At 35.8% G+C, this 144,179-nt stretch overlaps 3 protein-coding genes across 5 annotated transcripts in view; 2 read left to right on the top strand and 1 right to left on the bottom strand.

Annotated features, from left to right (window-relative positions):
• Positions 1-5,413, top strand: part of TRAPPC6B (trafficking protein particle complex subunit 6B) — a 19,935-nt gene extending 14,522 nt beyond the window's left edge. Inside the window, exons 4-6 of the mRNA XM_017654336.3 lie at positions 630-713; positions 4,060-4,153; positions 4,884-5,413. Of these exons, the coding sequence (XP_017509825.1) occupies positions 630-713; positions 4,060-4,153; positions 4,884-4,915 (210 nt within the window). The 3' untranslated portion in view covers positions 4,916-5,413. The remainder of the gene's footprint in view (positions 1-629; positions 714-4,059; positions 4,154-4,883) is intronic.
• Positions 5,414-15,358: 9,945 nt separating this feature from the next.
• GEMIN2 (gem nuclear organelle associated protein 2) lies at positions 15,359-46,240 on the bottom strand. 2 transcript variants are annotated; one of them, XM_017654335.3, is made up of 10 exons: positions 46,028-46,228; positions 45,543-45,627; positions 44,076-44,165; positions 43,734-43,793; positions 41,174-41,287; positions 39,443-39,487; positions 38,032-38,100; positions 27,221-27,331; positions 25,386-25,444; positions 15,359-19,372 (listed from the first exon to the last, which is right to left on the bottom strand). In XM_017654335.3, exons 1-10 carry the CDS (start codon positions 46,195-46,197, stop codon positions 19,333-19,335), a joined length of 843 nt encoding a protein of 280 aa, XP_017509824.1. In that variant the 5' UTR covers positions 46,198-46,228; the 3' UTR covers positions 15,359-19,332. The 2 variants fall into 2 exon arrangements, with proteins under 2 accessions (XP_017509824.1, XP_036881429.1); XM_037025534.2 differs by lacking the exon at positions 45,543-45,627 and having other exon boundaries at positions 46,028-46,240.
• Positions 46,241-58,097: 11,857 nt separating this feature from the next.
• Positions 58,098-107,493, top strand: SEC23A (SEC23 homolog A, COPII coat complex component). Of its 2 annotated transcripts, none has more exons than XM_037025527.2 (20): positions 58,098-58,264; positions 63,690-63,931; positions 65,357-65,414; positions 65,628-65,714; positions 66,602-66,838; positions 69,607-69,686; positions 70,473-70,617; positions 77,390-77,548; positions 78,607-78,722; positions 80,323-80,446; positions 81,964-82,044; positions 83,042-83,131; positions 84,352-84,458; positions 87,924-88,077; positions 93,650-93,727; positions 96,073-96,234; positions 97,714-97,800; positions 98,999-99,154; positions 100,766-100,831; positions 106,078-107,493. In XM_037025527.2, exons 2-20 carry the CDS (start codon positions 63,711-63,713, stop codon positions 106,165-106,167), a joined length of 2,298 nt encoding a protein of 765 aa, XP_036881422.1. In that variant the 5' UTR covers positions 58,098-58,264; positions 63,690-63,710; the 3' UTR covers positions 106,168-107,493. The 2 variants fall into 2 exon arrangements, with proteins under 2 accessions (XP_036881422.1, XP_036881421.1); XM_037025526.2 differs by having other exon boundaries at positions 58,098-58,256.
• The last annotated feature ends 36,686 nt before the right edge of the window (positions 107,494-144,179 follow it).

Here is a 144,179-nt window from a genome sequence, read left to right on the forward strand (position 1 = left end):
TTTTGGGAGGAGATTTCCACTGCTCTACTCACGCCGCCATCTTGGCTCCCCATATTTTCTATTCTTAAAATATTTTGTTAATATAAAAATTAGCAGATTATATGGAAAATTATGCTTTTAAATATTTTATAAAAATCAAGGATATATTTAGAGTGATCTGGATTTTGATTAAATAGGAAGAATGAAAATAGTGTATCTAGTAGCTACCAAGAGAATTCATTTCTTCATATAACAGTATCAGCCTTAGCTTGGAAGTACATGAAATGCTAGTGAAAAGAGTAACTCTGACTATTGGTTTTCTAGATATGAGTTAATAATATAAGTAATTGCTGATTTCACTTGGACATGTATTTCTGATTCCTTTGCACTCGACTGTGAGTTCTTTAAAGATAGGAACTATGTCTTATCTATCTTTGTATCTTCAGTATCTAAAATTCAATAGTATTTGTGTTACAAAATGCTAAACAACTCTTCAGCTTAAACACTGCAAAACTCCTTCATTTAAAGAAAATTTGGCTAAGAGAGTTTTAATAGCTGTTGCAAAACTCTTGAAGTGTTTTGAAGGGAAAAGTTAATTTTTAATGATTATAGACTACATTGACTCGATGCTTTTTCTGTTTTTGGAACAGGGCATCTATGTACTTCAGGACAACAAATTTCGTCTGCTTACTCAGATGTCTGCAGGAAAACAGTATTTAGAACATGCATCTAAGGTATTTAATAGAATAGAAGATTGGGGTTCTCTTATGAGAAACGTAGAACCATTAGGAAAATTACAATGCCAATCACAACAGACTTTTGAATTTAAAATAGGTTTTAAAGTTGTTCTTTTTTGTATAAACACTTTCCTATGAAATAAGAGACAGATGTTCATCATATTAAAATAACTTACATTAACATGTAGCTAAGTCAGCTTATGATGACTAATTGAAGAAACTGTAAATAAATATCACTGAAATGTAGATTAATTGTAGATTCTTAAATACAGCATAGATACATACCAGACATCCTTACTGGTATGAGGTGTTATCTCATTGTGGTTTTAATTTGCATTTCCCTAATGATTAGTGATGATGAGCATCTTTTCATGTGTCTGTTGGCAATCTGAATTTCTTCTTTGGAGAACTGTCTCTTCATATCCTCTGCCCATTTGTTTATCGGGTTATTTGCTTTTTGGGTGTTGAGGTGTGTAAGTTCTTTATATATTTTGGATGTTAACCCCTTGTTGGACATGTAATTTACAAGTCAAGCTGCTTATAAAACTGGCATTAGTTGTGCAAAATTATTTATCTCAGTCTATATTTACAATCTCTTAGAAAAATAAATTTTTAATATGTTTCTAAGAATACGTATTTTGTGTTAAGTATATCTGTGTTTCTGGGTTTTGTATAGTTTAGTTTTTCAATTCCAGGAATCATTTAATAAGTAGATATGATGATGTGTTAAAGAAAGCTGACAAGTTTTAATGTAAGGGTTCTTTTTTTTAAAATTTTTTATTAAGGTATTATTGATATACACTCTTATGAAGGTTTCACATGAGAAAACAATGTTGTTACTACATTTACCCATATTATCATCTCCCCACCCATACCCCAATGCAGTCACTGTCCATCAGTGTAGTAAGATGCTACAGATTCACTATTTGCCTTCTCTGTGCTACACTGTTTTCCCCGTGATCCCCCACACCATGTGTACTAAACATTATACCCCTCAATCCCTTTCTCCCTTCTTCTCAACCGGCTCTCCCAAACTCCTCCCTTTTGGTAACCGCTAGTCCCTTCTTGGGGTCTCTGAGTTTGCTGCTATTTTGTTCCTTCAATTTGCTTCGTTGTTATACTCCACAAATGGGGGAAATCATTTGGCACTTGTCTTTCTCTGCCTGGGTAAATTCCAAGGAGTGGGTTCCTGGGTCAAATGGCATTTCTGTTTTTATTTTTTTGAGGAACCTCCATATTGCTTTCCACAATGGTTGAACTAGCTTACATTCCCACCAGCAGTGTAGGATTCCCCTTTCTCCACATCCTCGCCAGCATTTGTTGTTCTTAGTCTTTCAATGCTGGACATCCTTACTGGTATGAGGTGTTATCTCATTGTGGTTTTAATTTGCATTTCCCTAATGATTAGTGATGATGAGCATCTTTTCATGTGTCTGTTGGCAATCTGAATTTCTTCTTTGGAGAACTGTCTCTTCATATCCTCTGCCCATTTGTTTATCGGGTTATTTGCTTTTTGGGTGTTGAGGTGTGTAAGTTCTTTATATATTTTGGATGTTAACCCCTTGTTGGACATGTAATTTACAAATATATTCTCCCATACTGTAGGATGCCTTTTTGTTCTGTTGATAGTGTCCTTTGCCATACAGAAACTTTTTAGTTTGATGTAGTCCCATGAGTTCATTTTTGCTTTTGTTTCCCTTGCTCGAGGAAATGCATTCAGGAAGTTGTTGCTCTTGCTTATATTCAGGAGATTTTTGCCTATGTTTTCTTCTAAGAGTTTTATGGTTTCATGACTTACATTCAGGTCTTTGATCCATTTTGAGTTTACTTTTGTGTGTAGGGTTAAACAATAATCCAGTTTCATTCTCTTGCATGTAGCTGTCCAGTTTTGCCAACACCAGCTGTTGAAGAGGCTGTCATTTCCCCATTGTATATCCATGGCTCCTTTATCATATATTAATTGACCATATATGTATGGGTTTTTATCAGGGCTCTCTAGTCTCTTCCATTGGTGTATGGGTCTATTCTTGGGCCAGTACCAAATTGTCTTGATTACTGTGGCTTTGTAGTAGAGCTTGAAGTTGGGGAGCATAATTCCCCCCAGCTTTATTCTTCCTTCTCAGGATTGCTTTGGCTATTAGGGGTCTTTTGTGGTTCCATATGAATTTCAGAAAGATTTTCTCTAGTTCATTGAAGAATGTTGTTGGTATTTTGATAGGAATTGCATTGAATCTGTACATTACTTTAGGCAGGATGGCCATTTTGTAAGGGTTCTTTTGAAGTCATTAAAATATTCCGGGCAGTATAAATGGCGGTTTATCTGTAACAATTTGTCCAGACCTAAATTATCTAACACAAAGGTAGTATGGGTATAGTGGAAGGAGCATGGACTGAGGACCAAATAAATCTAGATTTTAAGCTAACTCCGTAACTTAAGGGTTTGTGACACTGGGTAAGTTATATAACCCCTCTGGATCTTAGTTTCTTATTAGTGAAATTGGTTATAATACCTCTAAAATACCTTTAATGTAGGTTATAATACCTAAAAAATACCTATAAAATTTCGTGACTCCAGAGAGTACTTACCAGGACCCATTTATGTATATGAGTTATAATAATACTCTATGTTATTCATAAATACAGTATTGTTGAATGTCATGCAATGCAGAAATGTTGATAATCAAAAATTCTTTGGATTGTCATTTTTTAGTTCCCATTCGTATCCTGGCTTTCTCTGCTGGAACACAGTCCCATTCCCTTTCCTTGTTTCCATGTGACAGGGTTTCTCTGTATTGGCACTATTTATATGTTGAACTAGATAATTCTTTCTTGTGGCCGGCTGTAAGTCTTGAACAAGTTAACATTCTTGGTTGTAGGAAGCAGAAGCCAACTCTGGATGAAATAATGTTAGTTAGCTTACAGAATTGATGGGAAGGCTGTAAAAACAGGCACGAACCCTTGGGAGTTGGAAGCAGCCAGAAGGACAGCCCAGATCACTCCACAGGGAGGTTCTAATTACAGTCCTGAAGGCAGCACTGACATTAGAGACAAGTCACCTTTGCTCCCTCTAGAACTAATTTTAACCTGTTTCCAGCTTGTTTTTGTCAGTCATTCTAGATTCAGAGTTCTGGACTAAACATCCAGTTGGCCAAGCTTAAGTCATTTGTGCATGTTTTAGTTGCCAAGGAGCTGGGCAGGCAATCTAACAATCAGAATTTTCAGTAATTTGAAAAATTCTTCCACAATCCTTGTTTAAAACCACAATGAATTAATGTCATAGTTGTCAATGGCTTTACCACCTTAGGAAATCCTTAATATTTTGTACATTTTTTGTTCCTTTCAGTATTTAGCATTTACATGTGGCTTAATCAGAGGTGGCTTATCAAACTTGGGGATAAAAAGTATTGTAACAGCTGAAGTGTCTTCAATGCCTGCCTGTAAGTTGAAGTCAAATTTCTTACAAATGTTTTTAGTGATTATTTTTCAGGTCTGGGGTGTTTGGGTTATTTCTTTTTCATTTTTGTTAACTTAAAGGAAATTTAAAACTCTAAACAATTTTATTTTACTTTCATCAACATTACCATTTAATGCAGTAATATGTAGCATATTTATATTCATATTCAGTGATTTTTAAATTCATAATGGATGATGATTTTTAAAATGTGCTAAAGAAATCCAAATATATAAGACAATTTAAATGATGATCTTAACTTTTAGAGGAAAATTTTCTGCAGTGTTCTTTTAAGGTACAAATTTCCCTAGAGCATTAAAAAATTTTTAAACAGTTTCCCATGTTATATTCTATAATCTAAATAAAGCCAAGTCGTTATATGCTGAACTCCTTTCTAGAGATCTTTTTACCAGAGCTACCAACCAAGAGTAAAATTGACTTGAGAATCACTGTATTTTCTTTCTATTCACAATGATAATTAGCAGAGAAATACCAAAAAGGTAAAAATCATAAAGAGAAACAAAGACACCTGTTCAGAAACCAGATAATCATCTCATAAAAATGAAATTGAATTTATTGAATATTGTGAATAGTGTGAAAAGTTGTTTGACAGTAAGTTGCTTGATTGAAACTACTTCCTAAATAGAAATTGATGTTTAAGTTTGTTTTCCTTGTGTATAAAATCAAAAAATTATTTCTCATGTTTTCTTTTTCAGGTAAATTTCAAGTGATGATACAGAAGCTGTAGAACATACTGAAATGAAAGTCTTCATCAGTGTAAAGAGATAAATTATTCATATATAAAGTATTTCAAGTAGCAATGATTTAATTACACTTTTGGACATTTGTTTTGATGTAAACTATTTGCTAACTTCTGTAATGAAAGATGCACTCTGAAGCAGGTGTACAGTTGTATTTTATCAATTTAACACAGACCAAGTTAAAGCAGGTAAAGAGACATTCTACCAGAATGCACACTTTAGTGAGACTATTGAGAATGAAAACCTGATTTCAAATAACTAAATACCAAGATATAGGATCCTTATTTTAAATATTATTTGCTCAGAGTGGTGTGTATTTAATTACAGATGGAGAAGCAAAACTCAGGGTTTCATAAATTAGCATAAAGAAAAGTATGCATCAGTCAGAATCATTTGTAAGAATGAACAAAGTTTGGGTTTGTTTTATGAATTTGTCTTATTTAAGAAAAGTAAACAGTATGATATTAAACTTAATTTTTATTTTATTGATTATAATTTATTTCTATTAATGCCTTTTATGCCTGTATAAGTTCATTACTTACATTGTGTGTTGTGTGTGCGATATATATATAGACACATAGATGTACACACATATACATCATATCTAAACTGCTTAAATTACTTAAAAACTTAATTTCATTTTAATAGAACTCAGTGCTTGAGAACTCCAGTAATGTACTACAAGTGAAATATAGATTAGTTGAAATGTGAATTCAGTGACTCTAGGGCCAAAGAATATTATTCCTATTTAAGAAGAACTTTTTATTCTTAGTCCTGTTACAGTCTTGACTATCAGCTTCTCTTCCCAAGTGTGGAAGTGCTGATGAAGGTTCTAACATCTTTATGTTTCTTCCTAGTTATTATTCCCCAAGGGCAGGAGGGTGGATAATTGGTTTAGTCACATCAACATTCATCAGACCATACCTTCTCTGGGGGTTGGGGATGAGTGCACATCTAGTATCTCTCTCACCTCCTCTCCTATCTGATGACCATAAAGGGACAAGCATGAAGATGAAAGCCATTGCAGTGAAGATAGCAGGATGCACAGGTAGAAAGCACCTGAAATGTGCTTCTGAATTAACCAGTTCTGGAACTGCTTTACCTTTGGACTTTTTGTTATGTGAGATGATAAATTCCTTTTATTGTTCAGTTCACTTTTGGTTGTGTATTTTATATTTTTGGCCAAAAAGAAGTCTCTTGTAACAGAGACAAGAGGAGAGTTAGATTATACAACATCAGTGTGGGAGAGTTGACTTTCTTTTTTAGGGGGTTGGGTGGGAAGGGGTAAAGGAAAACACTTAGAGGTTTACATGTAGAACAATAAAACTAAAGGACTAAAGAAAATAAAAGATTAGTTTGATAATCATAGTAGAGAAGGCCTTTTCAAAACACGTTAAAAATTACAAGGAAAATTTGAAAAATACACATATATCTTCAACAAATGGTATTGGGAAAACTGGATATGCACATGCAGAAGAATGAAATTGGGCCCCTATGCCATACATGGAAATCAACTCAAAGGGGATTAAAGACTTAGACTTAAGACCTGGAACTATAAAGCTCCTAGAAGAAAACAGAGGGGAAAAACTTTATAATGTTCACCTTAGCAATGATTTGAGTTTAACACCAAAAACACAGGCAACAAAAGTGAAAATAGATAAGTGGAACTCAGTGAACTGCACAGCAAAGGAAACAAAATCACTGGAGTGACAGCCTATGGACTGGGGAAAATATTTGCAAGCTATATATCTGATAAGGGGTTAATACTCAGAATATATACGGAACTCCTATAACTCAGTAGCAAGCAAAACAAAAAAAACAAATGTATAAGGAAGTTAGATACTTCTCCAAAGAAGATACACAAACAGCCAACAGGTATGAAAACACTCAATATCACTAATCATCAGGGAAATGAAAATCAAAACTGCAGTGAGATTCACCTTACACTTGTTACGATGGCCATTATAACAACCAAAAAAACCTCAGAAAATAAGTGTTGGCAAGGATGTGGAGAAATTGGAACCTTTTTGTATGTTAGTAGGAATGTTAAATGATAGAGCCACTATGGAAAATGGTAGAGTTTCCATAAAAAATTAAAACTAGAGCTACCATATAATCCTTCAATCCCACTTGTATTTATTCAAAAGAAGTGAAATCAGGATCTTGATAAAGTATTTATACTTCCTTATTTATTGCAACATTATTCACAATAGCCAAGAAGTGGGAACATAAATGAATGGATACAGATCAATGTACATTCACTGGAATATTACTCAGCCTTAAAAAAGAAAGTCCTGTCATATGTGACAGAATGAATAAACCTAAGAAGTTATGCCAAGTGAAATAAGCCAGTCACAGAACGGCAGACATCACATTATTTTATTTATATGAGATATCTAATCAAATTCATAAAAGAATAGTATGTTGTGATAGAATGTGTCCTTTGGGAAAGGACAATGAGTATAGAGTTTTGGTATGCAAGATGAAAAAGCTCGAGATGTATACAGCAGTTTGCATATAGGTAAAAGTACTGTACACTTAAAAATTTGTCAAAAGAATAGAGTACATGTTACATGTTTTTTACTTCACAAAAACTAATGACAAAAATTTAAAAACCACTTGCATGGGAAAAACATGGAAAATTTTGAAGGAAAAATACAGTGCTACTATAGAGATAAGTGAATATCTGCACTGTAAAAGAGCACTTATCAATTTAAAAAGTACATATTCTTTAACTCTGCCATTCTATTTCTACAAATTGAAGGTAGTCAAAGGTTACAAACTTGTAGTTAGAAGATGAATGAATTCTAGGGACGTGGCTTACAGCATGGTTAAGTGTGTTAACCATGCAACATTGTATATTTGAAAGTTGCTGAGACAGTAGGTCTTAAAAGTTCTCACCACACAAAAGAAATTGTGACTGAGGTGGTGAATGTGTTCATTAATCTTACTGTGGTAATCATTTTACAATATATATGTATTTCAAATCGTCACTTTGTATACCTTATTTTGTATATACCTACTTAAAAATGTTATGTGTCAATTATCTCTCAAGCTGGGGGAAAGAATAAAAATATGCACTTGTATGTATAAGGATTTTAACTATTTGGTTAAGTGTTCATTGATGGCATTGATTTATCTATGGTAATGGCATACAAGAAAATGCTGTGCGGCTGGTGAAAAGGATGAAATAGATTTACTTGCATTTACTTACATGGAATATTAATTAGTAAGAAAAAGTTACAGGATACTGCACATGTAATATATAACTATACATTCTGAATATAAATATACATGATTATGAGTTTATCAAAACAACTGGAGATCATGGGAAGATGGCGTGAGTAGTTCAGAGGAAATCTCCTCCCAATGTATTTATGAAAATACAATCAATACAACTACTAAAAGAGACACCAGTGGATGCAGTACTACAGCCAGGATACATCTACATCTGTGAGAACTCAACAGCACATGAAGGGGGTAAGATACAAGCTGCGGCGAGGCGGGGCCCAAATGCTCCCCCACCCCAGAACCCGGTGGGAAGAAAGGAGTCAGAATGGGGAGGGAGAGAAAGCACAGGACTGCTACACAACCAGCTCTAGAAATCTGCACCCGGAGCGCAGACACAAGGTGCATGGGGTGCTGGATATTAGAGAAATGGAAAAGCAAAACCTGTGAGCAGGTCCCCACAACCAGCGCCCCTGAGACAAAAGGAAAGTGAGTGCTTTCTGCAAGTCTTAAAGAGACAGTGACCCCATAGCTGGACGAAGTCGTCCCGGCACACTTAGCCAGCAGCTGGGAATCCTGGGAAGACTTAGGCACCCTAAACCCCGGTGGAAGCAGCCCAGCTCTGAAGCCCCTCACGGCACTAAGCAGCCTGCCAGTCATTTCTCCAACTGGCACGGACCCTGACACACCGGCCCAGTAGCAGGAGAGTGGCAGCGCGTGCCAGGGGTGGCGGCGCCAGAAGGGACCGGGAGCAGATCACATGCACCAACGGCACCAGAGGGGACCAGGAGAGGCTTGTGCAACCCCACAGCAGCAACAACTGAACAGCCCGGGTGCAGCTCGCACACACTGGTGGCAGTGGAGCCAGAGGAGCACGGTAGAGGCCTGTGTGGGAGAGCCCCATGCACACCTGCAGTGGAACCAGAGGGAGCAGGCATGCTTCCAGCTCCTGACCAGAATCCTGGCCCAAAGCACAGCCACCCGGGCTAGACCCAAAGGCTGCTGCTGGCACACAGCTGCCCAGCAGGGGCGCCGCTATCATGGAGGAGAGCACCTGGCATGCCTGCCACTCTCCACAGGGCTCCATGCTGCTATGATGGAGACCCTGCCCACAGCGGGTTAGGGGACTAACCCGGTGGCTGCTACAGGAGTGCGGGTAACCAACACAGGCAGCCGAGAAGGGCAAGGCATCCAGTAAGCAGGAAAGGACTTTCTTCTCCCAGCTGATACACCCGCAACCTGCCTACAGCCACCGCTATCACCATGAAAAGGCAAAAAAATTTAGTCCAGTTCAAGATAGTTCACACAAAACCTGAGAGAGGATCTGCAGAGACAGATCTAACCAGTCTCCTTGAAAAATAATTCAAAATAAAAATCATAAACATGCTGACAGAGCTGCAGAGAAATATGCAAGAGCTAAGGGATGAAGTCTGCAGGGAGATTGCAGATGTCCGGAGGGAGATTACAGAAGTGAAACAAACTCTGGAAGGATTTATAAGCAGAATGGATAAAATGCAAGAGGCCATTGATGGAATAGAAACCAGAGAACAGGAACACATAGAAGCTGACACAGAGAGAGATAAAAGAATTTCCAGGAATGAAACAATATTAAGAGAACTGTGTGACCAATCCAAAAGGAACAATATCTGCATTATAGGGGTACCAGAAGAAGAAGAGAGAGAAAAAGGGATAGAAAGTGTCTTTGAAGAAATAATTGCTGAGAACTTCCCCAAACTGGAGGAGGAAATAGTTGCTCAGACTACGGAGGCACACAGAACTCCCGAGAGATGGGACCCAAAGAGAACAACACCAAGACACATAATAATTAAAATGGCAAAGATCAAGGATAAGGACAGAGTATTAAAGGCAGACCTTTAAAAAAAGGTCACCAACAAAGGAAAATCCATCAGGCTATCATCAGACTTCTCAACAGAAACCTTACAGGCCAGAAGAGAATGGCATGATATATTTAATGAAATGAAAAAGAAGGGCCTTGAACCAAGGATACTGCATCCAGCATGATTATCATTTAAATATGAAGGAGGGATTAAACAATTCCCAGACAAGCAGAAGTTGAGGGAATTTGCCTACCACAAACCACTTCTTCAGGGTTTCTTAGAGGTACTGCTCTAGATGGGAGCACTCCTCAAAAGGGCACAGAACAAAACACCCAACATATGAAGGATGGAAGAGGAGGAATAAGAAGGGAGAGAAATAATCATCAGACTGTGTTTACAATAGCTCAATAAGCGAGTTAAGTTAGACAGTAAGATAGTAAAGAAGCTAACCTTGAACCTTTGGTAACCACAAATCTAAGGCCTGCAATGGCAATAAGTACATATCTTTCAATAATCACCCTAAATGTAAATGGACTGAATGCACCAATCAAAAGACACAGAGTAACAGAATGGATAAAAAAGCAACACCCATCTATATACTGCTTACAAGAGACACACCTCAAACCCAAAGACATGCACAGATTAAAAGTCAAGGGATGGAAAAAGATATTTCATGCAAACAACAGGGAGAAAAAAGCAGGTGTTGCAATACTAGTATCAGACAAAATAGACTTCAAAACAAAGAAAGTACAAGAGATAAAGGACATTACATAAGGATAAAGGGCTCAGTCCAACAAGAGGATATAACCATTATAAACATACATGCACCCAATACAGGAGCACCAATATACGTGAAACAAATACTAACAGAATTAAAGGAGGAAATAGAATGCAATGCATTCATTTTGGAAGACTTCAACACACCACTCACTCAAAAGGACAGATCCATCAGACAGAAAATAAGTAAGGACACAGAGGCACTGAACAACACACTAGAAGAGATGGACCTAATAGACATCTACAGAACTCTACATTCAAAAGCAACAGGATACACATTCTTCTCAAGTGCACATGGAACATTCTCCAGAATAGACCACATACTAGGCCACAAAAAGAGCCTCAGTAAATTCCAAAACATTGAAATCCTACCAAACCAACTTTTCAGACCACAAAGGTATAAAACTAGAAATAAATTGTACAAAGAAAGCAAAAAGGCTCACAAACACATGGAGGCTTAACAACATGCTCCTAAATAATCAATGGATCAGCAACCAAATTAAAATGGAGATCCAGCAATATATGGAAACAAATGACAACAACAACATGAAGCCCCAACTTCTGTGGGATGCAGCAAAAGCAGTCTTGAAAGTATATAGGAATCCAGGCATACTTAAAGAAGAAAGAACAATCTCAAATGAATAGTCTAATGTCACGATTACCGAAATTGGAAAAAGAAGGACAAATGAGGCCTAAGGTCAGCAGACAGAGGGAGATAATAAAGATCAGAGAAGAAATAAATATAATTGAGAATAATAAAACAATAGAAAAAAATCAATGAAACCAAGAGCTGGTTCTTTGAGAAAATAAACAAAATAGATAAGCCTCTAGCCGGACTTATTATGAGAAAAAGAGAGTCAACACATATCAACAGAATCAAAAATGAGAAAGGAAAAATCACAACGGACCCCACAGAAATACAAAGAATTATTAGAGAATACTATGAAAACCTTTATGCTAACAAGCTGGAAAACCTAGGAGAAATGGACAACTTCCTAGAAAAATACAACCTTCCAAGATTGACCCAGAAAGAAATGGAAAATCTAAACAGAACAATTACCAGCAACAAAATTGAATCAGTAATCAAAAAGCTACCCAAGAAAAAAAACCCCGGGCCAGACGGACTTACCTCGGAATTTTATCAGACATACAGAGAAGACATAATACCCATTCTCCTTAAAGATTTCCAAAAAATAGAAGAGGACGGAATACTTCCAAACTCATTCTATGAAGCCAACATCATCCCAATACCAAAACCAGGCAAAGACCCCACCAAAAAAGAAAACTACAGACCAATGTCACTTATGAACGTAGAATCAAAAATACTCAACAAAATTTTAGCAAACCGAATTAAAAAATACATCAAGAGGATCATACACCATGACCAAATGGGATTCATCCCAGGGATGCAAGGATGGTACAACATTCGAAAATCCATCAACATCATCCACCACATCAACAAAAAGAAGGACAAAAACCACATGATCATCTCCATAGATGCTGAAAAAGCATTCGACAAAATTCAACATCCATTCATGATAAAAACTCTCAACAAAATGGGCATAGAGGGCAAGTACCTCAACATAGTGAAGGCCATATATGATAAACCCACAGCCAACATCATACTGAACAGCGAGAAGATGAAAGCTTTTCCTCTGAGATTGGGAACAAGACAGGGATGCCCACTCTCCCCACTGTTATTCAACATAGTACTGGAGGTCCTAGCCACAGCAATCAGACAAAACAAAGAAATACAAGGAATCAAGATTGGTAAAGAAGAAGTGAAACTGTCACTATTTGCAGAGGACATGCTGGCAAAAAACCCTCAAGACTACACTGAAAAATTACTAGAAATAATATCGGAATTCAGCAAAGTTGCAGGATACACAATTAACACAGAGAAATCTGTACCTTTCCTATACACTAACAATGAACTCATAGAAAGAGATATCAGAAAAACAATACCATTCACAATAACGTCAAAAAGAATAAAATACCTAGGAAGTAAAAGACCCATACCCTGAAAACTACAAGACACTCTCAAGAGAAATTAAAGAGGTCACTAACAAATGGAAACTCATCCCATGCTCCTGGCTAGGAAGAATTAATATTGTCAAAATGGCCATCCTGCCCAAAGCAATATACAGATTCGATGCAATCCCTATCAAATTACCAACAGCATTCTTCAATGAACTGGAACAAATAGTTCAAAAATTCATATGGAAACACCAAAGACCCCGAATAGCTAAAGCAATCCTGAGAAGGAAGAATAAAGTGGGGGGGATCTCACTCCCCAACTTCAAGCTCTACTACAAAGCCACAGTAATCAAGACAATTTGGTACTGGCACTAGAACAGAGCCACAGACCAGTGGAACAGATTAGAGATTCCAGACATTAACCCAAACATATATGGCCAATTAATATATGATAAAGGAGCCATGGACATACAATGGGGAAATGACAGTCTCTTCAACAGATGGTGCTGGCAAAACTGGACAGCAACAAGTAAGAGAATGAAACTGGATCACTGTCTAACACCATACACAAAAGTAAATTCAAAATGGATCAAAGACCTGAATGTAAGTCATGAAACCATAAAGCTCTTAGCAAAAATCATAGGCAAAAATCTCATGGTCATAAACATGAGTGACTTCTTCATGAACATATCTCCCCGGGCAAGGGAAACAAAGGCAAAAATGAACAAGTGGGACTATATCAAGCTAAAAAGCTTCTGTACAGCAAAGGACACCATCAATAGAACAAAAAGGTATCCTACAGTATGGGAGAATATGTTCATAAATGACAGATCCAATGAAGGATTGACATCCAAGATATATAAAGAGCTCACATGCCTCAACAAACAAAAAGCAAACAATCCAATTAAAAAATGGGCAGAGGAGCTGAGTAGACAGGTCTCTAAAGAAGAAATCCAGATGGCCAAGAGGCACATGAAAAGATGCTCTACATTGCTAATCATCAGAGAAATGCAAATTAAAACCACAATGAGATATCACCTTACACCAGTAAGGATCGCCATCATCGAAAAGACAAGAAATGTTGGCGAGGTTGTGGAGAAAGGGGAACCCTCCTACACTGCTGGTGGGAATGTAAATTAGTTCAACCATTGTGGAAAGCAGTATGGAGGTTCCTCAGAATGCTCAAAATAGAAATACCATTTGACCCAGGAATTCCACTTCTAGGAATTTACCCTAAGAATGCAGCACTGCAGTTGGAAAAGACAGATGCAGTCCTATGTTTATCGCTGCACTGTTTACAATAGCCAAGATATGGAAGCAACCTAAATGTCCATCAGTAGATGAATGGATAAAGTGGTACATATACACAATGGAATATTACTCAGCCATAAGAAAAAAACAGATCCTACCATTCGCAACAACATGGATGGAGCTAGAAGGTATTATGGTCAGTGAAATAAGCCAGGCAGAGAAAGACAAGTACCAAATGATTTCACTCATATGTGGAGTATAAGAACAAAGGAAAACTGAAGGAACAAAACAGCAGTAGAATCACAGAACCCAAGAATGGACTAACAGTTGCCAAAGGGAAAGGGACTGGGGAGGATGGGTTGGAAGGGAGGGATAAGGGTGGGGAAAAAGAAAGAGGGCATTACGATTAGCATGTATAGTAGGTGGGGGGCACAGGGAGGGCTGTGCAACACAGAGAAGACAAGTAGTGATTTTACAGCATCTTACCATGCAGATGGACAGTGACTGTGAAGGGGTATGTGCGGGGGTCTTGGTGAAGGGGGGAGCCTAGTAAACATAATGTTCTTCATGTAATTGTAGATTAATGATACCAAAAAAAAATTATCTATACTAAAAAAAAACAACTGGAAATTGTGCAGATCTGAGATTTTTTACTTTTAGCTTTATATTATTTGCATTTTTAAATAATCATCCCCACAATAAAGATATTTCTATTTAGGGTTAAAAAACGTGATGAAACAGTGATTTTTAAACATTTTGTTTTGAGTCCTAGGGTTCTGCAGGGTGACCTTGGCTGGGAATTGGCTGGGCGACAGGGTACAGCCCTGAAGCTAGAGGAGGAAGTCAGTAGGATCACCTAGCAGAGGCCCTGCGGTAGGGAGAAAGGAATTATTATGGAAGGTGTCATCTGGAAAGAGGATTGCGTATCAAGATGCCCAGAGCCACAAAGGAAAGTTTTATTGTAGCAAACCAGTGGTACAGATGGAGTACGCCAGGTCATTTGTGCTGAGGAGCAATGTAAGCTATCCTTTTTTTTTCTTTCCTAAAGAGAAATCTGTGGGTCATCAGCTGTAGGTCTAGCAGAGGGACTACTCTACCCTCATCAAAAGTACTGAGCCTTATCCAAACTACCCATTGGACAGTCCCTCCTTTGTAGTAGTTCTTGGAGTGTTGAAGGGGAAAACTCTTGGGACCCATACTTCCGATGGGACTGGACAGCCCTGAAAACTCATTTCCTCATGGTGTAGGGTTTCTTAACCATTTTTGGGCCATTAACTCCTATTTGGTAGTCTGTTTATGTTTATGAATCCTTTCACACAATTATGTTTTAATGCATAAAATACATAAGGCTACAAAAGGTAACAACTGTACTGTTTATCAAAATACTTAAAATATGCATATATATTGCTTAATAAATAAGGCAATATGTTAAAATATAGGCAAGTTTAAGGTTAAAATTTACTTTTTTGTAAGACAGTATTACAACTGTTACTTAGCTTGGCTAAGAACATTAAACTGTGGGGTATTCTTGTGACTCAGTTCCTTCCACATATATAGACCAATGATGTATAGAAAATGTTGGAAAGTAATGCAGATACTGGAGTCACCAATGTGAGAGCACACAGCTACAATGTTTGGTGTAGGCTTTCAGGGTAGAGTTAGCTGGCCACCCAGATCACACCAGAAACCATACACAGAGTCTGCAATCACACATGATCTAGAGGTAGGTTTAATTACTATATTCTGAAGTTCAGTGTATTTTGAAGTATCTGCAACTACAATTTGGTATGAAAACATTTGTAACTTGTGATGCTGTCACAGGTATTGATGAACACTAATACACTTTATTGCCTATATTCATAATTGAAAGAAATTAAGTATCAGGAGGATAGTAAAAATAGATGTTATTTTTCCCCCTTTGAAGTTCATGGGCTAAATCTGTTAAAAAGGATAATCATAGGATTGATGTAAACATTGAGACTATGTATATAGCAGTGCCTGTTTGTGTATACATGGAAATAATAAAAGTATCACACAGAACATTATGATTCAAAAGCCTCGAAATTAGAAAGCTTAGCTTTCAGTATCCTTTCGTAGGATTTCATCTTAATTATAGTCATCAGGGGCACCAAATAAATAGTAGACTTATTTAAAGAGCAAACGTATGTTTCAAAAGTAGAAAACTGTACTGTATATGAATGACAAATGAGGATAACATACATAAGCTGTCTAGTCAATGGCTTATGTTAACCATAACAACAGCTTAATCCCTCCTGCCTAGCAGTCAAACCTCATTAAAGGGATTTAGAACTCGAGATGTTGTCAGAACCTTAGTCTGTTTGGGCTGCTGTAACAGAGTACTATACACTGGGTGGCTTCTAAGAACCAAGAATTTATTTCTCAGCAGTTCTGGAGGCTGAAATTTAAGATCAAGACATCCAACGAGGTTCTGCTTCCTGGTTCACAAGTATCTTTTGACTGTGTCCTCACTTGGCGGAAAGGGACTAGCTAATTCTCTGGTGTCTCTTTTATAAGGGCACTAATAATCAATTCTTGAAAGCCCACCTCCTCATACTACCACCTTGAGGGTTAGGGTTTGAACATAAGCATTTTGTGGGGGGACATAAATACTCAGTTCATAGCAGAACCCAACATGAAGTGACTAAAGGAAAGCAAAATCCCAGAGCCAAGGTTACCTGGTGAATTGTTTCCAAGTTCCACAAAAACATAGCTGAAGGATGGGAGTTCAACCCAGACCTGGGTAAGCATCAAACTGATTGCAAAAACTGTGATAGGCACACATTTTGAAGTCAGAGTTGATAAGTAATTGGATGGAACCTACAAGTTTTTCAAATTGTCTTTGAAAAATGAGTACTGTGTTCAAATACATTTTGAAAATCCATCCCCTTTTGTGGATGATTAATGCACATTAATGGAATGTTACAGGTTCTGAAAAATTCAAATAATATTCAGCTTAATTTTAATTAGCATTTAATCACAGTACCATTTTTTCCAGAAACATTAATAGCTCACACAAATCAATTATTCTAGGGCATATTATTTGGGAAACTTTTTTTAAAGAACTTTGGTGAGAATTTGGTAACATGTATAGCAAAATATAAACTTGGTATGGACACAGGTCCACGTGATCTTTCTCAGTATTATCTAAAACATTTTTGTAGCTTTGTCCTTAGTAGTAGAACTTTTAATTTAGTTGAGCCTCTAATTGGCTTATTCTGTTAGACTTAACAGAAGTGTAATTGCATTAAAATAATTTCTTACACCACTTCTCTTCTGCACATGTCAAACTGCCTTCTTTTTATATTTTTTAGTCCTCAGAAATTTTATTCTTCTGTCTGAGCAGTGTACCTAACTACACACTCACCCACTAGTTGTAGAAAGAAATGTAAATTAAAATAATGAACACTTTACCTTCATTAAATCAGCCCCTGAAGCTCAACTCCCCAAGAAACAAATAAGCAAAAAATGTGAGGTTTTAACAGCTAGTTGGGATACAATTTGGACATCTAAACTCCACAGTAGACACTGCTGCCTGCCTACCCAATATCCACTCTTCCCTCTTTTCCAACAGAACTCTATATTTGGGAGAAGTGGCAATATGCTCAGCTAAATATTTATAATTTATAGCTTTTCTTTTTAATTAGAAAATGTCATAACTCTAGCAAATGATATATAAGTTGTTGAGGGTTTCTTGTAAGGTTTTGCCCCTCTGATACAGCAATAAGGAGTGGGGCCTTTTTATCCTTTCTGAAATGTGGATATGAGGCAAGAGATAAAGCAACCATATCATGACTGAAAAATGAAAATTACACACTAAAATTGTGAAAGAAAAAATCTGAATGTAGCCCAGGACATTTAAGATATAGTAGAGTTGCTTTTATCAGCCCTGAACTTCTTACAGCATAATTATTATATTAGAAACAAAAATAAGTACCTGATTTTTAAAACTTCAGTTAAGTTTCAAATGCAATATTAACTGATAGACTTTCATGACTTGCAATCCTACTCTTGGGAACTTCTGGTCAAAGGAAAAAGTTATGTCCTTGAAAATATTCATAGTAGCATTTCCTATACTGGATTAACACTGAAAACAGATTAGATAACTAATAATGATAGCATGTTTAAACTATAGCAAAATACAACTTGGACTATTAGGCTATAATTTAAAAATCAGCAGAAAAGATTCAAAATATGTAATTACCATCTACTCTCTTTGTAACTGGTGGCAAAACTATTGGTTGCTTGATCCAGTTATTTCTAATTCCCTTTTCCTTTTCTACCTCTCATTAGAAGGACTGGAAGGGCCAATTTCACTTCCCCATCTTCCTTGTAGTTAGAAGTGATCGTGTTATATACACTTGTGTCCCACAGAACTCAAATCTGCTATAGATTTATGAGGAAGGTTTTGCTTTCGTTAGAAAGAATCACATATGGAAGGCTCTGTCTTCATCTCCCTTTTTCCTGAATTTAATACAGATACATTGCCTTATGCTTTAGTGGCCATCTTGTTACCATGAGGGAAAGGCCAAGAGACTCTTAAAAAGACGGTATTGTGAAGTCATAGAACCAATGCCAGTATCCAGCATCATTAGACTTTTTGTTCTGTAAGAAAAATGAACCCCTATTTGAAAAACCACCACTATTCGGATCTTCTGTTAAAGTAGAAAATATAACTACCCGACACAGAAGTAGATTAATCCTAAGTGATATGAACAAAAGGTTCAGCAAAAAAATTAAAACTGTTACCTATTAGGGTGTTACTAAAAATGATTTGTAAGGAAAAAGTTTTCTTTGTGCATAAAAGTAGTGAGCTCAAAGGAAAGACATTTGATTTTGTTGCTGACTACAAAGGCACTGCCATTTAATCTACATTATCTTAATTCTAATACTAAGGGCATTTATCCATTTGTCTTTTGTTTTGTTCAAGAGTTAAAGAAAATTTTAGTAACCAAAATATATTGTTAATAAAATTGTATATATATGTAAATAAACAATGAAACAGCACCAAGCCCCTCTGTAACACTTCATCACACAGTTTCTGTGTAGGATGCTTTACCAATAAATGGCACTCAATTTGTTTGAAAAGCATGTGGAGAAAACTGTTTAAACTGTTCAACAAATACTGGTGGGATTTTTCAAAGATACTTCAGATACTCAAATCAACACAATCTATCTTCTGAGTATCAGCTTGGGCACAGGTTAGGATGAAGACCCTTCACAGTGTTGAAGAGGGACACACTCTGCACTTGTGCACTTCCTCAGACTCAGGCTGCCTTCATCACCAGTATCTTCTGTCCCTGAGACCGGCTGCATCAAGATGGCTCATCAGCTAAATCACGTTGGTCAAAATACCTAGTCAAAAGAAAGAGAATTTAATGTATGCTTAAAAATGTTAACTGCAGCACTCCTTGTAATAGCAAAAGACCACAAACAGCTCAAACATCCATAAACAAGGGCACTGGCTGAAAAAAACCATGGTGAATCTAAACAGGGAAAGACCAAAGCTTTTACAAAAAAGGAATGAGGGAAATATTTACACTGCTACAGTGTGGTTTCCAGGATCTATTAAGTGGAGAAAAAAAAAACGGATATAGAACAGCATGTTTAATAAGCTGCTTTTTGTGAGCAAGTGTAGGAATGCAGGCATACATATTTGCTTATACTTTTTAAAAGAAGCAATGAATGGAAGGATAAGTCAAAAATCCTTAATAAAAAGGGATAGCTACAGAAGGGAGAAAGGATGAAGGCGGATTCTATAATAGTCCAAATGTATGTTGAATTATATTTAACTTTGGTATAATATAAATATTTTATGCAATTGTAAAACAAGATAAAGGAAAAAGGAAAATCACTACTCAAACTTCCCCAAATGAATCTTTTCATATATCAAGCTGGTGGCATAACCGCACAGAGGAGAACAATTCCAAGAGACCTTAAATGATGTTCTGATATATGTGTCTTGTGAGATATGCCAGAGATAAAAAGAACTGTAAAGAACTTTTTTTTTTTGTGGGAGATTTTTATTGGTTGTCATGAATAACTAGTGACTGTATAAACAGCATTTAAGTCATGTTTTCTAAAACTTCTTTATAGTTTTACTGAAACTGATTTAAAATTCTAGAAGAATTCATTAGCGAGCATTTGATGTCTAACTAGTGCAGCAAATCAACCTGTTTCATGGTGTGTTTTGTGCTGTACCAAGTTGCAGTGATGTGGATCAAACTCTTCAAAGCTGTCTTGAAGCAGACATAGAAGCAAAATTGTGAATTTGGTTAATGAACTAGAGACCCCCACTTTGTCCTGTCAGCCATCTGAAGCATTTCTAAGGAAAACATATTAACAGCTATGTTATTATTAACTTTAAACCACGTTGATATCTATTGGTTCCCAATAGTGACTTACAATGTTGGTTGAAAGAGTTTGGGGGATATATTTAAATCACATGGAGTAGTATCTCTCGTGGTTTTAGATAATACACTTATGTAGACATGCTGGGGAATGCTGGCCAGTGTCTTTTGAAAGTTAAAGGAGCAGAAATGTTTCCAGAGCATTCCAGAGGTCCTGTACAGCTGTTCAGGTATGTACAGAGAGAAAAGAAGAAACGAGGCCAGAGCCCACCTTCTCTGTGCTGTCCTTGCACAGGCCGAGTCCGTCTTTGTGCAAGGACTCTATACTCAAATGCTCAAGATAGGTGTGAACAAGACAAGAATTCTTAAACTGACTTCAATAGTTGCTAGTTAAGTGGTTTTACTATCGATAATATTGCTGTATTGTTATTCTGAAACTGTAATATGCATATTGTAGAATAAAGTCAATTATTATTAATATTGTTAGAAACAATATTGTTAGGAGAGAAGAAATAAATCATTGAAGAAAAAATCATATAATCTTAAATTGGAGCTGGAATACCAATTTGAACTCATTTTATTTTCCTCTTTCTAAAAAATACATACTTGGCTGTTCACTGAAAAGGCCTAAATGCAATGCTGACCTAATAACAACTAGCTTTCCTAATGTCCAAACTGAGGACTCCAAGTACCATTTTCTGCTTTAAAAGAAGAACTATCACTCCTGGGGGAAAAGACTGATTCCAGATCTGGAGCCAGAAATATTCAATGACCAAGATACATCTGAATCATGTCAGCATACCAGAAAGAAGAAAGCTATTATATAACCAAAAGCATAAGCATTGACTCAAAGGGTTCCCACTGGCCACAAATGGCATGATTTGAGCATCTAAGTCAATGACTGCAGTGTCTCTTTACCTGAATGCAGTGTTCAACTTTACCAACTAAGTGAGACAACCAGACATTATGTGCCTCCTGATGTGACATAACAGCATCCATGGAGTCTTAATGAATAAACTCTGTATATAATCAAGCCTCTATATTTACCTATCAGTTTACAGAAAATATGGGAGATAGATGAACACATGAAATACTACCAGGAAGATACACCTGTTAAAACCAAAATGTGGGAAATTTTACAAGTCAAAGGACTCAATTTCTTCAACAAATAAATGGCAAAGAAAAAAACCCAGAGAATGGATGGGGATATTTAAGAGACATAGCAAACAAATGCAGTAAGTACATCTTACGTGGATCTCAATTTGAATAATTCAAACATAAAAAGACATTTTGGGGATAATTGGGGAAAACATGAAACACTGATTGGACATCAGATGACACTACAGTTATTATTAAACTTATTAGGCATGATACCAATGTTACAATCATGTTTTTGAAAAGTCCTGATCAGTTAGACATACTAACATGGAATAAATGTGTCTGAGACTTGTTTAAAGCATATTAACAAAAAAGATGGGATATATGAAACATCCTAGTACAGAGTTAATAGTTGTTGAACCTGGGCAATGGATTGGTCTGGGGGGTTTATTCTACTACATTTGTATGTAATTGAAAATCTCCATAGTAAGAAACCTTAAAAAAATAATTATCACTGGTAATGTCATTAGGGTGCTAACACACAGCTATTGGATCCCATGAATAGGTATTTTCTATGGGTTCGCGGTTAGTGCCTTAATGCTGCCAAAACAACACCAACAAAAAATATAAGATACTTAAACAAATACCTGGTATTTACATTGAAGCAGCTACTGCAAAGAGAATTTGGGCCTCTGTTATCTTTCTTCAAACTTGTTAGAATCATCTATAAATTTCCCTAAATGAAGCCTGTAGTTTCACACTTTTCTAGCTTAGAACTTTTCCTTTTTTGCCTAACTTTTGAGGGGAAAAAAAATCACGACCAGAACACTTGGCTATTTCTTCTAAGTGCCTAGTATTATAAATTATCAGTAGATTACCAGTTAGATGATATGTTTAAGTCTCTGGTTCCAGGAAATTCTAGCTTATGAAACCTTTATTACTTAATTTGCCTGAATCAGTGACCTCATCTGTAAGAGGAAAAAACCCTGAGTTGAAAGGACTTGAGACACAGTATATATGTTACCTATGGCATTCTCTCATTGAATCCTTACTACCAAAAGATGAGGCAGGAATTAACTCTATGATCAGCATAGGTAAGAGCTTAGCTCTGCAGTAAAGCTGGATCCTAGCCCTGCCATTGACTAGCTTTGTGATGACAGGGAAGTTATTTAACTTCTCTCTGCCATGGCTTCCTCATTTGTGAACTAATAAAACCTACCCTCTAAGGATTAAGTAAATTTCTATAAAGAATTAAAATACAAAATGCCCAGTAAGGGTTAATTACTGGCACAGCTTAATTACTACAGACCAAGAAACTGTATGTTGAACATGTGAGTACTCTAAAAAAGTCCTGCTTGGGGAGGGAAAAGTGGATACAAAAATCACTTACCTTCCCAATATTAAATATCTTATAAAGCTTTAAAAAGGTATTAGCATTTAAATGAAAACAATGACCAATGAACAAAATATCAAGTCCAGAAAGAGACCTAAAATAAATGTGTGTGATATTTGTAACTATATATCCACACACTCAGATACAAGCATAAGAAAAAGTTTTGAAATATCCAGGTAGAACTTCAGTTTAAGAAATGAAATCAAACACATACTAAATAATAATGTGCCCAAACTGAAAATGAACAAGACACAGGCAACTGTATTAAAATGAAACATGTAATTCCAAGACACTCATGAGAGAAATTAAAGAAGATACCAGTAAATGGAAACACATCCTGTGCTCATGGATAGGAAGAACTAACAGTCAAAAAGGCCATCCTACCTAAAGCAATTTACAGAGGGTATTATGCTAAGTGAAATAAGCCAGGTAGAGAAAGAGAAGTATCACATCCTACAGATTTGATAGGATGCAATCCCTATCAAAATACCGACAGAATTCTTTAACAAACTAGAGTAAATAGTTCTAAAACTCATATGGAACCACAAAAGTCGCTGAATAGCCAAAGCAATCCTGAAGGAAGAATAAAGCAGGGGAATTATGCTTCCTGACTTCAAGCTCTACTCCAGAGCCACAGTAATCAAGACAATTTGGTACTGGCAAAAGAACAGACCCATAGACCAATGGAATAGACTAGAGAGCCCAGCTGTAAACCCAAGCATATATGGTCAATAAATACATGATAAAGGAGCCATGGATATACAATGGGGAAATGACAGCCTCTTCAACAACTGGTGTTGGCAAAAGTGGACATCTACATGCAAGAGAATGAAACTGGATTATTGTTTAACCCCATATACAAAGTAAACTCAAAGTGGGTCAAAGACCTGAATGTAAGTCATGAAACCATAAAACTCTTAGAAGAAAATATAGGCAAAAATCTCTTGAATATAAACATGACTAACTTCTTCATGAACACATCTCCTTGGGCAAGGGAAACAAAAGCAAAAATGAACAAATGAGTCTATATCACGCTAAAAAGTTTCTGTACAGCAAAGGACAAAAAGGCATTCTACATTATAGGAGAATATATTTGTAAATGACATATCCAACAAGGTGTTAACATCCAAAATACATAAAGAACTCACACACCTCCACACTCAAAAAGCAAATAACCCTATTAAAAAATGGGTGGAGGATATGAAAAGACACTTCTCCAAAGAAATTCAGATGCCCAACAGGCACATGAAAAGATGCTCCACATCGCTAATTAACAGGGAAATGCAAATTAAAACCACAATGAGATATCACCTCACACCAGTTAGGATGGCCAACACAGAAAAGACTAGGAACAACAAATGTTGGCGAGGATGCAGAGAAAGGGGAACCCTCCTACACTGCTGGTGGGAATGTAAACTAGTTCAATCATTGTGGAAAGCAGTATGGAGGTTCCTCAAAAAACTCAAAATAGAAATACCATTAGACCCAGGAATTCCACTTCCAGGAATTTACCCAAAGAATGCAGGATCCCAGTTTCAAAAAGACATATGCACCCCTATGTTTATCACAGCACTATTTACAATAGTCAAAAAATGGAAGCAACGTAAGTGTCCATCAGGAGATGAATGGATAAAGAAGATGTGGTACATTTACACAATGGAATATTATTCAGCCATAAGAAGAAAACAAATCCTAATCTGCAACAACATGGATGAAGCTAGAGGGTATTATGCTAAGTGAAATAAGCCAGGTAGAGAAAGAGAAGTATCACATGATTTCACTCATCCATGAAGCATAAAAACAAAGCAAAAACTGAAGGGACAAAACAGCAGCAGACTCACAGAACCCAAGAATGGACCAACAGTTACCAAAGGGAAAGGGACTGGGGAGGGTGGGTGGGAAGGGAGGGAGAAGGGGAATAAGGGGCATTACGATTAGCACACATAACATAGGTGGGGGCACGGGGAGGGCAGTATAGCACAGAGAAGACAAGTAGTGATTCTATAGCATCTTACTACGCTGATGGACAGTGACTGTAATGGGGTATGTGAGGGGGACTTGATAATGGGGGGAATCTAGTAACCACAGTTTTGCTCATGTGACTGTATATTAATATAACAAAATAAAAATAATAAAAAATATTTTTTAAAAAGGGAAGAAAAAATGAAACATGTTCTACCCTCACTGGTAATCAAACAAATGCAAACAAAAATAATTTGTATCTTATTATCTGAATGGAAATATTTGTACCAACTGAAAGTGCTCACTATTCAAAGAGGTGGGTACTCTCATTGACACATTAGTGGGAACACAGAATTGTATGAGCTTTCTGGAAGGCAAACTGTCAATAAACATCTCAGTATTAAAAGCACATGGATGTCCATTAACTTATTTGTAGGGATTTACTCTATAAATCTTCACTGTAACATAATTGTGATGTACATTAACATTGTTTCCTTATACCTTAGTTTCCTCTCTACCACCATTAATAATACTATTATGAAGCAAGAAGACAAGGATTACTTACCTGCTAACCAAGCAGATTAATAAATTCAAAGCAGGAACCCTCTCATCATCTTTGCTGTCCTAAAAGAAAAGAAAGAAAAAAAGTTTAAAATGTAGTCTGTTCTTCCCTAATATTTTTGCAACAAAATTTCCTTTTAAGATGCAAATCACGAAACTGTTACTGGATGATAGTAATAATCACATGGGAATAGAAAATTTCAAAGAAAAAGGAGGGAACTGTCAAGTTAATGATCCTTTGAGAAACACCTAAGGTCATCTTTTAAAGAAAGGTCCTGAACAGGGAAAAGAAATAAGAGTTGGGGGCTCCAAGAAGGATAACTTGGGAGAGATAGTTTTCCTTGCTCCAAGTAGAGGAGCACAAAAAGCCTATGCTGTAACTGGGCCACAGTGAAAAAAAATTATATGAAAATAGTTTGAAGAACTTACAACTGACAAGGAGTGAAATCCTGGCTTCTAGGATAAGACATACCAGGATATATTCCAGATCAGGGTTCTCCATTATGGGGAGGTAGTTCCTGAACTACATTGCTTATAAAGGTCACTTTAAATGTGTGTTTAAATGACAGACCTAAGACACATGGAAAGGAGTCTTACAGAGAATGAAATTTATTTTTATACTTCAAGAAATCATCACAATAACCTATTGAGTAATGTTATAATGGACATATTATATATTAATTCAAACTTGGGACACAATTCCATGTTAGTATATTCAACTTCTCTATGTGCCAAGCACCATATGGGACAAAGCTGAATAAGCATATTATCTGCTAATAGTAGAGAAGTTGAAATATCCCTATTAGTTTTAGTCAAAGAAAAAATGTGTTAAGTGCCATAAAAAAGATATGAAGTATACTGGGAAAACAGATGATGGAGATTCCTTTTCAGTAGTTAGGATCAGGGAGAATATAGAAAGTACTGGAACATGAGCCAGATTGTGAAAAGAAAATGGCATTTAGATGCAGATTGGAAGAGAGTGAAAAGGCACTTCTGGAGGGGGAATAAAGTCTAAGAAGAAAGCATGGAAAACAATTTCTGAGTAGTTAAGTACATTTTGCTTCGAGTACAGCCCTTTTAAGTTAGTTTGGACCATATCATGGATGTTTAGTGAAAATATTTTGGAGTAGTTAATGGAGAACAAAAGTGTATTGTGTGAAGGGGAAAGGAAAGGTGAAAGAAAAAAATCAGAAATGGGTTTAATCTGGCATCAAATTAGTTTATATTATAATGTTGCAGGCATGAGTTAGAGGAAGGGTCTGATTGGTAAATGCAAAATAATCAACATGCCAGAGACTTTCAGTTGACCACACTGGCTTCTTGTCTCCCTTTACTATTTAACAAATGAAACTCATTTTTAGTTAAGCACAGTGCCACCCAGATAAAAGTAAACATTTCCCATAGTTCCTTATGGCCATGTGACTAAATTCTTGCCAATGAACTATATAGCCAAGGTGCTTGTGAACCCTCTGGGAAAGCTCTTTAAAACGTATGACCATCTTCTCTGTTTTTCAGCTTCCTACCTAATGAAATGTAATGGCCAAAGCTCCAGAAGCTGTCTTGGATCATGAGGTGAGGTTGAGGATGGAAGCCACATGTGGCAGAACTCAAAGGCTTGGTTTACTGCCATCTTAGATCACCTGCAGACTTCCTTTATCTGAGAAAAACAATTCCATTTCATTTAAGCTACTGTTATTTTGGTCTTTTATGTGGCCAAACCTAACACTGACTAATAAAAGATTCCACATTTTCCTATTTCAATGGAATCCTTCTTTTTCACCACATAAATTGGTAGAGTGCTTTCAATCTTTCAATTTGAAATAATAAGCTGTAACTTACCACTAACAGCCTCACTTCAGAGCACCTTCTTGCAAGCTGTCGGATCAGTGAATGTGCCTCAGGTAACAAAGGTTTTTCAAGACAAGCCAGTAGAGCATAAAACCATCTTCCCTAAATAGAATTTTAAAAAGTAAGAAGTAGGCAATACTGTACCATTAAGTTCAACTTATTTTTTTAAATGTCCAACATTGTATATGGTTATTTGCTATGAATAAAGTCATAGAACATTTAACTGCATTATCTTTGTATATAGATAAGAAAGGGTCTTCTAGACAGCCAGGTGATTATCTTTTCTATCTTCTTACTATAGACATAGAACATTAGACACTTGAAATTTGAAAATATTCTTACTCCCAAAGAGTTTGTTTCAGAGATTCTTTTTTTTTTTGAGAGGGCATCTCTCATATTTATTGATCAAATGGTTGTTAACAACAATAAAATTCTGTATAGGGGACTCAATACTCAATGCACAATCATTAATTAACCCCAAGCCTAATTCTCAACAGTCTCCAATGTTCTAAAGCATAACGAACAAGTTCTTACATGGTGAACAAATTCTTACATAGTGAATAAGTTCTTACATGGTGAACAGTGCAAGGGCAGTCATCACAGAAACTTTCAGTTTTGATCATGCATTATGAACTATAAACAATCAGGTCAAATATGAATATTCATTTGATTTTTATACTTGATTTATATGTGAATCCCACATTTCTCCCTTATTATTATTATTATTATTATTATTATTATTATTATTATTATTATTTTTAATAAAATACTGAAGTGGTAGGTAGATGCAAGATAAAGGTAGAAAACATAGTTTAGTGCTGTAAGAGGGCAAATGTAGATGATCAGGTGTGTGCCTATGGACTAAGTATTAATCCAAACTAGACAAGGGCAACAAAACATCCACGGATGCAGAAGATTTCTCTCAAAACAGGGGGGGTGAGGTTCTAAGCCTCACCTCTGTTGATCCCCAATTTCTCACCTGATGGCCCCCCTGTGACTGTGCCTGTCTTAGGTTGTTCCTCCCTTGAGGAATCTTACCCGTCTCAGAGATTCTTAACTACAACTGAAGTCCTAATTCATAAGTAGAACTAAATTTACATGTGTACAAATCCTTGTAAAAATTAAGATACAATTTTTTCTTTGCCTTCTATAGATATATATACAAATCGTTTTATAATTTTACAACTTTGCCCTGGATCTATACAAAGATACTATACTCTAGATGAAATAATGTTTTGATACTTCTATAAATACCATGGCAAGTTAAGTTTATCCCCATCCCCTTCTAAAATTGGTTTTTCTTTTCAATTAGAAAAGGAATATATACTCAATACAAGTACAAAAGGAAAACAAAACCTGTGATCCCACCATCCAGCTAAAAGTTCTGCTAATTTTTAATGTATTCATCCTTTTCCTATTTACATATACTTAAGAAATATAAATTTCCATCATTTAATAACATTAATGTGGTAAAAACATTTTGTTGCCATTTTTTTTACTTGCAATATATAATAAACATCTCCCATGTTGTAAAATGGGATTAACAAGGGAATGCTTTAAGTCTCAACAGGCACTTATATAAATACTTTTTTAACAAAGCACTACCATACTTTCTTGTCCTACTGGCTTATTCTGTTTCCCCAAAATCTGTGAGAGCATAAGGACAGATACTATACCCCCAGAACTCAGTCTAGAGTTGGAACACAATAGAAGCTTAATGAAAATATTTGTGAAATGAATACTCCATTTTGAGTGCACCATAATTTACTTAACCAATTTCCTATTTTTGAGCACTTAGGTATTAAATTTGTTACTATTATATAAAAAAATAGTGTGATAGATATCCTTGAACATAAGTTGTAGAGCATCTCTGACTGACTTCTTGGGCTAAACGCTTAGCAATGAAATGGTGGAGTTAAAGGGTTGTATGTTCATAAAAGTTTCTGTATAATCACTAAATTGTACCCCAGAATGATTACATCAAATTATATTTCTACCAGCAGTATATGTCTGAGTTCATTCTGAGCAACACATCACTTTGGGGGAATTGCGTTAGAACAAACTTTATATAGCAATTTATGCAACACACTGTTAGCTCACCAAGTAATCCCAAATCAGTAGGACTTTTGTAAATAAAATGGTACCTATTCAAGCTTATTCCATATATAGTGAGCAGAATTCTCTTCTACATTAAGAAGGCTATTATACATTTACATTTGACTCAAATTTGCAGGGATACATTTACAGGTATTCAAATGGCCTCTACACTAGAAGGTATTTAAACCTCTACTGATTGTCTAATAAGATGTATCTGTACTGAAAAGTTCCTTTTCTCAAAGTCAATGAACACACTGTGACAATATTAAAAATAAAAGGAAGATCCAAAACCAAATAACTGAAAACCTTCCTTAAAAGCTTCACATTTGGATGATAAAATAAGGCTGTTTTTTCTCAAAACAATATTAGACAATTCCAAATAAAGAAAAAAAAAGTCCTTTTTCCTTTTACTAGTTTTTGATAAGCAAACTTCCTGTGACATGGGTTTTGACTTTTAAACACTGATAATTTCAATACTAGAATTCTAATGGTGTGGTTACTTGGATAGAGAAACTGAACACATTGATTTAAGATACAGATTGCTCATAATAAGACTCAAAGGATCAGTCAGGCTAAAACATAGTAAATCAGTTACCAATGGTTCATAAATGCTTTCTTTAATGGTTCCTCTGGCAAATATAGCTACTTTCTGATAATATGTTTTCACTAATTAACAGGAAAAACCAAACTTACCGCCCTCTTAAGTGTCTAACTTTAGAAATTTAAAAAAATCCAAAAAACTTTACAAATTTTTGAAAAAAATAAAATTAAAGGAAGAGAAGGAAAACAGGTTAGATAATACTGATGAAAGGTCACTAATGGACAGAAAGAACTAATAAAGAACTTAAAATTTCAGTATCTAGATTCCAAGGAACAAGCAGCCTAAGAATAGGAACAAAGTTATCTATTGAAGGTATTGCTAATACAGTAATGCATGGGAAAAATACTGCTTCACTGATTGAAAGAAATATATATGTAAATATGAGTACAAAAGAAATGTAAATATTGTTTCACTGATTTGAAAGAAATGTAAATTACTTTTACTTTGAAGTACTACTATAAATTCACTCAATTTGAAAACAAACACAAATTATAAAATGTTAGATTGAACCTATGGAATTGTTGATGAGCAAATGTTTTTACCCTACAAAATGATATTTTCCTGTTGGTTCAAGTTAAAGTAGTTACAGGGAACAGAAATAAATTTAAGAATCCATTGCATTCTTAATTGACTTTTATAGAATTATAAACTGGTTCTTTTCTTCTGGAAAGCAATCTGGCAGAATATACCAAAGGCTTATAAAACCTTGATCCAATATTTCTATTCTAGAAATATCCTGAAAAATTAATAAAAAAGAAATTATTATAAATGTTTATAATTCAGTCATGGTCATAAAATACAAGGAAGAACCCAAATAGTCAATAATGAGAGGATCAAAATAAATTATAAGACATTAATACAATGGAAATCATATGAACCACATTATCGTACAGAAGTATATATATGAAATATGAGCTAAAAAACTCTATACAATAATTTAACTATGTAAAAGACATGTATGACCACTGAATCAGAAGGTGATTTTAAATATAAATTTTTTCCCCTTAAAAGTACATGCTTTAGAGGGGTGAAGCCAAGATGGCGGAGTGAATAGGATAGTGGGAATCTCCTTCCAAAAACATATATATTTTTGAAAATACAACAAATAACAACTATTCCTAAAAGAGAGACCAGAAGATACAGGACAACAGCCAGACTACATCCACACCCGCAAGAACCCACGCCTCACGAAGGGGGTAAGATACAAGCCCCGGCCTGGCGGGACCCGAGCGTCCCTTACCCCAGCTCCCAGCAGGAGGAGAGGAGTCAGAGCGGGGAGGGAGAGGGAGCCCAGGACTGCTAAACACCCAGCCCTAGCCATCCGCTCTGGGAGTGCAGACACACAGTGCAAGGAGTATGGGAAACTAGCGAAATGGGACAGTAAAACCTGTGAGCAGGTCCCTGCAGCCAGTGCGCCTGGGACAAGAAAAGCGAGTGCTTTTTGAAAGTCTTAAAGGGACAGGGACCCCACAGCTGAACAGAAGCGTCCCGGGACACTTAGCTCAGCCGCTGGGAATCCTGGAGAACCCCGGGCACCCTAACTCCCTGGGCAGGAGCGCAGCTCTGAGACCCCTCACAGTGAAAAATAGCCCCCCGCCCGTTCCCCCTCTGGCACGGCCCCATCATAGCAGGGCAGAGGCCTGAGGCTGACCACGCCCACAGTAAGGGAGCTTCCTCCAGAGTGGCCGGGCAAGAAACAGAGACCCAGCCTATGCACAACTGCCCAACACAAGCCGCTAGGGGTTGCGATTGTCCCAGTAAAGAAAGGCCAGGAGCAAGTGGAAAGAGTCTTGACTCTCCCAGGTGACAGATGAGTCAATAGCATACCACAGCATCTATCAACATGAAAAGGCAGAAAAATTTGATCCAGACGAGACTAACACAGACATCCTCCACATCCTCCCCTGAAAAGGAATCTGGGGAGATAGATTTAACCAATCTTTCTGAAAAAGAATTCAAAACAAAAGTCATAACCATGCTGATGGACTTGCAGAGTAATATGCAAGAACTAAGGAGGGAGAATACAGAAATAAAACAATCTCTGGAAGGACTTCAAAGCAGAAAGGATGAGATGCAAGAGACCATTAATGGACTAGAAATCAGAGAACAGGAATGCAGAGAAGCTTACGCAGAGAGAGATAAAAGGATCTCCAGGAATGAAAGAATATTAAGAGAACTGTGTGACAAATCAAAATGGAACAATATTCGCATTATAGGAGAACCAGAAGAAGAAGAGAGAGAAAAAGGGATAGAAAGTGTCTTTGAAGAAATAATTTCTGAAAATTTCCCCAAACAGGAGGAGGAAATGGCCTCTCAGATCACAGAAGCACACAGAATTCCCATGAGAAGGGACCCAAGGAGGGCAACACCAAGACACATAATAATTAAAATGGCAAAGATCAAAGATAAGGACAGAGTATTAAAGGCAGCCAGAGAGAAAAAAAAGGTCACCTACAAAGGAAAACCCATCAGACTATCATCAGACTTCTGAACCTTACAGTTGAGAAAGCTTACAGGCCAAAAGAGAATGGCATGATATATTTAATGCAATGAAACAAGGGCCTTGAACCAAGAATACTGTATCCAGCACGATTATCATTTAAATATGAAGGAGGGATTAAACAATTCCCAGACAAGCAAAAGTTGAGGGAATTTGCCTCCCACAAACCACCTCTACAAGGTATCTTAGAGGTACTGCTCTAGATGGGAGCACTCCTCAAAAGAGCACAGAAAAAACACCCAACATATGAAGGATGGAGGAGGAAGAATAAGAAGGGAGAGAAATAAAGAATCATAAGACAGAGTTCTAATAGCTCAATAAGTGAGTTAAGTTAGACAGTAAGATAGTAAAGAAGCTAACCTTGAACCTTTGGTAACCACAAACTTAAAGCCTGCAATGGCAGTAAGTACATATCTTTCAATAATCACCCTAAATGTAAATGGACTGAATGCACCAAACAAAAGACACAGAGTAACAGAATGGATAAAAAAGCAAGACCGATCTATATGCTGCTTACAAGAGACTCACCTCAAACCCAAAGACATGCACAGATTAAAAGTCAAGGGTTGGAAAAAGATATTTCATGCAAACAACAGGAAGAAAAAAGCAGGTGTTGCAATACTAGTATCAGACAAAATAGACTTGAAAACAAAGAAAGAAACAAGAGATAAAGAAGGACATTACATAATGATAAAGAGATCAGTCCAACAAGAGGATATAACCATTATAAATATACATGCACCCAATACAGGAGCACCAACATATGTGAAACAAACACTAACAGAATTAAAGGAGGAAATAGAATGCAATGCATTCATTTTGGGAGACTTCAACACACCACTCACTCCAAAGGACAGATCCACCAGACAGAAAATAAGGACACAGAGGCACTGAACAACACACTAGAACAGATGGACCTAATAGACATCTATAGAACTCTACATCCAAAAGCAACAGGATACACATTCTTCTCAAGTGCACATGGAACATTCTCCAGAATAGACCACATACAAGGCCACAAAAAGAGCCTCAGTTAATTCCAAAAGATTAAAATCCTACCAACTAAGTTTTCAGACCACAAAGGTATAAAACTAGAAATAAATTGTACAAAGAAAGCAAAAAGACTCACAAACACATGGAGGCTTAACAACATGCTCCTAAATAATCAATGGATCAATGACCAAATTAAAATGGAGATCCAGCAATATATGGAAACAAATGACAACAACAACACAAAGCCCCAACTACTGCGTTACACAGCAAAAGCAGTCTTAAGAGGAAAGTATACAGGAATCCAGGCATATTTAAAGAAGAAAGAACAATCCCAAATGAATAGTTTATTGTCACAATTATCGAAATTGGAAAAGGAAGAACAAATGAGGCCTAAGGTCAGCAGAAGGAGGGACATAATAAAGATCAGAGAAGAAATAAATAAAATTGAGAAGAATAAAACAAAAGAAAAAATCAATGAAACCAAGAGCTGGTTCTTCGAGAAAATAAACAAAATAGATAAGTCTCTAGCCAGACTTATTAAGAGAAAAAGAGAATCAACACACATCAACAGAATCAGAAACAAGAAAGGAAAACTCATGACGGACCCCACAGAAATACAAAGAATTATTAGAGAGTACTATGAAAACCTATATGCTAACAAGCTGGAAAACATAGGAGAAATGGACAACTTCCAAGAAAAATACAACCTTCCAAGACTGACCCAGAAAGAAATGGAAAATCTAAACAGAACAATTACCAGCAACAAAATTGAATCAGTAATCAAAAAGCTACCCAAGAACAAAACCCCCGGGCCAGACGGACTTACCTCGGAATTTTATCAGACATACAGAGAAGACATAATACCCATTCTCCTTAAAGTTTTCCAAAAAATAGAAGAGGAGGGAATACTCCCAAACTCATTCTATGAAGCCAACATCACCCTAATACCAAAACCAGGCAAAGACCCCACCAAAAAAGAAAACTACAGACCAATATCCCTTATGAATGTAGAATCAAAAATACTCAACAAAATATTAGCAAACCGAATTCAAAAATACAAAAGCATTATACACCATGACCAAGTGGGATTCATCCCAGAGATGCAAGGATGGTACAACATTCGAAAATCCATCAACATCATCCACCACATCAACAAAAAGAAGGACAAAAACCACATGATCATCTCCATAGATGCTGAAAAAGCATTCGACAAAATTCAACATCCATTCATGATAAAAACTCTCAACAAAATGGGTATAGAGGGCAAGTACCTCAACACAATAAAGGCCATATATGATAAACCCACAGCCAACATCATACTGAACAGCGAGAAGCTGAAAGCTTTTCCTCTGAGATTGGGAACAAGACAGGGATGCCCACTCTCCCCACTGTTATTCAACATAGTACCGGAGGTCCTAGCAATGGCAATCAGACAAAACAAAGAAATACAAGGAATCCAGATTGGTAAAGAAGAGGTGAAACTGTCACTATTTGCAGAGGACATGATATTGTACATAAAAAACCCTAAAGACTCCACTCCAAAACTACTAGAACTAATATCGGAATTCAGCAAAGTTGCAGGATACAAAATTAACACACAGAAATCTGTGGCTTTCCTATACACTAACAATGAACCAATAGAAAGAGAAATCAGGAAAACAATTCCATTCACAATAGCATCAAAAAGAATAAAATACCTAGGAATAAACTTAACCAAGGAAGTGAAAGACCTATACCCTGAAAATTATAAGACACTCTTAAGAGAAATTAAAGAGGTCACTAACAAATGGAAACTCATCCCATGCTCCTGGCTAGGAAGAACTAATATTGTCACAATGGCCATTCTGCCCGAAGCAATATACAGATTCAATTCAATCCCTATCAAATTACCAACAGCATTCTTCAATGAACTGGAACAAATAGTTCAAAAATTCATATGGAAACACCAAAGACCCTGAATAGCTAAAGTAATCCTGAGAAGGAGGAATGAAGTTGGGGGGATCTCACTCCCCAACTTCAAGCTCTACTACAAAGCCACAGTAATCAAGACAATTTGGTACTGGCACAAGAACAGACCCACAGACCAGTGGAACAGAATAGAGACTCCAAACATTAACCCAAACATATATTGTCAATTCATATATGATAAAGGAGCCATGGACATACAATGGGGAAATGACAGTCTCTTCAACAGATGGTGCTGGCAAAACTGGACAGCTACATGTAAGAGAATGAAACTGGATCACTGTCTAACCCCATACACAAAAGTAAATTCGAAATGGATCAAAGACTTGAATGTAAGTCATGAAACCATAAAACTCTTAGAAAAAAACATAGGCAAAAATCTCTTAGACATAAACATGAGTGACCTCTTCATGAACATATCTCCCTGGGCAAGGGAAACAAAAGCAAAAATGAACAAGTGGGACTATATCAAGCTGAAAAGCTTCTGTACAGCAAAGGACACCATCAATAGAACAAAAACGTATCCTACAGTATGGGAGAATATATTCATAAATGACAGATCCTTTAAAGGGTTGACATCCAAAATACATAAAGAGCTCACACACCTCAACAAACAAAAGGCAAATAATCCAATTAAAAAATGGGCAGAGGAGCTGAACAGACAGTTCTCCAAAGAAGAAGTTCAGATGGCCAACAGACACATGAAAAGATGCTCCACATCGCTTGTCATCAGAGAAATGCAAATTAAAACCACAATGAGATTATCACCTCACACCAGTAAGGATGGCTACCATCCAAAAGACAAATAACAACAAATGTTGGTGAGGTTGTGGAGAAAGGGGAACCCTCCTACAATGCTGGTGGGAATGTAAATTAGTTCAACCATTGTGGAAAGCAGTATGGAGGTTCCTCAACATGCTCAAAATATAAATACCATTTGACCTACAAATTTCACTCCTAGGAATTTACCCTAAGAATGCAGCAGCCCAGTTTGAAAAAGACAGATGCACCCCTATGTTTATCGCTGCACTATTTACAATAGCCAAGATATGGAAGCAACCTAAATGTCCATCAGTAGATGAATGGATAAAGCACTTGTGGTACATATATACAATGGAATATTACTCAGCTATAAGGAAAAAACAGATCCTACAATTTGCAACAACATGGATGGAGCTAGAGGGTATTATGGTCAGTGAAATAAGCCAGGCAGAGAAGGACAAGTACCAAATGATTTCACTCATATGTGGAGTATAAGAACAAGAAAAACTGAAGGAACAAAACAGCAGCAGAATCACAGAACCCAAGAATGGACTAACAGTTACCAAAGGGAAAAGGACTGGGGATGATGGGTGGGAAGGGAGGGATAAGGGTGGGGAAAAAGAAAGGGGGCATTATGATTAGCATGTATAGTGGTGTGGGGGGGTTACGTGGAGGGCTCTACAACACAGAGAAGACAGGTGGTGATTATACAGCATCTTGCTACACTGATGGACAGTGACTGTAGTGATGTGTGTTTGGGGGACTTGGTGAGGGGGGCAGCCTGCTAAACATAGTGTTCTTCATGTAATTGTAGATTAATGATAGCAAAAAAAAAAAAGTACATGCTTTATAGTAGACTTAAAAGAATGAAAATTTTAAAGTCAACAATCAAAATCTAGTGATAAAGAAATGTGGTCCCTATATTTAATGGAAGAAACTTATCTAAGCCACTTGGCTGAATGGCAGGCTAGGAAACTTATACACTGTACTTCAAATGTTAGTTAATCTGTCTCTCCCACCTGATTATAAGCTTCTGAAGGGAAGAGATTGTATCTTCTGTTTGACATGGCTTTTTGGAGCCTGAGATGCACTCTTGCAAATATCCTCAATTGTGAGAAATGTTTCCAAAAAATGAAGTCTAATTTCAAAAGATGACAAAATTTCTTACTAGGGGATTAAGCAGGTAATTCATTTATATAATACTCACTAAATTTACCCAACTTTGAAGATGGAAAATGAGCTGTGAAAACAAAGCAATAAAATAGAGGAGCAGTGTAGCATAGCTGTTAAAAGCGTACAGCCAAGTTGTCTGGGTATGAATCTCAGTTCTGAAAGTTATAATCTGTTGACCTTAAGCAGGGTACTGAAATCCTATGTGCTCATTTCTTTATCTGTAAATGGAAAAAGCAGGTCATAATTTATTGGAGAATTCAATGAGTTATTATATACAAAGTCCTCAGAACAATGTTTGGTACAAAGCACTGGCTATTGTTGGTATTTCTGATATTCTTTCGTGGACTGAATTTCAAGGACATTTTATGAAAAACATTTCTAACTTCTTAAGCCAGTGCTCCTCAAAATGGGGTTTGCAGATTTTTTGCCAATCTGTGTTTGTTACTAGTCTGCAATAAGGTAAGCAAGATATAAATCAACTCTTTGGTTGACATTTTTTTTCCAAAGTAAGATTTTCTCAATGAAGGAATAGTATGTTGATTTACATTCTAGTATAGTTCCTTATTTCACTGCCAGCAAGTGTAGTTTGCATTATAGATATAGTTATACACACATGTATAGTACATATAAATAAACACCTTATGGCCATATCTCTTATATAAGTATATATAATTTTGTCTGCATTATAAAAATAAAAAGATGCAATACTACCAATTCTGGAGTAAAATCTCTTTCTCCAAACCAATTACTCAGATATTCCAAGACACTAGTTACTGTTGCCTAAAAAAAAAGGAGGAGATGAGATAATCATATTAGCAACACAACACTCAGAACTTAATGAGTTTCATTAAGTTTAGTTAGATAGCAACTCTGACATTCTAAATAGCCCATTCTTTGGACTTCCAGAGAAAACTAAACGTAACTCTTTAGTAATTTGATTAGATGGCTAACTCAGTGAGAATAGGCTTTTTAGATGAGTATTCTTATACATTTCCAAGTATGGATATATTGGCTTAAATCCCAGTTATAGCTACTAATATAGTTAACAACTACTTGAAAAATGCCATGTGCTCTTAAAAAAAATCTTTGCATAAATACCTTCATATTCTTTTCATTAAATCAAAGTACAAATATAAAGAGAAAGTTACTGGAGAAAAATCTGTTTTCAAGCTATACAGATAGAATTTACCTAACTTGGGGAAGGCAGTACCGCACAGAGAAGATAAGTAGTAACTCTATAGCAGCTTACTATGCTGATGGACAGTGACTGTAATGGGGTATGTGGTGGGGACTTGATAATGGGGAGAATCTAGTAACCATAATGTTGCTCATCTAATTGTATATTAATGATATCAAAAAAAAAAAAAGAATTTACCTAAGTGTTGAAAATATTCTCTGGCTTATTCAAATATAGTTGGACACTTACAAAAATTATCCATCCAATTTAGCATGACTACTACAGTATCTTAATGCAAATGATCAAGTAAATGATCATTACTCATTACAATGAGTAATGAAACTCTCAGCCACTCTATGATTTACAACAGAGTATGACACTTAAAAATTTTATCTTCCAAAGGTACCCAATGCTACATGAAGGCAAAACAGTTTTTATTTGCTCTTTAAATGGATAATAGAGTTCTTAGTCCTAAAAGACTGAAGAACCAAAGTTTCTATTTCTCCCCTTTTGATCCAAGAAACTATGCATTTAATTCTTAATAGAATGTGTAGAATATCTGGAACTAGAAATAACAATCTAACCTTAGTATTTATTTCAGATCCCAGAATCCAAGACTTACAACCAAAATATATAACACTGAATAATTTAGCACCATGTTTAAGAGCATGAGTTCTGGAATTAGACCAACATGGGATTGAATCCCCAGTGTTGCCATTAAGACTTGCTGAAAAACCACCTGCAAGTTACTTAACCTCCAATTTTGTTTTTTCAGCTACTAAGTATGGACCTTAATAACAACTCCCCATGTAGGATTGTAGTGACAACTGAGAACTGTGAAAGCGTTTAGGACAGGGTCTTGCAGTTCAGTAAATACATTTGTAATACTTTGACATAATTACAAACAAAAGAATGCATTTATCCTTATTATTAGATTGATTTTACCTGATTCATTCTGCTAACAATACTTAGCAAGGGAGGGAAACCAATCTGAAAGAAAAATAAGACTGAAATTTACTATGTGGTATTATAAGGAGGGGCTTCACTTTTTTTCAAACTGGTCAATTTCTTACCACACTGTTATTTAAAAACAAAGGATAAAAGAAAATTCTTTCACTACCCATTATCATTATAATAAAACATTCCTTGAATTATGTTGGTAATGCCCAAGAAAATAATGTCTTGATATTAGAATACGTAAATTTAAAAATAATGATTTTGGTAATTACAATGTTAGCAGTATGAAATTTTTAAAAATGATACTATTTATATTATGACATTAATCTGTGATACACACTTTTTCAAAATCTTCAGCTAAAGCTAATATTTTCAGGAATTAAGGGACTTGAATGGTACGATTTTTTGCAAATCAAATCTGATTTAAGTAAAAAAGTACTTTTCAGTTTAATGCTGGGAGCCTTGATTATAAAAATAGCACGGACTTGTGAGAAACTCCAGACAATATGCATTAAAGTCCTGTGTCCTTAATTGGTTCTTTCACATAATGTATTTTACTTAATATATTTTGTAATAACAAGCTAAATAAATAAACTTTAAATCCTTGTCAAATTAAAACACATTTTGAAATGTAACATACATTAGGGATATTATCCAAAAGAGCAATAGGTTGTATAAGAAACAGTACCTAGTTATTTCCCTTAGAGACTTGAATCTGTTTACAGGCCTCCCATGTGTAAAACTGCCTGTTTTTCCAGCCCTCTGTCAACCCCATGTATCAAATTTTGCCAGAATGTTACCTGAAAAATAGCAGCTCAGGGGGGCTGTAAACTATATTTCTATTACAAGTGATTTTACACATCATGTCACATAAGAATAATTTTATTTTCTCTCTGTGAGATGTCTTTTTATATCTTTTGACTGTTTTTTGTTGTTCTTAGTTTTTTTAGTGAGTTTTGGAGCTTTTACAATTTGGGGATATAATAATTTTAAATGGAAAAAATACAATGTGGCACAATATAGCAAAAAGTAAATATCTGTTTAGCAGCACAGAACAACAGAGTATAGGGAGCTAACAGTAATACAGATGTATACAGTGGGCTCCATACCAACACCTATAAACTTGAGGGCAGGTGAGTCCTGAAGCACAAGAAGCAGATGGCCACATAATTTATGATTAAAATAAAGCCATGTGAAATTTACATATGCCCTCAACAGTTTATCTCCAAAATATGGAATTTACTAAGCATTCTAAGCCCCTAAGTCATGTTTTCCTTTGTTTCTCTGACTACTCATTATTCATTGTTTGACCCATGCCTTATTTAAAAAAACTGAACCCTACCTAACTCACAAAATTATTACACAGCTAAAATATAAGAAATATGAAGCCTACAAAAAAAAAGTCACAGTATACTGTTTTAGAAACTAGGCTGCCAATTTTAAAGTTAAAGAGCCAATAAACTAAGTCAGGGTTAGCAAACATTTCCTATAGAACCAGACAGTAAATACTTAAAGCTTTGCAGGCCATACACTCTCAGTCACATGTTATTTGTTGTTTTTTACAACCCTTTAAAAATATAAAAACCATCTTTAGCTCATGGGCTGTACAAAAACAGGTTGCAGACTGATTTGGCCTAGACTATAGTTTGCTGAGCCATTCTACTAGATGATGTACCAAAATTAGAATGCTTTTTATTATGTTATCCATATATCACCTACTTTTACATAATCGATCCCTGAACTTTCACTTGTAGCTGGTCCAACAGCTCCTTCAGCACATAATCTCTCACCCAGACAAAATTTTTTCCAACCTTCTTCATCTTCGGATTTTGGCTAAAAGAAAAAAATTAGTTTACTTACTTCTATGTAGTTTTAAAGAACTGAACAGTGAAAAAGGAAGTGAGGAAACCTCTATATTCCTTCTATGGCAACACAAAGATATGATGCCTATTATGGGTTGCACTGTGGCCCCAGAATTCAAATGTTAAAGCCCTCACCTCCAGTACCTTTGCATGTGACTGTATTTGGAGACAGGGCTTTTATAGAGATGATGAAGGTAAAATGACACTCTTAGGGTAGGACTTAATCTAATCTGACTGGTGTCTTGTAAGAGGAAGTTTGGACATACAAAGATACTAGGGATGCACATACACATAGGAAAGGCCATGTAAGGACACAGCAAGAAGACAGCAGCTATAAGCCAGAGAGAGGCCTCAAGAGAAATCAAACCTACTGTCACGTTGATCTTAGACTTCTAGCCCACAGAACTGTGAGAAAATACATTATTTTTTGTTAAGCCACCCAGTGTATGGTTTTATTATGGTAGCCCTTAATACATTGCCCAAGTGGTCACACCAAATGTAGGATGTGTTTACCTGGGGTGACACTCTCATGCACACTGACAAGCAAGTGTGTTCAAAAAGGTGATAAAGATGTAAACTTGTACAGAAAAAAATGTACTAAGCATGCTTATAAGAATGGAGGATGTTTATCCCTAGGAGGGAGACATGGTCATATACTTCACAAACTTAAAGGGCTGTTCAGTCAAAGAAAGAATGGATTCATTCTACACTGCCAGATGGAAAAGGCTGAATAAGCATTCAGCCCAATCTAACTACCTTAACAAAATAATTTTTATATGTACACCTCTCCTTGCACATTACTTCACATAGGTGCAGATTTCCCCCTGAGAATAAGTAACTTTCATTAGATTCTCAGGGTGAATATGAGACCCCTACCAAGTTAAAACCTATTGTCCTGGAACAATAGAATTACCTTTCCCATTACTCTATTAGGTCAGAGATTGTTTCTGTTTCAGGTAGCACTGAACACCCTGATTATTAAATACACCCTGATTATTAAATGACTGGATACACAAATAAGTAACCATTTATATTGACACAGTTGCCATCAACATATGCTTTACATTTTTTTCATTTTATTATTTATATTTATATATAAATTTTTATATTTATATATAAAAAATATTTATATATAAATATATAAAAAATATTTATATATAAATATATATTATATATATAATTAAATATATAAATACATATATTTATATTTTTTATATATATATAAAATTTATATATATATAATATTTACATGTGCTGCAATGAACATATGCTATTGCTACATAATATTCTACTGTTTTGATGGACCATAATATATTGAATCAATTATGTTAGGTCATTTCCATTTTTGACAAATTATAGCATCATAATTTATGGATATGACTTCCTTTTAAATTAGTAAACATGTACCCAAAAGTTATTACACTGATGTTAAAGCCCTCACCTCCAAAAAAAAAGTTTTTCTACCTGCCTACCCATGCCCCCATCCCCACCATCTTGTTACTAGGAGGACTCATAGCACAGTGAATTAGAGTCAGACAAACTTTGGTTTGAATCTCAGCTATAGCTTTTATGAGCTAAATGATCATGGGCAAGTAATGTTAGCTCCTTTCACACTTTTCTTAGAGCACAGCTCCCAAATGGTATGGAAAAGCACAGAGAGAGGCCATATAATCTCTCAGCTTTCCACTGGTAGTCTTAGGCTGCTATAGCAGTAGCCTCCTCCATTTATCCCAATATGTTACCATGTAGGAGTATTAGAAAGCACTGCCTAGAGAAAGTTTCTAAAATCTGAAATCTATGAACTACCTGAAACCGTGAGCAAAATTGTGTATATGTATTTTTTTCCTCCGAAGAGAAATAGCTTCATTTGATCCTTAGGAAGAAAGTAAGATTCCCTAAAAGGTTAAAAGCATTATCCTATACCATCATACCCATATCCATTTCGTTGCCTACTCCCTTTTTTACTTAATAGTCCAGATATATCTACTGAAGAGCTTACAATTATATCCAAGCTGACAAAATGTAGGAAATGCTACTTTCCAAAATACAGGACAGCCTTTACTAAAATGTCGTAGGTATTAGCATCATTGCCTCATTGGGAAAATCCAATAAACTTTTTGTAAATACTGAAACTATATTTATTTCCTTAAAAGCAAATATCTAGAAGAACCCTTAACTTGTAGAGGCCTATTCAAAGTCTCTTAGATGCTGTATATTGAAATTGTCATAAAAATAATAATTTGCATTACTGACTCTATACTTTTCAAGGTACAGATATAGTGGAATTATGATTACTAGTGGTAGATGTGAGAGAATGAAAATAACATGGACTAAGTAAGTGAATCTTTAAAGACTGGATGTAAATATGGACTATATCAAATAGATATACATTGCACAACTTAGAGAGACTTACATACCATGGTCACATTACTATCCAACTGTTGGGATTTCCAGTGACTCCTATGTCTGTTTACACTCTAAAGGAAGAGAAGTTAGACAAATCATCTTCAGAGAATGGATAAATCAATTGCTGTACAACATTCTAACAATCCTAAAACATGGAAAATATTTCCAAAATTTCAAATTGTACTATGTCTAATAATTATAATAATTTGGTGATCGATTAGTAAATATTCTTACCTTCATGTTTCAAAATCACAAATCTTATAATTTTCCAGCTACAGTCTAAGAACAGAAATAAACCTGAGGGAGGAAAGGTGGAGAAATTTAATTAGGTTAAGTGATTCAAATACACATACCTGTCGAACAGCTGAAAACTGTGCCACTTGCTGCTGCTGCCACTGAAGTGTTGGGGAGTATCCTTTAGGAGCAGGTTGGCATCCTGAAAGCTAGAGATCAGTTCACAAACATTAGAATCAATGTTAGTCTTATGATTAGAATCTCATGCCTCTGAAAAGCAAAAGTGAAATTAAGATGAATGAATAATAAATGATCAAGACTATCCAAGAAAGTGTACTTTTTGCAGATGCAAATAAGGAGGCATTTTACTTTGCAACTTATGTCCTAGTTTAAAACATTAGGAAAAGATCCTTATATAATCACTTCAATTAGAGCAATCTGGAATGGTTTATAGTTGGAATTTCTAAGAAACCTAATAGGTTTTCTAAGAAAACACTGAAGACACGATCTGGTCCTACCTTTCTATGATAGCAAAACAGTTTGAAACAAAAAGAGAGACATATTCTAAATAAACAATTCTGGTATAGGTACTCAAATAATTTAAGACATTTGACTTTACAAGGGCTACTTCTGTTTTCTAAAATAGCACATAGTTCACAATTGATCATATTGCCTTGACATAAAACTTACTGTGGTCATTTTTTAAAAGCTAGGAATATAAATCATCATCTCATATTAACTGAAAACTCCTGAAAAAAGGAATTACATGAAACATTGTAATGCCTGAATTAAAATTTCCTGATTATAAACATCAGATAAAGGAATTACTTAAAACATAAAAGGAAAGGGATTTATCACAAAATAAAAACTTCTGTTCTTCTTTCACCTTAGGTTAAATAGCACCTCCTTACAGAGACCTTCTGTGACTATTCTGTCTAAAGTAGTACTCCCTGTTATTTTATTGGCTATTATACATGTTAATTTTCTGCACAGCAATAGTCACAATATGTAATTAATTTGTTTGGTTGTTTACTTTGTCTTCCTCAGAAGAATGTAAACTCTACAGAATGGACTTTTTCTGTCTCATCCTGTGCTGTATTCGCAGCACCTGGCATAACCTAGTTGTTTAAATAAAACTGTGCTAGATAAGTAAATGAATGAAAATATTCACTGTGTGCAAGTGTAGCTAGAAAAGCGTAAAAACGCGGGTTCTATTCTTAAAAAACAAAACCTAAATTCATAACATGCAAACTAAATTAAATAAGATTACTTAGTGTAATAATCATGAAGACAACTGGAAAATAAAGGATAGCATAAGTAACCTGTTTAAAGACTCCTTTAGGATTGGATCATGTCCCTAGTGTGTGATGAGCAAATCTCCATGAATGCCAGGGTTACTGAAAGCTTCTCTGGAGGCAGTAAATACCAATTGTCCTTTTGGGGGAAAAAGTGCATGCAAATGTCTAAAATCATAGGGAGTAGTCAAATCTTGCCTACATCTTGACTAATACCGTCACATACTACAGAAGAGACTTGATCTTTTAATTTGGGACGGGGGTTATTCCCTAACGGGTAAGAAAACTCACAGAAACATTCACACTTTGCTTCCTTTTCAACTTCTTTGGGTCAATTTGAGCTACCACAACATCTGGACACTGAGCTGCTTCGATCCTACAAATAAGTAACAAATGCAAGAAATGTAATTACTACTGTGCTTTGTTCATGTGTAGTAAAACAAGAGATCCATTTCTACAGTTCATTATGAAATCAGAAAAAAGTTCAGAGTTGCAATTGAGGTACTAAACAATGTATTTTTGAAATTATCTGGTTTGAAAGCAGGAAAATACGAGAGCACACACCGTGACACGTGTAATCAAATTTAACAGAATTAAGTTAATAGAAAATTGACCACATAAAGAAGTAATCAAGTGATCTCACAATGACCCAAAATCGTGTGAGATTAGGGACGGGAACAGAGGCGGGTCTTTACCACTCGGAAGGGTCCAGCGGGGCACTGTGCCCAGGGACAGGGCGGACGACCAGCCCACCCGCACAGGGCCAAATCACTCACTGGACCCGCCTCAGGTACTCCTGGGGAGTCCTCGGCGGCACGGAGGGATCGAAACCTTCTGTCAAGTCGCAGGGCTCCACTGGCAATAGCCGGGGCATTAACTCTTCCATTGCAGACTCTGCTGGTACCCAAGCCATGGTTCTCGATCCCGTCCGTCCCAACCAGCGCATGCGCAGTCTCGGTCATGGCGCAGGCGCACAAGTAGGCACCCTTCTCGCGGAGCCGAGCAAGAGGCAGGGCTTAGGAAGGCGTAATTGCACAAGGGCAAACCTGCTGATTGTCCCAAGGTTAAGCCTCCGGTAGTGTAATCAAGGCTGTGAATTTAGTTCCTTGCAAAAGTGGTTCTGAATCGTTTCTGCATGTTACCCTCTATTCTGTCTTCTAAAGATGGGGTAAAGCTTAAAGGTTATTAACCTTTATGCACCCCCTAGTAGTGAAGCATTCTTAACTTTTTGAATTAATGAGTAATATTACTGTTTTATCATTTATTGAGTTCTAAATTCTTAAACTCCGGGTAGACACATCACATAAACATTTCCTCATTTAATTTTTACAACAGCCTTTTCAAGTAGGGTTATTATCCCGGTTTTCTAGGGGGAGGATATCTATCATAAAAGGAGTTAACTGAAACAACTGCGACTTCCTCTCAAAGGGGAAGGGGCAATTCTAACCCAGATTTATCTAACACCAAATGAATGAAAAATTAATTTTTCAGAGGAATTTCTTGTGCCTGGCTACTTTAAAGATCATTTTATGTGAAATGAATTTTAATCCTAGAGTAGCCATCATCTTTTTCTTTTTTTCAAAAAGATCTCTTTGCTTATAAATACACAAAGGATAAATCTAATGCCAACATCCAGAAGTTAACAATATTAATCTTAGGGCCAGTCTTGAGAGGGGATAGTCACCTCCATTTTACAGGTTAGGAAACAAGTCAGAAATGAATTGAGTAACTTGTGCTGGGTCTCAAATTGCAAGAAACAATGAAAATACTGAATCTCATTCATTCTAAACAAGCTCTGAGTGAATATAATTAACCTTTATTTTCTAAAGTTTATGTTTATTTTTAAGGCTTTTTTTTTTAATAGCACTGCCTTTAGCCTGGGAGCAATTGATTTCAATACCAGAATGTAAATTTCTCAACTGAAAATAAAATGAGGACAGTCATTAGGTTAAGAGCTAAAGAATTAGTGCTTATGAACAGTAACTTAACAATTGGGAAATTTGTAAAAGACTGCTGGGCTGCAGTCAAACTAGAAAGTTATTTGGTTAAAATGTCACCAATTTTGGAAAAAACAGACTTGAAGAAGTATGGAGAAATACTCTCATCTCCAAAGGCCTTGGTAATTAGAACAAATTAGAAAAAGTAAGCAGTAGCTTCATTTCTGGATTTTTCTTCAAATAGTTTTTTTGCAAGGATGAGACTAAATGATTAAGCCATTTCCTCCCATTTTTCTAGAGAAAAGAACAGTTACCTAGTAGTCCAGTGAAGCAATACTTAATGCTGGACTCATGTGTAAGTCTTGTTTGAACTACACGTGGAGTGAAGGAAGCAAGGAGAGGAATAGCAGAATGGAATAAAGGTTGTCCTGGAAAATAATAATAAACTTTTCTGAAAAAAGAGGTTAGTAATAAAGTATATGAATGATTCTGAAATGGTTCTAAAATTTTAATACTCAGGAGTGAACTCATTCAGAAGAGAGGAAAGTAAATTAAAATCTGTTTTCTGCTTCTTCAAGCTAATCTGACTTAAGATAATTGATAATGAATTTTGGAGCATATTTTTAATATGGTTATAAATTGGAAATTGCATTCTGTTTTTGAATGTCTCAGATATGGGACAGCTGAGAATAAGCTATATTTGTTGATGAAGTTATCCTAAAAAAAGTGCTTAATTTTTGGATAGCTGAACTTCTAAAACTATAATTAACATTTCATTTAACCTCTTTCCAGGAAGAATTATTCCTAAGGTACTGAACTACCTCTGCATGCCCCATTTTCAAAGATTTGCAGTCACTTTTCAGTTACAATGGGAAGGTTTTTGTGTTTCGATATTTCTTATATTGGTGATTGGCTGTAGGAGTTATATGAGGGTTATGAGAACAGACTGTTCAACAGTCATTTATTGATGATGATAGCATGTTAAGTCAACCTTACAGAACTAAATGCAAAAGTTGTCCCTGTGTTTTATAGTCCCTTAAGCAGCTCAGTTATTTCCAAATGTTTGTGTGTATGATACTTACCTGGAAGAAATTATTTAAAATACAGACTCCTGGGTCTTAAAACTCTCCTCCAGAGCTTCTACTTCTGTTGATTGTTGTGGGGCTCAGAAACTGATGTTTTAAGAAATGTTGCAAGTAAGAAACACCATCCATTTTGTCCTTTTCCTCCCTCTTCCTTAAGATTTACTCCCTAGAATTTCTTATTATTATACTTAGTTCATTTTTCCTTGGCCACAAAAATTTCATTTGCCTCTTTACACCATTAAAGTTCAATGAATTTGGTCATCCAGTTAATATTTATCAGTTTCCTACTGTGTGCCAGGCATGGTGGCAGGCATGGGGAGCTACAGTGGAGAACTTCTTCTCTCATGGTGCTTGCAGTCTAGTGGACAGAGAGACTAGCTTACAGTCTGGTGGACATTAAGTCAGTGATACAATACAAACAACAAAATAAAATAAATCAGTGATACAAATGAGTTTTAAATGTTAACTGTGATAAGTATATTAAGGAAAGGTTCAAGAAGTTTGAGGAAGAATCTTGCAGTGTGGAAATAAACAAAGACCAACTGAAAGAGAACAAGCAAAGGCTATGCATTCAGAATTTGCTTTAGAAAGGGAGTCAGCCACTTGCATTTTGGCAAATACTCAAGGACAGACAGAGGAGTAGGAAAGCTGTATACTGGGTAAAAAGGAAAGGTGGGAGATATGCCCTGATTGGAAGCTGTTGGCACAGGAAGACTGTAGGTGAGCTACTGTAGGGGAGGTAAAATTTCTCCTCTACCCTCTTAGGGTCTCTGACTGGGCCTATGAGTTAAACTGACATAAGACTGATTAACAGGAGAAAAGCATACAAATTTTACTTAGTAACTTTTACATATATATGTACAAGAAGAATTAAGACTCAAAGAAGTTAAGGCCCAAAACTTATATAGTAGGTTGAACAAAGAGCAGTATTGTGAAAAAGTGACAAGACAAAGGGGTTTGGGCTAGGGTATTTAACTGTGGAAAGTAACTAGGAAGATAAGTGTTAGCTGAACAAGGTTTGTTTTTACAGGTTTACCTTGGCCTCAACTCCCCATCTTTGGTGATAAGAATGTCTTCCTTTCCTTGTACAGGGAAGATACCTTTCTAATGGGAGTTTTATCTCCTGTTTTTAGAAAGGAAAAGGAAGGCCAGAGGGCCCTTCTTGCAGTGCTGTTTTTCAAGCGCCTTTAACTAAAAATAATTAATATGCCATAGTGGAATATTTTGGGGGTGGCATGCTCTGAAACCACATTCTACTGAGAAGTAGGACATCTTATAGAATTGGCTGGTAGTGCCTATCTGCCTTTGTTTGTTTTTGGTCCTGAATTGGAATCAGGGCCAAAAACTAGGAATGCTGTCAATTACAAATCAAGTTGTGGCTATTATGGAACAATTATTACAGGGATTATTGTTTGCCTTTCCAGATTGACAGAAATAGCAGTATTACTTTCTATAAGGTTGAATTATAACAGGCTGGCTTCCTGGACTACTTACTATTGGATAATAGGTTGATTTCTTGGGATGGTTGCTGCAGATTGTAGGTCAGAGTCCTGCATTTATATATATGGTTTGGCCATTGTCCATTTGTGCCTTCAGTCTCAGTGCATAGAGGAAAGAGTCTTTTCAAGGCCTTATTGCTAGAAGAATTAATTCTTGTTGGAAAGTTGGAAGGAGGTCAGTATAGCTGATGCATAGAAAGTAGAGAGTGAAGGGTGTTGGACAGGTTTGTAAGACATGTAGCTGGATATAGTTAATATTTATGGAGCACCCTCTTGTGTGCCAGGAGGCTGTCAGTGCCCTCCAACCAAAGGCCTATAGAGCACTCCTGTAGTCACATGATCACTGAGATGGAGGGTTGTCTCAGTAAGAGTGTGTTAGAACTAACTTATTTATTATAGGATTTGGGCTTTGTTAGGTCATTTGGAATCATTCATATACTTTATTATTCACTTTTTGTTTTGGGCATTAGCCTCTTACCAGATTTATCATTTGCAAATATATTCTCCCATATAGTAGATTGCCTTTTGTTTTATTAAAGGTTTTCTTTGTTGTGCAGAAGCTTTTTAGTTTGATGTAGTCCCACTTGTCTATTTTTGCTTTTGTTTCTCTTGCCTGTGGAGACATATCCAGAAAGAAATTTCTTATGTTGATATGTTCATGAGATCGTGGCTTATGTTTTCTTCTAAGAGTTTTATGGTTTCATGTCTTAGATTTAGGTGTTCAATTCATTTGAAGTTTACTTTTGGTTATGGTGTAAGACAGTGATCTAGTTTCATTCTCTTACATGCAGCATCCAATTTTCCTGATTCCATTTATTGAAGGAACTGTCTTTTCCCCATTGTATATTCATGTCTCCTTTGTCATATATTAATTGACCATATATGCCTGGGTTTATATCTGGGCTCTCTATTCTGTTCCACTTATCTATGGGTCTGTTCTTGTGCCAATACCAAACTATTTTACTGACTGTAGTTTTGCAAAAAGTAGCTTGAAATCAGGGAGTTTGATATCCCCAGCTTTGCTCTTCTTTCTCAAGACTGATTTGGCTATTCAGGGTCTTTTGTGGTTCTATATAAATATTAGGCTTTTTTGCTCTAGTTCATTGAAAAATGCCATTGGTATTTTGATAGGGATTGCATTGAATCTATACATTGCTTTGGACAAGATGACCATTTGACAATGTTAATTCTTCCTATCCGTGAGTATGAGGTAGATTTCCACTTATTTGTGTCTTCTTCAATTTCTTTCATCAATGTCTTATAGTTTTCTGAGTAAAGGTCTTTCACCTCCTTGGTTAAGTTTATTCCTAGGTATTTTATTCTTTTGGTGCAATTGTAAATGGAATTGTTTTCTTGATTTCTCTTTCTGCTAGTTCATTGTTGATATATAGGAAGGTAACAGATTTCTGTATATTGATTTTATATCCTGCAATTTTGTTGAATCATTATTACTTTGAATAGTTTTTTGATGGAATCTTTAGGGTTTTCTATATATAGTATCATGTCATCTGTAAATAGTGACAGTGTTATTTCTTTCTTACCATTTTGGATGCCTTTTATCTCTTTATCTTGTCTGACTACCATGCTAGGACTTCCAGTACTATGTTGAATAAAAGTGGTGAGAGTAGCCATCTTTGTCATGGTTCCTGATCTTAGAGGAAAAGCTTTTAGCTTTTTCTCCATTGAGTATGATATATTAGAATAATACTGGCTTCATAGAATGACCTTGGAAGTATTCCCTCCTCTTCTATTTTTTGGAGTACTTTAAGGATAGGTATTAGCTTGTCTTTAAATGTTTGGTAGAATTCACCTGTGAAGGCTATTGGCCCTAGATTTTTGCTCATTGGGAGGTTTTTGATTACCAGTGCAATTTTGTTACTAGTAATTGGTCTGTTGATATTTTCTGTTTCTTCCTGGGCCAGTCTCGGATGATTGTATTAGTAATTTTTCCATTTCTTCTAGGTTGTCTAATTTATTGGTATATAATTTTTCATAGAATTCTCTTATAATTCTTTGAATTTCTGTGGTGTTGGTAGTGACTTCTCTTTTTGTTTCTGATTTTATTTGTGTTATCTCCCTTTTTTTCTTACTATGTCAGGCTAAGGGCTTGTCTATTTTGTTTATCTTCGCAAACAACCAGCTCTTGGTTTCATTAATTTTTTTTCTATTTCCTTAGTCTTTATTTTACTTATTTCCACTCTGATCTTTATTATGTCCCTCCTTCTACTAATTTTGGGCTTTGTTTTTCCTTTTTTCCCTTGTTCCTTTAGTTGCAGGGCTAGACTGTTTTTGAGATTATTCTTGTTTCTGGAGGTAGGCAAGTATTGCTATAAACTTCCCTCTTAGAACCATTTTTGCTGCATCCCACATATTTTGTTGTGTTTTTTTCTCTTGCCTTTAAAAAAATTGAAGTATAGTTGATAAACAATATTATATTGGTTTTGAAGATACAACACAGTTGTTCAACTGTTAGACACATTACTAAATCCTCACTCCAACCAGGGCAGTTACTATCAACAAAGAAAGATGTTTCAGAACAATTGCTATATTCTCCATGCTGCACTTCCATCCCTGTGACCAACTTACATTATGATTGAGATTTTTCTGCCCCTTTATTTCCTTCCCCATCCCATCTACCTAACCTCTCCCCTATGATAACCACTAGTCACTTCTCTGTCTCTGAATCTACAGCTGTTTTGTTCATATCGTTTTTTTAGATTCCACAAATAAGGGAAATCATATGGTATTTGCCTTTCTCCTCCTGGCTTATTTCACTGAGCATAATACCTTCTAGGCCCATCCATGTTGTTGCAAGTGGCAGGATTTCTTTCTTTTTTATGGCTGAATAATTTTCATTGTATATATGTATCACATCTTCTTTACCCATTCATCTATTGATGGAAACATAGGTTGTTTCCATATCTTGGCTATTGCAAATGTGTGGTGATAAACATAAGGGTGTGTGTATCTTTTCGAATAATGTTGGTGTGCTGTGAAATAGCTGTGAGTGTCAGGGTAGCTTGTAATAACAGCTGGCCCAACTCACAGAGCCAAGGGAATATCAGGCTCTCAGAGGTAGCTTTTCTCTTTCTCAGGGCTAAATGTTTTATATAGACTACCTCTTTTGATCTTCACAGTATATTGTTATCCTAAGTGGCCGTTACTATTGGTATCTTCATTTTCAGATGATGCAACTATGGCTCAGAAGATGTTATGCAATATGCCTAGGTTACACAGCTAACAAATGGATGGAGTTGAGATTCTGTCCTGGGTGGGCAGATTTACGAGTGATTGCTCTTAATCATTGTGCTTCACAAGATACAGCTCAGTAAAAATAAGTAGCTAAATAAGAGCCTTTATGACCTATTGATCATAGATTAGAGAGAGGCAACGAAGATTGATGCAAGGACATTCTAGTTTTAGTACATACCTTCTGGGCATGAATAGTCTCTTTAAGAATGCTGTCCCCAAACTTTGTGAGTCCAGATCCACAAAGAGGACTAGAAAGCTGACAATATCAGAAAATGGAGGCAAGGTCTAGTTTAATTATAGACCACAAAAACAAAGCCAGAACCTTGCTCTTCTTTTCAAGTAAAGATACAAATCTATCTCCTTTTTGAAGTAGGACTTCCCTTCTTTGCTACATGGGTTTTAGTAATTCTTAGGTTCTTTACAAATCAAATAAACATTAGATAAAAAAAAAAGAAAAAAAAGCTGTCAGTGGATAACCATGTTTTTTCTTTGGGCAACTGTAAATGGTTTAAGAGCTGATAAAGGATTTCATTTCTTTAGTTTGACTGAACGTTTAGTAATAATTCCAGAATTGGTTGGAGTGGCAAAATGAAGTGGTATTGGGGAATTTTACTGGTAGAGCACTCTGTGGAATAGAAAAAATTGCTGTTTGAACAAGAGCTAGAAAGATTAATGGCAAGTCTTTTCAGAATTTAAAGGGGGAAAGAGGCATGAAATGGAAGTCAGTTTTGCAGGTTTTAAATGGCCATCAGCGACCTGACCTCGGGTATGCTACCTAACCTCTTACCCTCACATTCATTTGTCATGTACAGGCATTGGAGTAAATGGTCACTAAGTTCTATTTGAGCTTAGAATTCTGTAACTCTCACGTGTAATTTATTAATTAGCCTTATTTATTATATCTAGCGTGGTTGCTGTCATTGGGTATGCAGACTAGAACACCACACAGATATTATCCTATGTGTATAAACTTTACACACTATTGATGTTGGAAATTCAAAGTTAGAGGATCTGAGTATTGGTCATTGTGTTAGAATGTCACCATCTGAACAAATGGAAGAGAACCCCAGTTAGGAAAAACTGAAAAATGCTTCATTCATTCTAAAGGATTAAACAAAACAAATGACAAAAGTAAAACAAAAAAACCCCCAACTAGATGTAAAAGCTCCATCTGGTGGTGTCCATGTAAAATTCCAAGGAATTTACATTATCACACTTCACCTTACTGTGTGGTACTTTGAAACTTCTAGGGTTCAGAAGCAGGAAGGAAAATACTGGTTGTTACGCATTAACTATTATTTAAGGTAATTAATGACTGAAGACAAAATCATAGGGTGTTTAGAATATTTGCCCTACATAGTCCCTGGAAAATAAGTTCCCAGGTCAAATATCTTTAGGAAATGTACTTAAATCCCACTCTTTAAGATTGATAATGAGTATTAGCATATTAAAACCCCTGACAGGTCAAAAGACCTATTTTATGTACTATGACTGATGTTTTGCAACTTTATTTGACCACAGAACCTCTCTTTCTCTCTTTTCAATATGCTTGGCATTTTGAAAAATGTTGCTTTGAGGAAGTAATTATCTTAGGAGTATTTGCTTTTAAAAAAGACTTTTTATTGGCGGGAGGTTTATGTCAGATTTTGTGTTTTTATAGTCTATCTCATATATAAAAATGAATTTTATGATGATACTATTTTATAGTTCTTTAAGTTTTCGTGTTCATTTGTGAATATTTAGTGGACAACCATATTGTGCCAGGACCTGCACAAAGTCATGTAATTTGAAGCAAACAAATTATAATCAGTTGCATCTTGGTAAATGTTTCACAAACTTTCTTCAGAGTTACAGATTGCTTTCAAATGCGATGGCCCAGGGATGTCTATAGATTGTTAGAAAACCAGAGAAAGTTGTATTTGGAGATTCTCCCCTTTTTCCAATTCCTAGTCTGACTCTCTCAGGAACTCAAGAAATTTTCCATTCTCTGTCTACTCTTCTTCAGATCAAAACCCTTAACTTTCAGTATACAAGAAAAATACAGTCTTTACATTACCATTTGGGTCCAATGGACCCTTTTTAATACTTATTTCATTAAGTCACTTCATGAATTATTAACACAAATTAGAGTAAAAGGATATTCAATAAAACTGTTATATAAAAAGAGTAAAGGGTTAATGGAAAATAATTTTACTGGAACTGTAAGTATCTAAACATAGCAGACCCCAATTTTTATTCCATATTTTACTGGTTTGAAGATATATCCAAAATGGGTAATGTCCTCTGAATTCAACTACTTCCTTATTACTAGTAATAGATGAGTCTGGAACATACTGATCTTGTAAATAGTGATTGCAGATTTAAACTACATCACTACTATATTCTAGCTTATTTTTACTTCTCGTTCTTATTGCATTTGCATCATCAAAACATAAGACTTGAAGACTTTTTTGAAACCTTTAAAAGCTTATAATTTTGTTGAAGAGAGGACAGCTAGCTCTCTTGCTTCTTGATTGCAAAACATTTGCATTTTTAATTTTTAAATAATCGACTCAAATAATTTTTAATATCCCGGTTACCTCTTTCCTTCCCGTCATCTTTGTATATGCAACTGCCATTAGCATTTTTCTGTTCAAGAATTATATCAAGTAAGTTTATCCATATAAACATCATAAAAGATGAAAGAATACCATTTATATGTGCTGTTAGCAAAATGAGACCATCCAGATTCTTGTTGCAAAAATAGTATAATGTAGTTATTCCTTTTGAATGAATAACTGGATGAGAATATCATGTTTCCTCTTTATCCTTAGAAATATATCGTTAACTCACTGATTTTTGTGTTTGAGAAAGTCATCTAGGAGCTAGTCAACTAAAGATTCATAGTCTAAGATAGTAACTGCATTAGTGGGGTAAGGATTTAATAATATGCGTAACTGTTACTGTGTTGTATATTTGAAACGAATATAAGATTGTATATCAATGATAATTCAAATAAAAAAGATTCATAACCTAAGATTTTGCTATCATTGCTAGAATCTAGAGTGCTGTTCCCTGTCTCTCTGCATTTACTTTCTGAATTCTAGATTCTCAACTATATTCAATGAAAATTAGAAACATTGTACGAGGATCCTGAAAGATGCTTTACTAGTTTGGGCATTGCAAAAAAGAGAACTGTAAGGATGATGTAATAGTGATGATTTATTTCACTCTTGTATTGTTTAGGTAATTCTATCATTCTTCCACTTTCTTATTGTGTTAGTCCTTTTTAAAGCATAATTTGGATTAACTGATGAGTAAATAATTCCGTGGATGATGAAATAACAGAATTTTTCAAGATACAGGATAAATAAGATTACTAAGATCCCGTGATACACCCTAGATTTACAAAAGTCCAATGGACCCATGTGACAATTGCAAATAGAATGAGTTTTATTCTATTTGTTCTTTGGAAGTTCTGTAAGAAAGAATAAAAGTCATGAAATATCAGTTCTTATAAATAGAACTCAAAAAAAAAAAAAAAAAGAAAACCCCAGAACCTAAAGATGGGTCCAATAGACCCTGATGATGTATCTGAAGGCTAAGCTCACTCATTCACCTTAAAGTACATAAAAACAGATAAAAATGAATTTAACATCTAATTCCTTATATTAGAAAACAAAAGCTTTTGTTCAGCTGCAAACAAAGGAATTAGGACTTTATAGACTTGGTTGGGCTGGATGGGGAAGATGCCCTTTTGGGAACCATAAATGAGAGAAATTACCAAAGACGCTATGCTTTGGTTTGTTCCTCACTGAATTCCAGGATCCCTGTGGATCCTCTCCTCTGTGTGCATACACCCTGCCTATTCTTGGATCTGGTTTCTTTTTGTGAATGTCCTTATTCCACTTTTATACCACTGTCTACCGCTATTTACTTGGCTGTGCTTTCAGTCAAGAATCCTAATTAAGGTAGCACCCTGAGCCCACTTTATTTGTATGTCTACACTGAATTTTGGCCTTTGATTCCCATTTCCTCTTCAGAATTGTATTAAAATTTGACAAGTAAACTCACCTTCTTCTCCTTTACAACCTTAGCATACACATTATAGAAAGAAAAATATGTGTTTGGTGCGTATCTTATTACTCACAACTATAAGCTTTGAAGAACCAGGATTTGATTCGATTCTGAAAATGCTTACAGGGCTAAATTTTGCAGGATTTTAGGTGTTGTCGTATTTGGAATTAAGTCTGTGAGCAACACCTCACTGAAGGAGGGGGTTGCCTGAGACCAAGCTCAAACATCTTTCCAAACCTGTTTCTGTCTGTCCCTTTTTGCTCAGCTCTTTTCTTGGAAACAGAAGCAGAAAATGCATCAAGATTAATCAGCCAAAGATTGTAGTGGGGGTTCGGGATGTGTGTGTGTGGTACTGGTGGTGGCGGTGGCAGAGGCAGTGTAAGAGAAAAGAGGTATACTGCCTAGGAATACATAAATCAAATATAAGTAAATTCTTCCAGACCAGGAATTCTAACCTGTTTTGCCTATCTTCTCACCGGCATTGCTATTGTGCGACACATATAGATTGTTCACTAAATACCTGTTGCACTAAGTGAAAGAACGAACTTCTCACTTTGTTTTTTCTGGAGAGATGTGATTTTCAGTTCTAGGTCTCAACCAGGGCCCTAAAGGAGGATGTCCTAGAGGACGCCTCCATTTCTCAGCGAGCTGAGTCTGAATGGCTACAGAAGCTCCCCGCCTTGTCTACGGTCCTCAGGGAGTGGGATCCGCGGTGGCTTCCGGGACAAGGGAAAGACGCTCCATCGCGGAGCCCCCCTCTTAAACTCAGCAAGGTTCCAGCGCCCGTCCCCGGACCCCCTGCCCAGTTTCTCTCGGTCGCTCGGCCCCTCAAGCTTTGTCCCCGTCCTTCCCCCAACTCCCGTGTCCGTTCCGCGGCGCGACCGCCCCGCCCCTCCCCTATCGCTCCCGCCCCTACCCCTCCCCAGCCCGGCCCCGCCCCTCCATCACCAGCCCCGCCTCTCCCTCCCCAGCCCCGCCTCTCCCTCCCCAGCCCCGCCCCTCCCTCCCCTAGACGTGGCAGCGGCCGCACCAGCCATGTTGGCCCCGCAGGATTCTGCGCAGAGGCCGGGGGCGGGGCGGCGCCAGCCCTGAGTACCGCGCCGCGGCGGCTCCAGCTCGGTGGAGAGGACTGATTTTGCGAGGCGGTGGCTGCTACATGCGCGGATTTCGCCGCGGGTACTGTGGTAACGGCCCACCTCGGGGCTGCCTCCCCTGGGCTTCCTCTGGGGCCCTCGGGCTCTCAGAGGAAAGCGGGGGAGGGGCGGCTGTGCAGCTCGGGTCGGGGTCCGGCGGGCTGGGGTCTCCAGGGTGGGGATGCTTTGCCCTCTTGGTGCCTCGGGGCCGGCGGGTCGCGCGGGGTTGCGACCGGGCTCGCGGAGGCAACCTTGAACCCTGAACCTATCAGCCTCTTACCCACCCTCCTCTGCTTGGTTCTCCCGGGGACTGGGGGCCTGACCCCCTCGAGCCAGCTCCTCCGGCTCAGGTGCGAAAGATGGGGTGTCCGGTGGAAAGTGTCAGTTCGCGCATCTTGCCCAGCACACCACCCCCGCCTGCGGGGCAGTCTGCTTTCCCCACCCCAGCCCGTCGCAGCTTCTGGGCGCATGGGCTTCTTGGTTATTCTTGCCTGGTCTGAAGTGCCCTAGACTTTGAACCCAGGTGGCTTCGTCACCCGTAGTTCGGCCTTGGGTGTTAGGGAAAGGAGACCAGTGCCAGGTAAAGCCATCACCTTGGGCCTTGACTACAGTTGTTTTCAGATGGACCAGTCTTCCTGCTGTGCTTCCTTAGGCCATAGTATTTTCCCGTTTTGGTGGGAAAGGAAAAGCAATAATGCCACATGTAAATCCAAATACTCATCTCTGAAGTATGTTGAATTTGAGTGAACTTCCTTAACCCTCAGAGCCGTGGATAACTAGCCATATTAACTTGGTTTAAAAAAGGGGTTGTACAGATTTAACCATAAGTAACATGTTAAATCTTCTCTCCGTTTTCCAGTAGTAGTTAAGTTAATATTTTGGAAGTCCTACAATTTTTAATTGACTCATAGAATTTTAGAGTTAGAAGGGACCTGGTAGTTATCTAGCCTAAACCCTTTATCTTGTTGATGAGAAATTGAGGATCAGAGAGAGTAAGTTATTTAAGATCGTAAAGCTAGTCATTGGAAGTAGTTGAAAACACTTCATTGAGGATTTTACAATAAAAGGTGGAGAGGCACATTTAGTTTTTAATAAATACATCTGATTGGAAGGAACTCACATTTTACTTGTAATTTAGGATGTTTTTTCTCTTATCTATGAAAGGATTGAAACTGGAATATGGAAAAACTCCCAGTTATTATTGCATATGTAAAAGCCTTAAAAAATAGTCAGCATGTGTTTGATATGCTAGGTTGAAGTGACATAAGGCTTTGGTTTTTTTTTTTTGCTTTTAGTTAAATCATGAGAAATTATTTAAAGTAACTCATTGACTGTAGTTCTGAAAAATGAGACATTTCTTTAGAATGCTCTTTTGTGTTTTGTACCACTTTTTAAAATGTAACAATTAATATGTTAAATCTGCATCCTAATATAGTGTCTGAATCATATTTATTTGGTTTTATTCTTTTATGCAAACAGTATTAGGGGAGAGAGTGCTTATCAAACAATGCCATTTTATAAAAAGCTAGTTTGAAAAAAGAACTTTATTTCACATATTACACTGTTGAATGTGGGACCAAGGCTGGCAAATTTTGTACTAGAATTAGTGATTTTAAAATTGAGCAATTCCTACCTTGAAAAGGTGAGGGAAGTTAGGGAGGTGTTGTGCATGGCCATGTAATTGGACCAGTTAAGAAACAGGTGGGATGTTTTTCAGACTACTCTTGAAAAGTGAGAATGTAAGAAATAAAAGAGATGTGATTTAGTGAGCAACTACGGTCTTCAAGCAGACATTAAGAGGAAAAAAGTGAGGAAGAGGGAGGGAAGTTGTGCTCAAATATCACCTAGTATGTCTTCACAAAAAGTAAGGGTATGGACTTACAATCCAGCCTGTTTCCTGTTGTAGAAACTTAAACCTGGCCATTGTGTGTAAAATGTCTTGCTAAGTTTCTCAGACCCTTTCTCTACTAGGCTCTCTAAACTAAGCTCTAATGCTCTAGAGAGGTGGTTCTCAAGACCTCTTTACACTCTTAAACATTATTTTGAGGATCCAGAAGAAAAAATATTGGCTTAATAGAAAATGTGGATTTTCATATCTACTTTTGTGTTCCATCTATTGTGATACGTTGTTTTGGTTAAGTTGTAGGAAGGAAATCTGTCCTCATTTAGATATGTAGTTGGAAAAAGGGGTATTTTCATAACTTTTTCACATAATTGTGTATATTCTTTAATACCACACCATAACTTGGCAGTTTTAATTAATTAAGAAATCAAGGGTTAAAATAGTGGAATCTGAAACCTCAGAAGTGAACTTTCAGTAGTATATTGCATTAAAACCCATTGGTCTGTCCTCACCTTGAATGTATCATTTACCCATGCATGTTTTTCTAGCATATCATAAATTGATCATTTAGAGATTCTTCACTGAATAATGTATATCTTCCAAATCTTGATGTTTCATTATACAATATAAAAAAATTACAATATCACCACTGATCTCATCAAAAAAATCTTCACATATTAGGAAGCTGTGATGCTTATGGTAGTGGATACAAGTTTTCACAGATTTTGATACTTGCTGGAAAGCTCAAATTTTCTCATTGTCAAAAAGTACTCTCAGGAAATCTTCTGCATCCGTGGATGTCTTGCTGCCCTTGTCTAGCCTGGATTAACACTTAGTCCATAGGCACACACCTGATCATCTGATCATCTACATTTGCCCTCTTAACAGCACTAAACTATGTTTTCTACCTTTATGTTGCATCTACCTACCACTTCAGCATTTTATTAAAAATAAAAATAATAATAATAATAGAGGGAGAAATGTGGGATCAACATATAAATCAAGTACAAAAATCAAACGAATATTCATATTTGACCTGATTGTTTATAGGTCATAATGCGGGATCAAAACCGAAAGTTTCTGTGATGAATGCCCTTGTACTGTTCACCATGTAAGAATTTATTCACTATGTAAGAATTCGTTCACCATGTAAGAACTTGTTCGTTATGCTTCAGAAGATTGGAGACTGACGAGAATTAGGCTTGAGATGGATTAATGATTGTACATTGAGCATTGACCCCCCTATACTGAATTTTATTGTTGTTAACAACCATTTGATCAATAAATATGAGAGATGCCCTCTCAAAAAAAAAAAAATAAAATAAAATAAAATAAAACAAATGTAATTAAGTTATGATCTTTTATTTAGCTTGACTTGTATATTAAATAATGTAATACATTCATCTTCAAATTAATCCCTGACTTTTAATTTGTATTTTAAGTAATATGAAAATGTTAAATATTAAATCCCTGTATAATATTATCTTATTTCTGATGATATATGCAATAGTTGACCCATAAACAATGTGGGGATTAGGGGTGTTGACTCCCAACAGAGTAAAAAAATCCTCATGTAACTTTTCACTCCCCAAAAACTTAACTACTAATAGCATGCTGCTGACTGGAAGCCTTACTAACAACAGAAACAGATATTCACACATATTCTGTATGTTGTATAAATTATATACTGTATTCTTATAATAAAGAAAGCTAGGAAAAAAAAAAATACTCTCAGTTGTTTTCCAAGTGACAGGCTCACTCGATCATTTTTGAGAAAATGTATTCCAAATACTTAGGACTAGTTATGTGCCATTCTTGGAGAATTGAGAAAATACTCAGAACGTTTTTTGTGTGTTTTGTGGTTCAAATAAACAACCCTGATTGGTCTAGTATATTTTAGTAGGTATTTGAATGCTTTTTGGTGATGAATTTTAGATGCATGTCAAATGATAGAAGCAATTAAGTAATAAAACTTCATTTGATTTACGTTCTTCAGAAATAATGGGAGGAATTGCATAGTCCTGGAATTTAGTTATGTCTGTAGCATGGACACTGTTGCTAAAAACTGGGTTTCTCTCCCAGAGGAGGTTGTTTCTTGTCTTACTGTCTCTTGTGTTAAAACTGAGGTTAGTATCTTCTAATTCCCCTCAGACTATCCCAGACCTTTGTTTTATTAATGTCTTTCAACAGCCACTTTTTCCTCAGAGCTCATACCCATTCTTCTGAAAGCCATCTCACATATTAACTTCAAGAGAACTGTTTTTAAACAAATTTAGTTATTTTAGTGTTCCTCTTCAGCCTTCATCAACTTCGAAAACTCTGTTATCTCTTTTGATTAGCATAGAATTCTGCAGTTGTCTTTTGAGATTCTGATAGGTAGAAATAAGGTTTAATTTTTATTTTCTTTTATTGAGATGTACTTGGCATATAACATTCTTATTTGTTTTAAAGAAAAGAAAGTTCTTAGCTGCTTAAGATATATTTGTTAAGCTTCACTCTTTATAATTTGTATTATAAAAATTTAAGAAATTTTTAGAATTATTATATCTGAAGATTTTTCAAGTAGTATCTTTCCTTCCCTCACATTTTAAAATCAATTTCTCATCCTATCATTGTTCTTAGCAATTTCACCACCCGTGTTAGCTTTTTTGACACCCTACCTTCATATTTCTTCAGTTCTTGATGTCCTTCATCTCTTTTACAGATCTTTTGGCCAGCCATGTAGCACTTGAAATTCTCTATCCTCTCTGACCTTTACATTATGCAATTTCTTTCATTACTAACCACTGTTTCAGTTTGAAAGCATGAAATAGAACTATTGCCAGGGCTGGAAAAGCTGGCATCCTATACAGGCAGTTAGAGAGTAACAAGATGGCAGTGTCTCTTGATTCTGGGCCAGAGTAGTATTCCCCTTTCCCTGGTAATAAATTTAAATGATTATGTTGAAATTCTATATATCAAATTAGGGTTTAAAATGTTCTCATAAGTTTGAATGTTGAAAATACTCTGAATTCAGTTTCTGCAAAAGAGGTTAAATAATATGTAAGTCATAGGGAACACAACTTATCAAGCATTTTGTTTATTCTCACAGTGTCTTGTGTTTGCGCTATAAAGAAAATTACCTGTCTAAAACAAAAGTACCCAGTTTTAGAAAAATTCTTTCTGTTGTATACCATTAAACATTTGCTTGTAGCAAGTTTAGTGGAAATGTCTCATTTTTCTGGATAGAAAATTCTGGATAGAATTTAATGTTTTGATAATCTATTTATTAGAATGTTATTTACAAGTCTGATATGCAGAACACAGGGTTTAGATTTTCCCTATTTTTTGCCTTTCCTATACAGCCTTAAAAAAGAGGATAACTTACCATTTTTTCATTATAGTTTTCTTCAAGAATGAATAGAAAAGAATAAAATACTTCTTACTGGGCCTAATGGGCATTGGATTCTGTAGTCATTCATTATTTTGTTGTAAATGAGGTTATTGTTGCTTGCTAATTTTTTTTCTGAGATAAATATTTTCATTTGATCATGATTCCTAATGGCTTAATATTGTTGAAAGTGCAAAACACATAGTTTGAATTTTCTTAAGATTTAAAATTTTTTAGTTTTTAAACTTTTAATTTTATTGCAGAAATAAGAATCAGGCTCTACAATGACAACCTATTTGGAATTCATCCAACAAAATGAAGAACGAGATGGAGTCCGATTTAGTTGGAATGTTTGGCCATCAAGTCGACTAGAAGCTACGAGGATGGTTGTTCCAGTAGCAGCCCTATTTACACCACTGAAGGAGAGACCTGATTTACCACCTATTCAATATGAACCTGTTCTGTGTAGTAGGACCACTTGTCGTGCAGTTTTGAATCCTTTATGGTAAGTAAAATATATGGAAAAAATGAATGTGGCCATATGACTAAAAAATGTAGTTTCTTATTTATATAAAAATGTCTGTTTTTGTTTATAGCTATTTTTTAAAATTAGGATAGTCAAATCCAAAAAGCCATACATTTTAGGATCATTTTAGATATAAAGAGTTGATAAATGTAAAATTGTCACAGTATAAACTGTTAGATTCTATCACTATTTTCCAGATACTGGTGTTGGCTGTGTATCCATTTTGTGTCATTAGAAAAGTCATAATTAAGTGGTGTGGTAGCTTAAAAATGTTATGATTTCTTCTTGCATAAGCCAGAATCTCAAGAATTATCTTTTATTCCTCTTTCTGTTCCCTGTCTCCTCAGCCAGTCCACTAGCAAATCTGGTTAGTTCTACCTCCAGAGCATGACTGGTATCTCTCATATTCAATCTCTTCTAGTTTACTCTACTTCAAGATACACAGTCTTTTTTCTGGGCACTTTGATTATCTTTCTAACTGGTCTCCCTGTTTCCATTCTTGTCTTTCAGTAGTCTATTCTCTACCCAGAATTCAGTTTTACAAATGGATATCAGATTATTAAAGTCCTTTAATAGTTTCTTCATATACTTGAAATGAAAAATGCAAACCACTTACTAAGACCTATAAAGTCCTACATGATCTAGCCTCTGTATACATCTGCTTTCATTTGTATCATCAACTTTCCTTATTGTCATCTACATTATGCCTCATCTTTCTGATCCTTGAATATACCAGACTTACTTGTACTTTGGTACTTGCACAATAGCTGTACATTCTGCCTGCTCTGCCCCAGATGTTCCTGTGACTGGTTCCTTTTCATTTAGATCACATTTCAATTGTTTATTTAAGAAGGTCTTCCTTTAAAGTAGCCCTCCCAAACATATTCTCACATCCTGCTTTGTTATCTTTATTATCTTTATTATCCCTGTCTAAAAGTATCTTCTATGTTTTGCATCTACTTGTCTATTGTCTTTTTTTCTAGAGCATAAGGTCCATGTTAGCAGGGACCTTTGCACTCTTGTTTACTGCTGTATCACTGCCAACTAGAATAATGGCTGGTACATATTAAGCCTTAGTAAATATAGTTCTGAATTGAATAAATTTTGTCTAGATCTGAGTGTAGGAATTATTAAGTCATTTGAAGAAACAAATAGAATTATGTTAGTTTTATTGTTGATATTTGCTGTATATTAAAAGTTACAATTATTCATTTAGATTAATTTGTATATTTTAAGAGGATGAATTAGATATTGGCAACATCTAAAAATAGTTGGCTTTCAAAGATCACTTTAATTATTAATTCGATATATTCATGTTTTAGAAAGAAATTTTATTAAAATTAGGATCATTGTATAATTGAACTAAAATTAAAACATGAGCTATTGTATCTTTTCTTGAAACAGTCAAGTGGATTATCGTGCAAAACTCTGGGCTTGCAACTTTTGTTATCAAAGGAATCAGGTAAGAAAATCCCCAGTGCAGATATTAATGCTATAACACTGGTTTAAATATGCAGAGAAATGTTTATTTAAAAAAAAGTGAAATAATTTTTATATGAAAATATCTATTTTTAAATAAGTAAATGATTAGGGAATAATTATTTTCACTTTAAAATTTTATTACTCTTTCTGACAAATAACTTGTTAAAAATGTTTGTTTTTTTTCTTTCTGTAGTTTCCACCTACTTATGCTGGTATATCTGAACTGAATCAACCTGCTGAACTTTTACCTCAGTTTTCTAGTATTGAATATGTGGTTCTGGTAAGAACATAAAAATAAATCTTTAAGCAAGTTTTAAATATCTGGTAATTTACTTTATACCAAAATAATTGACTTAAAAAGCATCATTCTTGATTCTCACATTGAATTGATGGAGCACTTCAAAGGTAAGAGCTGTCCAGGTCAATTTGAGCAAGGTAATGTTGTAGTGACATGATGGGTGGCTAGGATATTGGGTTGGGGTTGTGTGATATGTTCTACTGAGTAGATCAGTAAGCAGTAAAGTATCATTCTTGTTTTGTAGTTGGAAGATCAGTTCACAAATACTTGGTCAGTATGATGCTGAAACCTGATGGTATATCCCCAAGTCTAATTAATGAAATTACTCTTGCACTGATCTTTGTTATAAAAGTAATTATCCTCCCTTTCTGAATAGCTTTACATAGTTGTTTATATATTTAAATGTTAAAATAATAGTATCCTTTATGAATGTTGTAGAGAAAGCACAATATAGTTTATTGAGATAGTCATTAATTTGTCCAATCTGGCTAGTTTCCTGTTGTTTTTATAATCCAATTTAGATTTAGATATTTTATAAAAATACCTAATTTTGTTTTTAAGCTCTATAGTTATTTTCTTATTTTAAAAGAAATAACTTGTTATAAGAAATGAAATCTCATGCAGTTAAATAAATCAACAGTGAAAGTCTCTATGTAACTATAATGTTTGTAAACTTAATTTTTCATTTGTTATTTGCTGGACAGCTCTACATGCATTTATTATCTGTTTCATTTTTGAAATGGCTTTATTAGGATTCCATTGAATGTGCTGTAAATTAGTCTTCTGTTGATATCTTGTATGTTGTGCTGAAGTATTAATACATTTGAAATAACATGTTTTCTTATTATTACAACATTTTTTTTTTAAAGCGTGGTCCTCAGATGCCTTTGATATTCCTCTATGTGGTTGATACTTGCATGGAAGATGAAGATTTGCAAGCCCTGAAAGAATCTATGCAGATGTCATTAAGTCTTTTACCACCTACAGCTTTAGTGGGCCTTATTACTTTTGGGAGAATGGTGCAGGTTCATGAACTTGGATGTGAGGGTATTTCAAAAAGCTATGTCTTCAGAGGAACAAAAGATCTGTCCGCCAAACAGCTTCAAGTAAGCAGCAAGAATTTGTATTTCAGCCTGAGTGCCATTCTATTTATGTCTATAAATGACTTCTGGATATAAGTTTCTAGAAAATATTCTCATTATGAATTATTCGATATAATTGTATTACAGCAAAAGCTTTAAATGTAGTGTTTAAATTTAGTGTTAAATTACAACAAAAGCTTTAAGTTTTGGTTTAATTTGTCTTAAATTGTTTTACAAATTAAAGACTACTCATTTTTAAAGTTTAGAGTGAAAACGAAGTATTTTATTAGAGATTTGAAGGTCTGATAAAGGAGTCATACTGAAGACAGAAAGCAACCATAGAATATTTGCTTTTGTTTCTTGACATCTCACTTAGGAACTAAAGGGGTAGATCTTTTAAGGCTTGAGAGTAACTAATAATGAACTGAGTATATATTTTTCACATTTTTATCTTTGGGGTCTATTGAAGCTTTGTTTTCCAAAGCACAGGAGTCACGTGTAGCTTACTGGGATCACCTGGGGATATTTTTCAAAATGTTTTTTCTGCCCAGAGATTTTTGATAGACCATGAGAAGAGCAAGTGAATATGTGCTTGGATTGGGAAGTGGTTAGAAGGGTAAAATTGTTCATGTAAGTATTTTGAAAAACTTTCTAAGTGATTATGATACAACCCCCAGTTGGGAACAGTTAACCTAGAAGATGATAGATAAGTCTGGCGTAAGGTAAACCAAATGAAATCAGATTTTGGGTGTATCTAGGCAGCCCAAAGTGAAAACAAAGATTGTGGGATGATTCTAATTTGAAGCTGGGCAGACTGGGCTGGTGCTCCCTTTAACCAAGATAGAATACACTGGAGGGATTTGCAGGTTTGGATGGGGAGGTGAGTGAAAAGTGAGTAAGACAGTGAATGAGCAGCGAATGAGATCTAAGGAAGTGGAGAAAAATCAGTCTGTGTTCTTCCCAGAGGTCTGTTGTTGAAGTTAAAGGAGGCAATAATGTGGGAGTTAGAAGGAAGTGGGTTAGAGGGTTTACTTAAGCTTACTTGAATGCTTTTATACACAGAAGTGAGAGAGACTATAAAAGAGTTTGAGTGAAAGCAAGAGTGAGATGAGAGTGAGTTTGTAGAAGACATGATAGGAGCACCGGAAGCAGAGTGCTTCTGAGAGGAGGATCGTGTGTTTCCATGAGACAGGAGAGAAAGTGAGGAGATTTTAATCTCATGCTGTAATTTTTTCATCTAAACAAAGGGAGATATTAATAGTATCTACCTTACAAGGTAGTCATGGAAATTAAATGGGTTGTACCCTTAAGTATTTGCTTTCATTATTTTTAAATTGTACGTTTATTTAAAGTGGTTTAGTGTTAGTTCTGATTTTAGAGTGCATTTTTACTTAAATCATGTCAAACATATGTAACACATAAAACATCTGCCTTTTTGCAATAGACGGTGAATGTTTACAGGCTAAATTAGTTTTCTCTCTTACAATGTTTTTATCTTCCATCTTTATTCGTATGGTATAAAGAGCCTGGTCTTTGCTCTCCAGTTAGTCCTGTATTCAAATCTTAAACTCTCTGGTTGTGTGATCTTGGGTTGATCTCTATGCTTGTTTTCTCCATCTCTGTGGAAAGGAATAAACAGTAACTATTTTGCAAATTTATTATTAGCACTAAATGAAATAATGTAAGTGGGAACACTCAGTGTAGTATGGATTTATGGGGCTTTGTGGTAAAACCTGGATTAATATTTGCCTTGCCACTTGCTAGTTGAATAATGTTATGCAAGTTACTTAGCTTTTCTGAATGGCAGTTTCATTTGTAAAACAGGGAGTGAGAAATCTATTTCATTATTATTTTATGAGGAAAAAGTATATATAAAGAGTTGAGCACAAAATCTGGCACATAGTAAGTCCTCGGTGAAAAGTTGCTGTTTTGCCAGCAGAATAGGAAGTACTGCAGGATTAGTTCAGTAATTCTTTCTTTGCAAGTCTTTAGACTTCATTTTCTGTTAAATCCTTTTAGTCTGTTACTTCATGACTAAGCATTTATATATTCAAGAAACTTTTAGTAAAATAACATTATTTTCATGAGTCTGGAGAGGAAATATGCACACATCTAAAATTCAAAGCAAAACTAACAGTTTGGTTAGTCATGAAGTATCGACATTTAATAAGTATAGACATACAAAGGTGCGTGTGCCTTAGAACCCCCCTTTATACAGTTTCATGTACCTCTCTTTTATAACATTACAGTTGTGGTTTTATACTTATTTAACTAATGATTTAATTCCTGTCTGTTTCACCAGATTTAAATTTCCAGAAGGTCAGGGACTGTATATTTTTTCATATATATTATAATTTCATATTATGTTATATGTATATTTTTCATATATTATTAGTTACCTGGCACATAGGTTCTTGAGATAGAGCTGCTGAAGGGATAAATGAATACAAGTTAAGTAATATAGACATTCAAGTTAACACAGTATCTTATTTTGACTATTAAAGTATTTCTGAGCTAGTATCCCTCATTTTTGCTCACATAGCACCTTGTACTTTGCTGTCTTATGATAATTATTTCATTATATTATCATTTACTTTTTTATATTACAACATTATATTACAACTAATCAGAGTTGATAATCCCCCAGCTGGGCCTTTTGCTTTCTGAGGAAAGAGACTTGTGTTCTTTATTTTTGTGTTTCTAATGCTGAGTAGCACTTTGCACATGCTAAATAGTTGATACATCTTTCTAGGAGTAATTAAATGGATATCACAGAAATAATCTCTTTACAGGAAATGCTGGGGCTCTCTAAAGTACCTGTTACTCAAGCAACACGTGGTCCTCAGGTACAGCAGCCACCTCCTTCCAATAGGTAATAATTACATATGATAAAGAGAACTTTACAATTCATACAGCTATTTTAAGCATCCTATACCCTTAACATGAACATAGACATTTGGTGATACTATACTGTTAAGTATTTTTAGGAATGTAGAGAGATTTGCATTAGAATACTTTCTGACTTGAGGCAGAATCATATCACTTAAAGGGTTCGTTTCTCATCTTTACAGTGTAAAGAGTACTTTAGTTTTGATATATTCCTAATTTTCTATCTTTCAGTTCAGAAAAACTTAACTTTTGTGGCTGAGAGCAGCCAAGCTAAAAAATAGGGTCTCAGAAGCTCCTCCTTTCACCTTCTTAGCCTTAGAGGTAGCTTTTTCTCTAAACTTACTAATCAGAGTTGGTATTACTAAAATTGAGTTGATGTATCATCTCATAATTATTTCAGTAACCTTAAAACTTACTAGATTGGTAAATGAAAGATGCTATCCTAAAGTAATACTCAGTTTGAGTGTTTCATTTATAGCAGTTATACTCAAAGTGTGGTTCCTGGACCAGCAGACAGCATCACCTGGGAACTTGTTTGAAAAACCAGTTCTTGGGCCCCACTTCAGACCTACTGAAACAAAACTCTAGAGCCAGCAATCTATGTTAAAACAAGCCCTCCCACCAATTCTGATGTATATAAAAGTGAGAACCATTGGTCTACTATGGATTCAAATTGTTTTTCTCTATGTTCTCTGAGAAAGTAGACTGTTTGTTAAACCATTACTTGCAAACATTTATAAATGGCTTCTAACTTAATTTTGCTTTGTAGATTCTTGCAGCCAGTACAGAAAATAGACATGAATCTCACAGATCTGCTGGGAGAACTGCAGCGAGACCCTTGGCCTGTACCACAGGGAAAGAGACCTTTGCGTTCCTCTGGGGTGGCACTTTCCATAGCTGTAGGACTCCTTGAGGTAGTGCCAATAGCTTTATTTTGGATTATAAATGTGTATGTGTGTGTACGGAATGATACATACATGAGAGTGTTGAATGAGAAAATCAGGTCACAGGGCAGCAAGTATGTCATTTTATTTGAAGTCTGATCTGTGGTATATCCTTTTGTATGTAGAGAGGCTCTGGAACAGTGTTCACCCAAATGTTAGCAATGGTAGGATAAGCAGAATTTTACTTTTAAGGAGAATTAAAAAATTTAACACATCTCTTAGCTTTAGAATTAGAAAAGAGAATTCTTTAAAAAAAAGATTTAAAAAAATGTTAAATGTTAATGTTTACAGAAAAGTTGCAAAGAACTTTTTTCCATGAGCTATTTGAGATTTAAGTTGCTAACATGATGTTCCAACCTCTTGAATACTTTAGTTGTGTTTCCTACAAACCAGGATAATCTCCCATATAATGATAATACAAATATTAAAATCAGAATATTAACCTTGATACAATACTACCATCTAAGTCTCAGACCTTATTCAAGTTCTACCAATTATCCCAGTAGTTTCTTTATGCATTCAGTGGTTTTATGTGCTTGGTCTCCTTCAGTCTAGAACAGTTCCTCCACCTTTCCTTGACTTTCATGACTTTGATACTTTGAAAGATTCAGGCCATTTATTTTATAGGATGTCTCTCAAGTTAGGTTTGTGTTGATGTATGCTTACAATGAGACTCAGGTTTTGTATTGTTGGCAGGAATATCACAAAGTAATGCTATGTTCTCATTGCATCTTGTCCGATGGGACATGATTTTCATGTGCTCCATTACTATTGATCATCATTTTGATCACACATTAAGGTTGTGTCTGTCAGGTGTCTCCATTGTAAAATTACTCCTGTTTCCTGTCCCTTTGTAATTAATAAACATTAGAAAGGAAGACTCTTTGAAACCATGCAAATATCCCATTCTTCATGGAACATTCAATTATTTATTAATTCACTATAGACTCATCATTGCCTATCTTACACAATCTGTTACTATCTTTTTTTTCAACTTTCTAATTTGATGTAACTCCAAAATAGGGCATTATATGAAGTGTTGAAAGAATTCTCTTATACCTTTCATCTAGATTCCTCAAATGTTAACATTTTATTACATTTGCTTTATCCTCTCCATATTTACATAAATCTATTTATATATCATACACATAAATTTTACAAAAACATTTGAGACTTGGTCACAAATGTGATGTCCCTTTATTTCTAAATACTTCAGTGTGAATTTCTTGATTAAATAAAAAACTGTATTTCAATTAGTCAAGAAATTAACAATGATATAATACTATTTTCTAATCTGTAAACTTGATTCAGATTTCATCAGCTACTGCAATAATACTTTTTACTGCATAAGAAAATCCTCGATCATGCATTGCATTTTCTTCAGTGTCCTTCAATCTGCACTAGTTCCTCAGTTTTTCTTTGTGTTTCCTGACAGTGATATATTTTTAAGAGTATAGCTAAATTTTTTGGTAGAATGACTCTGAATTTGGGTTTACCTGATCTTTCCTTTTATGTAGATTTAGGTCATGCACTTCTGGCAGGAATATGTATTACAGAATTGATTTGTGTTCTGCTTAGTGTAACTTACGGGGAAGCCTATAATGTCTGTTTGGTTTATTACCACTGATGTTAGTTAGCTTTGATCACTGGTAAAGTGGCTAAGGTTCTGTCAGGTTTCTTTACATTTTTTTTCCCACTGTGAGTGTTTTAAAGGGAGATACCCTGTGTACTCTCAAACTTTTACCTGCTCGCTTTAACATCCATTCATGATTCTTGCTTGATGAATTATTATTGTAATGGGTGCCAAATAATGACTTTCTAATTCTATCATTTCTTCTTCACTTATTAGCTGGCTTTCTTCTTGAGGAAGAGCTTTCCCTTCTCCCCCATTTATATATTTATATTACTGTGGGTTCTTGGATGCTTATCATGTGCAATGGGTTATATTCTTTAATTATCATTATTTATTTGATACTCTGGTTGTCCCAGATTTGGCCAGTGGGAGGCCCTTAAACTGGCTTCTGGATCTTTATTATATGTCCATATCATTGTTTGAATATTTCCTTGCTTTCTAGTACAATGAGATGTTCAAGACATGTCTTGCACACTCCCTGCCTTGATTCTGTTAGCCTTGGTTCCACCAAGCAGATCTAGATGCTTCTTGTGCTCATTGTTACTGGAATATCATTTTCTTGCTCTTGCTCTATCATATCTAGCTTCTAGATCTTAGTGGATGGAGTTAAAAGATATATGTGCATATATATGTACATATCTATAAATGTATGTACATATACACATTCATATAAGTATGTGCACATAGGTACATGTACATCTGTATACTCCTGCATACATCTATGTATGTATCTATCAAAACCACAAAACACTATATATTAAAAGCTAAGAGTTCTTTCAGGTATGCCTAATTTCAGTTCAATAACAGGGTTTATTCTATTCTTCCCATTTTCCGTATTTGTAACTCCTTTCTCTGACCATGAGAAACTGGGTCCCATTATTCAAATATAGTTTCTTATTTGCTCAGTGCTAGAATACACATAGAATAGTTTCAGAATTTCTAGCTCATATCTCTGTGAAAAAGAAGCTGAGGTGTTAGAGTTCAATATTTGTTCAACATTCTGAGAATAAATATAGAAAAAATATACAGTATTCAGAAGTGAACTGGGTTGGTTATCCACACCCTCCACCCCCTTGTGTGGTTATGTTTTTCATTTGCTATATGTTCCACTAATTTCTTTTTAAAAAATCCTATTCTTGCTTTGGATGTGTGTGTACATGTAGTGAAACATTAACATCATTCCAAATTAGAGTTATAAAAAAAGATACACTCAGAGCAGTGACATTCCCACCCAGTCCCTTTATTGGATGAAATTTGTCATCTAGTAAATTTCTTAAGACAACTTAAGAGTGCAGAATTTCCTAATCTGTTGAATTTTTATAAATTATTTTTCTGAAGGACAGCTTGGTTGAATATAAAAAGCCTTGGTTCTCACTTCTTTCCTAGAGTTTTTTAAAAATGCTGCTCCATTGTTCTCTTGCTTTGAGGTTTTTGAGAAGGCTGATGCCAGTCTAAATCTCTTGCCTTTCTGAATTATTTGATCCTTTTGCTTAGAGGTCTTGAGGAATTTTTCTTTGTCTCTAGAATCGAATAGTGAAATGTCTTATGGTTTAGTTTTCTCTAGTGCCTGGTGATCCCTCACAGGTCTTTTGTTTCCATAAAGTTTTCTTGGATTATGGTTTTAAGTTTTGGTTCATTGTTTTGTTTATCATCGTTAGGAACTCCAATTACACATAAATTGGATCTTTGCTTGTTTTCCATTTCAATCACTATCAGTGATCTCTTTTACTTTCTTTCATTTTCATTCTTTTGGTTACTTTCTTGCTTTTCTTCAGGGCTCCTTTTAAATTTTCATTTGAATCTGGCAGTTGTTAGTTTCTCTCTTGCTCCATTTCCTTCTCCCTGAACTGCTCTTGCTGTGTGGAAGCTCACATGGGAGATAGCTCACTGGGATTCCCTTTTTTTTTTTAACTTATAAGTAATTTGAAGTCTGGGTGTTCTTTGTGTTCTAGTTGAGAAGGTGTGTGTTTTGCATACTTCTGTATGTTCTTCTTCATCAGTATTTTGGCTTTACATGACTGCTATTATCTCAGATACCCAGTATGAAAAGAGTATTTTTATTTGTTCATCAAACTAGTTTAAGAAAGTTGTAGAAACAATTATACCTCATAAAAACATTCAAACAATATTCAAGGATGTATAAAAATGTAAAGTAAAAGGCAGCTCTTCTTGGCTCTAGCCCAGATTTGTTGATCATGCAGTTTTAAAATTTATATCAACATTTATATCATTTGCTTTCTGAAGCTATAATGTGGCTTGAAAAATGCACTCTGTATTTTGTCTAGTAAGTGCTTATAGAAATTACAAATTAAAACATTTCTAGAGTAGAGTGGTTATACACATAGTAAAGGAAATGGAAGTCCTCTGTTACTGTAGATGGAGAAACATGTATCAAAGTCTTAGGATGCCCTTTTGTTTTTTAGATTCCCTTATTTTCTTTGCATTGTCCTCAGTTTTTCTTTTGTTTCCTACAAATTTTGTGAGTTCTTGCATATCTAAAGTTTTTTTATTTTCCCTTTCATTTCATTTGTACTTCAGATGACTATAGAACTTTAGGTTCAAAATAATCTTCAGTAGGATCTTTGATCTTTGAGCCATTCTGCTCTAGGATTTTAACAGATCATTGATAATTTCATGCAGTCTCATTATTATTTCTTTTTGGGAAACTTACTTTTCCCACCAAACATTTTTTTTTTGCAGCTGGCACACCACTGCATGTTTCACAGTGTTTTTATTTTAAAAACTCATTTAATCTAATAACAGAATGTCTGCAGTACTTTTTCCACAGAGTGCACAGAAGCACGGGACAAAGCAAATGAAATAGGGTTAAGACCTATTAGATGAATAAAAGAACAATAATCATGATGTATAATCCATTTAAAAAAGTTTCCACCAAAAAGATCCTGCACTGTTCATATAACATTTTTTTGTCAACATAATAATATATATTTTCCAAAATAGAACATACATGTCTCAGCTTTAGCTATATAATGAACAATAACATGGTTTAAAATTTTAATCTGATTTAACATATAGTTAACATTAAAGCAATGATACATATTTCACTCAACTCTGGACATTTCGGTCATTTCTTAAAACTCCATTGAAACTCTTAAAAATTTCATTTACAGTAACAGAGTAAGATCTTAAAAAAGCAAAGTTTTTGCAGTAAAAATTTTAAATTGATGTTGTGAACTATAAGGCTAAAAAAGCCCCTAAAATATTCATAAAGCTGTATTTATATTAACTGCTTTCCTAAGATGCTGAATTGTTTAGTTAAAAGGTAGGTCTCCTTGAAGTAATGTAGGAAATCTTATCAGTAATTTTACTGAGTGGTGGGCAACTACATTTAGATGTTACTATTTCATTTTCCATTCAGCGACTGTAATATTTCACCAATATTTTCTTTAGTGCTAAACAACTAGATTTGATTTAAAATTGGAAACACATATTTGAGATAAATACTAATGGATTCAACTTGTTGGCTAAGCTTTGAAGTCAGATCTTTTTTTTTTTTTTTTGAGAGGGCATCTCTCATATTTATTGATCAAATGGTTGTTAACAACAATAAAATTCTGTATAGGGGGTCAATGCTCAATGTACAATCATTAATCCATCTCAAGCCTAATTCTCGTCAGTCTCCAATCTTCTGAAGCATAACGAACAAGTTCTTACATGGTGAACGAATTCTTACACAGTGAATAAATTCTTACATGGTGAACAGTACAAGGGCAGTCACCACAGAAACTTTCGGTTTTGATCACACATCATGAACTATAAACAATCAGGTCAAATATGAATATTCGTTTGATTTTTATACTTGATTTATATGTTGATCCCACATTTCTCCCTTTATTATTATTATTATTTTTATTTTTTAATAAAATGCTGAAGACCCACCAAACATTTTTGTAATTTAATCTTAGTGTTCTGAAATTTCATTAGGCTGTGTTGAGGTTAGAGTCTTTCTTCATTAGTTATGTTTTGTTCTTGGTAGGCCCTTTCATCTTGAAGGCCCCTATCATTCTTCAGCTAATTTTGTATTATTTTCTTTTGTATTCAGTGCTCATTAAATTGATGCTGGACCTCTGTATTTCTTTATATCTTCATTTTTTCCCTCATATTTTCCTTCTTTATTCCTGTTTCTGGGAGAGTTCCTCAGTATTTCATTTTCCATATCTCTAATGTGGTCTGCAGACATGCTTTTCAGCCCGTTCATTGAGGCGTTTTATTTCTGCAGTGATTTTAATTCCAGGGTCTTCTGAGGGCTGTCATCTGTTGTACTGTCCATTGTAAAATGTGCTCTGTTCTTTATTGTTCAAACCCCAGTTTCCATGTGAAGAACCTTCACTGGGCAAATGCCTGCTTTCCTCAGAGAGCAGTTCCCAGGAATTGCTGGTGGCGAGGTTTGGGTAATTAGTGGTCATTTCTGGAGTTGACTGCACTTCTTTGGTTCATTGCTGCTTTTTGGGTTTTTTAATTCTACTTACAGAGTTTTAAGATACTGTGGGAAGACCTGGCTTACTTATTTTTGGTATCTAGACTTTGTTTTTCTTTTTCCTCATTTGTCAATCTAGTCTAATTTGTTGTTTGGATTCCTCAAGATTTCTGGTCTGCTGATGGAACTTTTTCTTATTTTTTATTTATTTGCTTATTTCTAAACAATACCATTTTTCTTATTTCAGTGGTATCCTGGGAGGAAGGGGATTGAAGTTACCAACTTGAACTAGAAATAGGCCATGCTTATGTTTTAAACATAGAAAACAAAAATGAAACAACAGCTGCAGCTAAACAGAAGATAGGCAAAGAGGAAGAACTCTGTCTATTCCTTGCAGTTTAGGACTAAACAGGAAAACACTTTTGCTTATAGGAATCAAGATTACAGATTACTTTGAGGTTAAGAAGACACTATTATTTAGAATAGAATTTCAAAAGAAAGGTATTCAAACACCTTGTTTTTAAATTTCATTTTAAACATTTGACCTTTTTATTTCTTAGAAAATGTATATTTTCCTGTTTTCTAGTAAGGGTTGTCAAAAGTCATTATCAGAAACAGATATCCATATGTTTTCCTTTAAATTCTTTTGATGAGTTACTTTTTTCTGATAGTGTACTTTTCCCAACACTGGTGCTCGTATCATGATGTTCATTGGCGGTCCAGCCACCCAGGGGCCTGGAATGGTGGTTGGAGATGAATTGAAGACACCTATAAGATCATGGCATGACATTGAAAAAGACAATGCCAAATATGTTAAAAAGGGAACTAAGGTAATTTTGCTTTTTATGTCTTTTTGCCTTATTAGAAAAAATCCATTTTATGGAAGAGGAAGGATACAGATATTTTATAATAAGAAATCTTACAGTGTGAAATCTGATATGGTAACTGCCATTCAGAATTGGAGAAATAGTCTCTTTTTTTTTACTGATAATTTAAGTTGTAATATTTTTGGGTTTAATATTTAAAAACTTAATAGTAGGCACCAATATGTATCTCTTCGAAGATTACTCCTTAGAGAAATCCTGTGTGTCTTTTTTAATATTCATGTTGAGGGATGTCTTTCCCTTCAGGAGTAATTTCTTGCATTTTCCAGTTTTTTATTTCCAGGAGGCTTTCCTTTGAATATGTATATTGTTCACAGTTTGAGTAGTCCACTATTTTCCATAAGTTGTGTTCAGTCATGTAACCTCATTTGAGTTTGTGCTAGTCTTTTATTGGCGCTTCTTGACTCCCTGATATTGTTTCTGTTTGTTAACTTCCCTTTTTAAAAACCCCTTTAGAATTCACAATTTTAGTTTACTTGTGCTGTATTATGTCATATTTCTTTTTGGCAGTCACTATATTTTAAAAGTGTAATTAATAACAAATAACCTTTGTCAATACTAATGGATGTTTTATTCCTGCCACCTAATTCCCTTTTTAGCTTGGAATTTTTCTTAGGGTTCTAAAGAATATTGTGTATTTGTTTATCTTCTGTTTTCATTTCTGTCTCTCTGGCTTTGTTATTGTGGTGTAGCTTTAGCCAGGAAGGAGTTCTGTAGTTTATGCACAGAGAGTAACATGTTCAGTATACCTTTCTTCAAGTTTAGTTTAATTTAGGAATTTATCTAGAAAGAATGGCTTTTATAAAAGGGAAGAATGTCGTACTTGTAAAAGTTTTTTTATCATTTTATGAGATATAGAAAATTAAATTATAAAAATTACATTTAAATTATGGATTAATCTTTTAGCATTTCTTAGGTCATTTTGACCTATTAATGGGAAAAGATTTATAGCATGATTAAGTTTGTATATTACTTTGATTTGACTTAAAAAATATATTTTGTAGCATTTCGAAGCATTGGCAAATCGAGCTGCTACAACTGGTCATGTTATTGACATCTATGCATGTGCGTTAGATCAGACGGGTCTCCTGGAGATGAAGTGCTGTCCCAACCTTACTGGGTATGTTTTACATTTTTATGATTTTTGCAATGATAAACTAATAATGACAGTTTATAAATTTAAACCAATAATTATAGTTCAGGGAAAAAAATTTGAAATCTAAATATAAACTATTAGACTTCATATGTTAAATTGTCAAGACTTCTAGATGAAGGTCATTGTACAGAATTAACTATAGTTTATATACCAGTTATACATAAGTAGAAAACAAAATTTAAAAAGATACAATCTGAAACAGTGACTGCAATGAGGGGGTGAGGAATTGATAATTGATAATATGGGTAAGTGTTGAAACCATAATGTTCATAGGAAACCTTCGTAAGATTGTATGTCAGTGATACTGAATTAAAAAATAAATATATCTATAAGAGCATCAGAGATAGCATAAATTAAGACTTTAACGGGATCAAAAATAAAATTATCATTAATTAGTACTACATCAGTTTTATCCTTTTGCCTATTTTAATTTTTAATTACATTTTATTGGTGCTTAAAAACTACTGAAAATATTTTAAAAATTATGAGCAAATATATATGAATATTTGTATATATGTATATTAATGGGTGTATGTGTCTCCCTTCTTATACAAACAAAATTCTATATACCTTTCTCCATTTGGCATTTTTCAGTTATATTCTGGAAATTGGTCTATAGCAGCACATTACTCTATTGAGTGGGTGTTCCATTTTTTATTCAATTAGTCTTTATAGGTGGTCATCTGGATTATTTCCAGTCTTTAATTATTACAAATAGAACTAAATTAAATATCCTTGTGCATATATTCTGCTTATTGCTTTTGATTTGTCAGAACATCTTTAGGATAGGGGATAGATTCGTAATAGTGGAGTGGCTGGATTAAAGACAAAATACATATGTCATTTTGTTAGTTATTGTCAAGTTCCGCTGCATGGGGGTTGCATCTTTTCATTCTCATCAACAATGTATGACCATGCCTCTTTTTCCACAACCTTACCAACAGAATATGTTGTCAAACTGTGATTTTTGTTGAAGAAATGGTATTTCAGTATGGTTTTTATTAGACATTTAATATGTTTTAAAACTTAAAAACATTAAAAATAAGTACATGCTTACTGAAGAAAAGTACACACTACATATGTGCTTAAGGTGAAAACACTCGCTTAACATTCCTCTATTATCATTCACACGGGTGTAAGTTCGATGTGACACACACACAGATGTTATATGCGTGTATACCATACACACCTACATGTTTTTTAAGAATGAGAATGCACGGGTAACCTGCCAGTATCTTCACCAGTGTGGAGAACTGGGCGGTGGGGGTGGGTTCATACCTTTTGAATTTCATAATGTGTGGATATATTACTTATTTAAGAAAGAATTTAAAAAATTACTGGAGACAAGTGTTAGGGGCATGCCAGTGCCCTCAAGATTGAGATTATTTGCAGGGTGGGGATGGTCTTAAATATTTGAGTTTTTAAAATTAATGTTAATGTAGTTTATTTTGGAAAGCATCTTTAAAATTTGTTTGTAGTATTGAGAGGTAATTAATTTTTCTGGTTTAAACACATAGACCCAGTACTTGTGTCACGTACATTGTTCTTTGTCCTTCCCACACAGAGGATACATGGTAATGGGTGACTCTTTCAACACTTCCTTATTCAAGCAGACTTTTCAAAGAGTCTTTACCAAAGATATGCATGGACAGTTTAAAATGGGCTTTGGTGGTACATTAGAAATAAAGGTAAGAACTAAAAGTTGACATGTATTACTGGTATGTTATCAAGAGAGAAATTTGTAGGCTTGAGTATCATTTTAAAATACCATTATTCAGATTCATTTTATGCTTTAACAATAGTGGTTATTTTATATTGAAAACTAGAGTTAGAGATTTTGTTTCCCAGAAAAACGTGTCATCATTAAATGTACAATGAAATTTTACTGGAGCATTTCTGAATAGTTGTTAGAAAAGAAGATATTATAGAGGTAAAACTTCCGTTAACTATTTTTTATTTATATAAGCTTTAGCTTTTTAGCTTTTTTAGTGCTGTATTTGCTTACATTAGTGCTAGATTTTTTAATTGCAGGAATTGATACCTAACTTAAGAGAAACCTGTTCTATTCCATTTGGATAATCGATAATTGTTCTAAGGTTGGTAGGTTGTTGATATTATTGAGTCCCATCATTCATATCAAATTCAGATTTAAAAAACCCAAAGGCTTAGTGTTAGTTACAAGTGTATTTCAAGTATACTGATTTTGAATTTTCATTAAATATTTCTTGTTAATTTTGTCATTTTATTGAATGCTTTACATCCAACATTAAACTTGGAAATTGTAGAACTCTCAAGAGATGTCTCTAAGGCACAAGTCTTATAAAGAAATAGTCTTGATGGAAAGACAAAATTAACACATGATAGAATGAAGTAACAGATTATAAAATTGCTATAAAGGTTTAAGGAAGAAAAATGAAAATATGCGTAACAGTTAATCCTTGAAGGTAAGTGGTTTTATAGTGACTTATAGTGGTTTTTGAAAGATAGGAGAATTTAAGTTGGTTAAGGAGAGTGCAGTTTACTCAGGAGCCCAGCGTGAGTAGAGGCATAGAGGTGGCAGTTAGCATGGTATGTTTGGGAAAACTGCCCAGTGAGAATAGATGGTTTGTATTGGAATGTAAGGGAATAGTTTAATTCTGTGGGTTGGTTTTAGTTTGGAGATGTATCTGTAGGCAGAAGAAGCCATTGTAGGTTAAGGAAGAATAGTGGTTTGGGTAAGATGTATCTGACAGTGATATTCAGGATTAGTCAGGAAAAAGAATCTTAAGAAAACTGAGTTAGGCTTTCTAATTTTTTTAGGTAGAAGGTACAAATAGCTTTAATTTTGGTGTCATTAGAGGTTGTAAAGAAACCAACTTGATGTCAGATTTTCTATGGGAGGAAAAACAGAAGATGGTGTATAAAGTTTTGGATTAGGACATACAAATTTTGGTTATGGTATTATTTTGAATTGAGGGTGAGGTTCCCAGATGCCCACCTGTGGGCAGCTGGAAATTGAGGATTTAAGTTAGGTTGAGGCTAGATTTTAAATTTGGGAGTTATCAGCATGGAATTGCCCACTGATTATTTATTTTTAACAGTAGCTTATTTTCGTTGACTCTGGAGTTTTAAATATGGGAGAATATCTTAATTTTTATATACTCAGAGTTGAAAGTTTGAGCTTATCTTTGAGCACACCTAAGTGTACTATATTCTTATTTTGCAGACCTCAAGGGAAATAAAGATTTCAGGGGCTATTGGACCCTGTGTGTCTCTCAATTCTAAAGGACCCTGTGTGTCTGAAAATGTAAGTTGTCTTTATTCTCAAAACAAAATATAGTTAATTTTCAGGGCAGAACCAAGAGAAACCTGGGGTGGCAGCCTGTAGCATTCCTATCATAATTATTATGTGGGCCAAGTTTTTCAGTAGAATGTGGTTCATCTTCCACCTGTATGCCTCTATTTGTGATTGCTCATTCTGCATACCCCTTTTCCTATCTACCCTTAAATAAAACTTTTGTACTGTCACCAGTCTTCCATTTTTTATGCCTAAGTTATTCCTTAATCCCGTGTGCCTAAAAAAACAGCAGATTTGGATATTTGGAGACTTGTAAAAGTTGAATAAATTCTGAAATTTTTTTTGTTAGTAGAGTTTTCAACGAAGTAACAAGGTTAGCCAGATTTAAGTTTCAGGTCCTTTTTCCTTATCCCATTTAGTGGGCATACAATACAATTTAAAATGCTAGAATCATATAGCTGTTGAGAAGATGATGGGACAAGTAACAAAGTGGGTAATCATCTTTAAAATGACAGCATTTAAAAGTTAATTTAAAAAAAAAAGTTAATTTTAAGCAGTTTGCATGGCAAAAATTTATACCTAAAGGAGTTATCTTGGGAATCAGACTGCTTAACTTATACAGTTCTGATCCAGAGAACCTGTATTCATATGTGTGTATATTACATGTTAAGTCAATATTCTACACAGATCAAAGGGATAGGAGGATAATGTTAGTTGTAATTAAATGGGATATACTTTCAAGGTTTATGATAAGAAGAACTTGTATCAGTATTTTGTAATTTACTTAGCAAGAATTTGAATTATAATTTTATTGTGTAAAAATTTGTTATAATATGTTTATATGATCTTAAAAAATTTAAGCTTTTAACATTCACTGAATGTTAGAAACTTGAGAAAGATAGTTTCTTACTGGAGTTTTTCATCTCCCTTTTCACCTTAATATGTATTATAGTGGTAAATTGTATTCTCTAGCTTTCAAACATACTGGTTTTTTTTTTTTTTACAGGAGATAGGAACAGGTGGCACTTGTCAGTGGAAGATATGTGGACTCAGTCCCACTACAACCGTAGCTATATATTTTGAGGTTGTCAATCAGGTACGATGTTTTATATTTGAATAATGAAATGTATATTTGAACAAGTCCTTAATGTAGACCACTAATATTTCTTTTCTTTCTCCAATAGTAAATATGAACCAAAGCTATTTATGCTTTGAAGTTTTTGTTTGACATTTTTTATTTCTCAAGGCTAAACCTCTTGGGGAAAAGATAAACTATAATAGAAAGATATGTCAGGGAAACCTGCAAATACTCAACCTTGGGTAACCCAAGTTTTAGTCTCCATTTTCTCTGTTCTTTTTTTTTTTAATATAAAATTGAAGCATAAATAAAATCTTAAATTCTGTTCTAGCTCTGCATTTTTTAAATTAGCTATCTAGCTTCTCCTAGTTGTCACAAGGCATATATGATATATGAGACCTCCTACAAGAATGTTTAATATATCAAAATCCCGAAAAAGTTTGGCTGGTAAAGATTCTAATATTTGGGGAGATTTTTTTTCTGGTATAGGAGAAAGTTATCATATTAAAGAATGATATAATGTATAATTATTGACTTATATACTAGGAGTTATTAGGCATAAAATGAACCACAAAATATTAATAGCTTTCCTAAGACAGGTGAAGAAATTTTTTTTAACAATTAAAGTACATGAAAAAGAGAGTGACTCATATTAACCACAATACCCCCCAAAAACAAAAAAACAAATAAAAAAAGTCTGTAGTCAAGGGGCATGAAGAAATTTTCCCTATTGACTACTGCTATTTCTTTCTGAGGATCATTATTGTATGTTACTACTGGTCTTTTCTCATTAATAGTTTTCTATTGGTCATCTATTCATCATGTGATTATATTCCTAAAAGTTTCGTTTTCATTTTATATATTTAGGAGAGGAGGACATAGCTCAATTTTTCTTTATACAATTACTATTAGGAAAAATTGCCATGCTTCACTTACACCTTTCCTTATCTGTCAATTTCTTTATACTTCCCTCTTCATTTTGTTCTTTCATGTCCCTCTGAATTATATATTATTTGAAATTCTTTCCCTAGCTGTAATCATTGCTCTTATCTTTCATTTTTACCCTCTCCCCAATCCATTTCTCTTTTATGTGGCAAATCACAACTGTTTGTATGCATTGGAAATAAGTATTCTAACTGATTTTGGAATGAATTTTATTAGTGCTAAGATAGGCAGTGACTGTGTGACAGCAATGTATGTCTTAGATTTTGCTTAGTGTTTACTCTTATTTTAAACAGCATAATGCTCCAATTCCTCAAGGAGGGCGTGGTGCAATTCAGTTTGTGACTCAGTATCAGCATTCAAGTGGGCAGAGACGCATCCGAGTGACCACTATTGCTAGGAAGTAAGTTTTGCTAGAGATTTAGTTTACTTATAAAACTATTCCGGTTGTACTCCTAAGCTGGGTTCCTATTTTGAGTGACATCTATGACTACAAAATGAACATTTTCTTTCTTAACCAAGCTTATTTGCTAATATATTCATTGTTAAGGACTGTGAAGGAATGAAAAAAAGAACTACTTCTAAGACATATTCTTCAAAATATTCTTTTATTTACCTTATTTCCCTGAGAGGAAAAAAATTCTGTAATAGACAGTAATGATATATAATATCCATGATACATATGTATGTAATAATATAACAATAATTAATAGCATTATTTTCAACTGATGATAAAGTTCTTAGCTACTATTATCATTATATATATTTTTAAGTGTTATTAGTCATTTACTTCATTTACCAAACCTTTATTGAGTGTCTGCTATGTGGACTACTTATGGGGGAGAGTGGAAGGCGAAAGGCTTGAACATGCTTGGTCTACTGTATGATGTTGTGAGATAGACCAGTCCTCAAACTAACTGTGGTGAAGGGCCACTTTTTTTTTAACCCCAATTCTTTGGAGACTAATGCTTTTCTTAAGTACAATGAAATAAATTGTTTCTCAGCTACTTTGATAATCCCTCTGTATGTAAGTATTTGGAATGTTAAATAAAAGGAAGGCAATTTTGCAAAGAAGTTCATCAATAAAGGATTCTTAGATGAGGTCAGTCTAGAACTGAATAGGCTTTTTGGTCTATTTCTGTTTATCTAGACTTGATTGTCTTGAGGGGAGAGTGTTGATAAGTATAAATTTACATGATTTAGGCATGGCCTAGAAAATAGACACTGAAGTCATCTAAGACTCATTTCATTGAACAGTATTTAACCAGTAGCTTCATCTCTGAGAACCATGAGACTGTTCTGGTGAGTGATGGACATGAGCCTAATTTCTGAACTGAATGTTAGTTGTGTTGGGGTATCTGTTACTTAGCAGGGGGTTGTACGTAGATTTATTGTCCTGCTCATTACCCTGCTTTGAACTAAAATCCTGTACCAATGTCAAATAAATTTGAATAAAAAGGCGAGTTCAGATTTCAGATCAGGTGCTTCAAAGTATTGATTCTTGGCAGACATTTCAGTTTATTTATGCTCCCTCAACACATGCATACACATATGTGGAACTTAAATGGGACATTCAAAACATTTACTTAAGAAATAACTGACATGCTAAATTGGGGGATAGTTTACAAAGCCACTGGCTTAGAATCCTTTAAAATGTCTTAGAAGGCAAAGAAAATGTTAGTAACTAGTCCAGATGAATGAGACTAAAGAGACTTGCAACCAAAGCTAATATGTGATCCTGGATAAAATTCTGTCTCAGGAAAAATTTTGCTATAGAGGACATTGTTGAACAATTGGGAAAATTTGAATATGATCTGTAAGAATAATATTATACCCATGTTTAATTTCATGAATTTGATTAATTGGGGCTATATAAGAGAATAAAGAAAGTTTTCCTGTTTTTAGGAGATAGACACTGAAGTGTTTAGGGAAGAGGGTCATAATATTTCTAACTTAGCTCTTGTAAGTTCAGCAAAAGAAAAAGTGTGTATGTGTGTATAAAGGAAGAGATAATGATAAAGCCAATATATTAACATGCTAACAATGGATAAAACTTAAGTGATGGGTATATAGGAGTTTATTCTACTCAGAGCTTTTATGTTTGAAATATTCTTAAAATAAGAAATTTTAAAAAGGTTAATCTTCCAAGAGAAAGGGAGCTTTCTTAGAAATCTCTTGGGTTTATGTATTTTCACTTTGCTTGACCAGACTTTATGAGGCTATTTGTGGAGATGTGTGTTACAGTGCCAGTTAGATCATTGTGTCTCACCAAAGCATCCATCTTTTCAAATTAACTTATCCTGACTATTTGCCATGATCCTCAGGGCTTATTTCATTTTTATTTTTTGGAAATATGATTTTAGGGACCTAGGCAAGTGTATTTGTTAAGTGAGGAAGCCATGTGAAAGTAAAGAACTCAAGTTCCTGAGATATATCAAAAGTTGCCATTTTTCATACAGAAAATGACTGATCTGGGAAATTTGGTTTGAACTAGTTGTTAAGAATCACAGTACAGGGGTATAGAAAAAGCAGAAGATAGATTTTATTTACAGTTTGAGTAAGCCTTTTAAACTTGATTTGAAGAGTACACTTTTTAATTTAGGGCTAAAAAGATATTAATTCGTAAATTTGTATGTGCTTACTTGCTAATGTAGTTCCACTACTGAGCCATTGCATTTTCAAAAGAAAAATGTGACCTTTATGTTTCAGTTTGAAACAAGTGAATATCATGGTCTCCCAACTTGGTCAAATGCTAATTTAAACAATTTTGATTTTAGTTATTTGATTTTTTTTAAATTAAAAAAAAGTAAACTATTAGTGTAATTACTGAGTGTTTAAATTACATTAAAAATAACTGAAAATTATCATTTCTTTTACCCATTCTCATTCTTTTTTGCCTTTTGCTATTTGACTAGACTGAGATTATTCACAGTTGTCAGTCATTTGGAAAATGTTCAAAAATTATTTGTATATTTGAGAAAAACTATAAACAGAGGAAGAAGGGAGAATTTTGAACATGTTACTGTTTGAATTTCCTTGGGATCACTTTTTAAATTTTTGAGTCATGTGCAAATGGTCCAGCTTTTCTAGAAGTCTATAAGTATTGCCAGACTTGCTTAAGATCAGGTATTTTAGAATTAAAATGAGCTGAATATTACAGAAAAGCATTAAACAAACAAAAACTATTACTGGGTCTACCCAGCATAATTTGACAGGATTGGATTTATAGAACATGTGACTTTAATAAATTACTATTTTATACATAACATCAAATTAATATCTTAGACTAAAATTTTCATTTACTAACTTTTGATTGGTTATAGTTGTGTATTAACATGGAGAGAAAAGAATATATAGAAGTTTTAGTCATGTAATTTTTATTACAAGTAATTAAATTAAAGACCAATGAGAAAAAAGCTTCTGATATTTCATTCATTTTCCAGTTTAGTAAATGAGAATTACTTAGGCTGAGAAAAAAGCTTTATTTTTGTATTTCCATATTTCTGCTTTTACCAACTGAACAAGTAAATTTTCCATGTCTGGTATATATGTGCACATGCACACATACCTATGCTATTATGTATACTTAAAGAAATCAAGTTTTAAGGAAGGCATTTGGAAATCTATCTTATGGTTACTTTAGAGGATGTTATTAGTTTTGGATATATTTTTCTGAAAAACAGTGCAATTCTGAAACTGCTATTAGTGATATTTTAAAAAATGCTGTATTTTCTAGGTAATATTGGAATTTTGAAATATTAAAATAATTTTCTACGTGTTTTTAATTTAAATCTGTGATAACAATCAACTATGATTTATGAATATAATACTTCAGTAGCATTTCTGTGCTTTTTCTTCTTGTCTTTAGCTGGGCAGATGCTCAAACTCAAATCCAAAACATCGCTGCATCTTTTGACCAGGAGGCAGCTGCCATTCTTATGGCCCGGCTGGCAATATATAGAGCAGAAACAGAGGAAGGGCCAGATGTTCTTAGATGGCTAGACAGACAGCTCATTCGGCTGGTAAGAAGTACACATTGTGCTCTTTTTTTTTAAGTCCATATGCTTTTATTTGTAGTAAATATTTGTTGCTGATAATCTCTTTCAAAGTACTTAACAGTGTAACTGAAAAGACTATATGAGAGACCTCCTATTCAAGCTGCTGAGAAGGGCATAGTAATGAATAGTAGACATATCTCTTCTAGTCAAGTAAAATAACCTTTTTTCCTAAAATGAAAGTGACAGTTACGTAAACTACTAGTTTTCTTGTTTTTTTTTTTTGAGCTGGTGTCAGATTAGTTCCAAATTTAATCCTGGTTTTACTACTTTTTTGCATATTTTTCTTCATTGCTATGGTTTAGTTTCTATTTTCATTTTAATGGAGTGTTTTTAGAAAAATTAATTGGGATATAAAATTATACATATTAACATACAAAAATGTAGACAAGTCTTGATTACTTGGATCTAGATTACCAAAGGGTGTGTTAGTAAAGCTGTTCATAATGATGATTTACTTGGGTTTTTAACATGCCAGGAAACCATTACTTACATTATGAGCTGTGATGTATAAGTTCTGTTCTGAGTGCTCCATTTTTGCTCAGCAAATTCTGACCTGTTATTTCCTTGAAAGTACTTCTTCAGTTCACTCTTTGAGACACCCTGTTGAGAACTCTTCTCTGCTAAAAATCTAGGAAATCTAGTTCATTCTTGAGTGAACTAGTCTTTGTTTAATTAAATTGGCCATTTTTCTAGCATAATCCAGAACTTTTTTTTTTTCTCATTTCCTCTCTGAGTGTTTTTAGGACAGTGTTAGGATGTCAGTGTTGTCTTTTTTTAAACAGGCAGCATAAAACCTTTCATAGCTGATTGCACATCATCAATGCAAATGCTGTCACAGTTCCTTCAAGATGGACCTTTTATTTCCAGATAGGAAGATAGAACATTAAATATATTTTGACCTCTGCTTGTTTAAGGCAGCAAAAAAGTTTTCTTGAATTTCATCAGTTAGCAAATTGACCTATTGGTAAAATTTGTTGACTCATCAACCTGAATAGAGAAGCTATTATTTTTCAGCTGTTTACACAAACCTTTTCAGCATCATGTGACATGTCATCTATGCATTCACATATTATATTGTTTTAAAATGGAACCTTTTCAGTTTCTCAGACTGCATCTTGTCCTGGCATTTTACTGTAACTTTACATATTGATATTATTAGGTTCTCACCAACTGTGACTTTTCCTTTTCTGGGTAATAAGTTGTGTTCTGTAACAGCTTGCTTCTTGAGCCTTTTCACTGAATGTGACTTTGTTTTAGCAAACATTGTATTGTTTTGAGATTGTAAACCTGTTGTTTGTAGTAAGCAGCACCTTTATTTGTCAAATAGCTGTGATTTGTAGTTAAATGCTTTTTCTGTTTTGCTGGAGCTAATAGTGCATTTGGACATTATCATATGACACAAAATTACATAGTACAAGTTGGGTTAACAGCCCATGTGAAAGCCACTGATAAGTAGCTTTCATTGTAAAGGTGGACTTTTTTCTGTTTCCCTTGTTGCATGAGTATGTGAAATGACTCAGAAGATTGAAATTCTTCAAGATGCTCTGTAGGCTTGTGTCTAGAATCTTTCTCTTCTAGCTCATATCTAAAATATTAAATCTGCCATATTGTTTGACATGCTTATAAAAAACAAACACTAATAAGATATAAAACAGAATGGCCTATAAATAAATAAATGGCACAGTTACAAAAAAGTACAAAATTACAAAACCTCACACTATAATTCACTTGTAAGCTACGTATTCTGCAGTTTGCAGCAATTATAGCAGCAGCGAGGCTCCTGGGACTAGAGCACAGGTGAGTCATGGCATGATGACATCTTACTGTGATCTTCTGTCACACCAGTGTACCTTGTCTGTTCCTGTAAGTCAGAAAGCGACTAAGAGGAGGTTGGTGGAGGTAGTTTGGAAGGGGCTGATGTTATCAGACTGCTGCTCTGTGTTCTGTGCAACACAACTTTCACCAGTAATCCATGGCCTTACTTACCTTGTGTCAAGGACCGAGAATCAAGCTATCCAAATGACCGCAGTCCTACTACTGCATGTTGCCATGTAGGATTGAAAGATTCCCTAAAGAAATGGCTAACAGGTTCACTTGGAAGCTGTCCATTACTGTGGCTGGCATTGTATAGTGTGCAAGGTTCAAAGAACGATTTTTAAAAAATTACAGTGTCTTACAGAACCCTGGTGGAGTAAGAGTGCCTCATATGGGATAAAAGTTGTGAGGAGGTGATCTATACATTATTTTCTTTAATTGATTGAATCGAGTGAGCGTACTGTTGATGTGAAGCTTCAGGTGGTAACAAAGAACCTTAGGTACAGAGGCTGTTCTAAGTCACTAAGAGAAGGTAGCCTCATTTTTTGTACTGATTCTACACTGCTGAATTTTCACATATAGCAATGATAGCAACACAAAATTTATACCTTTTCATACTACCCTTTTATAAGCTTTTTCTATGAAGAAATCTATGAAATAAGCAAACTCTTTTTGCCTCACTTTGGTGTAGTGAATGTAGTTGCTTTATTTTTTCCTGATGACTCAGAGCAGTTTTAATAAAAATAGACATCTTTTTAAAAACTGTTTTGTAGCGAATAGACATTGTATGGCCAAATTGGTGCTACTCCGCATTTGCTTCTGACACCTTTAATATAAGTTCTCGCTCCCCTTGGTCAGAATCACTTAAGGTACTGGTATCAGTACATAATTTACTACCTCTGTTCTCAGTCTCTTTTTTGGTCTCTTGTATCCAGCTCACAGATCTGTTCCTTGCCTTTTTGACTCCTGACCTTTTCTATTGAATAGCATCCTTTTACAATGTAAAATTGATACTTGAATTTTGTTCATCCTTGACCTGTGGTTTACCACTTACCCACTAATTATATTCTGCCTTAGCTATGCTGCTATGATGGGTAAAAGTTCATTGGGTTAGACTTGGCCCAGAAAGTCTCTCTTTTTAAGACTTTTGGGCTTTCCATGCAGAATTGACCCCAGCCAGGTTTTTTTTCTTGCTATACCAGGACCAGGCACTTTAATTGTGTTGTTTTTAAAGATAACCACTTTTGTCATTACCATTTTCTTATAGAGGTTAGGCTTTGACTTGTAGGGCCCTCTTGTTAAAGTGGCTGCCTTTATGCATAATTAATTACTGAAATAAAGACAGTACTAGACTTCTTGCAAATGTTATTTTTCTTAAGAAAATTGTATTAGTGTTGCTTTATCTGCCCAGGCCTATTACTTCTGAGTAACTCAACCACTGGGTCTTTGAATACCTCCTATATGCTTTAATCTTTTCAACATGATGGAAAAAGCAGGAGCCATTAAAAAAAATATCAAAAGATTTTAGTACACTAAAATGAAACAAAAAAATCTGTGTGGTAAGAATTACCATTAGCAGAATTTAATGCCAACATTTTATATGTATATTACAGAATGTAAATTTTTTTTATATAAAAGAGCTCTTAAATCAGTAAGATTTGGGCAAAAAATGAGCAAAAGTCTTGAACAAAGAATTATCAAAATGAGTGCAAGTGGCCAGTAAACATGTGAGGAAGCTAGCGATTTCATTTATAATCCAAGTTGGAAAGTAGAACAAGAAAACAGTTTTTATCTTTCAAACTGATAAGAGTTAGAAAAACAGGAGAATGCTTAGAGTTGGTTAGTATTCAGGGAAGCGCACTGCTTCATAGCTTGTAGGTTTGGTATTGAATCTGTACAACCTTTATATACATCTGTATATATAACCTTATATATAAAAGGAAGTGGTGGCATCTATCAAAAGCTTAAAAACTGCTTTTTACTTGGAAATTTTACCTCTAAGAATTTATCCTAAAGATATAAGGATATAATAGGATAAATGTAAATGCTAGTAATGAAGGAATGGTTAAGGTAGTTATATCAATAAACCAATATACTGGAATGCTAGTCAGCCATCAAAATGAAGTAATAGATTATGTTTAATGATGTGAAAAAACTAAGAAAAGCAAGAAGTTTGGACATAAATATCAAAATGTGTCCCACTCAAGAAATCAGCCTCTTGGACAACCCTGGTTACCCAAGCAAAGTGAACAGTCTTTTGTTACCCTCATTAATCATAATATAAGATTTGCCTAATGCTTTATTTTAACAGAGTTCTAGGCAAAATTTAAATGTATATATTTAATATAAGGTGATTGATAGTTCTGAACAATGTGTGATATATTGTCTTTTTCTCAAAATGTCTTCAGTGTATTTGATATTCTAGCTCAGTGCTGTCTAGGAGAATTTTCTGCAATGGTAGACATGTTCTATAATCTGCACTGTTCATTAGGGAACTACTACCCACATGAGGTTATTGAGCACTGGAAATATGGCTAGTGCAACCGAGGAGCTGGATTTTTATTTAATTGTGACTAATCTAAATTACCACATGTGGCTAGTGGCTATCATATTGGACAGTGGAGATTATTATCCTTAATCGATAAACTTCATCTGTGAAATATTATTAGGGGGCTTTGAGGACAGCAACACTCTTATTCCTAGATCTAATTTCTGAGGATTAGCTCTACACTAGAGCTTTTTCTACCCTTTGGATAACTGTGATTCTGAATTGACTTTCCATGGTAGCCAAAAATGTGATCAAACCAACTAGTCCTTTTATGTGCTCTCTAAGGCACAAATAACTATAGAAATGATACAGTTGAATATTCTAGGCAGCAGAAGTCCTGCTGTACTTGTAGTGAAGCCTTTGTTATTTTTTGTTTGCTATTTTGCCTTGATTGTATGCAGTGCAGTGATAAACATTGCAGACATAGATCAGTTGTATCCATACTAGAAAAACCTTTCAGGTCAGAAGCTTTGCTCAAGAACAAGAGAGGAAGCTAACACTTACTGAGCGCTTAGTGTCAGTCATGGTGCCGAGGACTTCTTCATGAATATTGTCTCAGTTATTCAGATGCCTTTTGTTACATTATCAAAGAAGACTTACTTCTCTTGTGCCAGTGTTATGTGTCTCCTTCTTTCCTTCTAACTTTTGCCTGTGTGTTTCTTCTTTGTTTACTAGTTTACCTGTTGGACTTGGATTTTCTTTTCCTCAACTCTTCTTTTCTTTTTGTTACTGTTTTGAGTATACCAAATTTTATACTATCAACTTTCTTTGTAGTCACTGTGGTATTTTTAAATTGTGTGTATTTCTGTCAGTATTGTCTTTTTTTAGGCAGAGTCTTAGGGGGCACATGTTGAACATTTCTTTGGTGTTTTCTTTTGGTCATTACAAAAAAGCTCTTTATTTGTTATCAGAGACACTTAGTTTAAAAGAACCCAAACATTTTAAGATGAGTTGTTACTGCACTAGAGTAATGTATTGTTTGCTTCTGAAATTCAGATGTATTTCTTTGGTTGTAATCATTCTCTTGGTAATTCTTTAAGTAATTATTCTACTTTTATCCTATATCAAGAGTCTACCTCCTAAAGAGCAATTACTTAAAAAAAAATTATGTATAAGCAACAGATTTAGGTCTATGCCAGGGAATATATTACTAACATGTTTTGTTTTACTTAGTGTCAGAAATTTGGAGAGTATCACAAAGATGATCCAAGTTCCTTCAGATTTTCAGAAACTTTCTCCCTTTATCCACAGGTGAGTAGAAAAAGGGCCATGTTCTTTTCTTAGTGTTGACAGTAGCATTGGATCTCACTTTTTGTTTGTCTTTTATTACTCATCTTATAGGTCCTTTGGTTTTGGGTTATTCTTTTGGTTAGGTTTTAAGTTATGGGATGGCTAAGTAAGAAATTAATTGGGCTTTGACTAGTCAGTGAAATGTATATTGTATTTTTATGATGGCCCTGCAAATAGTCATTCATTTGTGGTGAACAGAAATTTACACTGGAACCCTACTGTGGCGTAAACTTAAGCGTGAGGCAAACTAGCTTTCCATCTGATGCAAAGGTTCTAATTACAGTAGTACCAAAGTAATTTTACCTATCAGCTAGTCTTACAGCATGGGCTTCTCACCTGAGGACATACCAGATAAATAGAAAAAGAAGCTAATTTCATTAGTCTTACAGAAACTTTTCCACTTGCATATGGATTCTGTCATCTGTTGTTTTGATACATATTTTAAGATGTGTAGGTTGTTCATATGGTGAGTAACAGAGATACTATTTTTTCAAATGAGTACGATGTGCAAGAATAAAGAAGACTGACATGGATCCCATTTTCAATGAGCTTTCAGTCTGAAGGTTCAGATCTGAAATACACATAAACAATACAGAATGGGAAGTGAGAAATGCTATGAGCATTTCACAAAATTTAAAGGAAATGATCAAGGAATCCTTCCAAGTGGATGGTTTGATATGTCTTTAGAGAAGAGGTGGCGTTTTAGCTTAGCCTGGAAGGATGAGTAATATTGAGGTGAGGAAACAAATTTCTGCCCATGAAAACTTTGTTTAAAGTTTCAACTTTGTTTTCAGAACTATTCTTTAGTTTCTTGAAAATCTTTTATTGATCAGTAACCAGGAAACTCCAGGTTTGTAGAGGGAGACTTCCCTAAACCTCTGGTTGCGGTTTTGGAGAACTAGAGAAAAGCACAGAATCTATTTGTCTTAAGGCAGGTATAATAACCCTTTCTTTTTGGGAATTCTTAGGCCTCATCTTTGTTTTTTTTTTTTTTTTTTAAGTATCATTGACATACAAACTTATGAAAGTTTCACATGAGCAACATTGTGGTCTCAGTATTCACCCATATTATCAAGTTCCCTTCCACCCCATTGCAGTCACTGCCCATCAGTGTAGTAAGATGCTGTAGAGTCTATATTACTTGTCTTCTCCCTGCTGTACTGCTTAGGCCTCATCTTTGTAGCAGAAACTAATAGGGAAGGAAATGAGGGTATAAGCTAAGCGTTTCACTAAATTCTCCACACTTTCTCTTCTCTCCCTACTCCAAGTCTTCTTTTAAGGCTTTTAGATTTGAGAGAGCTGGGCATCCCATCTTTTCTTCTCTACTGGAAATAGAGAGACGAGAACTCAGAAATACTTATTCTTTAGATTTTCAAGGTCTGCTTATAAAAGGTGACATAGACTAAATTTAAGGGAGATCATCATTTCCAGAATATTTACCCCAAAGTTCACTAGTTACACACTACTGTGTGTAAATAGGAATGGTGGAAGTGTAAGGGATGAGAGAGCCTCTCAATTCAGCCTCTCTCTGAAAAAGAAAAGGAAGGATTATTTCAATGAACACCATGTATTGGCAGAGAACCATGGAGTCCCAGGCAGGAGCAGCGTGTAGGCACTTCAGGCCTGAGGGCGAAGGGAGTTGAAAGACAATGGGATGGTTTGGAGCGGATCCTTTTGATTGTATCAGAGTACAAAGGACAGTGTGCTGTCTTTTATTCAGGTCTAACACACCCCCTTTTTTATCTCTTTCCTATGAGGAGTGGATGGAAGGGGAGAAAGTGAAAGGAGAAAGAAATAGAATGTTTCTTAGGAATCAGGAAGACCTTAAATGATAAGAAACAAGTGGGTATATGTAAGTGCTTTTTAAAAAAAACAATGGAGATCCTTCCCAGAGCAACTTTTGGGAACGGTATAAAAAAACAGAAAATCTGTTAATCTATTTTTATGTTCTCATAGAGTCTTGGTGGTGGTAATGAATGGTAATTAAAAAAAACCTTCAGAGACATGTCCGGAGAGATGGGGAATAAAAACAAAGGATGCCAGTAACATACCACCTGGCATCAGCCTCAAAATAACTTGGATCTGAGCATGGAATTTTGTCCCTATTCTTGTTTTCCTTCTGAGTCACCTCTTTTACCTTTTTTAATGCTGTTGAGTTATATTTTTAAGTGACTAATTAATATCATGAATAAGATTCTTTTTAAGGAATATAATTGAGAATGTTCGTATAGTAACTTGTTTTATTGTGCTAACAGTTGTAATCAAATGCTTTTGTGATAGTAACTATCTCATGTTTTACCTTATAGTTTATGTTTCATTTAAGAAGATCGCCTTTCTTGCAAGTTTTTAACAATAGTCCTGATGAGAGTTCATATTATCGTCACCATTTTATGCGTCAAGATTTGACCCAGTCTCTAATCATGATTCAGCCTATTCTGTATGCGTATTCTTTTAGTGGACCACCAGAGGTAAAAGGGGGAAAAAATTTGGCTTTGTTACTGTGGTGTCCCAGTAAAAAAATGTAGTTACTAAGTACAAGAATAACTCAAGAATAGTTATCTTGTTTTTCATATATTCTTTTATTCTGTAATTAAAATAGTCTGTTTTACCACTTTAAAGTGTATAATGACTATATTTTAAAAATAATACTTTAGGAAGTTCTCTTTATGCTTTAGTGTATAAAGAGAATATTTAATATATATACTGACTAGTGATCTCTCATGATGCCTTTATTTACTATTTTGCAAAAAATAGTGGGTAAATGTTTTATTTTGTTACTACAGTTTTGTTTAGTAATTTGTCTACTTTTCTAGAAAATACATATTTTACTATGTTCGTTGACCTTTAAGTTGGTCTTACGGTTTTTTGAATCAGGACAGAAAATTTTAGGGGCAATTTTTTTTATTTCAGAATAATAATATGTAAGTTGTAGACATCTGGAAAATGTAGAATAGTGTTCAGAAGAAAACTGGAATCCCATCATAGCACTACCCCCGCCTCTGTCAGATTCCAGCCTTTCCATTTATTCTGTGGGTGCTGTTAGCTCCGTTTTCTTAAGGGTTGGCTTTTATAGTTATCCTCTTTCTCTCCTGCATTATCACTTTCCATCTGGATCATTCTCATTAACATAGGAACTTTAATAGCACCTTATTAAAACATACAAACAAAAACCTCTGGGCTCTACATTTTCTCTAAGTGCCACCCCATTTCTCTGATCCAAGTCATAGCTAAACTCAGAAAGTGACTTTTCTGTATGTTCTCACTTCACATTGTCTTCTCAGCCTATATTAGTCTCAACCTAACACTCTTATCAAGGCTACCAGTGCCCAATATCTTGCCAGAACTCTAAGCAGTATTTATGTATTGGAGATTCTCCTTGAGAGCCTTTTGTTTCAGGCTTCTCTGACACCTACACCACCAGCTGGCTTTCCTCCTGCTGACTGCCTATTTCTACTCAGTCTCCTCTTGCTGGCTTCTCCTGTCAGTCCTCTAACTGTGGGCTGCTTCAGGGTTCAGTCTCTGGTTTCTTCTCTGGCTTCCCTTAAGTGGTACAGTCTAATCACACAGCTTCCATTACCATTTTTGTGCACAATACCAAAATTTATGTCATTAGTTCTGTCCACACCGTGCATTTCATACTGTGAACTCTTTTTGCATCTCCCAATTTGCTGTACCGCAAACCTCCCTGTCACTCAGTGGTGTTACTGTCAGGCTTAGGAGTCATCCCTGATTTCTTTGACTCTGTTCTATTTTTAAACTGTTATTTCATTTTTGAGAGTCCTCAAAAACTAAATTAAAATACAACATGACAGTTCATAATAGCAAGAGGTTTTAAGTAATAAAGTATAAAGTTAAAATTTTTAAAATATCCTGTAAAGATCTGTTTTGTGCCTTCAAGTAATTTATTTTTCCTTCCTCCTCTTCCCTCATTGTTTTCTTTATGTTAGCCGGTGCTTCTTGACAGCAGCAGCATTCTTGCAGATCGTATTCTTCTCATGGACACATTCTTCCAGATTCTGATTTATCATGGTGAGGTAAGATTCCACAGCATTTGAAGCTATGCATACAGGTGAAGTAAGGTCTTTTACTCGTGGAGGCTTCCCTGGTTTACTGTATGGCTAGTGTTTCCTCTATGATAAACTTTTATTTCCACACACAGTTGGACAAATAGATTTTATACAACGCATAGTATGAAAGAGCGAGCATAGATGTATACATAGACATATCACACTTTGGGGTTTTGCCTGAAGACATGGAGAGGGGAAAAGGTAGCCTTTGTCAGTGGGGAGGCTTTCCTTTTCATTATTTTATCATTTAAAAGTATTCCACATGAAGTATTTAAAGTATCTTAAAAAATATTCCACATGATCTTGAAAACTCACTTAAAAAAGCATTAAGTGAATTAAAATTTAGAACTTAATTGGAGTGGTACATGGTTGAAGAGAACAGGATATTTGGTAGCCATGAAGCTTTAGTCCAGTTATTTAGCAGAACTCTTGCCCATGCTTGCATCTGTGCATTCAGCCAGAACTGAAGTGCTTCCTCTGACTGAGAAAGCACTGTTCTCTGGATCCCCTGCGAGACCGAGATGCTTTTTTCATAGACCCACACTCCAGTTTATAGGCTAGTAGTCCAGTAACTTGTGCAGATTTATTTTTCTAGTTGTTTCATTATAAATGATTTTTGATTTGTACTGCAACAGTAAAGTTACTGATAACATCATTTTAAGTAATATTATCCAGGGCTTCTAAAGACTTATTATTATTTTTAGTTGATACCAGTTACTGATGCCCTTTACTTTTAAAGAATAATGGTTTCCTTAATGTTTATACATCTTGCCAGAATGCAATTTCAGTGGTAAAGACTTCATAATAGTAGTTCATTAATTTTGAAGTCTCAGGGAGACCTTCTGTTAAAAATTTACTCCCATTTATCATTAGCTAAGGTAGGTAGCTTTTAGCTAATATCACTATGATCAGCATAGTGTTTAAACATTTTTTGGCTTCATTATTATTTCTTTTTAATTTTAAAGGAGAAGTAATGTCCTAATTTTTGCATCTGTTTACTCAATACCAAAATTAGTATTGTTAACTTAAAAAATTGAGTTAAATGAAATAATGTTTTGAATTTTCTTACTTTCTGAAGATAACTTCCTTTGGGAAAAAAAATCTCAACATTTTTGGATAAACAAGAAATTAAAAGTAGTAATTCCTTTAATTGTTTTAAAATTAGACCATAGCGCAGTGGCGCAAGTCAGGATATCAGGACATGCCAGAATATGAAAATTTCCGCCACCTTCTGCAAGCCCCAGTGGATGACGCACAGGAGATTCTCCACTCCAGATTTCCAATGCCAAGATACATCGATACAGAACATGGGGGCAGCCAGGTAAGGACTGTTAATTTGTGTGTTCATTGCTGATTTTGCAAAGAGTTGTTCCTACTTGCCTTCTGACTTTAATTTGAGTAAACTGCTTCAGTAGGCAAATGAAAGAGGAAGGGGATGGGCACGTGCAGGTTCCAAGGGGAAGGTATGCTTGCCTTTTGCCTTACCTTTGAGAGCAGAGCAAAAAGGTTATCAACTAGTTGCCTAAACCTGGCCATTTCTCCCATCTTCTGCCTCTAGCCCAGCTCTAATAGAGCCAGGATGGTGTTAGGGTGGTATGCCAGCTTTAGTTGAGCTAGAAGACGTGAACAACTTGGGGAATAATTTACTGTAGTTTTTAAAAATTGGTTTATTTACTAATAAAGACTGTGAATATGAAGTTTGTGGTAATTTAATTTTTTATGTTTTCCTCATTCTGTCATTTCAGTTTTCTAGAAAATATCATCTAATAGGAAAGCATTATGACATTATAAAAGGCCTTGGGTTTTTAGAATTACGAGGATTAAGTATGATTCTCGTACATATACCCACAGCCCTTTTGTGCCTTTCAAAAGGCTAGGTTAGGACCTCTAAACAGATGCTCTTAAAACACTTTTTACTTCTCCCTTATTATTCTTGTCAGAGTTACAGTAAATTAATTATACTTTGTTTTCACTTGCTCCTTGAAGGTAGGGACCTTGCTTCGTTTATTGCTGTGTATGCCTAGTGGCTATCCCTAGTATATCCCTGGCATGGTATTACAAAGTGGGTAGTAGATACTAGTATCTATTATTGAGAAATGATAGCAATTGTTAGAGTTTTACTATATTTATAATAAGAGCTACCATGTATTAAGAATTTGCAAAGCTGATAATGTTTTACATGTCTTATCTCCTTTGATCCTCATGTAACAATCCTGTTATCTCCATTTTACAAATAATAAAACTGAGACTTAGGTCACTTATAGGCAAGGAAACAGTAAATGGAGGAACTGGAATTTGAATACAGATGTTCTGACTCTAAAGTCAGGGCTCTTGTGCTGAACTGGTTACTTGTAGAATAGAAAAAGATTTTGTGTGGTACTAAATTTCAGAATAAGTGACTCCCTGTGTTCCTCCAATGTGTTTCCCTCTTTTATTCAAGTTATTATTTTCATGATGATAAGGCACAGTGGCTAAATGGATAAAATGTTGGGTACATTGTCTTACTGAATAGGCTGCAGTTTAAAAAAGTTTGAGAGTCACTGTTTAAAGTGATAGAGTATTTAGATTTTCATGATTTTTATTTTTAACATTTTTTTTTGGGACTTCAAACATCTGGTGATGTTCAAGTGTTTAGTAAATTTCAAACTACTTGTCATAATTATTGCACACATTATTTTTATATGCTGAGTTTTGGACTCAACAATTTATTATTATGAATGTATCATATGGAGAGAAGAGGGTGCATTTATTATTATCTATTTGTGGCATATAGTGTCCTACATATTTCAAAATTTAGGGTTTTTTTTAAGTTGCATTTGGTAAAATTAGCTTTACCAAAATGTATTAAATAAAATTAATTTGAGATGGCATAATGTATTTGTTCAGGTTATATTTTTTTGATAGATAATGTTATTTCTTCTTTGCTATTAAGGCCCGTTTCCTGCTTTCAAAAGTCAACCCTTCACAGACTCATAATAATATGTATGCCTGGGGACAGGTAAGTGTAAATAGTAGATCTTGGAAATCATGTTTTTATGTATTTGTATTTTGTTATTTTAGTGAGAACTACATTTTTTTCCTGTATATTGGTAATGATTTCTTTTGGAAAAGTAATGAAAAAATAAGAGTAGAAAATAGAATTAGCATTTGGTGGCACCATAGAAAATAAAAATGTGATCATATCAAATAGATAGAACCCCTTTATATTCCAAGTTTAGCACCACACCCTTGAGACACAAAGCAATAAAGTGTGTAATATAAGAGATTTAAGCTTGTTGCTAGGCCATGGACCACAAAAGGCCACAATAAGCTGGGAGAGGTCAGGGATTTTAGTTGAGCAAGAAAGGCTAGAGGCTTGGAAATCATTATTAATATGTTTTAATGTGATAGAAGTCCTTCCTCTTGGTTAAATGTATCAACATTTACTGAGTGCCCAGTATGCAGAGCTCTGTACTGGTACTTGAGGGTATGCAGTCATCATTCTTGCCTTTGAGGAACTTGCAATCTAGTATGAGAGAGAGATACATACCTAAGTAATGAAAACACAAGGCAGACAGGGCTCTGGGCTTTAGATATAAAGTATTACAGGGGTTAGAAGAGGAAGGAGGAAGCGGTCATGTGGTGGCAACAAGAGAGGGTATGAGAGCATTAAAAAGCTCAGAAAAAGGGACATTTCCTTTTAGAATGGTTGTTATGTGCATAAGTAGAAATTACATGAGGAAGGAAATTCTAGGCAGAGGTCAGTATGGACTAAGGTATAGAGTACATGTAGGGATGAATAGTAGGACAATAAACTGGAAACACATTGTGCAGCCGAACTATGTTTTGAATGGATCCTGAATGCAGATTATGGACTGAGGAGCTGTCTTTTTTGGTAAGTAATAGAATGTTATTGAAGGCTTTTGGACAGGGGAGTGAATTTGAGTCATAGATAATATAGTTGGATCTTCAGATTAGTTAGAGCCAGTTTGTAGATTGAAACTATTATCTGTTCAAGTAATCCAGGTAAGAGGGAATGAAGGCAAGATGGTGAAAAGGAAGAGATTTGGGTGATACTTCAGAAATTGACTCACTGAGGTTTGGTTAGAAGTTGTAGGAACGTAAAAGTTACTTTAAGGCAAGACAGCTATATGCAGAATCGGAATTCTGATTGGATTCTGGATTAGAGGTGGAGACTAGCTGTGAGGAATGTAATCGGATGATTTATTAAATTTGGACTATATATCAGATACTAGTATAATACTGAATTTCTTGAGTGTGATAATGGTAGGATATTGTCCCTCATCTTGAGAGATGTTTGGGAGTAAAACATTGTGATGTCTTAAATTTGTAGAAATGATTCAACAAGAAAAAATTTATAGAAACATAAAATGAATGTGGCAAAATGTGAATCAGTGAGTTTAGTTATAGAGTGTATGAATGCTCCTTGTACTTTTCTCTCTACTTTTCTGTAGGTTTGAATTTCTGAAAGATAGTAGAGGGAGAACAAGGTAATGCGGGCTGTTGAGCCTGGGTAACTAGGAGAACATGTACCAGAGAGAAAGTATTTGATTTTAGACACACTGAGTTTGAAATACCGTGTAGATAGCCAAGCTGGGCAGGCTATTGGAAATTTGACTTTGGTGATCAGGGAAAGAAGGTGAAAGTTAATCACAGACAAGTGATACTTAAAGTCATCACAATGGAAGCTTATTGAAGGAGAGAGTAGAGAGGGAAAAGAAGGATGAGATAAAACTCTGAGAAAGTACAAGTGGTAGGAGTATTTAATAAAATAATCAGAGAGGTAGAAGGAAAATGAAAAGAATACTGTCATAATAAGTCAGGGAGGACTTTATGGAAGGAAGAAGAAGGGAAAATACTTGGAGGATGAAGGCTTTAAAAAGGTGAATCAGTTTGACGACTAAGGTCATTTGTGGCCTTTGATAAGCGGTTTTAGCGTCGTGGTTGAGTAAAAAATAGATTATAAGGAATTAGAGGGTGATAAGGAAGTGGAGGTCATAAGTATAAGTAATTCTCTTGCAAACTTAGCCTGAGTTGAATAGTAGGATAGAGGGATGATTATAATTAGTGTGTGGGCACAGAAATTATTTGTGGACCAAGTGTAAGGAGCTTATGGGGAGACACAGAGGGACAGCTTATTGGTGCATATAGTAGATTGCAAGATGCTCTGTGGAAGTTAAGCAGTTGTATGGAGGCAAGACATTCCCTTCTGCAGACGCAAAGGGTGGTAAGAAGGATGAAGACAAAGATTTTGAGGTGGAGAGAAAGCTCAGTTGGAGCTCATAAGAGCCTGTGTCTTTTCATTATTTTGCTAAGAGTCAGAAATGCTGGGGTTAAGGACCAGAAAGTAAAAAAGATGAAAGCAGCTATAAGGACTATAAGAAAACCAAAGAGAATGAAGAAAAGGCTTTTACTGTAGTGGTGAGGGATGGCTTTGTTTACTAACAATTTCTGGAGAAGTATTACAGTTTTTGGAAGGAAATGTTAATTTTATAGATAATGATTATAATAACAACTAATAAACTGAATCTATAGTACATTTAGTCACCATGCTAAGCTTTTTATGCACTCCTACTTAGTTGTTAAAACATCCCTATGGGTGGTTACTACTAACGCTACTTTTCAGAAGAGGAAATTGAGTTTTTTGTAGGTTAAGTAACTTACCCAAGGTCACATAGCTGAACTGTGGCAGTCTGGATTTGAACCTAAGACAGTCTGACTCCAAAATCTGAATTTGTAATCAGTATCCTAAATTGATGATTACGATTTAGGGAGTTAACTTGGTAGCCAAGAATTTTACTAAAAATTGAGGACTTGAACACCTTAGTTTTTGTCACAAATGAGGCACTGACTGGTAAGCATTACCCCTGGATGGCCTGAAGAGGGCAGCATGTGCTCCTGGAATGCTGCTTATGTGGTTCGTTTACTTATGTGGTACAGAGCTTGGACTTCTCTGCCTAAGTCCTGGGGATATTTTAAAGAGAAAAAGGATGCAGTTGAAATACTGAGATCAGTCAACTGCAAATTTTCGGTAAGATTGAATTGTGCATTAGTATTTATAATTCAAGTAAGACCTCGACAGTATATAAATGAGAAAATGCATATATATTTTGTTTGACTAGAAGTAGCTCTGGATTGGGTCAGTTGAGGTGGAAGATGTGTAAATGAAAAAAAAATCAGATTTAGTTATATAGGAAGTAAAAAGAGCCACTAGGTTATTAGTTTAAGTCACATTTTTGAGACCTTTGCATCTTTGTGTCAACTATGAATGTAGAATAAAGAAAAATACTTCAGTGTTATAAAATAATGGATTTTTAAGAGGTAATAATAATAGCTTAAACATTTTGTATGTCTACTGTGTGCCAGGTATTTTTCTGTTTGTTTTACACAACATAACATGTTTGATCGTTAGAACAACCATGTGAGACAAGTCCCGTTATTATCCTTATTTTACAGATGAGGAAACTAAGACACAGAGAGGTTAAGTAATTTTCTCAGAGTCACACAGGCTTTGTAAGGCCCAGGATTTGAACCCAGGCAGTCTGGCTCCAGATGCTCAACTTTTAATCTCAGTGCTGTTGTCTTTCCTCATCATCAGTCATTCCAAGTCCTTATAAATTAGCATGAAAACACATGATAGATTTTTCTTTGTTCAGGATTGGTTACAGTGTGTCTGTGGCTATGCCAAACTACAACCACAAGAGCCATAAATTCTCATCTTTGCCACTAACTTGCTGATCTCCTCTAATTTCCTTGTTTTAGACTTTTTATATTTACTGATAAATAAGAATTGAATATCAGGTGAAAATTTTAAAATCCAGATATAAAATCTTCTAGAAAAATGTTTTCATGTTATAATAAAATTCCATTAGTGGACTGAATTACCAGCGTTATTTTGTCAATAGTTTATTAAAATAGAAGTTAGGAGTTTTCCTAACTCTTGCTAATTACTTAGAACTCACAGAAATCAATGAAAATGATTTGAATGAAAAATTTTAAGTATAGCTTATTTTAAAAAATACTGTAAATTTGCTTCCTTCTAGCTGGTATTTCTGTTAAAATATGTGTAATTGAAATTTTATTTGAGTAAATGGGTAGAATTAATTTCACCTGTGAAAATTTACTCCTTAGTGCTAAAGCATCAATTCATTCAAGACAAATGAACACTTTACTACTTTAAAGATTAAGCTGAATATGGAGCCATCCTAAACTGCAATACAAATTTAATGCTGACCTCTGTGGATTAGTGCAGGCTCCACAAGTTGAAGGACATGGGCCACAGTAAGACTTCGCTCTGTTCAGATGCCAGCTGTAGGTGGAATCACAAGGCACTCACACTCCTGACCAACTAGCTGCTGTGTGTGTGTGTGTGTATATGTGTGGCAGCTGCAGGTGGAATCACAAGGCACTCACACTTCTGACCAACTAGCTGCTGTGTGTGTGTGTGTGTGTCAGCTGCAGGTGGAATCACAAGGCACTCACACTTCTGACCAACTAGCTGCTGTGTGTGTGTGTGTGTGTGTGTGTGTGTGTGTGTGTGTGTGAGTGAGTGAGTGACAGCGGTTCCCATGACCTGCCTCAGGTTTGATAGTTTGCTAGAACAATTTGCGGAATTTAGGAAAGCCCTACATTTATTGTATTTTTATTATAATTTATTTATTATAGTTTTATTAGGAAGGTTATAAATTAGACCAGCTAAATGAGGAGACAGAGAGCGAGGTCTGGGAGGGTTCTAGATGCAAAGAGTCTTTCCCCATGGAGTCAGGGTATATCACCGTCCCAGCATATTGGGGTAGGCATCAAACAGGAAGCTCCGCTGACCTTTGTTATCTAGAGTTTTTGTTTTTGTTTTTGCTTTCTTAACATGGGTATGATTAGTTGACTCTCTAGCTCCCCCTCTCTTTTCCTTTTGGGAGATCAGACTGTCTTAAAGCATCAAGCTTCTGATCACATGGTTGACCTTTCTGGGGACTGGCCCCCATCCAGAGTCATCTCATAGCATAAATTCAGGTGTGATCTGAGGGGCTCACGAATAACAAAGACTACTGTTAGGAAATTCCAAGGATATAGTCTCCCTCTCAGGAACAGGTACAAAGGCCAATCAGATTCTTTATTATACAGCAGGAACATAGGCATTATTCTGCTTAAAAGGATTTCTTTGTTTTAAACATTTGTACATTCTTTACACATTGTAAGGTATCATCCCATGTTTTAATCAGAGCAAATATCTTTCTTTTCCTCTAGGAGTCTGGAGCACCTATTCTCACAGACGATGTTAGTTTACAAGTGTTTATGGATCACTTGAAGAAACTTGCTGTGTCAAGTGCTGCTTGAAGTGCTAAACACATTAAGGACACTTAAGATGAAATCATATTTCAGTTTCATTTTTTTGCCTTTTGTTATTCTTCTGTGGAAACTATCAGATAGCTCTCTAGACTCTTTTTGAATTAGTATGGTTTGAGACAATGTGTGGAAAAATGTTCACATTTGTTGATTAATAAGCTGGAATGTAAGAGCAATAAGAACAAATTTGTTTTGCTTTCCACAGTATTATAACTCATTTTAGAAATCTGACATCTTTATAACTTAATTATGTTAAAGAGTAAAGGCAGTCTGCCTTGTACTACAGAGACACGCCTCATTTGTATATCGCAGGCAAATCCAAAGTGGCACTGAATGTCCTTGCTGACTTCTTGAAAACTTGTTTTTTAATTTTAACCAGAAAGTGAACAAAGTCCTTAGTAGTAATGATAAATGTGAACATTTTTGCCTATTCTTTGAATATTTTTCTGTGTTATCAGCACTTATTATGTACACACCTTTTCTGTTAAGGCAGATTTATTTTTATGATGATTTGTTTAGGAATTATTTGACTTTATGTATGGTAATTTTAATGAAGATATTTAATGTTTTTGGTCATTTGGAAAAATAGAGAGGAAAAGTTTTTTTTGGGGGGGGAAACAATCCCACAACTGACAATAAATGTGAAATTCCCACAAAGTAACCAACCTATGTGATTAAACATGATCATTTTTTTAAAAGGGAGATAAACAGTGAAGGATTTGATCATTTTTTAAAAAGGGAGATAAACAGAAAGCCTTTGCAGTAAAATGACTGTGGTAACTACTAGACCAGGTTTGGTTTTCACTGAATGTTTTTGTTGTTTCCCTGTGATTTTCTGAGGTAAATTTTATATTATATCCTTTAGTATTTTAACAAACTGTTTTGGGAGCTTACACATTACTGTTTTATTTTGTTTTTGCTTCTATTTTGTGAAATTTATTATGGTTCTTATTGAAACAGTATTATATATGTATTTTTTGAATTTTATCATGTGATGTTCAGTTCCATTTTGATTTATTCATTAGTATCATTCACTTTTACTTTTTAAAGTTTACTTGTAGCAGATGTTTACATTGCTAAAGCCAGATGTTTGACAATGAAATTTACATCAAGTACTGCAAATAAAAGGTGGTGCTATAATATGTGCTTAGAAGGACAGTTTGGTTATTGTACTTGCATGAATACAATCATGATGGTAAAACAGAAACTAAAAAAATTGTTAATATATTATATTCAATTAGATTAAATAAATTACTCTGTTTCATTTTATTTGAATTGAACTAGGCCTAAGTACCAATAAAATATACTTTCTCTGTTTCCCTGCTTATTCTGAAATCTAGTAAAGCCTGAGAAGCCTAATGTAAAATTAGCATTTATAAAATCTGCTTTTAGTGGATTATTCATTTTTTAAAATGCGTTTTTGAGATATGACTCATACCATTTAAACTGTACAGCTCTATGGTTTTTAGAATATTGAAGTATATAACCACCACATCAATTTTAGAGCATTTTCATCACTCCCAAAATACTTGTTTTTGCTATAAGAAAATTATATTTTGGAGTTCACATGTTCTGAAGTGAGGAAAGACCCTGTGATGATAACACATATTTAATTTGCCTGGCTCCGTAATTTATACCCTGTAAGAATGCATTGTTGTTTCTACTCTTGAGTGATATTTGGTACTTACCCCTGAACTGTCCTCTACTTCTATGTCAATTACAGCTGAAGGTGCTAAAGTACCTCTGTATTTAAGGGGTAAGAATGAACAAACACATCATCATACCCTTTTAGCTTACCATTTGAAAGAAATTACCCTGAATCATTTTTGTGTATAATTTAGCTATTATTAAATTGCTAGCTATTTAAATAGACTGTTGAAGAGAAAATTGTTTAACCCATTTAATGAACTTAGAGTAGATTAAGAATATTTGCCAAATCACTAGTAATACTGAGAAGCTTTGGTATTTTCAATTCATACTTGAACTTACTACACCTAGTGACCTTATCTCTAAGATGACTTTAGACCTCATCTATGTACACTTACATTTTGGGGTAACAGGATAAATTTATGCTTTTATTAGCTGATTCCAAAAGTGAGCTGACATTTTCTCATCTAGTTCTCCACTTGATGAAACTTCCCTCTCGTATTCCCAGCGCAGACACTACATTTTAGGAATGTGCTTGTGGTCCAGTTCAGACTAGAAGCCAAGGACTCATTTTCAACTCTTAATCTGCTCAACATTTTAGTAACCATATTCTACCAATTCTGTTCTGATATCTCCCTAGTCTATTTCCTGTTCTCCACCTTACTGTAAGATGAGAATCTTCATCATATCTCACCTGGTTTGTTAGAACAGTCTCCTAACCAGTCTGCTTTCCCCAGTTGCCTTTTCTCTGTCCCTTTCTTCAGTTCACTGAAACACAGATCTGATTATGTCATTTCCTTGCCCTCTTAATAAAGCCCAAACACTTTGACCCAGTAACATTTCATCCTGTACATCAAATTGGATCCTAGCTGTACCCTAGAAAAATAGTACGGAAGACACTTTTGAAAAGGTAGTATTGGAGAGGGGTCTCTGCTTCTACCTCAGGTGTCTGCATTTATCTTAGAGGTGATATTTGGGATCAATATTGTGACAAAAACATTTATTGGCCATTACAAATGAAATGCTCTGACTTTTTGTACTTGGTTTTATTTTAAATGAACATTTTTTTCATTTATTTTGCAAACAACACTGACAAATTAGGATTATTTACTTTTTAATGCCCATCTTTACATTTTAATTTTAATTTTTCATGCTTCCAGTGTACATGCATACATACTTTTTGTATTATATGCTTGGTTTGTATTCATCTTGAACATTTTATCAAGTAATTCTACAGATGTTTCTCTTGTTTTTTAAGTTTACCTTAGGAAATTAAAACATTCTTGTTATGTTTATTCTTCCTCCATTGTCTAATTATTGAAAAACAGCTGGTCTAGGTTTAATGTATTATTATCTGGTGACTATAATAGGCAATACCAGATACGGGATAGTGAAGTTACGTTACTAAATAAATTTATATTTTTTCTTCTCTGTGGATTATATGACATAAAGCCCATATTTGGATTGAGGATGTAGTACTGGGAAATTGGATGTTTTTCCCTCCTAAGGAAACAGAAAAAATAAATGAATGGTAATAATGTCTAAAGCATTTGGAAGATGTATAGAAATATTAACTTTTGACTTCATTAGATCAACATAAATTAACTCTGTATTTTTAAAAGTTAAGGATAACAAAGACCAAAACATATTCAAACTAGAATATGTAACTTCCAAACCAGTGTAGGAAAAGAGGCAATAAAAGTAATTTGAAGAGAAGGCAAGCGAAATTTTAAAGGCAGCAAAAGGAAAGTGTGATAAAAGGGAAAAAGTAATTAATACATTTTAGTGTATTTTATGAAAATGGAAGAATGTCTTCATTGATCCTTCACTGTAATGAACAATAACATCACATGTACTATTTTTGGATCTTCTGCAAATTTGTCTTAGACTTCATAAAAATTGATCTTTTCACATAGCTGTGCTCTATAGCCAAATTTGTCAGTCTTTGTTCATAGATGATTAAAGAATACTTTTTATTCAAAAGTTTTTTTATTTGAAACAACAGATAAAAAATTGGAAAGCTCTTAAAAGATCAGTTTGACAGAGATTCATTAAATTTTAATTTTCACAATAAATTTCTAACTTCTTAAAACGGTTTATTTGGGATTGATTCTGGTGGTTTTCACAAAGCTTCTTGGTCTATAAACTAGAAAATTCAAGATAAATTTCTATTACATTTTGGTAAAACCCTCCCAAGTTTTTTTTCTTTTGCAAAATGAGAGCAAATGGCCAAATGGTGGTGAATATTGACATCATTTGATTTCCTGTGTTAGAACAAATGTTATAGTGAAAGTGATCAAGGCATTTGAGTATTCTGATTTCTTCTGGCCAACATATTTTTTTGTTGCTTTCCTGGCATTCTTTGAAATTTGATCATTTGTTCAATATAAGTCTATTTTCTTATATTTTTTTATTGTATAGTTAGTAGCTTTCTCCACAATTTCTGTGTTGATCTTCAAGAACAATATTAAAGCTTAGTTGTGTACATTGTTCAAGCCTGATTTAGACTGCAACTTTGCCTTCTTATTATCATCTAAAACTTCACACGAAGAAACATTTCTGAATTGTGCCACTAATGTAATGATTTATTTTCTTGATAGTGCTTTGGTTTTAAACAGTTTAAAAAGAAATTTTAATTGTGAAGATACTCAAGTTAAGTAAAGGATTCCATATATGCACTAAGATTTGCACTTGCAAAAAAAAAATTACACCTCAAAGTTCACACTATTTCACTGTTTTAAAATTTAATCACAACAAAAACTCAAGTGGTCACATAAATTGAGAGAACCGTTTCATTTTTGTACTGTGCTAGTATTGTTTATTTGAACTTACTGTTTAAACATGAACATATTTAATACTATGGGTATTGAAGCCACAGACTTGCCCCAAGGGAGTGGAAATGATTCCAAAAATGTTACTTAACCTTCCAAATTAAAGGATATCTGAGTGTAGAACGATATATGGAGTGTGGACTATATAAGTGGGAGTTCTCTGAATTGAGTCCCATATGGAACACAAAGTTTACCAAAGGATAAGTAATAAAAGTGTCCGAATTAGAAGGCTACTGTAACTCTGGGTGGGTGGCATGGGGGGGAATACACCTTCCCAGCCTGGGGCAATAAACCTTTGAAATTGAAATCAGTTAAAGGGAGAAATAAAGTGGAGGAAACCCATTTGACAACCTCTCTGGTCCATATATGTCCTTGTTCCCCTCTGTGATTACCAACTGATATGGAGATGGACTACTTTTCTCCACCCCTTAGAAACACCTATTGATAGGGAAATGCACTAAGGCCAGGCAAGAGATTCTGGATGTTGCAATTTTACCCACAGTTACACAGATTATTAAAGCTCATCAGTAACCATAGCAATTGTATAGATTTTAGATCAAGAAACATTTTTTTAAGGTTGGAGTGATGTTATCATGATGTTTTTTGGAATTGATGGCATCTGATGATAAAACTTAAACCTACTTGCTCTGTTCTTATTGCATTACTATGTTTGGAAAGTAAACAGTTTGATTTACTCATGAATTAAAAAGTGTCAAAACTTATAAAATATATAACTGAACAATAAATATCTAAAAAATTTAAATACAAAAATTTAAATGAAAAAATATTTAGAACTGTACTATGTATCAAAACTTCCGAGACTGATGAGAATTAGGCTTGGGGTGGATTAATGATTGTACATTGAGCATTGAGTCCCCTATACAGAATTTTATTGTTGTTAACAACCATTTGATCAATAAATATGAGAGATGCCCTCTCAAAAAAAAACCCAAAAAACTTCCGGTATAGGAAAAAGGGCTATTAAAGGAATAAATGTTTTAAATGCAGCTGGAGAACAAGGACAGAAAATAAATGAACTTTGCATTCAACTCAAGAAAATAAAAGGGTAACAAATCTAAAGAAAAAGAGAAAGGAAATAATAATGATAGAATTAAACTTTTAATGAGATAGAAAAAATCAATGGAGATAATTAATAAAACAGAAAAGACAATAGCTTTAAAGTCTTAATAAAATAAACCCATTTTTAAAGCTAAGAAGATAATGAGTATGTGATGCCAAGGTTCTTGTCTGCAGAGTCAAAGAATGAACTTAGCAAACAGTCAAGGTAGGAGAGCCAGGGAGAGGCTTTAGAGATACAGTGAGAGAAGAGAGCTCCTGGCTCATGCTATAAGGAGACAAGAGAGTCCTTAGAGATGCGTTGTCTAGGGGTTTTATAGGCAGTTGAGGATTTTTGGAAATGTGATAAAAGGCTTAGGGGTGTGGCCTTGTTAAGTGGTCCCTGAATATTTAGAATTAAGGTATTTCCTGTTCTGATTTCCCCCTGGGATACCCGTCTTGGTCCGGGAGCATATCAAACATGGCCCCCCTCCCAGGCGGGCTGAGTTATTTGTCTGTTTGCTAAAGAGTAAGTTAAGAATCTTACTTCTTAAACTTCCTGGGTGTTAAAATGCAATCTTACCTCTAAGGTGGAATCCTTCCTGCCTTTTACTATGTTGTTTATAGCTGGGCCTGCATGCTAAATTAGTTGCCCAGTTTGCAGATCACCTCATCAGGTCTGAAGGAGGAAAGACAGCACATAGGCCTGGGCTTTTTAGCATACTGAAGTGAATCTTACACATGATCACAAATGATTAGCGTAATAAAACATGTGCTACTCTTCTTTATTGGGAATATTAACTGACCTCACTGAAGAATGACTAGAGCTTAATGTTTAACACTGAGTTTTGGTAGGGGGTTTCCTTGCATGTAGTTACATCGCTCTGACTGTAAATATCCTGCCTTGCTTTTTCCGGAGGCCCTCACCCTATTCTGTCTAAGCCCATGGTCCCTGTCTCATAAACTCATCTTCTGAATAGCATAGTGTGTGTATATGTGTGTTTTTAATGGAAGTCTTAAATGAATATTCAAAAATTTTTGTTAACAAGTATAATTATTGAGTTGTTTAAAGCCCAAGCCATCAAAAATTTTTCTCTAATGAGGAAATACTTGATGTTACAATCACATACTTATTTTATCACTCATGAATGTAGAAGTGACATAGTTGAGAATTTGTGGAATTTTGGAGTTAAAAGGGCCCATTGAGGTCATTAAGTCCTAACTCCTTACCCAGTTCAAGAATTCTCACACTATCCCTGCTGGCTGGTTGGTCATCTGGCCTGTGTAGAACACTTTCAGTGACAAATGAAATAAGGCAACTATAAATTGCTGGATGCTACAAGTGACTTATACTTTAGAGAAAAGATAATGCTAGTGAGTTGGGAAGGATTAATAACGTATCAAAATAAGCCTTGATCAGAATTTGATGGACAGCATTTAAATTTTTTACATAACACATTCTGAGGGACTACAATTATTGACCTACAAAGCCATCTGGCACTCTCAGATACGGTCATTAAAAGACAGTGGAGCAGCCCGAGGTGCAAGAGGTGTTTGACAATTTAGAAAAAGTCTTCCAAGCAGGACATCATGCCCCCAGTTTCCAACAGAGCACTATGTGTTTCCCAAATGCAATGATCGGAGTGTTTAGGTAGAGAACACTGCAAAGACTGATGGGGTGGATCTGTTTCCTGTGGGAAATGTGTCTGCTCCGCTGGGGAAGATGCTTTTTTTGTGGTCTGTGTCAAGATACTGCTCAGCTGCCTTCACACAGAAAGCAGTGACAGAGTGATCCTATGTATATATATATTTAACTTGGTCTGGGGACTGCATAGTTTGTTTTAGCAAAACATTGAAATGCATAAAATCAACAATTTTTGTAGGGGTTAGAAATTTTTCTAAGTAACAAATCTAGAGATTACTTTTGAATTACAGTAAAGATATCATTTTGAAGTGATACGTATCTGATTAAAGAAACTCCAAGGAAGGATCACATTTCACTTTAGTGATTTAAAGCAGATAGTGTCTATCTTAGAGGCAATTTAAAAATAACTCAATCTGCAGTAGTTTAAAAATTAATCTTCATAAAATTCTTGTGAGATGCTTGATAGGTCAAGTATTTTGCTTGTTTGAAAACATTTGCGAAGAACTGAAATTCAACAGATAAGAACATCATAGAGCAGTGCTTCTTAAACTTGAACATGCAGAGTTAACACCTGGAGATAAAGGTAAAATGCAGATGTGGGTAAAATTATAATATTCCAGAATCTCTCTCCTGGCTTTAGTGCATATCCACATGAACAGGTGTTCCTAAGGGGTGGAAAGAAGTAGTTCATCTCCATATCAATGGATAATTACCTTGGTTACCAAGCACTTATCTGAACCTGGGAGGTTTTGGGGAGGTCTTGCTTACTTCTGCCAGAGCAGGAGAGAGAAAAGGCCCCTTACTGCAGTGTAATGGGTTTTAAACTTTATTTCTCCCTTTGACTGATTTCGGTTTTAGAGGTATTTTGCCCCAGGATTTCCTTTCCTAGGAGTTACAGCAGATTTTGAAGTAAGTTTGAAACAGTTGCATTACTAACAGGCTCCAGGTGAAACCAGTACTCCTTTCTGGGCCACAGTTTAAATAGCAAGTTCAGCCACAGGCAATATTTTCACCACGTTTTGGGATTAAGGAAGAAGTCCAGCAGCTAGTTCAGGAATCAAGGGACTCAGGTTTGGGAACCATAAGCAAAGAATTGATAGCTGAAACTATGGGATTAAGTGAGGTTGTTCTTACTTAATTATTTGTTAAGTGCTAATAAGGCAAGAAGGGAGCACAGAGTTAGACACAGTCTTCATTTGCTGAGCAGGGATTATCCCACCATGTACGGTTAATTCTAAAACTCTGTTTTTAATGAGAACATTAAGCTAACTGGTTTATTTTCTTTCTGAAGACAACACAAAGCCTTAATATCAGTGAGTAGTGGGAGTTAATACCATTCACTCTACATTTTTGTACATAGCACATTGGATGAGTAGGGATCACAAGCCATTATTACAAAAGCTACTTGTTTCTGTCCCTTTGAACTTTTTCAGTGCATGCAGGCTCCCACCTTTCAACCACTTGAAGCTTTGTGGAGGTTGATAATTTGAGGGTCACTCTTACCTAATAGACTTTAAGATCACTCTCAGTAATAGATGTAAGTCCCACTCAACAATGACCAGGTCTGTGCTTGGTGGGAACAGGCATCATCTCATTTACATTTCTTTGTGGTGGTCTGTCTTACCAGTTCACTTTGGAATCTGCTTATCTATGTTATCTTGACTTAGTTCCAAGCCATCTGGTACATATTTATCCACAGGAAGAGTATAAATCCATATGCAGAGAATCCCATTGTCAATCTCTGGTTCTTTTCTTGAGGATACTTCTCAATCAGGATGTCTTGAGAATAGTTCTGATCTCTGATCTATTCTTTGACCAGGACCTGGAGAATTTCTCCTGGTTCCCATTCACTTAACCCTTCTTCCATAGTGTTTGCTCCATGATACACAGTTGTAACCTTTATTATGAGTCACAGGATTTACTTATAAACTGCTCAAAGTAAACCCTAAGAGCCAATCTTCATTAGCTAATACTAGTGAAAGGCTATGCTAGACTTTAAAATGCAGGACAAGACTATCTGCCTGCTTTTCTTGTTAATGAAAATGGTGACTGTTGCAGCAGTTTCTGCAGAATGCTGTGTGGTTATGTTCTCTGCGTGCTGGGTCTGCTCTGCTGGGTGAGGATCGTCTATGGGCTGAAGCCTTTGGAAAGGTGTTTTGGTGATTAGAGTCCCTCCTGGCTTGGAGTCTGAGCTAAAAGTGGACACTCCATTGCACAACTCTGTCCCTGTAACATCAGTGTTTCTTGGCAGTTGTAGCTAAAAAAAGAGCTCAGACATATTATCATTCAATCACTTTATATGCAATAGTATGTAGGTTAGATAAGTGTGGATAGTCTGTGACTTACAGAGCAGTGCCTTGTGCTAAAAATATCAGTGGATGATGACTTTAGAAAGTTAGAAATAGAACTAACCTACCAGGTATCTGCAGGGAGAGAGGCAGAAGGTATTTAATCATTTATTCTCTCTGGAAAGAAAATTATAATTTTGTTTCAAATAATCAGTGAAAGATTTTCTATGTGTTAGACGACTCATACATCTGTCCTTTATTTCTGAATTTTGTGATTTAACAAAATTAATACCCTTTAATTTCTAGCCAAGTCTTCTTTACTATTAAATTTTAGAATTGTGAAACAAAACTCATCAAGAGACAAAAATTATACTATGCTCTTCTTTTCTGTTAAGAGATGTGTAGCTACATTTCTCTGAATTATTTTCACTTTCTACTTATTTGTAGAATTGCTGAACTAGCTTTTGAATTGGGTGAACATTTTAACTCACTCTAGTTTTTTATATGACTAAGCCTTCAGTGAACAAGGATGAGAAAGACTAAAGGAAGAAAATAAAGAATAATATAGCAAAAATAACAAGAAAGCATTTCAGAAGCATGTTAGAAAATGCTAAGGATAAATTAAATTTCTATCAAGAGATAAATATAGCTTGAAGGCACTAACACTTTTGACCTCGTGGGGGCAGTAGCTGCTACAAAACTGGAAACTTTTCTGATTTACATGATTTTTTTCTATCAACACACGTAGCTCTAGTGTTTGCTTTTTGAAAGCTAACCCCTTCTCCTGTCTGAAATAATTGGGCCCCAAAAGCAAAAAAAGTAGTTTGTTGGAAGGGTACAAAATTGGAAAGTTTGACTTTAGCTCCACACCATGCATGAAAAGCTTGCAAAATCTGAGTTTCAAGAAGAAAATTATAAATACATGAAACTTAAAAAATTTGCTCTGCAAATCAATTCTTTTAAAAGTAGCAATTTTGGACTTGATAGCACAAGAGACTGAAACAGGATTTTGAGGTTGCACATAATCCTAGCATCTCCAGATGTGCCCACATCTTTTACCTATAATTTCTTATAGAATGTTTAATATTTTTGCCACAGCTCCATTTTGGTCACAGCTGAAATACAGATTTAAAATACAATGATACTCATTATTTAGCAAAAGCACAATAACCATAAACAGGGAAATTTGTGTCAGAAAGTTATATTTAGTGGAAGATTCTAAAATGTTAAAAATTCTCTCACTCTTGTTCAGTTTCCATGCTTGAGTGAATTATATGATCGTAGATCTTCTGTGGGGATAAACAGCTTTGGTAAATGTTAGAAACGGGGTATTTCAGGTTTTTTAAGCATCAAGTTTGACCATTTGCTATTCCAGTAGAAGTCATCCACAGAGTTTACAGAGATGTTTTCTTTTCTTTTTTTTCAAGAATCATAATGAAGTGTATTTTACCTAGCAAGGAGAGGAAAACAGAGATGCCCTGTATTTTTTAAGGAAAAAACATCCCCCAATGTTGACTTTTAAGCACAAATGCAGAGAGCAGAGGGTGGCAGAGTGAAGCGTTGAGGAGCATGGACCCTGGGACACTTCCTGGGCTCAAATCCCAGCGTTGCCACTCCCCAGCTTTGGGCACATTTTCTAACCTCTAGGGCCCTGCTTCCGCAGCTGTGGGATGGGCCTAATCATAGTACCTACCTCATAGGGTTGTGTGAAGATTGGATGACTGAGTGCTTGTGATGTGCTTAGAACACTGCCTAGCACCTGTTAACTGCCCTGTGAGTGTTGGCTGCCATTGCCATGGGAGGCCTTACCCCTCTCTGAGTCTTCATTATCTATTAGGCACCCTGCATTATTATCTGCCTTTTACAGATGCAGAAACTAAGGCTTAAACACTTAATGAAAGCTTGCCAATCTGGGAGGTATTAAAGCCCACAGATTGTACCGTACAGATAGTACACGGATGGTCCACAGAGTGCAAACAATTCAATAAATTATTTAATAGTAATTGGTAACATGAATTGTTCATTCTGTGCCAGGCACTGTTCTGTGTGCTAAGGAGAACCTCTGAGATATGCATTATTATTACTACCAGTTTGCCAACGAGAAAACTAACACACAAAGGAGTTAAATAACTAACTCAGGATCACATAGCTACTGAGTGGTGGACTTGGGATACAAGTCCAGGTGGTTTGCTCCAGAATCCATGTTCTTTTCTATTCTCTTCCCTCAATGTGATTAAAATTCCTCTTTTCCCTGAGAGTGATCGAAATTCCCTGGGGTACATGGTTCTGAGATCGGGAAGGGTGTTGGAGGAGGTCAACCAGAGGACGTGGCTGCAGGTGACCTGCGAGCTGTACCCGTAACAGGAGGCTCCCCGGCCCTTGGAAGGTACTTCCGGCCCCCAATGCCCACATGAGTTGCTGTCTTGAGGATATAACCTTGAGAGAGGAAGGTGGTGTCGAGACCATCTGCATACGTGACTGAGTGCACCTGGAGGGTGGGCACGGGAATCTACCCATCCTGCAGCCTGGGACAACAAGACTCAGAAGTAAGTTCCCTTGTGAAACCTGCCACCTACTGATCTGGAGTGACCTGCCTCTTTCCTCTGTTTTCTTGCCCTCTGTGTGCAGTGGTCAGTTTACCAGCCCATACAGGGTCATTTGGTCACCACTGGCTCCTGGCTGGAAGGCTGTGCTGTTTGGTGTTTGTCCATCAGTCTCTCCCCGACAGTCTGCCGCTCCTGTAACTCGTGGACTGCTCCACCTGGTGAAGCTCCAGGAGAGCCCAGCCATGTTCCCCTGCTGACCAGGCTCCCACACCTGCTCACACTGGTCCTGCTGCGCTTCCCAAACTCAGCCCGTGCACGCTGGCCCCTGGCTGTGTGGACTGTCCATTACCCCTCCAGGCCTAGTGTACTGATTTTCAAGTACCTTCTTCACCTTTCATTAAAGGTTTTGAAACCTCTTGTGGCTCTTTGCAGATCCCTGCCCTCATCCAAGTACACCTGAGTGGGGGTGAGTCAGCGTTCTCTTCTGCCTGCCCTGCACCACTCTCTACTTAACTCTGGTTGCCTGTTAGAGGAGAACTCTGGACACCAACAGAGAGTCAAGCTCCTTTTGATTGGGGATTTTACACTTAACCTGAAATCTCTACTATTTGTCTCCTTCACAAAGCATTTTGATGTTGGGTTGAGAAGTAGGGCCTCACGCTTAGATCCTAAATCTCCCTTTTGCTGCTACCTGTTTCCTACTTTCCTCTCCCTGTCTTCTGAGGCTCTTGATTTCCTTATTCTTAATGGAGACACAAGCTGTTTCCAGCACGTCAATACCACCAGCATTGTTACATCACTGAAAGTACAGAGCACATTTCCAGGTCCTGGGATCATATTGGTCATGTGTTGCAAAGAGAATGTTGGTACCTGCAAGAAAATCCAACAGGCAATTCACTTGCAAGGGCCTAGGGGGTCATTTCAATTGAGTAACATCTGCTTCTCCCAGTTGGTACACTAGGATGGGGTTCATTCATATCTCCAAGGGCCATGGAAGCAAGGTTAAGTAAGAAATTCAGATTTTATCTTAAAAGCAGTGAGGCTCCTGAGGCAGATGTACACATGGTGGTGTATGATCAAGTGGAAAAGTCTGAAGGGTGGTGAGGCTGGATGTGACGGACACGGAGGGCAGCTGGGAGGGACCCGCGGCCATCCAGCCAAGAAGGCTGCTCGGAGGAGAATAGTGGAATCGGTAGGACTGGAGATGGGCGTGGGAGGGGAGGAGACAGGCAGCCTCTGCTCAGAGTTATCTCACTTTAACTAGAAAGTTCACATATATTCTTTAACAACTTTATTGAGATATCCTTGAGATATAAAAATTGTACATGTTCAAGTTGTGCAACTTGATTTTATATATATATATCTCTGTGTGTGTGTGTGTATATATAGCGAAATAGAGATATTGTGAAACAATCAAGCTAAATGACTCATCTATCATCTCTACATAGTTAGCATTTTGTGTTTGGATGTGTGTAATGAGAAGATTTAAGTTGAGGTATGTCCCCTTAGCAAAATTCAAGTATGCAATACAGTATTATTGCAATTACGTATATACATATAAAATATATAATACATGTACATATATGTATATTATACATGTAAACACAATATATATTACACACACATACACAAGATTATTATTCAACCTTATAAAAGACAGAAATCCTGCCATTTATGACAACGTAAATGAACCTGGAGGGTGTTATGCTAAGTGAAATAAGCCCGACACAGAGACAAATACTTCATACTTATTCTTTCAGACACCTTTCAGTGAAGCCTTCCTCCATGTGGTTTGCTTCCATAGCTAAGTGTATGCACTTGGTATGATACATTTCTTTACCTGTCTCTGTCTTTCTCACTAGAATGTGCTGTCTCTATTGAGGGCAGTTCTTTTTCCTCAGCGTTTTTGTATTCCCAGTGTTTATTACTTTGCTTGGCACATAAAAAGCTATCAAATATTTGTTGAATGAATAAGCACATGAATGGAACTATCAGGGTAGTGGGTATTGCTCTGTGAAAGATAATGGCCAAGCCTTGGTACAGATGTGCTGTGAGTGGACAGAGGTGAAAAACACGTAGATCCTGCAAGCAGATGAGGGTGGTGGCCCAGAGTTGTGCCACCAGAGGGTCACGCATGGAATCTGGACCTGAGGCACAGGCAATTTGGCTTCTTGAGTAGCAAAAATTGGTTCTGGATTTTAGTATTAAAAGTGTCAGGGGATATTAAAAAATCAGGGAGCCCTGCATTCTCAGCTTCTCTGGCCTGGCGAGCTAAAATTCCAGTGTGCCACCATGAAAAGCAAGAGAGGTGATGGGGAGCTGCATCCACCCACCTCCATTTTAGATAGACACCCTTTGCACTGACTTTCTGTTGGGAACAGATGAAAATAAAAGCAACTTGAGCTTCGTGAAGCCTCCAGTCTTGCCCAACCTCAAAACTGAAGCAGCTCTCGGAAGTCCAGACTCAGGCGCTCAGCACATATTGGTGGCACTCGTTATTGTAAGTTTTTATAATTTTTGCTAAACTAACTGATGTTCAACTGTATTTTGTTGATCAGATTTTCAAAGCTTTTAATTTTCTATATTTAAATTAACTGCTTCTGGATCCTCTACAAGTACTTCCTGTTTTTGCTTGCTAATTAGATTCTACCGAATTTTGTCCATTTTACTGGTTCTTTCAGAAAACCATCTTTGGGGTTATTTAACAATTCTAATATTTTTGTTTTCTTATTCATCACTTTCTTCTTTTATTGCTTTTTCCTTGTGTTTGCCCTAACTTGCTGTATTGCTTTCTTACAAGTGCTCAGCTCATTTATTTTGATGCTTTCTTGCTTAATATTTTAAGTGTTTCTGAATATTTTCCTCTGAGTCCCTCTGGTGATGTCATATCCTTTGGTTATTTCTAAATTGATCCTAATGATAGCTTTCTTTTACTTAGGAGTTCTTAGGAGGTGGTGTTTGGTTTTGAGATTACACAATTTGATATATATATCCATTAAGTTGATCTTATCTATTTCTTGAAATATGATCTTTGTATATTTTTTACCTACTTGATTTGTCATGCTAGAGACTGCATCAAAGTCCCCTACTCCCACTGAGTTGCTGATAATGTATTCTTGTATTTCCCGTATGTATTTCAGTATAATCCTAGAACAGCATAAAACAACTTGACTATTATGCTGGCATGAAGGACCATATTACTTACTAATATAAAATGACCCTCTTTGACCTGTGTAATGCTTTTGGCCTTAAATTCCTCTTAATTTGATATTAGTATTTTCATAGCTGCTTTTTTTTAGTTTTACTTTGTCTTCCATACATTTTCCTTTCCATTAACTTTATTTCCCATTTATGTCACTTTATTTTAGATGGGGCTTTTGAATAGCAGTTTGGGGCTTAATCTGCAACCCTTTGACTTTAATACATCTGGTTTTACTTGTACTGTTTCATGTTTTGTTTTCCTATTTCTTTGCATTTCCATTGTTTTGAACTATGGGTTTCATTTCTTTTACCTACTTCTGGAGATATTCACATGTAAATTCTGCTAGTGGCACTTAATATTCAAAGTTTCTAAAAAACATTCTTTAACTTACATTTCTCTAACCATTAAAGAGCAAACCCACATTTTGATTACCATACCAGAGCAGTTTAACCTACCTTCCACCTTCTCACTGCTCATTGTCTTCAACTACCCAGGTTTTCTTAATGCAATCTGGTTTTAATTTCCAGATTATTGTGAAAAAAAAATTAGGAATGTTTTGATGTTGCTTTAGTTTAGTTTTCCTTCTTAATCTATTCCTACAATATTTAAATCTTTGCATCATTTTTGGAGCTCTTCCTTCTATGTTATTACTTCCTCGTTTTTAACTTCTTTGAGGCCTATTCTGTTGGTCAGTGAAATTTGTCTTCAAACACTTTTTTAAAAGATTTATACATGAGTGATAACATGTGTGATATTTTATGAAATATCTGAGTTTGTTTTATTGCTTTCACAAGTGTGAGTCAACTTGGCTGTGTATAAAATCATTGGATCAAAATGAATTTCTCTTTAAATCTTTTTAAAGATCTTTTTCACTGTCCTTTGTCCTTGCATGTTGCAGTACATTACATTTTAATCCAGAGCAGGACAAACTAGGGAGTAGTGTGGGGTAATGGTTCAGAGGGCTGACTCTAGCACTTCACAGGCAAGGGTTCAAGGCTTCTGTCTACTGCTTCCCTGCCTACCTTGCCAGTCATAAGATCTTGGGAAGTTAGGTCTTGGTTGTCTGACTAGTATAGGAAGGAACCTGATGATGATATTTAGCTTCATATGGTCATTGTAAAGTTTCAGTGGGTTAATTTATATACAGTACTTAGCCTAGTATCTATGTTACTCAATTATTATTTATTTGATTTCCTCTTCTCTTTTATTTTGGACTTTTTTCCTGGGAATATCAGTTGTCTAAATTTCAGTCTCTCCTTTCTTTTTCCTCCAAGGTCATCCTCTTACCTCTCATTGTTTTTGCTTTTATCCTTAGTTTCTACCATTGTATTTTGTAAGATCTCTGATACAAGTTTATCTTCATTTTTTTTTCCTTTTACCAAAACTGCCTTTTCCCTCAACCTAGGATCAAATTCTGCTAATATGTTTCTAAAACTCTTTAATGTCATGAAATCTGATGCACATACAGAAAAGGATATAAATGCCAAATGCATATCTTGAGAAATTTTAAGAGAATCAACCATGTGTGTGCCAGCATGGGTTAAAGGCAGAGGACCGTGGCATTCCAGAGGCTCCCCCCACCCCGACCCCAGCATGAATGCTTGGCTCCTTTTAAAGCTAACACTCTTCTGGCTGATGGTGATCACTGCCTTACCTTCTCTTTTGTGATAGTTTGACTACTTAAGGATACCTCCCTAAATGTCGTAGTTTACCTTTTAAACGTTGTATATGTGAAATGAACCAGTATGAAGTTCATTTTGGCTGCTTGTACAGAGCTTACATGTGTGACATTCATTCTTGTGGTGAGTAGCTATAGGTGGCTCATTTTCATGTCTGTATAGTACCCCATTATTTGTGTATACCACCATATTATCCTGTCCACAGTTGGACAGCTGGATGTCTATGATTTTTGTCTACCACAAACAATGCTGCCATAAGCATTCTTTAAAAATTGAAAAAAATGTATATTTTAAGGTAATGGCATGATGATTTGATATACATATACATAGTGAAATGATTACTACTGTCAAGCTAATTAACATGTCTTCTCACATAGTTATTTTTAAATCATCTTTTGGGGGCATTTATAGCATTTGCAGTCTATTCTCTTAACAAATTTCCAGTATCCAATACAGTACTGTTAACTTAAAGTTGTATTTTGGTGTCCCTGTGATGTTTCTTAGAAGGGTAAATATTACACCCATGGGAGGCCTTATTGGGTAAAAGAGCATGCATATAATCAGCCTAGAAAATATTGTCAAACAATTCACCAAAACAGTGCTGTGTGCCATAGTGTTTTTAATTTCCTTAATATCCTCCGTCATTTTACCATCTTATTTCAACCTGCTGTCCTGTGTTGTCCTGTGTCACTTTGTTAGGTCCTGTGTTTTTTAATACTGTTCTTAGAATGCTAATCAGAGTTTGGAAATTTTCTTCTGGAATATAGAAAGAGTTTTTTTCAGAGGTCAGCTCTTTTTTTCCAGCTCGTTTATATAGTGCTCATTTTTTTTTATCCTGTAATTTTTCCCCAGAGATTCAAGTTGGTTATTCCTCTTTTTCTTAAGCAAGGTGAGATGAACCCAGAGCAGATGAACCCAGTATTTGCCATCAGAAAGGATGTGTAGGCTTTCCCCCCACTCCTTACTATATCTGCCATAAATATTATTGATATATTGATATGGTCTGAAGATGTATTGATATGGTCTCTTTTTCAGAGATGTGAAGGGCAGGTTAATGTACAAATCCAATTTCCCCTTTCTGAGTAGGCATTTGTTTGACTGACATGCCAGCTGTCTCTAATGCTAAATTCTGTGATATGTGAACCACCATAATGTACAAAAATTACCCTCTCCAGCATTCAGTGTTCCTATGGCAGAAGCCAGCAGCTGCCACCAGCCCCTGATTGCAGCTTCTCCTGCCTCTCACCGTACACACCTCATTACTTTCTGGCATTTGCTGTCTCTGCCTGGATGCACGTTTGGAGAAGTGGGGTGGAGAAAGGAAGTCTTGTGAGGTATTGTGTCTGACACAATAAAGAAGTGCCCAAGGGAGAACAGAGGGTGTCTGCCTGATTCTCCAGTCACTGCCATTTCTTTGGACTTACGGGATGGAAGGTGGGGAAACGGAAATATGTGTTATGAATTTTACATGAGGTTCCATTTTAATGGGTGGCTGGTAATATTCTGCATGTTTATATGGAGCTGGTTACACAGATGAGTTGAGTTTGTGAAAACTTAATGAGCTATACACTTATGATACATAAGCTTTTCTATATCTCTTTTATACTTTGATAAAAAGCTTCCGGGAAAAGTTTAAAATATTTTTTGATTGTGTATTGTTTTCTTCCCCCCAAGTGGCTTCTTTTTCATAATGCAAACCAAAGCATGTGGTGTGATGAACAAATAGGTTTTTCTCAATGCATTTTCAAATGCTTTGGACTTTGTTTGATTTCACTAGGATTCTGGCATAAGGTTATTGATCACTAAATTATATGTGTGGTAAGTTCTGTCTTAAGTTTTCATGGATACTTTAGTGCAAACATAGGAGTAGCTTTTGGGAGGATTTAACCAGATTCCATTTTGACCCAAAAGTAGTAACGCATTACACTTACTTAACAAAGCAGAGAAATATGAAGGCAAGCTATACATTCATAAAAACCTACTGAATTATGTCAGCTGGAAACGTTATAGTAAAGACTCATTAGTATCTTTTAAGGGATCAAACTCAAACCTATCATGTCATTTTATTTGATAAGGATACCAGTTTTAGAATGACTGCTGAGATTTAAAAAACTTGCCTTTTGAGATATTAAACTGGCTTTATATAAGTCCACCTTAAATAAGATGGTTGATGACATCTAGTGAATTGAAGATGTCGAGTTAGACAATCCACATAATTAAAAATGTATCATCTTTCACATACCATTAGTGACATATGCCCTGAGGAGTAAAAACTAACAGTTTTTCCTGAATTATTTATATATTTTTAATGGACCAGAACAATGGTTTTCAAACCTGACTGCGCATCAAAATCAGTTGGGGAGCTTGTAAAAAATGCATACTTATTCACTGTTGCACCCAGATTTACCAAGCCATCATATCCATGAGTGTGCGGGGATCTGGAAATGCATTTTAATGCTTTGGTCTGGGGCACATTACTTCTCTTCCTGCCGTTCTTAGCTTCTGGAATACCTTACAGGTACTAGAACCCTTACAGGTACATCTGGCCCAGAGGGATCATTAGGTCTGGTCTCCTGGTCTCAAGGGCTTCTTGCACTGGGGATAAGCAACTCTTTCAAGAAGGATTGCTGGAATTTTGTAACCATTCTAGGAGTTGGGATGGATTTTAAGAAAGAAGGGACAGTGTCATCCTAGTAGTACCATGCATAGGGAACTGGAACTTGAATGTAGGGGTCATAGAATAAGCTCAAAATCCCATGAAAAACTAATGGTGAAGCTGGGGCAGCTGGTTAAACCCCACTGGCTCCTTGTGTCTATGAGGAAAAAATGATGGAGTGGAAAAAACGTGGGCATTGTAAGAACAAAGATTTGTTTTTGAATCCATATTTCTATACTTTGTAATGGTTTGACCTTGACCAAACTAATTTATTTACCAGAGCTTCAGTTTTCTTATTAAGACAATGCAAGAAAATAATGTCTACCTTTTTGGGTTGTTGAGAAACTGAAATGTAAATGTGAAAATGCCTTGGTATAGTGCCTGGGACATAGAATGTTCTCAGTAAAAGACATTTTCTCTTTCTTCATATATTCTCCTTTCTCTCAATTCATTCTTCATGAGTTTTTTTTTTTCAGATGGGTTGTATGGGATTTTTTCTTTCTTCTTTTTGTTGAGGTGTAATTGACATATAACATTATATTAGTTTCAGGTATACAGCAGTGATTTGATATTTGTGGACAATAGAAAATAATTACCACAATAAATCCCATTACCATCTGTCATCATACAAAGTTACGAAATTTTTATTTTAATTTTTTTCTTGTGATGTCATGAAAACTTTTAAGATTTATTCTTAGCAACTTTGAAATATGCAATACAATATTATTAATTATAGTTACCATACTGTACATTGTATCCTTGACTTAATTATTTAATTAATTTTTATTTATCTATCATTGATATACAATCTTATATTGGTTTCAAATGTACAACACAGTGATTCAACAGTTATCCATATTATTAAATCCTCACCCCCAGCAGTGCAGTTACTGTCAACATAGAAAGATGCTACAGAATCATTGGCTCTATTTTCCATGCTGTAATGCTATGCTTGTGACCAACTTATATTTTGATTGAGAATTTTTGTGCTCCTCTATCCTCCTCACCCTCTCCACCCACCTACCCCAACCCCTCCCTCATGGTAACTACCAGTCACTTCTCAGTGTCTATGAGTCTACTGCTGTTTAGTTCCTACTTTTGCTTTGTTTTTGTTTTTATATTCCACAAGTAAGTGAAACATATCATGTTTGTCTTTCTTCACCTGGCTTATTTCACTGAGCTTAATACTCTCTACATCTATCTATGTTGTTGCAAATGGCAGGATTTCTTTTTATGGTTGAATAATATTCCATTGTGTATATGTATCAGATCTTCTTTATTCATCTGCTGCTGGACACTTAAGTTGCTTCTATATCTTGGCTATTGTAAATAATGTGGTGATAAACATATTTTTGGGTGCATATAGCTTTATGACTTATTTATTTTATAACTGGATATTTGTACTTGTTGATCCCTTCATCCATTTCACTTGCCCTCCTCAACCCCAACTCTTTTTTTCCCTGGCAACAACCAATCTGTTCTCTGTATCTATGAGTTTTGTTTTGTTAGCTTGCTTTGTTTCTTTATGAGCTTTTAAATTCACATTTGTTGCTATGGTAGTTTTGTAGCAAAAGCAATAAAAAAAACAAGAATTCCATTCATTCATTTATTCATTTAATCAGTCAAGATATATTTCCAAGTACCTGATTCAGTTATCTATTTTTGGATGACAAACTCCAAAACTTAGTGGTGTAAGACAATAAAACTTAATTTTCTTAGAGTTCTGCAGTATGGACTCAAGTGGAGAGTTCTTCTGCCAATCTTACTGATGGTCCCTCCTGTAGTTCATTCAACCTGTGGGTCTCCTGGGGGCTGGACTGGATTGGACACTGGGAAGTGGGACCTCTCTTTGTAGTAAAGCTCCAGTAAAGCAGCCCAACTTTTTTTTTTGGAGGCTAGCTGTCATGATAGGAGGTAAAGGAAAATCTTGTCTACTGAACACTGACAAACTGACAAGCTTCTCACCCTGACCTGGTGATGCCCAGGTTCTTGTTCACAAAGCTAAAGAATGAGCTTCACAAACACTCAAGGTAGGAGAGCAGGGTGTAGGCTTTTATTTAGAGATAAAGTGAAAGGACAGACTTCCTGACTCACACCAGGAGGGGACAAGAGAGTCCAGGGTGGTGCATTGTCTAGGGGGCTGTATAGGCAGTTGAGGATTTTTGAGAACATGAAAAAAATCTTAGGGGTGTGGACTTATTAAGTGGTCCCTGACAATTTGGAATTAACACCAGTAACTCCTGCTCTGATGATTTCTCCCTGAGATACCAGCATCTTGGTCTTGGGGCATATGAAACAAGGACAACTGCTCAGCCTCAAGGTGGGCTGAGGTATTGTTTGCTAAAGAGTAAGTTAAGAATTTCTAATGTCTTAACTTCTTGGGTATTAAAATGAAATCTTATCTTTAAGGTGGAATCCTTCTTGCCTTTTTAAAATTTATTTATTTATTTTTATTTTTATTTTTTGGTATCATTAATATACAATTACATGAAGAACATTATGTTTTCTAGACTCCCCCCATCACCAAGTCCCCCCAACAAACCCCACTACAGTCACTGTCCATCAGCGTAGCAAGATGCTGTAAAATCGCTACTTGTCTTCTCTGTGCTGCACAGCCCTCCCTGTGCCCCCTCCCACATTATACATGCTCATCATTAATGCCCCCTTTCTTTTTCCACCCCCCTTATCCCTCCCTGACCACCCATCCTCCCCAGTCCCTTTCCCTTTGGTGACTGTTAGTCCATTCTTGGGTTCTGTGATTCTGCTGATGTTTTGTCCCTTCAGTTTTCCTTTGTTCTTATACTCCACATATGAGGGAAATCATTTGGTACTTGTCTTTCTCTGCCTAGCTTATTTCACTGAACATAATACCCTCCAGCTCCATTCATGTTGCAAATGGTGGGATTTGTTTTCTTCTTTTGGCTGAATAATATTCCATTGTGTATATGTACCACTTCTTCTTTATCCATTCATCTACTGATGGACACTTAGGTTGCTTCCATTTCTTGGCTATTGTAAATAGTGCTGTGATAAACATAGGGGTGCATCTATCTTTTTCAAATTGGGCTGCTGCATTTTTAGGGTAAATTCCTAGAAGTGGAATTCCTGAGTCAAATGGTTTTTCTATTTTGAGCATTTTGATGAACCTCCATACTGCTTTCCACAATGGTTGAACTAATTTACATTCCCACCAGCAGTGTAGGAGGGTTCCCCTTTCTCCACAACCTCACCAACATTTGTTGTTGTTTGTCTTTTGGATGGTAGCCATCCTTACTGGTGTGAGATGATATCTCATTGTGGTTTTAATTTGCATTTCTCTGATGACAAGCGACATGGAGCATCTTTTCATGTGTCTGTTGGCCATCTGAATTTCTTCTTTGGAGAACTGTCTGTTCAGTTCCTCTGCCCATTTTTTAATTGGATTATTTGCTTTTTGTTTGTTGAGGTGCATGAGCTCTTTATAACTTTTGGATATTAACCCTTTATTGGATCTGTCATTTATGAATATATTCTCCCATACTGTAGGAAGCCTTTTTGTTCTATTGATGGTGTCCTTTGATGTACAGAAGCTTTTCAGCTTGATATAGTCCCACTTGTTCATTTTTGCTTTTGCTTCCCTGCCTGGGGAGATTTGTTCATGAAGAAGTCACTTATGTTTATGTGTAAGAGATTTTTGCCTATGTTTTTTTCTAAGAGTTTTATGGTTTCATGACTTACATTCAGGTCTTTGATCCATTTTGAATTTACTTTTGTGTATGGGGTTAGACAATGATACAGTTTCCTTCTCTTACATGTAGCTGTCCAGTTTTACCAACACCAGCTGTTGAAGAGGCTGTCATTTCCCCATTGTATACCTATGGCTCCTTTATCATATATTAATTGACCATATATGTTTGGGTTTATATATGGACTCTCTATTCTTTTCCACTGGTCTGTAGGTCTGTTTTTGTGCCAGTGCCAAATTGTCTTGATTACTGTGGCTTTGTAGTAGAGCTTGAAATTGGGAAGTGAGATTCCCCCCCAACTTTATTCTTCCTTCTCAGGATTGCTTTGGCTATTCCGGGTCTTGTGGTTCCATGTGAATTTTAAAACTATTTGTTTCAGTTTGTTGAAGAATTCTGTTGGTATTTTGATAGGGATTCCACTGAATCTGTAGATTGCTTTAGGCAGGATAGCCATTTTGACAATATTAATTCTTCCTAGCCAAGAGCATGGGGTGAACTTCAATTTGTTAGTGTCCTCTTTAATTTCTCTTAGGAGTGTCTTGTAGTTTTCAGGGTATAGGTCTTTCACTTCCTTGGTTAGGTTTATTCCTAGGTTTTTTATTCTTTTTGATGCAATTGTGAATGAAATTATTTTCCTTATTTCTCTTTCTGTTAGCTCATTGTTAGTGTATAGGAAAGCAACAGATTTCTGTGTATTACTTTTGTATTCTGCACCTTTGCTAAATTCAGATATTAGTTCTAGTAGTTTTGGAGTGGAGTCTTTAGAGTTTTTTATGTACAATGTCATGTCATCTGCAAATAGTGACAGTTTGACTTCTTCACTTATCTGGATGCTAATCTGCTTTTAAATCCCTCCATTGTATGTTTCATTTCAGATATTGTACTCTTGAACATTTTTATCTCATTCCTGAATTTGTCCCTGAGTTTTTGAATATTTTTCTGTAGCTCCATAAGCATGTTTATGATGAAAAACATAAGCATGTTTTTATTTTGAAATTTCTTTGAGGAAGGTTGATGAGTTCAGTTTCATTTGGCCCTATTTCTGGTGTTTGTGGGATTTGGTTTGAACCAGGTTCTTTTTATGTTTCATATTTGTAGGTGGTGCCCTCTGTTGCCCAGAAGCTCTACTCTCTGGAGCTGCTCAGCCCCTGGAGTGATGGTGGGGGTCTCAGGGGAGTGGCACTGGTGCCCTTTTTCTTAAGGTCTGCTGGTTTCCCCAGGTGTAGACAGTCTGATGCAGGCTTCTTTCCTGTTGCTCTTTCAGGGTTTGATGTATTTGTTATATTCTCATATGATAGGTGGTTTTGGGAGGAGGTTTCTGCCTCAGCTCTCATGCTGCCATTTTTAATCCTCTCCTCAAACTCAACATGTTTAAAACCAAGCTCATTAACCTCCCTTCAAATTGACTCCTTTCCTGATTTCCGTGAGCTTTCCTTTTTTCTGTGACACTGCTATTCTTTCAGTCGAATGAGTAGGAGACTTGGAGTCATCTTTAATTCTCTCTCATTTCCGTATTCCTTCCTACCATTATTTGTTGTGACTCCATGATTACCATATTTCTTTGATCACATCCTGATAGTTTCCTGAAATTCTGCCTCTTTTCCCTCTCAAGCTCCCTGTAGCTTCACAGAAGAGAAATGTATCTGGAATTCCTTTGATGACTTTATTTTCTGCAGAGTGCCAGCTTTCTGACCTGGTTTTCCAGGCCTCCTCAGGCTGCCCCCAACTTCCAATTCCAATCTCCTCTCCCACTTTCTCACATGCATGTTTTTCTCAGCCAGATTTATCTGTTCATGGCTTCAAGATGCTGTGTTTACTTTCAGTGAAAATAACTCAGTGAATCCTTTAACATCTTCTCTTCCCTCAAAGGCACCTGGAGGGCTCCCTTTGTGAATGGCCCTGTCCTGGGCCTAATGAAGATTTTCAGAATGCAGTAGACATTTTCCCTGACCTTGAGGAGCTGCTGGGAAAATGAGGAGAAATGGTCAGAGTTGATCTCTTTGCTTTAGCTGTCTTCATGATCAATATCTGTCTCCACTGAATCAATTTTATAGAGCCTGGAGTTGGTGGTTCAAAGAGCAGGTTGAATGCCACAACCATACAAAGTATGTCTATTCATATTTTCCACACTGGCTAGGGCCCAGGACTGTACATTCCATGTGGTATCATCCCTTGGGTTAAATATGTATAGAAGCCATCCTTGAAATGGATTATTATCATTCATAATTTTTTTTTTCAATATGTAGTAGACACTGTGGCTTGGTTAAAGGACGTAAGAAAAAAGAAGGCAGGCACTACAGTCCAGAGACAGTAACAATAAGATCTAGGTAAGGTTTCTTAAATGTACAAACTGTCACTTATTTTTGCCACTCTCCATAGTTATTAATAACAAAAACAGAACAACAGAAAGGCCCCGTGTGTGAGTCTTTGGGAGCTGGTGGTGTGTAGGTACTAGTCTACAGCAGAGCTCATGTTCTTTCTCACAACACTTGGTTGTTTCTTCCCCATTTGAAATGCTGTAACACTGTACTTTCTCAGTGCTCATCTGTCTTTCTCATGTAAATTGCACAAGGGCAGGGAATGTATCTGTTTTGTGCCCTACTAGATTCCCACAGCCTACCATAGTGCCTGCATAGGGTAGTTCTCTGCAAGTCCTCTTCTTCCCTTTGCCTTTTCGGTTGCTTTAAGAAAATTGTAGTAGGAAGAGCTGAACTCTGCACATATTTTTGTTTCTATATGAAATAAAGTAGCATTCCCTATTTTTCCAAGAGGATGCTTGCAATCTTACTTGATATCACCTTCATCTGGTTATTGTCATTTACTTTTTTATTTACCCTTAAGAGAATGTGCTTGAGGCAGTTTTGTATTTTGGTTTTAATGTCAAATAATGTACTCATAATGCCCTTTATGGAGTAATAGACTCAATTTTTAAAAAGGGAATAAATTAATTTACTTTGTTTAAAGCTTAAGACATTACATTTTTGGAAAGGGGGCATTACAATTAACATGTATAGTGTGTGTGTGGGGCACGGGGAGAGCTGTGCAACACAGAGAAGATAAGTAGTGATTTTACAGCATCTTACTATGTTGATGGACAGTGACAGTGAACAGAGATGTTGGGGGGACTTGGTGAAGGGGGAAGCCTAGTAAACATAATGTCCTTCATGCAATTGTAGATTAATGATACCAAAATAAAAAAAAGATATTACATTTTTGTATTAATAATGTATTATGTATACATTTATGTATAATGTCTTGAGGTGGACTTCCTGGGGATTATTTCTGAAGTAAAACTCTCAGGGACTTATTACATATTAAAAATATAAGTATAGTGCTAAACTACAAGCAAATGTATTATTTTCCAATCTAAATAAGTACTGCTTTCATCTTATTTTTATCACTTTTGTTTCAAGATGCATTATCTTAGTAAAGAATCCAAGGGAAACTACATAAAACTAGATTTTTGTTTTGTTATTAAAGCATCATAGGGCCAAAAATTACATGTATCTTAGTGATGAGAATCACGTATTTTAGTCAGAAGGTATTAGAGTTACTAAAGAAAAACTTCAGAGTAATATAAGGTGTAATTCATCTTAAAAACCATATTTATACCACAGTTCTTATCTGTCATTTACTTTTTATTTACCTGTGGTTTATACTGTCAACCCCACTGAGGCATGTATGCAGAAATGCATTTTCTTTTCTTTTTTTTTAACTGAAGTGTGATTGACATATAACATTATATTACAAAAATGCATTTTCCATAGGACAATCTGGTACTAGTGTATTGACAATCACACAGTTACTACCATAATATGTGGTTGTCATGTTTTTTCTTTTGAAAGTTAGCTTGATGGGTTATTTTTCAAGGATTAGCAAAAATTTGGGCTGAATTATAAGCTGCCACTAAAATAACTCTTCTACAATGGAATATATTTTTCTTGATAGAAAGTGTCTCTTTAGTGGGTAGGGATCAGCAGAGATAAGACTGTCAAAGACCCCAGAGGGGTGAGTGTTGCTGAGTGGTGAGAGGTGACTGAGCAGCCAAAGATGCTTTTGGTTGGCATGAGGAGAGCTATGCGGAAGCCTTCCTTGGCCTAGAGTGCTGGCCTCTTCTTGGTCTAGCTCCATCCTGCTTTTCTGTGTGGCCTGACACCTACAAGACAACCAAATATTTGCTTATTGAATGAGTGCATTCAATACTTAGAGAGGAGGTTTCTAAGTTAGCCTTAGGACAGTAATGCAACATAAACAACAAAAAGTTGGTGCACCTGTGTCCATTAATATTACACACCATTTATATTCAAATAGGATAAAATTGTCTGGAGGCTGAAGGGAACTGGCATTATTTATTTTCTCCATTAATTGCCAGAGACATGGTGGGAAAAATTCGAGCAAAGAGTCAGAGATGTTGTGAAAGTGTTGAAAAGATGTGTTTGTCCCTCCCTTTCTGCTCCTGCTCACTGGTGCTGACCACTGATGTTGGCGAGGCCCTTGCATGGGCTCTGGGTGGTAGTGTCTCTGTATTATCTCACAGCTTAGTGAGAATTTGTTGTTATGGATTTTGTAAATTTGCTTAATCAGGTATCACTTATTCTGTAGTATATTTGCATAGGTAGTTGAGAAATAATAAATATCTTATGTTTAAAAATGATCACGATCCACCGTCTTATTCATATATGAATTCTAATTTTACACTGTGGAGGTCACTAGGCTTGTTGCTGCACCTAACAGCAGTAATTTGGAACTGGAGGAAATATTCTGAATGAGGATTTTAATATTAAACCCAGAAATTTTAAGAAAAGATAAATGGTCCCTAAAGTAGTAGAAGAGGCCCCAAAGCCCCTACTGGGTTAGGCATAACATGGCTTCTGCTCTTTGGCTCTACACATAGCAATTGCTGGATAAATGGCTGCTGTTTTGTTATTTCCAAGGGCTAAATTTTAAATTATCTTTGGGTTATGAAATTGTAGCCTCAAAAATAATATGGTGAATATATGTAGATTTAAAAGAATATTAACATTTCTGTTTTTTACTTAAGGGAAGGAAATCAATACAAGCCCCATTATTTATGTTTATTCCCCCTCAAAGCTAGCTTACTGTTGGATTACAGTGGAGACTTTGAGGCTATTTGTTTAAATTACTATTTGGGCTCTTATTGGTTAGCAGGGAAGCATGAGGTTATGGTGCACTCTTTTAAAATAAATCATAGCAGGCCAACAGACACCTGAAAAGATGCTCCACATTGCTAGTCATCAGAGAAATGCAAATTAAAACCACAATGAGATATCACCTCACACCAGTAAGGATCACCACCATCCAAAAGACAAACAACAACAAATGTTGCAAGGTTGTGGAGAAGGGGAACCCTCCTGCACTGCTGGTGGGAGTGTAAACTAGTTCAACCATTGTGGAAAGCAGTATGGAGGTTCCTCAAAAAGCTCAAAATAGAAATACCGTTTGACCCAGGAATATCACTTCTAGGAATTTACCCTAAGAATGCAGCAGCCCAGTTTGAAAAAGACAGATGCACCCCTATGTTTATTGCACCTAAGAAATGGAAGCAACCTAAGTGTCCATCAGTAGATGAATGGATAAAGAAGATGTGGTACATATACACAATGGAATATTATTCAGTCATAAGAAGAAAACAAATCCTACCATTTGCAGTAACATGGATGGAGCTAGAGGGTATTTTGCTCAGTGAAATAAGCCAGGCAGAGAAAGACAAATACCAAATGCTTTCATTCATATGTGGAGTATAAGAACAAAGAAAAAACTGAAGGAACAAAACAACAGCAGAAACACAGAACCCAAGAATGGACTAACAGCTACCAAGGGGAAAGGGACTGGGGAGGATGGGTGGGAAGGGAGGGATAAGGGTGGGGAAAAAGAAAGGGGGCATTACAATTAGCATGTATAATGTGGGGGCGGGGATGGGGAAGGCTGTGCAACACAGAGAAGACAAATAGTGATTCTACAGCATCTTACTATGCTGATAGTGACTGTAGTGGGGTTTGTGGGGGGGACTTGGTGAAGGGGGGAGCCTAGTAAACATAATGTTCCTCATGTAATTGTAGATTAATTATACCAAAAATAAATAAATAAATAAATCATAGCAACACTTGACCTTGGATTGTGCACAAAGGTTTACTTTATTTTCACTTGGCTATTGCTGTCATTAGAAGCACATACTACCTTTTGGATAAATAGACCATTATTCTCATATTGATGTATATTGATTTGTCCAGAAGATGTTAACTTTTGTTATAACTCAGATATTGAGAGGAGAGAATAAACCTTTGGAAATAGAAGCAGTATTTAAAATGAAATTTCTTAAATTCACTGAGATGATAAAAAGATACTTTAGAGGAGAATGCAGGTTCTGACTAATGATTAAATCTGAAGGCTGCACGGGTCAAGGGAGTCTGAAACTCATATCATTTTATTATTGTCAGTATCAGTCAGACAGACAGGAACACCTAATAGATACTGCCTTCAGTACATTTATGATCTAATCTGAATTAATCTTTGTAAAATCCTGTGAGCCTTCTGTACCTGGACATCACATCAAGCAATCCATGAGAGGCCACACGGTTTTATCATAATTAGAAAAGAGTGCTGGAGCCTGGTGTATTCTATACAATCATAAAAAAGCCTCAGTTCACTCTGCTGTGATTAAAACTCCACAATATACAGAGAAAGAACAAATAGTTTTATATTAGAATTCTCCAGCATGCTTAAGAATGAATTGGGTAGCTCAGACCTTATAAGCTATTGTATACAACATTGATTGGTCAAAACGCAAATGTGAACAGGCCCCAGGCTGTGTTAAAAAAACAGGGAAGCACAGACTTTGCTGAGGGGAGTGGGCATCTTGACAAAATTCTGAGGCAAAGTGTGAGACTCAGTTTCCTTGTCTCCAAAATAAGGCTTTTGGATTTAGATACTGTTAAGTATCTTTAGGCTTAAAATACCATGAAGCCATAATTCTAACACTTAGGACTTCTCCATTTGCTTGGGCTCTAAGCTGTTTTGGAGTACCTCCTTCTCCTAGATGGCAGCCTTTTCTCCCCATCTCGCATCTCACTGAGGGGCTTTGCCAGCCTTCTCTGTCTCCCTCACTCAGCTCTGGCTCTTTCTGTCTCCTCTGTGCTCTCCCCCCTTGTAACTCCTTCTCCTTGAGGACCTCCAAGATCAACATCCTCATTTGTTCAGATGATGAGTTTAATGTCTTACCTCTTCCACAATATGTTTGCACTTACAGAGGGTATTTGAAATAGTTATCAGTGCATTTTTCCCCCCTTTTTTATTTCCTTTAATCCTTTTGACAGTAAAATTAGACAGTGAGGTTGAATCTTATGGCCCCAGGGAAGGAAGATACAAAGTAGTACAGAGAGAAGGAAAGATTTCATCGAGTTTCTACCTAGATTAAAAAACAATAGCAGCAATAACATTGGCAGTGGTAATAGATATAAAATTCCTGGATTTTAATGGCAAGTAATAGTTTCTGCTTCTGTGGCTTACTAGCTCTTATCAGAATAACCCTTCCAGAAATAACTCTAAAAGCTGCATACAACAGAAATCAAACCACCTGAAGGCATTAGAGAGCACACCAAAGTAGGCACATATATATGGATTTCATATGACATTTGGAGGAAGGGAGCAGCACTGAATGGGTTTCCATTTTTTAAAAATATGTTTTAGCCAGAAGGTAAGTCCCAGTTGGTATACTGAGAAACAAAAACAGGGAAAGCAAACCCACACACAGCACAGCCTTACCAAGGGTAGAGTTTGAGGCAACAATAGCAGCTCAAAAGTAAGGGAGGAATCCTGAAAGAGAAAGAGCCATGGAGAGGGAGTCCAAGTTCTTCCTATCAGTTGCACAGATATCTGGACAAGCCCGGAAGGACACATAAGCAGTAAGACTCCAAGCTTCCCAGCCAAGGCTGAAAGAACTGAATTGAGATTTCAGAATTTTGAGTTTTATCCTAATTTTTTGCAAACAAACAAAACAAAAATATAACAGAATCCAGAGTCTGTAAAATACATCATTCATAATGTCCAGGATATAACCCAAAATTACTGGACATGAAAAAAATAAGAATATGTAACCCATAGTGATGAGAAAAGACTAACTCAAAGATAACCAGATACTAGATTTGACAAACAAGGATATTAAAGCAGTGGCTATAACTATGTTAGAGAGTATAAAGGAAAATATTTCTGTAATGAATAAATAGCTATCTATAGATAGATATCTCAGTAAATTGAAACTATAAAAAGAAACCAAAAATGAATTTTAGAACAGCAAAATCTAATACCTGAGATAAAAATCTACTGAATAGGCTTAACAGTAGATTGAAGATAGACATATGAGTCAAAGAAATTTAACATAGATCAATAGAAATGATCTAATCTGAAGGACAGAGAAAAAGACAAAAAATAAAAATGAACAGAGAGACTCAAACCTGCAGGGTAATACCAAAAAAGGTTGAAAATAAGTAGATGGAAAAATATATACCATGTAAACTATAACCATAAGAAAACTGAGTCAACTGTATTAATATCAGATAAAATAGGCTCCAAGACAAAGGTTATTACAAGAGATAAAGGAGATTTTGTAGTGTCAAAAAATCAGTACATAAAGAAGACATAACAATCATAAGTAAGTATATGCTGAATAATAGTTTCAAAGTACATGGAGCAAGACTGGACAGAATGAAAGGTGATGGTGAACACTTGAGAATTTTCTAGATCCCCAAAGCTTTTCTTAAATATTAAAAGCTAGAGACTGATGGACCAAGGACAAAGTTTATAAAATGAACTTGAAAATGGAGGGGAGACAGGATGTGGATATTTGTAGGGGAATAGATTTGAAGGGGATGAAACTAGAAAAATATGCCAGATTTGGGAGATCTCTAGAACATGAAGACTTGTGACCTGCTTCCCATGGTCTGGGGCAGGAAAATGGAAAGGAAAGGATGAGGAAGTAGATAAGCCTGGGGCAGCCTCACTTAGTCTTCATACTTAGCAGGGTGGTAGAGAGAAGGCAGCTGAAATGTCCTGAGCCTGTAGGACCATGCAAAAGTGCTGGGAGGACTGGTAGGCTGAAAGAGGGCCCAGGTCTGAGTGAGGAGGACTGAATACACTGCCCTTGACATTGGCACAGAGTTGAGACAATAACTGAGTATGTATGTATCAAACACCAGTGCCCCATGTCCTGTGACCAGGTAGGGCAAGCTACACCTTAGCAGATACTTGTGAGTACAGATAAGTACATGTGTGGACTAGATGCCTTTCTCCAGATTCCAAGATTTCTTGTAACCACCTTGGGAAATTATGTCAGCTTTAGAGGAGAAGGAAGGAAGTGGAGAATCTTGAATTGACATAATATTTATCTGATGACATGGTGCTAAATCAAAAGTGACTGAGTTAACTTTAAATGGTAAGATTAAGGGATTAAAAATGTACATTTTTAAATGTTGAAATTGAACAGTCTGTAAAAGGGCATAGAACATATGTGTACAGCTTAGCAGATCATCCAGGCTAAGAAATAGGACAGTGCTAGTACCTGAGAATCTTTCCGTATGCTCATTCATGATCATAGCCCTTTCCTTCCTTTCAGTGGTAATGACTATCTTGATGATTGGTTACTCTTTCCTTTTGAAAAAAATTGATTTTACCACCTACTATAAGAGCAGGTCATGTCATAATTATTCTTGTGTAGGAGCCATGATCACATGAGCACACATTTCTATAGGATAAATACCTAGGCATGGCATTGCTGGCTGGGTCATAGCTTAGGTACATCTTTGCCTTTGCTGAACAATGGTTACACCACTTTCCCACTGGCCCTACCAGTTTTCATGCAGACCGGCAGTGTATGGGAGTGTTTGTTGTTACATATCCTTGACAGCTCGATTTTTTGTATCAGACTTAAATTTTTTTTTGTTGATAATGCTTACAGTATTTTTCAGTCTCATTCTCAGGTGATAGCTCTCCTCCAAATGTGAGGATTTGTGAGATTAAATATTTCTATGAGAAAATAGAACAAACTAGAAGTGCCACAATTCCCATCGCTACTTCCACTAGCCTACCCACAGTCCAGTGCCCCTGTACTCTGCCTCTTTTCCAGTCATAGAGGAACAGTCTGTGCTCTTAGCTGCATAATCATCTCTCTTGTTCCCTAGCTCCCATCCTTTATGATCTGCTCAAGGACATTGCTCCATTAATTCTGTCCTCTTTCTTTTGCCACATCATTTCTCCTCTCTTTGCTGGATAATTTCCATTAGCATACAAACATGCAACTGTTTCTCCAACTGAAACAAAACTGTGAGTTAACATAGTGCCAGCAACGGCTTCCATTTTCTATTTTGTTTTACAGCAAAACTTTAAGAGTTGTCTCTTCTTGCTGTCTCCAGTTCCACACTTCCCATTCCTTCTTAAACTCGGTCCAATCGAGCTTTCTTCCTTTCTGTTCCAGTGGAACCGCTGCTGTCAGTCCCCAGTGACTCTGCTCTGCTAATGATGCCAGCGACCCCTTCTGGCCCTTCCCTTACCTGACCTATCTGCAGAATCTGACGCCCCTACGATTTTCCAGGATGCCCCCTGACTTCCCTCCTACTTCAGTGTTATTCTTTCTTGGTCTCCTTTGTTCGTTTCTCCTCATCATTTTGATTTCCTAACATTGGACACGCCAGACCTCAGTCCTTAGAGCTCCCCTTTATTTTTCCCTCCTGCATTGATGAACTTAACCAGTCTCGTGATTTTAAATAGCATCACGAAGCTTGCAACTCCCAAATTATATTTCCCCTCTGGACCTGTGCAGGGACCTCCAGATTTGTTTATTCCACTGTGCACTTGACAAACTTCCTTGGATGTCTGATAAATACCCTAACCTGCAACGAAACTCTTGATTTTTCTTTGAGTTGCCATCACATTTGTTTTACACAGGTTAGAAAAAGATTTATCTCTCTCTAGACAGATGCTGCCTGTGTAGGGGGGAGAGCTTTGGCTTCCTTTTTGCTGCAGCTTCTGTTACTTCCTCTCCACATTGCTCCTGCACAGTCTCCCGTTTCAGTTAATAACAGCTCCAACCTTCCTGTTGTTCCAGCCTGATATTTGAAGTCATCCTTGACTTCCTTCATCTGTCCAACTACATCCAATCAACCCACAAGTCCTGATGGAATATTGTGGTTGGAGTAGAGGGAAGAGAATCCTAGTTAAACGAATGGCAGAAAGACAGGGAGGCCAAAGATCAGGGAACACACTGGAGGAGGCAGTGTACCTTCAGTTTTGCCAACCTTTTTCATGCTACACCTTCTGCCTGAGAATGTCTTCCTTTCTACCTTTCACAGTCCAGTTCATCTTTTACAGCTCAGCTCCCATAGATCTACTCTGTTGAAATTTTCTCAACACTGTCTTTTTACTACTTTACTCATTACTCTTTGTGTCAGCTTGGTTTTGCCTTAGTTCCTTATCTGTGCAATGGAGATATTAATATTACCCGACTCAAAGAGTTTTGTGAGATTAAATTGCGCTGATAATTGTAAAGTCCTCAGAATAGCACCTGGCACAAGATAAACACTGAAAAAATGTTAGCCCTTTAGGTAATGCCAATGATGTTACTGTCTTCCCAGTAGATTGTGTGTTCCTGAGGGGACAGTGAGGCTATCCGATTCATCTTTGAATATCCAGCCTTTAACATACTGCTAAGCACATAGTAGGTGATCAATAAATATTGAAGAGGTGGATTCATAGTATCAGGCATGTGGATGTGGTTGGATGGATATAGTTAAACAGAGGCAGCAGTGGTGCCTGGACAAAGTGCCAAAATTAGAAGATTTCGTGCAAAAGCTCTGGCTCAGACTTCATCAGTCTCATGACCTTGGGAGAGGCTCTTAGCCTTTCTGAACATTAGTTTCTTCAGCTGAAATTAGAGATAATATCTCAAGGTAATGTTTTAAGGATCACATGAGATAATGCATATAAATTACTTGGTAATCTGTGATCATGATGCAAATTAAAGTTGTTTGGTATTGAGGTTTGTAATTCAAGGCATACCTACTGTAATTACAAAGTGATGAGATTTACTATAAGTTATACAAGAAAAGCAGCCCTGTCATTTTATATATATCTATATTATATATGTGAATGGATCTCTTTGCCTTGTGTGGAAAGGTGACATATGGCTTGTGATTATTTTTTGCACATATTATGGAGGCTGAAGGACATTTCCACACTCTGCTCCCAGAAGATTATTTCTTGGCTTGCTTGAGTTGTCATAATTGAAGTCGGTTGCTCTTTGCAACACAACTTCTTAGTTTTCTGCCTCATAAAATCAGTTTGTGAAAAATAATATAGGTTAAATACAATCATGTTTTGAAAGCAATTTATAGGATTAAAAATTTAAAAACCCAATTATTAGTCAGTTAATAAGCAATTTTTTCAAAATAAATTGCTAGGTGATTAAATTCATAGGAAAACCTCCTCTGGCAATTAAATAGCTTTCTCTTCAGTGCATTTATCAGGCAGTTTGTGTACACTGATGAGTGATCAGATTGAAATTTTAGTGAAATAGAGCCCACATCTCCCACATTCCTTCCTGCTGGGGGCTGGTCTGTCTGCCCTGATGTGTTTCAGCAAATCTTAGCTCTCAGGGCTAGTGCCGTCCTTGAGTCAAGAGAAGCTGCTCAATCAAAATTGGTTCTTGCTCGTGAAGCTGCATTTTATTTCATTTGTTAAGGGTTTTGTCTGTGTCTCCTCATAAAAGTACACAAAGAACTGTTTGTGTATTCTGCTGTTATCCATTTCAACCCAGGCATGTTGAAATGTAATAGCCTGGTTTCTGTGTTGTTGTATCGATTACATTTCAGGTCGTGGATATTGGTGATCTGTCTCATTATTTAGTGTTTGGCAACATTGCTGAAACTGGTCAAGGAGCCATGTGTGCCATCAGTGGCAGTAGTAGATCTCACAATCATATTGAGGTTTGTAAATAATCGGTTTGATCTTAAAGATGTGTCCCAATCTTGACTACCTTGCAACTCTGCAAGATACTTTATTGTGTTTAAGCATATTTGAGACTAATTGTAGCTATGACAGTCTCAAGAACATTTCAGTGTTGTTAGAATGGCTCTCAGTTAAGATTCATTCATTTGTTCATTTTTCCCAGGGAGAGTTAGATAGAGGGGTCTCTGCTTATTCTATGAAAGTAAGAAAATGATATCTAAGATGATTGAATATGTAGTTTTATATTTTTAAAATTAAGTCCAATTTTTCATGTACTGTGATTAATTCAAATTTGTAACTGGAAACAGCAACATGATATCCAATTTCTATTTATAAAGTCAAGTGAGTCCTCAGTTCCTGTGTGTGTGTGTGTGTGTGTGTGTGTGTGTTCCTTTTGCAGTGAAGACCACTGACTTGGAAGAGGAAAGTCAAGAGTCAGCAAGGAAAGCTTGTAATACAAGTGTAATAGTTGAGGTATGTTTGCAGCACCTTTGGAGTCCCAAGGATATCCTGGAAATCTTCCTCCATGCGGTGGTGGAGTCACCTAAGTTTTGAAAGATGAGTGAATGTTAACTGGATGCAAAAGGTGGAGGATGATACTGCCTGCTAAGGGTGCAGTGTATAGAAAGAAACAGTAGGAAATACCACATGTCATTGGGTAATTGTATTTGGTCTGGTGGCATCAAAAAGACAGTGGGGGTGAGTAGTGGGAGTGAGCCTGGACTTGCAACTGAGCAAAACAGTTAAGCTGTTGCTGTTGTTTTCATGATCACCATCATCACTGTCATCACCTCCACAATTTACCCTCACACCCACCCTCATTGTTGTCATCATCATGCAAGTAGCCTACCAGGCTCAATGAAGCAAGTGCTGAAAGGCAGGTGTTGAGGCAGTCTAACCTAAAGAATTTGGAGACTGACTTGATGTGGAGTGATTTGTGCTTAGATGGGTTGTGTTTGGCCTGCTTGTGGGACATCAATTAGAGACATCAAGTAGGGATCTGGGCTTCCAGGACTGGAGCTCAGCAGGGAGGACCGGGTTGCTGACAGACTGGGAGTTGTTGGAATATAGGTACAATTTTGTACTTGAAGACTTCAGTATTTATTTGCAAAGAATATAGGAAAGGAAGTAATGGTAAAGTGGGCAAAATGTATTTTTAGGAGGGCTTAAAATGTTAATGATGTTATAGGAAGGAAAAAAAGAGAAATGAGGGGAGTTCAGAAAGGACAAAAAGGATTAAAGGGGAATCAGAGAAAATGTCAGTAGCAGAAAGAAAGAAAATTCATTTACTCTTATTTATTGAATGCCTATTGTGTAGAGTCATGTGCTAGACATGGCAGATACAGGAAGAGGGAGTGACTATGACACACAAGACTGTGCCCCGTGTTATGGGCAATGCAAGACAAGTCTGACACAGTCTTTGTTTCCAAGAACTCATGGTATATTCATAGAGAAAGACACACAAGCAACTGACACACAAGTGATGTAAGTGCCACAATGGAAATAAACTGTTCCTGACTGTATTGGAGAGACTTCTTGGAGAAGATAACATTTAGTGGAATCTGGAAGCGTGAGTGGAATGTCTTTCAGTGGAGAAGAGAGAAAAGAGCTTTCTGAGCTGGTGATAGTGCATGAATGGTATTGACTGACTTGTGTTCCCCTTAATTTATATGTTGAAGACCTAATCCCCAAGGTGAGTGTTTTTGGAGATAGG

This window comes from Manis javanica, chromosome 8, assembly GCF_040802235.1.
Source record: "Manis javanica isolate MJ-LG chromosome 8, MJ_LKY, whole genome shotgun sequence".
NCBI classification, from domain to species: Eukaryota; Metazoa; Chordata; class Mammalia; order Pholidota; family Manidae; genus Manis; species Manis javanica.

What these genes read in the sequence shown, in the direction of transcription:
- GEMIN2 (XM_017654335.3), bottom strand. Translation starts at nt 46,197, where the DNA reads ATGCGCTGGTTGGGACGGACGGGATCGAGAACCATGGCTTGGGTACCA. An exon ending in GAGATTTTACTCCAGAATTG is followed by an intron (nt 27,332 to 38,031) that starts GTAGTATTGCAT and finishes AATTCTATTTAG; the next exon opens with GGAAGATGGTTTTATGCTCT. An exon ending in CTGAAGTGAGGCTGTTAGTG is followed by an intron (nt 25,445 to 27,220) that starts GTAAGTTACAGC and finishes CTTTTCTTTTAG; the next exon opens with GACAGCAAAGATGATGAGAG.
- SEC23A (XM_037025527.2), top strand. Translation starts at nt 63,711, where the DNA reads ATGACAACCTATTTGGAATTCATCCAACAAAATGAAGAACGAGATGGA. An exon ending in GTGGTACATTAGAAATAAAG is followed by an intron (nt 80,447 to 81,963) that starts GTAAGAACTAAA and finishes CTTATTTTGCAG; the next exon opens with ACCTCAAGGGAAATAAAGAT. An exon ending in GACCCTGTGTGTCTGAAAAT is followed by an intron (nt 82,045 to 83,041) that starts GTAAGTTGTCTT and finishes TTTTTTTTACAG; the next exon opens with GAGATAGGAACAGGTGGCAC.